At 36.3% G+C, this 121,896-nt stretch overlaps 3 protein-coding genes across 9 annotated transcripts; 2 read left to right on the forward strand and 1 right to left on the reverse strand.

Moving 5' to 3' along the window:
* Window positions 1–15,538: 15,538 nt before the first annotated feature.
* ASB3 (ankyrin repeat and SOCS box containing 3) lies at window positions 15,539–92,145 on the reverse strand. Of its 6 annotated transcripts, XM_012777797.3 has the most exons (11): window positions 91,986–92,145; window positions 77,578–77,786; window positions 67,220–67,381; window positions 43,226–43,338; window positions 42,477–42,612; window positions 39,809–39,986; window positions 36,970–37,167; window positions 28,769–29,026; window positions 24,618–24,751; window positions 17,084–17,338; window positions 15,539–16,907 (listed from the first exon to the last, which is right to left on the reverse strand). In XM_012777797.3, exons 1-10 carry the CDS (start codon window positions 92,006–92,008, stop codon window positions 17,133–17,135), a joined length of 1,617 nt encoding a protein of 538 aa, XP_012633251.2. In that variant the 5' UTR covers window positions 92,009–92,145; the 3' UTR covers window positions 15,539–16,907; window positions 17,084–17,132. The 6 variants fall into 6 exon arrangements, with proteins under 6 accessions (XP_012633251.2, XP_012633250.2, XP_012633252.2 ...); XM_012777796.3 differs by having other exon boundaries at window positions 15,539–17,338; XM_012777798.3 differs by having other exon boundaries at window positions 15,539–17,338; window positions 91,882–92,145.
* On the forward strand, window positions 79,936–89,657 carry CHAC2 (ChaC glutathione specific gamma-glutamylcyclotransferase 2). Its single transcript, XM_012777804.3, has 3 exons — window positions 79,936–80,188; window positions 86,582–86,617; window positions 87,733–89,657. The coding sequence occupies exons 1-3, from the start codon at window positions 80,027–80,029 to the stop codon at window positions 88,096–88,098; spliced, it is 564 nt and encodes a 187-aa protein (XP_012633258.3). The 5' UTR covers window positions 79,936–80,026; the 3' UTR covers window positions 88,099–89,657.
* Window positions 92,146–92,167: 22 nt separating the features above from the next.
* Window positions 92,168–120,987, forward strand: ERLEC1 (endoplasmic reticulum lectin 1). Of its 2 annotated transcripts, XM_012777803.2 has the most exons (14): window positions 92,170–92,545; window positions 98,567–98,671; window positions 99,701–99,781; window positions 100,672–100,749; window positions 100,890–100,953; window positions 101,684–101,718; window positions 104,346–104,569; window positions 104,662–104,791; window positions 109,722–109,883; window positions 111,202–111,261; window positions 113,891–114,015; window positions 115,725–115,802; window positions 116,375–116,450; window positions 120,090–120,987. In XM_012777803.2, the coding sequence occupies exons 1-14, from the start codon at window positions 92,384–92,386 to the stop codon at window positions 120,159–120,161; spliced, it is 1,452 nt and encodes a 483-aa protein (XP_012633257.1). In that variant the 5' UTR covers window positions 92,170–92,383; the 3' UTR covers window positions 120,162–120,987. The 2 variants fall into 2 exon arrangements, with proteins under 2 accessions (XP_075856879.1, XP_012633257.1); XM_076000764.1 differs by lacking the exon at window positions 111,202–111,261 and having other exon boundaries at window positions 92,168–92,545.
* The last annotated feature ends 909 nt before the right edge of the window (window positions 120,988–121,896 follow it).

Raw genomic sequence — 121,896 nt, forward strand, 5'->3', positions numbered from 1 at the left:
GTTATTATTTCCTATAGTAAAGCAGCATTACATTAGATTAAAAAGATAAACTAAGAACAGATCTTGAATTGAATCTTGAATACCATGCTAAGGAGTCTGGACTTCAGATGGCAAGAAAAGAATCAGAAAAGATTTAATACCAGGAGTGACATGATCATATCTGAGTTTTAAGAAGAAAACAGAATCAAACCCTGATAGATATAAATATAGATATAGATTTTAAAATTTTTAATTTCCATTTTGTCCATTGCTCAAAATGGCCCAAAGCTATGAGCACACTTTCTTCCTGAGCATAATTAATACTTTAAGTGCTACAAAATGTCTATATTGCCAACTTAGTTTTTCTAGTGATATAATGGCAATGGCTCAAATAGACAGAGACTCTATAAGTCAGTCTTATTATCAATAATCTCTTGTAAAAGGCAGTAGCATACTATTATGGATTCTTAATAGTCCAGTCGGCCAGGCGCGGTGGCTCAGGCTTGTAATCCTAGCACTATAGGAGGCCCAGGCGAGCAAATTGCTCGAGGTCAGGAGTTCGAAACCAGCCCGAGCAAGAGCAAGACCCCGTCTCTACTATAAATAGAAAGAAATTAATTGGCCAAATAATATATATAGAAAAAATTAGCCAGGCATGGTGGTGCATGCCTGTAGTCCCAGCTACTAGAGAGGCTGAGGCAGCAGGATTGCTTGAGCCCAGGAGTTTGAGGTTGCTGTGAGCTATGCTAACGCCATGGCACTCACTCTAGCCTGGGCAACAAAATGAGATTCTATCTCAAAAAAAAAAAAAAAAAGAAAAGAAAAAATAGTCCAGTGGCCCTCAACCTTAACTTTATTTACATGTCATTTCAGTGGGACAAGTTATCTTAGGACACTTAGATCTACAGTCCAAAAGAAAGAAACCACAGATTTGAAACGCATTTTTAAAATGTTAATTTAAAATATCATATGAACTGTTCATTAAAAAGGGAAATCTTTGACATTTTTAACTTATCAAGTTGGCAAAGATTCCTTAAAAGATAACACCTAGTGTGAGTAAGGACACAGAAATTAGCATAACCGCACACTGTGGTAGGTGTATACATCTAACACCACCTTAGAAGAGAGTAATTTACCAAATGTATTAAAGTTTTATGTGTATAACATTTGGTCCAATAATTCTACTTTTAAAAATTTGTCCTTGCCGGGCGCGGTGGCTCACGCCTGTAATCTTAGCACTCTGGGAGGCCGAGGCGGGCGGATTGCTCGAGGTCAGGAGTTCGAAACCAGCCTGAGCCTGAGAGAGACCCCGTCTCTACTATAAAATAGAAAGAAATTAATTGGCCAACTAATATATATATAGAAAAAATTAGCCGGGCATGGTGGCACATGCCTGTAGTCCCAGCTACTCGGGAGGCTGAGGCAGGAGGATTGCCTGAGCCCAGAAGATTGAGGTTGCTGTGAGCTAGGCTGATGCCACGGCACTCACTCTAGCCTGGGCAACAAAAGCGAGACTCTGTCTCAAAAAAAAAAAAAATTTTTCCTCAATAAACAATTATAAATAGGTACATACATTTAGCTACCAAGATGTTAATCTCAGCATTAATTCTAGTGCTAAAAATTTGGAATTATCTGAATATCTTTCGGAAAGTAATAGGATAAATCATACTATACAGCCAATGGACCAAATCTGATCCACTACTTTTTTTCATCCATCCTGCAAGCTAAGAGTAGTTTCTACATTTTTAAATGGTTGAAATAAATCAAAAGAAAAATAACATTTTGTCACACATGAGGATTATATGAAATTCAGATCTCAGTGTGCATGAAGAAAGTTTTACTGGAACACAGCCACACCCCACTTATTAACATACCATCTATGGCTGATTTCAAGCTACAATAGCAAAGTTGGGTAGTTACAACAAACTATATGGCCCCAAAGCCTAAAATATTTACTATTTTGCTTTTGCATAAAAAGTTTCCCAACCTCTGGTGTTAGATATACCATGGTCTAACCATGACATAAATTTATGCAGCCACTTAAAATTATATAGAAGATTATTTACTAGTTTGCAAGAATCTTTAATGAATTAAACGAGATAGATTATGCAACAGTGTATCAAGTGATGACCACAGTTTTGTTTATTTTAATATTTAATAATATATAAAATAGAGGAACAGAGGCTGGAAGAATATGTACCAAAATATTAATGGTTTCTATCTCTGGATGGTGGAAATTGCAGGATTTTTTTTTGTAACTTAGCCAGAGTGATTATATATTCTAAAAGAAAATATATTTTGGCTGGGCGCAGTGGCTCACACCTGTAATCCTAGCACTCTGGAAGGTGCTAGGATTGCTGAGGTGGGAGGATTGCTCAAGGTCAGGAGTTTGAGACCAGGCTGAGCAAGAACAAGACACCCTCTCTACTTAAAATACAAATAAATTAATTGGCTAACTAAAAATATATAGAACAAATTAGCCAGGCATGGTGGTGCATGCCTGTAGTCCCAGCTACTTGGGAGGCTGAGGCAGAAGGATTGCTTGAGCCCAGGAGTTTGAGGTTGCTGTGAGCTAGGCTGATGCCATGGCACTCTAGCCCAGGCAACAAAGTGAGACTTTGTCTCAAAAAAAAAAAAAGAAAATATATTTTAATATTAATAAAATAATACTGGAACAGACACACTGCGTGGCTATGCAGCATATCTGCACAACCCATGCATTTCCTCGAGGAGCAGTAAAGAAGACGAGCAGCCCTTCTCATCTGCCCCATGAGAGCTCTATTGCTCGACATGAGAGATTGGGGCCAATGGTTCTAAAGGAAATAGAGTCGCAAGAAATTCAGGATGGAATTTGGGGTTTGGAGAGTTATGATGATGTTCCAGAAGAAAACGACTTAACTATATCGGAATAAATGTAGATTGTTGTACCGTACTTAAAAAAAAATAACACATCCCCTGAAAATAAGCCCTAGGGTGTCTTCTTGAGGAAAAATAAATATAAGACTCTGCCTTATTTTTGGGGAAACACAGTATTAGGAACTGGGTGTGGCCTCAGGCAATAGCTAAGATTGAAGGTGGCCTCCAGCCAACAGCTAGCAAAAACTGAGGCACTCAGTCCAACAGGCTGCAAGGAACTAAATCTTGCCAACAACCACATGAGGGCAGAATTAGATCCTTCTCCAGTCAAGCCATCAGATGAGACCATAGCCCTGGTCAATACCTTGACTGCAAACTCATGAGAGACGCTGAAGCGGAGGACCCAGCTAATTTGTGCCCAGATTCCTGACCCATAGAAATTGTGAGATGATAAGTGTTTGTTGTTTTAAGCTACTAAATTTGTGGTAATTTGTTATGCAGCAATAGATAAATGATGTCAATATTAAAGTGATTTATAAACAATGATATATTAAAAAGAAAATAGTAACTTATGAGTGGCTAAGCAATTTTAACTTTTTAGATTATAGATATGACATTAGAAAAATGAAAAGAACAATTTAATAGGCCAGCCAAATTTTGCCTTTTAAATAAAATTAAGGCGACAGCTAGCAAGTATATATGGGTTGCCCCAGATCCTGTAGCTGCTCATGTTTAAACTCAAAGATTCTGGAAATAAGTTCTGACTGCTCAAATTTACTCACAGCCTGGATATGCTGCTGTCTAGGCTTGACAAGAAATGACCATTTGATTCCAAGTTCTCTCTAGGGTTCTGTGCCTGCCTCAGAACCCCTCCAGAGCTCACCCCATTTAAAAGGAAAAACTATCACCATAGGATAATTGCTCTGAAATTTCAGCTACCACCAGTATCTAATATCTTTCCAAGACTCATAACATATAAAAATTAAATAAGCATGCCCTGTTACATTTTTTAGTAAAAGCAAGTTATTCATTTTCACCTTGATCAACAGGATAATTATATGTGTAAATCTCTTATTCTGACCCCAAAATTATCTTTAAATAAATTTCATATAATTTTTATGTCTAACAAGCTATTACACTTCTATTACTGAAGCAGTAATAGCGGTTTATTAGATTTTTAAAATGCCCTACTGACCATTGAAGGCCTTTCTCCTTCCTCAAGTAGCTCTTAAATGATAAAAGCCATTGTCCATCATGATTACTAGATATTAGTCACAGGTCATAAATATCCCCTTTCTTACAGTGGGTCTTTAGGGGATTAAAATAGGACAAAATGAATAAACTGTCCTCTGAACCAGCTAAAAGCATTTTATTTAGGTTTATAAATATTCAGGCGATGTAGTCGAAAGATGATCAAAACCAGTATTATTTGCATTTTTTTTTTGTAAACCAAGAAATCAATAAATCTTAATTCTGATCTTGTATTGCCAAAAAAACTGCACCACTAGTACTGAATAGACAAACATTTCTTCTGCTGAGGTTTCTCCCTCCCAGTCTGAATCACACTTAAAATATTTATGGTTACTCTTGTTATAGCAAAACTGCTCTCACATCCATTTCCCCCAGAGTAAAATCTCAATTTTAAAGGATTCCTCAGTAATTCTGAAAGTGTGTGATGGAAATTATCTTAGGAGCTTTTGCAGCTGGAGAACTAAAGATTATGAGAATGAAAGTTCATACTGGTTGTAAGAATCAATAACAATCTCAAGTGGCGTTGTTCTAAGGGACATCATGAGTAACAGATATTTTACTCCTTTGGCTCACTAGTCTTGACATCTGTGAAGTTCTTTGGAACCTGCTGGAAGTTCCCATTCTGTCTGTTTTCTGCCCTATTCCTATGGTCCAAATATTTGTATTCCCTCGAAATTCATATATTGAAGCCCTAATCCCCAGTGTGATGATATTTAGAGATGAGGCCTTTGGGAGATAATTACAAGGATGGGGCTCTCAGGATGGGACTGAGCCCTTATAAGAGGAGTAAGAGACATGAGATCTCTCCCTCCCTCTCTTGATCTTGCTCTTTCTCTCCTACGCGAAGACACAGAAAGAAGGCAGCTGTCTGGAAACCAGAAATCAGGCCCTCACCAGACACCGAACCTGCCAACACCTTGATCTTGGACTTCCCAGCCTACAAAACTGTGAGAAATAAATATTTGTTATGCTTCCTCTCTACCTATGAAGGTTTGCTAAAAATGAACTGACAAAAGGCAGTTAGAAAGACAAAATTAATAGAGGAAAAGGAGGAAAAGGGCATACAAAATTCATTTAACATGCACAGGAGAAAATCACAGGAGTGTGATTACCCAATAACCCAGTGAGGTCCAAATGCTTATATACCCTTCCTCATAGGGGAAGGGAACATGGGGGTATAGAAGTGAGTGATTTTCAGGGGGAATGAACGAACCCAAAGAACAATGGTCTGGGGCAGAGGGAGGTGATGAGGAGGCAGGGGTAGAACACCACTATGAACAAAGGTTGTCTTATTATGTAGATAAAGCCTCCTAGGTACAATCCCAGAGTTGCCCTCAGAAGAAGAGATTTGAAAAGTATGTCTGGTCCTGGCTACAACACCTATGTAGTCTCTTCTGTGGTAGTTAATCTTTTCTGGCTATTTAAGGAGATTCCTAAGGAGAGGGTCTTATGATAATTTCTTTTCTTTTGGAAAGAAGCTTTCTTAGTCAGATAAGAAAATTGCAGAGAGGACCCCTTCCAGTGCTTCAGGAAAGAAAGAGAACCAGGGAGACAAGGTCAGAGAGAGACCTTGGTTCTGAGGCACATTTCTTAGTCTTTTCCATTTTCTTTAATCAAAGCACTCAGCATGCCAAAGCACCATATTTTGAGGCATGGTTTTCTGTTCCCCAACAGTTGTTTAGGCCACCCAGTTTATGGTATTTCATTATAGCAGCCCAAACTAAGATGCCTGTCTAGGCCACTCTGAACACCAGTCACCACAGCCTGAAGATAAGAAGAGTGTTCTCTTCCTTTTCTCAAATCTCACAACATTTTATTTACCCAACTCCTATCACATTACTCTTTGTTTCATGGTTTTTGTGTATGCACAGCTCTTTCCTAAGTAATTTCAGGCCATCCATGCTCCATTACAAACTTCCTAAAGCCTTGCACAAATTAGGTCCTTGAAAATGTTGGAAGACATAGAAGTTTTTTAAAAAATATTAAAAGATATTTTAACTGATTCCAATATACGGAATTTAATTAGATACTCATACAGACAAATAAGTTGTTAAAAAATTCATGAGACAATGATGGTAAGTTGAGCATTGACTGGATGCCTGACAATATTCAAGAATTGTTGGATGTGATAAAGACATTGTGGGTATGTCATTTAAAAAGTGCTGTGGGTGCATATGTATGTATGCATACATGGAAAAAATGGCATATGAAGTCAGGAATCTGCTTCAAATTAGTTGAGATAATAGGTGGGGTTATAGATGAAACAATGTTGACTATGGGTTGGGTTGGGTTGGGTACTTGGTGCTAGATATTGTTGCTTTAAAACCACCTACATTTAGTAGATTAAAATAATGACAGCATTTATTTTGCTCAAAAATTTGCCATTTGAGCAGGAATTGGTGGGGAGAGCTCAAATCTATTTGAACTTGGTGTCAGCTAAGGTCTTTCAAAACTTAAAGATTGGGATCATCTGAAGGTTTGCTAACTCATCTGTCTGGTGGTTGACACTGGCTATTGGCTGGAACCTTAGCTTTAACTATTGGCCAGAACACCTACATGTGGCCTGGACTTCCTCACAATATGGCAGCGAGGTTCCAAATGTGAGGAGAGAGAGAGAGAACCAGGCAGAAGCTATACTGCCTTTTATGATCTAGCCTCTTAAGTCATTACTTCTAACACATTCTATTGGTTAGAAGTCACTAAAACACAAAATTACATATGAACAACAGGAAAGACATACCATACTTCTTGCCTAGGAAGACACATCACACAGATGTTAGTTCTCTCTAAATTAATTCATAAATTTAGCACAATCCCAATAAAACTTCCATAAGGTATTTTACTGGAGCTAGAATTATTTAAAGTTTACCTAGAAGAATAAACAAGAAAATATAGCGAGGAAAATTCTAAGAGAATAATGAAGAGGAAATGGTCTTGTCAGGCATCAAACATATTACAAATTTTTGATAATTAAAACAGTTTGGTACAGGTGCATAATTAGGAGATAGACCAATTAGAAAAAACAATAGTATATAGAAATGTGTGTCTAATGGCAATATCTCAATCAGTAAGGAAAAGATGGACTTTTTAATAAATCTTATTGGGATACTGGGAAGCCACATGGAAATAATTAAAATTGGATCCATTTCTCTCACCAATATGAAAAGATGTTCCATTTCGCTCATAAGAGAAATACAAATCAAAATTATACTGACATATATTTTTAATCTATGAAATTGGCAAATATCCACATATTAGTCAACTCTATTGGTATTCTCATATATTACTAATATACACCATTTGCCTATGGGGAGGGGGTAATTTGGCAATATCTAGCAAAGCTGAATATGCATTTACCTTTTGACCTAGCTATACCACTTCTAGGAATTTCCTAAAGCTAAGCTGGCAAAAGTACAAACAGCACAAAGCTATTCACTGCAGCACCATTTATAATAGCAAAAGACTAGAAATAATCCAAATGCACATCAAAAGGGGAAAGGTTGAATAAACTTTGCTGTATCTGAACTGATGTACCATGCTGCTATAAAAAGAAATGAGGACTACCTCTATATACTATTATGGAATTGTCTCCAGGATACAGTTCAGTGAAAAAAAGCAGGAAAAAAATGAATATACTATTCTCCTGCTTATCAAAGGAAGGGCTTTGAAAATATATGCTTATGTTTAAAATAAATAAAAGAAGAAGCTATAAACAAGCTTCCTTTGGGAGAGCAACAAAATAGAATGGTGAGGACAGGGTATAGAACAGGCGTCCTCAAACTATGGCCCATGGGCCACATGCAGGCTACCTAGCACATTTATCCGGCCCTCCAGGTGTTTTTGCCGCCGCTGCCTGTCCTGCTTAGCAGCTGACTCGTCCGGGCCCACAGTGCACACTCTCCAATGGTCTGAGGGACAGTGAACTGGCCCCCTGTTTAAAAAGTTTGAGGACCCCTGGTATAGAAGCTAAATTTCTTTGCCTTTTTCCTGTCAATTTGACTTTGAAACCATGTATATATTTCTTATAATTATAAAGCAAAATTAAAAAGTTTAAATCTCTAAAAGACAAAAGGAAAATGAAATATATGATCCTGTGCATAGAAGTGACTTTAAAACACAGCAATTTGTACACCCCCAGTGAGATACTTAAATGACAAAAAGAACTGGGATTCAGGAGAGAGAAGAAAAATTGTAAACTGTTTCCACCAATTTTATTATTTATGGTCAGGTATAAAGTGTTATCTGAGATTATTGTGTATGAATCTTGTATAAAACAAATGAGTAATTGTTAGTATCATTGAGAAGTAGGATTTTCAACACAGAAGAAAGAAAATACATAGATGAAAAATCAATGAAGTTGAATAAAAAATCTGTAGTCTTAAATTTGAAGTATCAGTATGAAGACTAAAAACAATGAATGTATACATACAGTCATGTGTCACTTAACGATGGGAATACAATCTGAGAAACGTATTCCCAATACACTTTTTGGTTGTGTGAACATCACAGAATGTACTTACACAAACCTAGATGGCACAGCATTCTGCACACCTAGGCTACAAAGCTGTAAGGCATGTTACTGTACTGAATACTGCAGGCAATTGTAGCACAATGGTACGTATTCGTGTATCTAACCATATCTTATCATAGAAAAGGTACAATAAAAACACAGTATTATCTTATGGGACCACCTATGCAGTTTGTCACTGATCAAAACGTCATTATGTTGCGCATGACTGTATTTCTTAGCTCTGTCCACTAAATGATCAAACACTGATTAAACCAGTAGAAATGAGCACCTCAATGCCAGGACTATAGGGTACGTGTGTATGATATATATAGTCCATATAGCACCATTTCTGAAAAGCAAACAAAAATCTTTGGAAAATGTCTGATTCCAGGTCTGAGGAAGGAAATGTACAAGATAAACATGAACTATCTTGTTACCAGAAAGCAAAGTAGTTATCAAAGAAAACATAAATACTGGCTGGATGCAGTGGCTCACGTCTGTAATCCCAGCACTTTGGGAAGCCTAGGGTAGAGGATCACTTGAGGCCAGCAGTTCAAGACCGGCCCAGGCAACATAGTGAGACCCCATCTCTACAAAAAGTTTTTTAAAAATTAGTCACGGCTGGACGTGGTGGCTCAAGCCTGTAATCCTAGCACTCTGGGAGGCCAAGGCAGGCGGATCATTTTGAGCTCTGGAGTTCGAGACCAGCCTGAGCAAGAGTGAGACCCCATCTCCAATAAAAAAAAATAGAAAGAAATTTTCTGGACAAAAATATATACAGAAAAAATTATCCAGGCATGGTGGCGCATGCCTGTAGTCCCAGCTACTCAGGAGGCTGAGGCAGAAGGATCATATGAGCCCAGGAATTTGAGGTTGCTGTGAGATACAGTGACACCACGGCACTCTAGTCCGGGAAACAGAGTAAGACTCTGTCTCAAAAAAAACAAAAAGAATTAGTCAGGCATGGTGATACAGGCCTGTAGTCCCAGCTACTCAGAAGGCTGAGGCAGGAGGATCATTTGAGCGTAGGAGTTCGAGGTTGCAATGAGCTAGACCAGGCCATTGTACTTCAGCCTGGTCAACCAAGCAAGACCCTCAAGACCCTGTCTTTAGGGGGAAAAAAAAAAAGTAAACAAATACTACCTAAAAATAGGGCAATTTGAATATCAATAAGAGTAATTACTGCAGTGGATTAGAAAGTGGATCAAAAATCTATGTTTATATTAATACTAAAGAAAGAAAAACTTAATTGACCACCTTCAAAGGACATTAGAGAACCAATTCATTATCCTGAAAACTGGCAAATAAAGGAAAATAACCAAGCATTTTACTGTTTTTTCTATATAAACTAGACCTCAGGGTAACCGAATAATGAAAGGAAGTTCTCTTTTTGAAAGTAACACAACTAATAAATAAAGCAAACTATAATAAATTAATTTAGATCTAGCTAGTGATCACCAATTGCTGCTAACATCACTAGGAGAGATGAAGTACTCAACATCTATGAAATAGTACTCCATGAAAAAAAGTATATGAGCATCAAATCTGAATCTGATCAAGCCTCTACATCCAGGGCTGGTTTCACGGATGTAATCTGTGCAGTCACACGTGTGATTTAATGCTCTGCTGTCCCCATCTTAAAATTTGAACAAGAGGTCCCACGTTTTCTTTTTGCACTGGGCCCTGGAAACTAGCATCCTTGTCTATATCTGATGACCAATTTACAGGAAATAAAAGTGTGTTGGTTTAAAAAGATGTCCACAAATTCTCTGATACCCCTTCCTTCAAAAGATGGAGCCTCATTTCTCTCTTCTTGAATATAGGCTATACTTTGTGATTTGTTTCTAATGAATAGAATGGATTGGAAATGATAGCGTGTGACTTCCAAGATAGATCATAAGACACTGGCATCCACCTTACTCTATATCTAACATCATCTGCACTGGAGTAAGCCAGCAGATACACTGTGAGGAGACTGGAGCAGTTGTGTGGAGATGTCCATGCAGTGAGGGACCGAGGCCTCCAGCCAACAGCCATGTGAGCAGCTCCTTCAGCTCCAATCCAGCCATTAGTTCACTGCAACCCCAGGTTACAGTTTGAATGCAACTTCATGACAGACCCTGAGCCATAACCACTAAGCCAAGCCACTCTTGAATTCCTGACCCATAGAAACTGTGACGCAATGTTAATTATTGTTTTAAACTATGTTTCGAGGTAATCTATTACAGAGGAATATGTACCTAATGCAAGAAGAAACAAGGAGCATATTAAATGACAGCATGAGGATACAATTGGTAAAATCCAGACTGTGGGAAACTTAAAGGAAAAAAATCCAATTATCTTCAACTAAAAAATTTCAAAGAAAAAAAGTGTATCATAGAGATCTTTCTTGGATCTGGATTCAACCAAACTGTTTAGAAAGTTACAGGATAATTAAAATCATTCATTTGTCATTAATATCCATGTACAAATATCCATGATATTTGATGATATTAATAAATTATTGCTAATTTTTTTAGGGAGGTGGGCGTGATGATGGCATTATAGTTATGTTTTAAAAGGTAAGTCCTTGGCCAGGTATGGTGGCTCATGCCTATAATCCTAGCACTCTGGGAGGCTGAGGCAGGTAGATCGTTTGAGCTCAGGAGTTCGAGACCAGCCTGAGCAAGAGTGAGATCCTATCTCTACTATAAATAGAAAGAAATCAGCCAAACAACTAAAAATAGAAAAAATTAGCTGAGCACAGTGGCGCGTGCCTGTTGTCTCAGCTACCTGGGAGGCTGAGGCAGGAGGATCACTTGAGCCCAGGAGTTTGAGGCTGCTGTGAGCTAGGCTGACAGAGTGAGACTGTGTCTCAAATAAATAAATAAAGGAAGTCCTTGACTTCTAGAGATACATGCTAAAATCTACAGGTGATATGTCTGGAATTTTCTTCAAAATGCCTATTGAAGGTTGAGAATTGGTAGGGAAAAGGAAATAAGATTGGCCATGAGTTGATCATTATTGACGCTGAAGGATGGGAACATGGAAAGTTCATTATGTAATTCTCTATTTCTTACATGCTTGAAATTTTCCATAATAAAAATTTAAAGAGTAAGTATGCATTTATATCAATACACAAATAACACACTACTACATTTAAGAGTGGGCTTAATAATAAAAAAAAATTATAAGAAAGACAAAGACCATAAGGATTTGAATATGTTATTAATATAATCAAAAGTAATTAACAATTTTTAAATGTCAAAACCCAAACCCAGATTCCACATTACTAACTAATGAATCTATTTAAGGAATACTCTGGTATGAAACTGGTATTTTTGGCACATATTATTTGATCCAATAATCCATAATAACCTTAGAAGTACTAAGCCTTCTAATTGTTTGATTCAAATCAGTCATATTTAGTCACCAGATGGACTTTCTTCTTCACCTATTCCATCATGTTAGAAAAAGAGTATAAATTAGCACCTTATAATGACTCATGATAGACTTTTATCATCCACATAGGAAAGTAGTGAAGAGAAGGTTATGCTAACCATTTGATGGTAAGAGAGACATAAACAGATGCTATTCACAAGTCTCAGTGCGCCAATGGCAATTACCACTTGTTCTGCTTCATCTATTAAGTGCTATGCATGAAAAAGAACCCAAGAGACAGAAAAATCATGCAGACACAAATCTTTACAGCAACAATTGCATTTAAAATTCCTTCACTTTCAATGGCTCAGATTTTCTAAAAAAAAAAAAAAAAAGAAAAAGAAAAAATAAAATAAAATAAAATTCCTTCATTAAAAATACACAGCATACGTAGTTATGATAGAGTAATGCAAAGAATATGCCATTGCATGACTACCCCGCGCCAAGAGCAGATGACTAGAGCAGGTTCACAAGGGTCTCGCCTCCATTCTCCTTTCCTTTACAAATAGGAGGGAGGGGTTGTTTGCTTTATGCAGACACCTTAGGAAGAGTCAACTCAAGATGCCTCATTATTTCTCATTCTCACCAAATCAGAGTATCTGTGATAACTCATGGCTTAAGCTTGACTGCAGGTATCATTAACACGACAAGGAGAAGGACTGATCCAGGTACAAAATTGTAAAGATGGTTTCATTTTAACTATGAAAGAAAAAAAAAAAAAACCTCCTCAAACTGGTGCACAGATTTAAAAAAAAAAAAAAACCTGAGAGAAAAAAATATTCCAACACATAGGTTGACATTAATAATGGACGTAGCCCTGGATGACAGGATTACAGATCTATATCCCTTCCTTTCTTCTTCCTGAATTTTAAAATGTATTTTTTTCTTGAATATCATGTATTTCGTTGTGTTTTGTTTTCGTTGTGTTTTGTTTTGCTTTTTGGAGAGAGGGTCTCACTCTGTCTCCCAGGCTGGAGTGTACAGTGGCACAATTATTGCTCACTGCAACCTTGAACACATGGGGTCGGATGATCCTCTGCATCACCCTCCCGAGTAGCTGGCACTGCAGGTGTACTACATCACATTCAGCTAATTTTTTTTATTTTTTGTAGAGACAGCAATCACCACATGGCCCAGGCTAGTCTTGATTTCCTGGCCTCAAACAATCCCCCTGCCTCAGCCTCCCTGAGCGCTGGGAATACAGGTGTAAGCCAGCCACCATGCCTGACCTCATGTATGTCTTTTTAAATTAAACACTTAAAATGTGCTATTATTGTTATTCTTATATGACAAGTTTTAAAAAGATTTTTATTATCATAGTGACAGGTTAATAGAAGTCCTTTATTTAAAATTTAAACATTTTATTCACTAACGCAACTGCAGAAGATATATACTTAAAATCTATGCCCAAGTTATTTCAAAGTATGTGTTTTCATAACAAATATAATCAGAATGGCCTCCTCTCAGTATGAATTATTGACATGTTGTTACAAATAGGGCTATACATTTTTTCTACCAATATGTCACAGAAATATACTAAGCATAATCAGTTCCTCTATTACATTAAAACCACAGGAATTTATTGAACAAAACAATAGTTTACTTACTGCAAGGTATTATGTTTCAATGACCATTTGTCATACAACAATAATAAATACAGATGAGAATAAATAGATAATTCAGCCTCAAAGAGAAAAACAATGAACAAGAAAGCAAAACAAGAAACCTGAACAGTTGCACACAGGAATATTAAATTTTCCTTAAGTGTTTTAAGAAATCAAAAAAGGGCAAAAAATACAAAAAAAAATGTGTTTATAAAACTATCATGATAGTCTGTAAGCCATTAAATATGGGCCATATTTACCTGAGTCAAAAGCACTGCCTTCTCCTAGAAGGAACATATCAGTGTAAACTGAAGAGATCCAACTTCAGCGCAGATACATCCACCCTCGGTTACCTTTCAAGTAACCACCCCAGGTCATACAGAGCCTTGAGCAATGACATCTCTTGGTTTGGGCTCTATCTACAGGTTAACCTTGACATCTCAGTTGTGTGTGACTGAGAAAGAGAGAAGGGAGGAGGCAAGTGTTCCAGTAAAGGAAATTAATTGTACCCAAGGTGCTAATATTATGTCCCTAGCTCAAAGGAAAAGCTTTAGAGATCACTTTGGCTTAGAGATCCTCTTCAAACTGAGTATATGAATGAAGCCAGTGTACTGAGCTTCCATTTGCTTCAATTCCATTTGAATTCATGAAATTGGAAGAAAGCTGTATGTAGTTTTTCTGGACATTCCCCTGGATGTTTAAATGTAAAACACCTCATCTTAAAATGGCCATATTACAGTTCTAGCACTTCACCAGCCCTTCAACCATTCCCCAACACTTAAAATAATTCCCCAATAGCATGAGGCATCTGCTGACAATAATTATCCTAAGAGCTCTTCTTCAAACAAATATTTTGATAACTAATCAGGGAATATAATTAAAGGAATATACTTCTCAGAATATAGAAAAGTATAAAGCAGAAGACAAACTTTTACATGAATTTTCCAACTTCTTTCTGTATCTCACCCTGATGAAAACTTGATGAATGAGTTCACTGTTCCAGAAAAGACATGAAGTTGTTTATAAATACTCTTTCTTCAGTTACTATTCATGATAGGTTTTGGAGGACCAACAAAATTATAGAATTTTAGGAGGTAAGCAATCAAAAGTACTCATCTGTCCTCCAAACAGCACCTCATACAATACTTGAAGATCTACACAACACTATTTTCAAACAGGTTTACAGTTGGACTTAGGTGGAAAGAGATCTACAGTAAGAGACGTCAACTGGTCATGTGACATAAATATGACAGCCTGTCAGTGAAGGACTGTCGCTGTCATAGGCTGTCATGGGACACAAAAGGAGTATCACTGATCTCTGGACAGTAGGGCCTTCAGAAAGCTGTAGATCAAGACACTTTGCATTTGGCAAAATGGGGAGAGAAATTAGTAAAAAGCATGTCCAAGTTACTGTTATGACATCTAACGGTCAGAGAAAGATATCCTATGACAAGAAAGATCAGCAGAAAACATACTTAAAGGAAAACATGGGATCAAGGAAGGCTGAATCTTGGTAACTGTTATTAAGCTGCTGCTTTGTGCCCTGCTCCAGTAGTATCATCACCATTGGAAAACTACTATATTAGGCTTCTTCATGAAGCTCACTGGGACTTTAAACTGAGAGTATCAAAGCACCATTACACATGTAGGGCAGGGCTTAAGATTCATACTAACTAGATATATCATTTTGATCAGTTATAACTGTAACTTACCTAGCCCTATATATTAATACTTTTAGATTACATTTATCACTGAGTCCTTGCTGTAAGTCATAAAAATCATAAATATTTTATTATAAAAGCTAGTCTAAAAGATATATATAATAAAGTAAAATCATATATCAATTTTAACTACCAAGCACTCTTAAATGTTTCTGAAATTTTGATTCTCAGATGTTCAAGAATAAGAACTCAATAAGTTATGGGTAATTGAATTTTTATTATATTTTGAACATGAACAAAACACAAAAAAGATACCCTCAAATTTAAACAATATGTACGCTTGGCTCTAATAAAAAACTAGTGTTATGTTAAAAATCAGAAATATACAGTTTGGAAAATAAAGATTATGACAACATTTTAAAAAATGGTACATGGTACATACTATTTTAGAATTTTCTACTAAATTTAATCATCAGAATTTCCATCTGGTTTTCCATGTCCCCCTTTATTCCTGCCTGTACACCCACATTCAAACTCTGTCCACCGCACAGGCAGCTCTAATCTTCAGTAAGAGCTGTTATCCCTGCCCTCATTCAGCCCACCTGCATCACTGCTTTCGTCATCAAAGCCAGACATGGCTGACCCACCCCTGTTTAGAGACATGGGATCTCAACAGGACACAAGACCAGCCTCCTTTGGCCCTATCTCTGGTTGATGGTGATAGTAATGCTCTCATAACCTTTCTCTCAAGGCCAGTCTCCACAGCCTCTTACCATAGCTCACTTGCTCCAGTGCTTAGTTCTTCCTGACTCTAGATTATGCAAGTGTAAAAACCCATGAGGTGGTGCCTCATTAACCTAGGATTCTGAGGTTTGTATGTCATGGGTTGTTTGATAACCTATGTAGATAATAACAAGGAAACATTATAACATTAATAGAACTGGCTGTTACTGCTTTGTAGGAACAAAGCTGCCTTCTGATCTTGGGGATGAATGGAGCCTGAGTGTTATATTGGGTGCTAAGTAACTCAGGAATATGCACCTTTATTTCTTTCAAGATGATGCCACAGAAATGTCCACTCAGTCTCCTGATTAAAATCCTAAATGTGGTAAAATGCTTATTTATCTAAAAACTGACCTTATTTTTTTTTTTCAATTGAGCAATGTTTTTGAGTTCAGGTCTGTTCTTGCCTTTGTGGGTTAGAAATGGACTATTTTTTAGCCAAAGAGTATAAAGAAAGTGGAGAGAAAAACCCTACAATATGACTGATTTTCTATATTCCTTTAAAAAAAATTTCCCCTGAGTTTACATACGAATATCAATTCTTCATAAAAGTGTCTGAATTAAGAGATGAGAATGAAATGTGATAAGACAGGAAAACTTGTTCATTTACAAACATAAGAGATATTCAACTCCAAGTAAAATAATAATAATAAGAGATTCAACAGCACAGTTACATACACTTTCAGTGAAGTTTCAGCACTCCATTCTGAGCTCCTAGCACCAGGTAAACACGAACCATAGGTAGAAATATGCCATGTTTAGCACAGAAGCAGCATCACAGTTCATTAGCAGATTATGGCCAGGTAAATAAATATTACAACATAAAATGTACTGGTGATGAAGCTGCAATAAAGTAACATAAGTGAGGTTTAATATATATATATATATATTTTTTTCTTTTTAACTGAGAAGCCCAGTTGTAAACATTCAAATTAAATTACTGTGCCCCCCACCTCCCCCAAATCCAACCACACAAACAAAAATCATCTTTTGGCTATAAAATCATGAATAATTTGTACTCTATGGCTCTTTTGTCTTGGTAGTTTTCAGAGAAAGAGATGAGCTGTGTTAAGGAGCTTCACTGCTTTCTCCATCTTGAATAGCTGCTAGTTCTGGAATCTCGTGCATCCTCAGAACCTCTGCATACAGTAAATAATTTTGTAGGCTCCTTGGAAGTGGTAACTGACGAATAAAACTGTCAGATCGTAGGTGTTCTGGTTTTAGACTGGACCGAATTTCCAAACGACAAAGATGGCTTAGGGATGGGATAGAGGCTGGAAAAACAAACAAAAAAAGCACGGTGAAAATTTTTCAACAGAAAGATACAACAGTACATTAAAGTAATGCCTTTTATTCTTTTTCCCATCTCTGTGTAATAAAAGAAAAGTGATATGTTGCTTAGAATTACTTTGAAAGAAGACTATTTTGAGCCAGGATGACCACAATAAACTTTATTTATTTATTCTTTTCTACAGTGTTCACTGGCTCCTTTCCCTCCAGTTGTTGGTCATATATTCGAAGTCAGTACCCCAGGGCCATAAACACTCAATGTTTAAATTCTAAATATCTGACAATCCCAGCTGGCACTTGCGAAATGGATGGACTAACTTCAGAAATGATGGAAGCTCACAGTAGCAAATGCTTCATCCCTTTTAGTCTGTTCCACTACAAATGGTTTCCACACCTAACACATCAAGTGAATTGATGTATAGCCTACAAGTTTTCCTGTTTTCGCCCATGACAGAATGAAATTTTAAAATTGGCACCCAGAGAAAGGGCTCATTTATTAAGTGCCTTCTATACCATATGCCCATGTACTTCACATATTATCTCTTTTTATCTTCATTAACCCTATGAGTTATGTTATCATATGAAAACAGAAGGTTACAAAGAGGTTTAAGAAACTTTCAAAAAGTCACAGAGCTAGCAAGTGGTAGAGAAAGGATTCAAACTCAGATCCACTTGACCCCAAAGCCTCTGGTGTGTATTTGCCAAAGCCAAGCAGCCAAAAGGTAGTTACCAATTAAAGGATAATCCACATGCACATAATTAAGAACCATATGACTGTAGTTTCATTTTCCAAGATGAAGAGTGTTAACTAAAGAGGTTAATGTCCATGAAAACTGAGAGTACTAAAACAGCTAGTGCTTTAATGTGAATCAAAGTTAAAGCCTTTTGTTAGTATAAGAAATCTTTTATAAATCCTTGTGAAATATAACAATGATTACCAGACTAGGATAAGAGCACTATCAACTACTATCAAGAGCACAGCTGATACCAGACCAGCTAGTCTGATGCCAAGTCTAGGGTTCTTTAAACTCCAATACCCATGGGGCCTGAGACAAATTAATTCTCTAACATCTTCAATATCTTCCAAACCACTGAAGTTAAATCACCTTAAATTTTAGTTTATTAATTTAAGTTTAGTTTATTTGCTCAAACACGTGTTTCAAAATGTCAAATAAGAAAACAAAAGTTACCTGATTTTGTGCATAAAACCTAAGTCTAAGAAAAGATAGGCATTTTCTTAAAGCATAAGTCACAGATTGGCTATTTAAATATTTAATAATAAGACTGCTGTATCTATAGTATACAGCACACTTATTTCCAAAGTGTTGTCATACCCATATCTTATTTAAATTTTACCCTTTTCTGTTAAAGGGGATGCAATGCCATTGTTCTCACTTGAAAGACAGGAAAACACAAGTAAAGGGTGCCCTGGAGGAATTAGCAGGCACACATATGGAGAACTTGCCTAAACTGAAAATGCCACAGTTTTCCAAAGGTGTGAGTAAGCTGACTATGTGCAACTATCAAGTATAAGGAAGCCCTCTCGCCCAGTAAGATCAGGAACAATAATTGGTCAGTTAATAGAAAGTCACCTTAGAGTAGATGACCAAAACCAGACATACTGTAAACATTCTAATTTAAAATGTGTACATGAACCACATCCATAATGTATCACCTATGGTTTGCAGTTTCACTTTCAAGTTACAGCATTGAATTTAAAGACATGTGAAGCAAGGAGAATGCATAATCCCTCCATATTTTTATAATTTTTTTCATTTCTTTCAGTTGTCTCTCCTATATTTAATCCAACATCCATTTCTGTTCAGTGCTCATCTTATCAAGTCTTTTTAAAGCAATCGATGTTGCTTCAATAGAAACAATGATTACCTTTTCACACTCATAATTCATTGGCTTACACAATTCGGAATTATTTAACTACAATAATATGAACAAATGTAATAAACATTTCAGAAGTAAACATAACTGCTTCCTGGTAAGCACACACCTCAGCTGGTAGGGACAAGTGTATGCTGGCTTTCTAGAAAGGAGCCTTTCACCTGCAAACATTGAGCATGCTGACAGGCACAGTCAGATGGGACTGATGGGGAAAATGACAAGAATGGTCAACCCAGTGTGTGTGTTAATGTAACACCGGTTAAGCGAATTTCTATGTATTTTCAGTTACAGTTTAACGTCTGTTAAATTGAATCTCTTCATTCTGCACATTCGTGTTAATCTGGATACTTATTACACACCCAGGAGGAAGATAAAGGGTGGCTGTGCAACCTGCAGGAATGCTGTTCACTCAGGGATAAGGGATCCTTAATGCTGCTCCAGCTTCTCTGACTGGACACACTATAGTGGCTTTAAACTCCCCTGGCTGACTGGCTGCCCCAAAGCCTCCTGCAGAGAACTCCTACCTTTAAAGCTTAATAAATCATTTGCTTACGTTGATATGTGTGTGGAAGTTTAACCACTGATGAACAAGCTAAATTGGACCAGCACACACATTTGTTAGGGGAAGCTTAAGTGATTTGTCCACTGCACATCAATAACATAGCTGTTGCTAACTAGATCTAAATGATTTGATTCCAAGTCTAGTGTTCTTTAAACTGTGATAAGCCCAAACTAATTCTCTAACATCTTCTAAACCCCTGAAACTATCATACGTTTCAGAAGATCTTTCCCTTTAATAATAAAAAAGAAAGGGTATAGTTACTTCAGATATTGGTTCAAATTTTAATTGCATAATTTTAGTATTCCTCCTGATAGCACAATAGATCACTGGTCTAATGAACAATTAGAGGTAAGAATTGTGTTCAACTGAACTGAAGGAATCTTTCATGTGTAGATTATTAACACAGACAATAATATGGCTGTCCGTGCCATTTTAGTTTAATATGCCAGTGAACATCAAGGGAATTTTATAACCATATATGCAATATTTCAAAGCACATAAAATTCCTATAAACATTTTAGTGATGCATAGTATTTCCAGATGTGTTGCCATTAGGCTGAAAGAAGATCAAGCCATGCCTTGAATTTATAATATGAAAAAGCCATAGAAGCTGTATGTAAAACATACTTTCATGAAAACTAGTTAAAATTAGATTTTAATTTGTTAAATAAATCTCGATGTTCCTGGACTATGGCACTGACTGTAGCCTAGAAAATAATATCTGAAACCATGCTACACTTTTAAGTCATTTTTCTGATCTGATCATTTTTATTTAGTATTTTCAATCCATACTATTGTCTAGAGATAATGTTACCTATAGATCATGTTACCTATAAATCTACTATCATAGAATAGAAGCAGCCTTTAACTTTTCATCTCTATATATAATTCTTCAATTTCGTTGAGTTTGTTATGTTATGTTATGTACTGGCAGAATAATCAAAATATAAGGCTATGTGTTATATAAGGTTTTATTAAAATCAAAAGCAGACACAATGATCAAAATAATCCCCATAATTCTTAATTCAATATGCTTATTAATACCTATTTTACTATAGCCCAAAACTACATCTATGTCATACACACCTACTATATTTTCCTTAACTATTCACCTCTAGCCTGCCCTCATGATAATGTTCAAATGATCTATCTGCCTAGACAATATTTCTCTGTTTCTTTACATTGCTTTTTCCATAACAAATGTATTCAATTGACTTCCAAGCCATCTACCACCATTTATATTTTCAATATTAACATATCGTCTTTCTAGTTGGCTTCCATTCTTTTGTTACAATTTTTCTTAATTTACTTGTATAGTAAATTATACTACTTTCCCACTGATTTCTCCTTTAGAGAAAAACAAAAAAACAACTACCAGAGGACTTTGAAAAATAACTAATACAAAGACTAAGGCATGAGGTCAAAACTTGAAGAATAATCAGAACAGCAGCAATGAATAGAATAAACAGAAAAAGCACCATCTAGTAATAAGGCCTGTGCAGTAGTTGAGGACCCACCATTAACTAGTTGTGTTAGCTTGAAAAAGTCATTTAAATACTCTGACCTTCAGGTTCCACCTCTATAAAAAAGCATAGTGCCCTCATCTATAAAATGGCATAATGACACCTTCTTCCATCAAAAGCTTGTTGATGAGGTTCAAATTAGAACACATTTGCGGCCAGGGGGTGGCTCACACCTGTAATCCTAGCACTCTGGGAGGCCAAGGTGGGTGGATTGCTTGAGGTCAGAAGTTTGAAACCAGCCTGAGCAAGAGCGAGACCCATCTCTACTATAAAAAGAAAGAAATTAATTGGCTAACATAGAAAATATTAGCCGGGCATGGTGGCGCATGCCTGTAGTCCCAACTACTCGGGAGGCTGAGGCAGTAGGATCGCTTGAGCCCAGGAGTTTGAGGTTGCTGTGAGCTAGGCTGATGCCATGGCACTCACTCTAGCCTGGGCAACAAAGTGAGACTCTGTCTCAAAAAAAAAGAACACATTTTATAAACTGTAAAACACCACATAAATCCTAGGCACTACTGAATCTAGTGATCTGTCAATGTTCAATTGCACATTCAATTAGTAAAAAGTCTTTCAGCACAGAACTCCAATGTATGTATCTTTATTTACATATAAATTACATGTATATTATTTGTATCATTATGGTATAAATATTATTTATACCATAAAATAATACAAAATTAAGAATATAAACTAAAATGAATAAGATATATATTTTAAATAACTTCATTCCTTCATTAAAGGTATAAAACCCCTTTAAATAAAAACAAAGTGACTGATTAAACTTTATTAATGTAATTCTTAGTGATTTGGCAATTCCAAGTGTTGGTGCTAGGTCCATTTTATTTTGATACTTGGGTTTTATAAAAGCTGATGTAGCTGAAAAAAATCTTACAAAAGCATGTGGATCTACATCGAAGAAGTACATTGTAGCTTAGCTGAACTAAATCAGGATTCTAGTCTATCCCATCTACCAATTATGAAACAGTTTTTATCAAAATTCATCTAGAAAATTTCTATTTGTCCTGGTATCAGTTTATAAGCTGATTAGAAAGTTTTACATTTTTATTAAATACATTCAAAACCCAGGGAAACTATTTCCAAGTATTTTAAGAATGACGATATAAGAGTTTTTCTAGGTATCACATAATGTTTTTGGCAAGAAAAATTCCATAACAATAAAAATATTTCCCAGTTTCACTTTTCAAAATGATCTTCACATAGCAAAAGTTTCTTTCAGAAACCATTACTTTCTCATTCAGTTAATATGTCATCTTTTGCTTAAATCAACACAATTTTTAGATAATATGTGCTAGGCTAAACATTAGAACTGATAGCTATTTATTGGCAAGGAAAAACGATCAAGAAAATTGGAACAGGCCGGGTGTGGTGGCTCACGCCTATAATCCTAGCACTATGGGAGGCTGAGGCAGGAGGATAGCTCTAAGTCAGGAGTTTGAAGCCAGCCTGAACAAGAGCAAGACCCCATCTCTACTATGGATAGTAAGAAATTAATTGGTCAACTAATATATATAGAAAAGATTAGCCGGGCATGGTGGCGCATGCCTGTAGTCCCAGTTACTCGGGAGGCTGAGGCAGGAGGATTGCTTGAGCCCAGGAGTTTGAGGTTGCTGTAAACTAGGCTGACGCCATGGCACTCACTCTAGCCCTGGCAACAAAGTGAGACTCTGTCTCAAAAAAAAAAAGGGAGTTGGATATATGGCACTGGAACCAAGAAAAGAGGTCTTGGCTAGAGAAACAGACCAGAAAAGCATTAGCTACCCTCAGAGGTTACCTCTGAGCTTACCTCTGAGCATTAATACCTCTGAGGAAGGTTTCTGCAAATCTCCAGCCAAAATAAAATCTCTTAAGAGATGATGATTATTACTCTACACAAGCTCTACCTAGTACCTGATTAAACAAGAAGCCCTTGATAGATTTCGTCTACTGCAGGGTAATATACTCATGCACAATTTTTACCTTCATCTGGACAAACTTGCCATATGTTAAGGTCTTCAGAGTAAACTCTCACATATCTTTACTAATTGATATGCTGCAATAATTTTCCCATTTGGCATATGTTCCCTCTTTTGACTCTTTGTTCCCAAATCCATTGTTCCATGTTCTATCTGTTCTGAATAGGTATTTGTTCTCTACTGCTGCAGATACATAATTAGTAAAAGAAGATGCAATTCTCAACATTAAGAATTACAGGCAGTGAGTTTTCCAACATTATCATTAAAGAAATTCTACACTAGAAGGCTCAGAGACTTCAAACAGATTACTTCTCTTCAACAGAAATCTCTCTAACAGTTTGAATACACCTCAGTTCAAGAGCATATTTTCCTGAATGTCTATTTTTGATTGAGAAAATTTACTTAAATGTAATTTTCCAAGAAATTAGAAGACATTTCTACATATGCATAAGTTCACTTGTTAAAAACCTATTCAAAATGTTTTATGAAGAATTACATTTCATGTAAAAATAGCAATGAAGAACAATTTTCCTAACTTACGACATATAATCTGGTTGACAAAATATAGTCAAAGGAAAATAATTCTAAATAATTAAATAGGAATACTTGGCATATATTATGTTTAGTTTAAACCTATTTCCTTATGTAAAATCTTCCCCCAGTGTGTGTTCTTTAATTTTTTCAATTAGCTTAAGAAATTTTTAATAAGTGAGGATAAGTTGAAAAAAAATTTTAGAACAGTCATTTAAAATATCCATCATATGAAACAAAAATATCAATCAATTCACAGAATCTTCACCCAGCTCACCTGCACAGTTATATCATACCAACAGACTGGCATATATATTCAATAAGGACAGGTATCAAGGATGGTAACATTTCCTTTTAAAGATAATAAAATATTACAGAGAGAACATAAATCCACTCACATTCCAAAGAGGAAAATTAAGTTTCACATTTTTCTGACTACAAACTAAATATTCAATAAGCAGATTTTTAGGATCCATATTTGTTTATATATAATAGTTATTAAAAATTAAAGGATATCATTAAATAAAAATATCAGTAAACATCTGCTTTTCTTTATGTGTTCCTTAGGCTAAACTTATAAAGTCAGATATAATTTTTATTGAAGGAAATTACTATCCCTCTCCCCCACAATCCTATCCTTTCCTTACAGAAGAAAATGCAAATTATGTACAACTTGACATGTGTTTTCCAATGAACCTTTTCATTTAAAATTACAACACAACTAGAGAAGCGAGAAAAGGAAAGTAGTGAAGTGTATTTAAAAATTATTCTTTCTTACCAATATGTTGTTGTACAGCCCAAGAGGAGTTTGAAGCACGAGTAGAGAGCATCTTTTCAACGGTTGGCGGAAGTCTCTTCCAATTAGTAAACTCCAAAGTGAAGATAAGGGTGTCACTGCTGACTGAGTCGATCCTATATTAGCAAGATATTAACATGTCATTAGATACAAAATATGCCAAGGGTTCATTCTGGAAACAAAATAATACATACTCGTTCTTACAAAATCTTAGTGAGGAAGGTAGACAAAACTGGGGCACAGAAGGTATTTATGTGACAGAACGCATGTTCATTCACAACAATGGATATGAATAATCATCTACCATTCAGTTCCCATTAACTGAATTGACTCTGTGTGTAGCTGTCCAAAAGATGACACAAGGAATTTCTTCTCTCAGAGAGAGTAGGAACTTTCCTTCCTATAGGAGACAGCACCAATATTACCAGTGGATCTGCCATCATCTCCTCCCAATTGGACCATCTTGCCAAATACAGATTGGCCATCCTTACAGACACATAATTTAATAACCCTAAAAGGCAAATACTCCCAGCTATTCCTAAACTGAGATACAAGAGAGATGGCTTATTTCTGCCCAACTCCCAGGGATGTACCGTTGTTCTCCTCTACGAACCTTCCCCATTATAGATTCAGCCCCAAAGGATAAAATTCATCTTTAAGGACTAAAAGAAGGGGTTCCAGACAAATAGTTCTTCCTCATTCATTCAAAATGTCATATTCCCTACCAACCCACCCAAGAGACTAATCCAGATTTTACAAGCACTTGAATTCTAATGGAGAAAGCTGTGGTTTAAGAAAAGTCCTGATAGTAGTAAATACTACCCCGACTACTTACAAACGTGTTTCCTGAATTCTTTTTTATTTTTGAAACAGAGTCTCACTTTGTTGCTCAAGCTAGAGTGAGTACCGTGGTGTCAGCCTAGCTCACAGCAACCTCAAATTCCTGGGCTCAAGCCATCCTTCTGCCTCAGCCTCTCGAGTAGCTGGGACTACAGGCATGCACCACCATGCCCGGCTAATTTTTTCTACATATATTAGCTGGCCAATTAATTTCTTTCTATTTATAGTAGAGACGGGGTCTCGCTCTTGCTCAGGCTGGTTTCGAACTCCTGACCTCAAGCAATCCGCCCGCCTCGGCCTTCCAGAGTGCTAGGATTACAGGTGTGAGCCGCCGCGCCCGGCCTGCCTGAATTATTTAAGCCCCAGCTCCTGCTCTCTAAAATGAGAGAATATTTAATACATAACCTGCCCATTGCAGGGGACCATTTGTAAAAATAATATAGCATAGTAAACATACTTTTAATATTATAAAATGTTATACAAATAATTGATATTACTAGTACTGATTTGAAAACTAAACAGTATTACATTTTAAAGAGGTATCAAAATATTACACACATAAAAGTTAGTCAAAGTTTAAAGAGAACTCTAAATCTTAACAAGATTACCCATCCCATACTCAATTAGATACCCCCCTACCATCACAATGTTTGGAGAAAAATAAAATTATTAGGGCCTCTGGTAATTACTACAAAAACAAAAATTCTTCTCAAGGTCACCTTTTTGGAGATCTTACTGAGCAACAAGAAAAGAAGGAAAAGAAATAGAAGGAAAGGGAATAAACTGAATAATACTCTAAACTTATCACCTCACAGACAACTTATTTCTGGTAATTCAAAGTATTCCTGAAATGACTGATTACAGATATGAAAATCATTTCCCAAATTCTTAATTCTCCAATATCCAAACATACAAGGAAGAACTTAAAGTGTAGCACAAATGCCTTGGTTAAACATTTTACTTCTCAGTCAGCTCTCAGTGAAATCACAATTTATCAGGAAATACTGAGAATAAATGAAATGATAAAATATATTCAAAGATAAACAATCTCCTTGACTTTCTAGGAGTCCCACACAAAAGGTTACTTGGTTCTGGTTCATTATTTCTTTTTTAATGGTTTCATTATTCTGCCTTAATGTGCTTTAGGTCTTACTGTGACCAAACACAAAGTCATTTTTATGCAGTTATCTGAACATACACATGAGAAGTAAATCTGTTTGCACAGTTTTAGTTAATATAATGGTGAGTTTATTTTACCAACACTGATAACGTCACTAAAAATGTATTGTTACTATATTACATTGACCATTACATTGTACAGAACAGTTTTACAATCATAAACGAGTGACAGTTAATCAACTAAATGCACAGATGACATTTATGTTCTATTATTCTCCTATTACATGGGGTCGGGGGGAGGAGAAGAGGACTTAATCTTGCATTTAAAGTTGAAAAATATTTCAACTTTTGTGGATTATACTATGACAGGCAATTATTCAACCAGATACATTTTTAAAACTAAGACAAGCAATACCTAGGAAAGACATTTATAATTTATATGACAAAGATTAAGCTATGGACTTACACGTGATATAAATAAGAAACAACCAAAATCCACTTTAACACCATATTGGAATTTTTATATGAGAATTTTTCTTGTAACAGCTCTTTGAATGTAAATTTGATCAAAGAAGGCAAAACATTTATCATATTCAGTGTAAACACTGGCTTTACCCATTCAATAAAAGATCAGTGAACAAAAATTTGACCATGTTAAGCATTTTCATTGCTAAAGTGAAAATTTCCATGGTATTTTTTCTAATGAATATAAAGTGACTAAAATGACTGCTTAAGAGTAAAATATATGCAATTGGCATTCTCAATTCAGAAAGCTGGAAGTTTTACAACTTACTTCAAAATAATTTGTACTTTACTAGTTCTTAACTTTTTTCTATTCCAACATATCCAATAAATACAGCACACATACAGTGCCTTATTACTATAAAAATTCTCAACTATTTACACCTAGAGGAGTTGGGAAGCTGTATCGGATCTGGGGAAAGGAGGGTGTATTTTACAAAGACTTCTAAGAGAATAAAGCTAAATAAATCCTGCTTCCTACCAAAGTCAAGTGGCCTGTCTAGTGGGGACCTTCTTGCTGTTACACTTTTTAAAAGTGTAAAAACATGCCAGCTCAGGTCCCTCTTCCTCTTCTTATAAAGCCACCAGTATCATCATTAGGGCCTGATGACCTTATTTAATCCTAATTACCTCCCAAAGGCTCCACCTCCAAATATCATAATGCATGAACTTTGAGATTAAGTTTCTAACACATGAAATTTGGGGGATACACTCAAACCACATTAGTAGGTGTTGGGCAGTTTTCTCAGTTTGGTGAAAACAATAAATGAATTAGAAACCAGAAAGGAGCTTTGAAGGTTTAAGGTACCAAGCAAGTCATATGGAGTCCAAGTTAATAGTTTTAGTAGAAGAACACAAGAAGTAAGGCTTAGAAGAAAGTGAGTGCCTTGGGGACAGGCACCACAGGGAGTGAGAGGTGAAGCACAGAAATAAATACTTCTAGATGTTTTATGGATATTCTATAAAATAACATGTTCTCTATTTTCCTAGAGACTTTCATTTTATTTTCTCATTTGACTTTAATTATCAGGCCAACAGAGGCCTCTCACTACTACAATTGCCTGTCTCAGGACAATAACAATTTTCGCAAAGACTGAAGGCTAGCAGAAATAGTCTTCCTCTGCTTGCCCAAGAAAAATCCCAACTCAACATTCATATAATCTCTCGCAGAGGGCTGTCCTTCTGAGAAACTTACCACAGAAAACAAGCTATATTCTCAGATATTTCAGAAATCAGTTCAATCAATTAAGGAAGACAAATTTCAAATAGACAAGCACAGGAGTATTCAATCTGGTTGGCTGAGGCATAGATAACGGAAATCTCCGAAGCAGCTACAACCATTCTTTCTTCTATCACAGGCATTTTAAGAGGAGCATGAGGGATGGCCAAAAGTAGAATACTCCTATCAGAAAAGTTTAATGGCATCAGTCCCCTCCTACCTCCCTTCAGTCACCTCTTACCTTTTCTAGGCCTCCGTGCTTAAACTCAACCTCACTATTAGCAGTCCCCAACTCCTTCACCCCAAGCCAACCATCACAGTCAAAACACACACACACACTCCTCTCAACACAATGATCTCAAGACATTGGGGAAAATGAAAGGTAGTATATGCACTTAAAAAGGGTAAAGCCCACTATGATAGGATTTCTTACCAAGAACTGCACAGTAGAGTCAGTGGGTCAAATCCAGCAACTAAGAGATGTGGCAACCATTCCTTATATTTTGTTTGTGCTTTGACTGCATGATTCATAAATTCAGATATATGGTTCCATGATGTCAATGGGCAACCTTTCTTCAAAAAGTAGCGAAATACTGAAAACTTCTCATACTTCAGGCAGTATGCCAAATGAAGTTCATTTAGCTGGGCTCCATATTTCAAAAGAATATTCACAATTCCAAAGAACTCACAGCTCCATCACAAAAAAATAAAAATTAAAAAAAGTTAGACTTTTACATAAAATACTCTTACAAATTGTTAATAGCAGTTACAGCTGGGGAATAAGAATAGCAGATGGAATAGTGGATGGTTTTTATACCTTTAGTATATTGAGATAGGGCTACAGTTTCCAACCCCCAGGCCACAGACCAGTACCCATCTACTGCCTGGTCCCTAACAGCCCTTAGAGCTCTGCTGCCCCCCACCGTCACCCCCTGTGTATCTTCCATGAAACTGGTCCCTGGTGCCAAAAAGGTTAGAGACCACTGGATTAGGGGACAGGAGAGGGAAACTTTTACTTTTTACACCTTCCTGCATGGTTTTAAATTTTCAACTGTGAATAAATATTATCCTTATAATTTAAAATATTCATCTTAAAGAAATATATAATTTTAAGATTATTATGGAATCTAAAAAATAAAATACACAAAAATTTTAGATAAAATAAATATAAAATGTTAAAACCACAGTCAAGTGAGACTATTTTCCCCTGAGGACTTATGTACAAAACTTGAAATCAAGGTTTTAAGCAGTTAAGACACTACATAGATAAAATATCATCTAACTCATGTATAGCTTTATAAATCTAATTCATTTGTTCTCCAATTTGTGCTTCTTTAGTTAAAAGATTAAACTATTCACTTTACTATTGTTTGTATAGCAATTAGAAAAGAAAAATCTATAATTCTATAATTTTTTTGCAAAAATTAATAATTTTGTTGCCTGTTTACCATCTTGCTATTTGTTCTTGATGAGAATTTTGCCATTACTCATATCACTGTTCTTGAAAACAACCCTGGATATATGCATTTTTTCCTCTGGCTGCTTTCAGATACACTAAAGCTGAGAAAATTTGTTGCCAACAGTTTTGCACTGCAAGAAATTCTAAAGGATATCCTTCTGAATGATGGTTCTAAACAGTTATCACCAATTTATTTCAACCACTTTGAACTCATTTAACTAGCCTCTCATTATTTTGCCTGCAGTTATTACTTGCTGAATCCGCTACTGAACAGACAAGCTGCACAGGAACTGTAGAACGTGCCTCAGTAAGTATGGAGGGCAACTGTGGGAAAAGCTCAAGACACTGCTGCATTACAAATGTGATACATGATTCTCAAGAAACCTGGCAATTTTACAGCCATGTGTTTTCACATGTGTAATTCGGGGACTATTTGAATTCTTCCCTCAAGCATTTGAAACATAATAGCCTAACCATGGATATTAACAGTGTAGCTCTTAAAGATTCAGTCCAGAATATACTTTTGCTATAGAATACAAGTACATGTATTGATATCCCTTAAAGGCAACCTCTTTGATTAATGCTACAAATAGTTTCCCTAGCCATTTTCTGTTTAGAAAAAACTATAAAACCAAAAGGCTTTCTTATTAAAATTTCAATATAGCACCTAGACATGTGGCTCGTGCTAAGAAAATTTTAAAAGCAAGGTCAAAAGATAAAGCATCCATTTCTAAAGTGTGAGAGGGACATATGCACATATAATTACCTATAATAACAAGCTTCACTGAGTATTTATTCTGTACCAGGCACTCTGTTAAATGTGTGACAATGCAAGGTTTTCCTTAATCCTCACAACAACCCTAAGAAGTAAGTTCTATTACTGTCTCCATTCTAGATGCAAAAACTGAAGCCTAGTCACAGAGCTAGTAATTGGTGGAAATGGGATAATAATATTGAATGAAAATCTAACAGTGAATATGACACAGTAAATTTCTGAAATTTCTCTATTATGAAAACTGAACACTTCAAGAAATAGTCAAATTTAAGACTATTTTAAGGCTAGACCTAATATATCCCAAAGTAGGCTACATGGAACTTTAGTGTCTGAAAGCCATCCACATAAAAAATGATCTGTAATGAAAAAGTCTAAGAAATCTAACATTGTATACAGTAAGGCTGGAAAAGAAAGAAATATAGGATGAACATATTTTTACACAGTATGTTAGTTATGTTTTCAAAGTATATGTTCAATGTTTATCTTCAACCTCCCAACACCTTTCAGAAAAAGTACCTTTAGAATTAAAGCAATGGGCCCAATCATTAATCTGAAAAAAACATAATAAATAAGAGTATAAAATGCCCAAAAAGTCTATAAACAAAGGCACAATGTCATATTTATTGTGAAAAAGTTTATCCTGTGTTTCTGGATTTTTCAAACCTTTATAGATCCATTCCCCTCTTAGGAATTCACAAAGCACACTGCCATAAAACAAATGCTCAGAAGCCTTCCAGGAAAGAAATTTATTTAACATTGTTTAACCCTATGTTTCCCAAACTTACTTAACTATACAACTCTTTTTATCTCATATAATATCTATTAACAATCTATAGAATTAGTATTATACAAAACACACTTTGGAAAAAAAGCTGTAACCTTCTTCCAATTACTCACATTGTCTTGTGTCAATGTTAGAAAGTCAAGAGCACACTCCCCAATGGCTTATGAAACTTCCTACTGCTACAATATAGAACCTTTTCCAAAAAACCCCTACCATTTATATAAAGAATAATAAACACAACATAAACTGAAGAATCACAGAACTTTGTCAGCATGCCCTGAGCTTCTGAGAAGGTTATTAATAAGACCTCAATTACGTGTGCATGCTCCACAAATGCAAGCAACTTCAGGGCTCTATATGACCTTAACTTCTACGTGTCACTGAGCACACAGTAAATTCTCAGGCTTAGATGATCTCTGGTTAAAATATAAATTACATGGACATACATATGTACTTCTCTTAACACTTCAACATATTCTCTCTCAAGCCCTAATATAAAATTGGGAAAATTATTCAAGTCTCAGAGATTAAGCAACAAAAAAGTCTATCTCATTTAATATAAATATCAAGAATTATGACACATAATGAGACAGCACATTATATAAACAGTGAGTATCATAAGATACTGAGAAAGAAGAGGGATTTAAAAACTAAAATGTAATTGTTAGACCTTATTTTGGGGGCTTGTATCAATATATCCTCCACTACTCTAGTCTTCAAAATTCAAAACTGTGCAGAAAAACAGTGCCCACATAAAAGACCCACTATAACAGAAAATTCAACATGAAAACAAGATTTATTTTAAACAAATAGAAATGGACAAGCATCTTGAGCATTCTATGCTCAATTGGCAAATAAAATATCTAACCTACCCATTAGCTGAATTATAAAAGGTTAAATAGTAAATTTTACTGAATGGCTTTTAGCCATTGGCTGTAAACAAAATGTAGACATTAGGTTTTGTCAGATGTACCCATGTGTAATATGATGACTAGAATGGACATAATGAATTCTACAAAACTAATGTGACAATAATGATCAGTATCAATTAGAAAAACAGACAAAATCAGGTCACTTAAGCCATGATCTCCTTCTATAGTGTGGGAGGCAGGGGAAAGTTTTCCCTTCGCCCTCTGAAGGTCCACTGAAAAATCAACTCATAAAAGGCAGATTAATTGGAGAAAAGGCATACAAATGTATTAGTAACGTGTACACAGGGGCCTTCAGAATGAAGACCCAAAGATGTAGGGGAAATTGTCTATTTATGTTTAGCAAAATATCAACAGCCATTTATTTTATAGAAATATGATTGGACAAAAAGGTATGATCTAATGCTAACAGACTGAGTGGGGAAACCCAGCAAGGCCTCTCTGCCTAGATTCCTCTAGGCCTCTCTGGGCATACATTCCTTCCTTCTGTATGTGGCAGTGCCAGGTAGATAGTGAGGGATTCCAGGTCTCCTAGGGACAGAAGTGGGTGTTGTTGCCTGGCAAGAAGGACAAGGGTGGGCCCCAGGCCCTATATCTTGTCCTGTCCCACCTTGATCCTGCCCTGAACTATTGCCATACCTGGGGGAGGAGGGAATACTCTACGAATCGGCCAATCATAACTTAGCACATCAGCTGTAAAAGAATGCAAAGGACTCTCTAGCCCACAGGCCAAGCAGCATAGGTACCACAGAGTCTGGAAATTGACCTAGAACAACCCACATGTGAAGTAATGTAATTTCCAACTTTCTGAAGTAATTCCGTGGTGATGTGTGAACCACGAGAGAGGTCCCAATCTGGGCACTATAAAACAAGATGCAGATCATAACCAGTCCCTTTTTTGGTACCCTTCTTTTTGCTTTCCCTTTGCTATGACAATGGGTCCAGTTGTCATCTGTGACATATGTATCAGGCTGTGTAAATCTATATCTTGTTTTTGCCCTATAATCCTATCTATCTCTCCTCAATAAACCTCATTTTCATGCTTGCCTTACTTTGGTGTGTCTGGTCAATCTTTGGCCATGAGCGCACTAAGAACTGACATTTCAGACTGAAACCTCAGAGTAGGACCCTCTCTGGAATGGAAGGTGTATGATCTACAGTCAAACAAGATAAGTCATTAAAAAAAATTTTTTTTTTAAATCCATATGCAGTGGTGCATTCCTGTAATCCCAGCTACTTGGGAGGCTGAGGTGGGAAGATTGCTTGAGCCCAGGAGTTCAATATTACCCTGGGCAACACAGTGAGACTCTGTCTCTAAAAATAAAAAAATAAAAAACAAGGTAGGTCAGATAATTTTCTTTCTGGTCAGTTTTTACATAGAAATATAGGGGGTGGGGAGCAAGAGTAATCTTTTTAGGTTTTAGGGCTGGTTTGGGGGAAAATAAGTTCTGGTTTTTATGACCTGCCTTGGGGAAGAGGGATTCCATAATAGTTTCTATGGCTAGTCTCCGCAGGAAATGGGACTGAGAGGGAGGGTAGGAGAAGGTTAGAGAAAAACTTTTGCTTCTGAGACCTTCATTTTAGGGTATGTTTTCTGAGCCCCAACAACAGTATACATAAAAGGCATTAATATTTGTTCAAACAGTCCTGAAATTTCTCAACTTCCCTCCTCCTTCCCCATTCCAGTTGGAGGAATCTTTTTCTTATCTTTTCTCATTTGAGTTGAATTACTCAACTGCCCTTGAAAGATTGGCTTCATGTCAATATAGCTGTTAACTTTTTAGGCCCAAGGACAAAGACTGCTTTTTCTGCAGGATCTGCATGATGATGGAAGAGACACCTTTCCATCATGCCTGCGAGTAGTGAGAAGAGCTAAAGGTCACCGCTTCAAACGGAAGCCCATCCTCACAGAGCAATATCCAACAAAAATGTTTCAGAACACTAATGCTGAGCTAAGAAGCTGAATGAGCTGAATAAAATAATAAAAACTTAAAAATCAGGGCTATTATCTATTACTTTTATCACTTTTTGATATTAATGATATTAATTATACTATTTATAAAAGCTTATTAGAACACAATAGGCCAACAGTATAAGAAAGGCCACAAACACTAAATTTATAGATTTCAGAGAAATACCAATTCGAGAATTGCAAAGAAAAGCCAATTAAGATCTTTAAAATAAATTTGCTATAATTTTGCCTTTTGACAGTTTCTGGCAACCAACAAAGAGACCTGAAGAAAGGACACTGCTAATGACTCCTGACACCCCTTGAAGAACGTGAGGAACAAAGGAAAGGTTCTGCTGACCCTTTGGAGGTCCACTGTCTTCCCCACAGTGCCCTGAGAGTTAGTTTCTCTCAGGTCAGGCTCTGCTCTTTTTGCATTCAGCTCCCTAATTTTTTTTAACTTTCAATTCCTAGGACTAGTTTGTACTGTGAGAGAGTGCATAACCTTGGGTTGGACACCAAAGGTTACTTTGTGCTGTGAGAGCACATGACCTTTTGGGGTTTGTGGTGGTTTATGAGTCACTTGGAAGAGCCGAAGTTGTGACAGAAACAGCACTGGGCCCAGTAGGGAGGTCTCAGGTGTCTTACTGGGTCCGACAAAAACTGGCAATAAATGGCAATCGCTGCAGGAAGTGTGAACTCTGGCTTTAGAAATTTGCAGGGAATGTGTGTTCTATCCTCTTTATTTCTTTTTCTTGTGTGCTTAGGTAGGGAACAATCATTGGCTAAGTTGGTGAAAAGATCTCAAAGCCAAAGCTACAACTTGACATGGGGGCAAAGATCAGCCACTTAAGAGCTGTTAAGGCACTCGCCACCAAAAAGTAAGACTTGCTTTATGAAAAGCTCATCGCAGAAATGGGTTAGTTGACATTAGGTCACCGGCTAGACTCAAGAACACATCCCTGCAGGCCCTCCTGTTATGACAGGGGGTCCATTCATTCATTGTCTGTGGCCAACATATCTTACTGTACTCAATAAACTTTACCTCATGCTTGCCTTAAAAAAACAAAAACAAACTCAAAACATTCCTGCAACAGGGTATACTGTAAAGTATTACAAGACCCGCCCCCATGGTGTTTCCCTCTTTAGACTTTTATCTTGGCCTGGCGCAGTGGCTCATGCCTTTAATCCTAGCACTCTGGGAGCTGTGCTGAGGCGGGAGGATCGCTTGAGCTCAGGAGTTCAAGACCAGTCTGAACAAGAGTAACACCCCACCCTACTAAAAACAGAAAATAATTAGCCAGGCATGGTAGCACACACCTGTATCCCAGCTACTAGGGAAGCTGAGGCAGGAGGATCACTTGAGCCCAGGAGTTGAGGGTTGCAGTGAACTATGATCATGCCACTACACTCTAGCTGGGGTGACAGAGCGAGACTCTGTCTCAAAAAAAAAAAAAAAAGATGATGAAGCATGCCTTAACTGCTGTGACCAGAAGGACCAAAAACATCATTCCTCTAAAAGATACGATGTAGGCCAAAAAAACAGCACTGGTAAACATACATGCTACCCAAAACCATTTTTCATTCTGACCTAATAAAAAATGTTCAGTTCTATAACGGAGTTAGATATGGTATAGAAGAGGACAAATGAAACAAAGTCATCACGGAAGCCTTACTGAAGGTAACTAAACTAATGAGGGATCCTCTGTTTAGAAAGACAAAACTTGAGGGGTATGTACAACAAAATTCTATGAAATCATGAAAGTTGTATATAAAGTGGGTCGCAGATACTGAGATTAACCAAAAGCCTAAATATTCAAACTAAAATGTACACCTAGAAGCTTAAATTTAGAAAAAATAAATATTTTACATAACAAGTGTCAAGAGATGGTAAAGACTGAAAAGCTTAGTAAATAAGTTTTGACAACTATTGAAATTAAATCTCAACTAGAGATCCATAATGTTGAATTCAGAAACGCCAATAAAGTTTTAAAGTATACCTGCAACCTCTTCTACATAATTTTAAAAAGTAGCATCTATCTTCACAACTTATTAAATTATTGGATGGATCATAGATATTACTAAGTATGGGTTTTCTTATACATAACCTTATTCTTACTGTTTATTTTAAAATTTTAATAGTGTTATAGATAGATAAAGTTATTGGCCAGAGCTAATAAAACAACAAAAATTCTTCATTTATTTGTAGGATCATGATAGATTAGAAAAACAATCATTTTCAAGACTTTTAAAAATTATTACAACTCATAACAAGAAATGCTACATACCAAATACATTAAAAATGCAATAATATCTACAAAACCTAAATTTTATTTTTTGGCCTAACAAGTCTTGTGAATATAAATTTCAAAAGGTAATAACCTGAAACAAAGTTAATGTCTTACTTGATAAAGTCCTATTTTTAATTCTTGAATTATTTTGAAGACCAATAATATCAGAGACTTCCTGCATTTATTTCACTTGGAGTATTTCCTAAAATTGTTACACTAAAAATGCAACCCCAATCCAAAGAGGGAAGGAAAACAATCTGATATTATCACTTCCTTTTTGCTACAGCTTGACTGAACGAAGAACATCATCACAGAAGGTTTTTTCTGTTTGTTTTCTAAATTAGCAATTTAGCACTAACAAAGATATGAATTTCACCACATAAGAAAGATAATTGGGAACATATCTCCAAATAGCAAAAAAGGATAAAAATATAGCAAAGATACATACTCCTTTTGGAACGCCATACACATGGGAGAACTGAATCCGAAGACAAGGCACGTCTGGGCATCTGGACTGTAGCCATTCTGGAGTAATATTTCTAGGCACTGTTCATGTCCTCCAAACACTGCTGAATAAACAGGGCTCACCTTGTCTGGCCCGGTGTCACAGACCCGGTTAGTAAGTGGTATTAACAAGTCCAAGATTCTACAAATACACAAATTCAAAAGCATTTAATGTTTTTATATATACATAATTGTAGGCAGCATTACTGTAGCACAATATTTAAGAATCATCAACTGATTGATTTAAAGACTTTCTGTCTTTGGTATACTTTCTACCTCCATTAAATTATCACATGCTATAGTTATTCTAAAATTTACACCTATTGCCTATTACAAAGGTCCTTAAGTACACCTGAAGCAGAATTAAGTAATGTTCCCAAAAGTAATGTGTTTTTCATTTCGATTTTTTCACTAGTTATTTACCTTACCATCACCACCACCACCCCTTACTCCTCCAAATTCAAATTTTATGTTAGATAGTTTAGGATCCAATAAATTATTTAAAACTTCATTATACTAAATATAAACTCATATCAAAAAAATAAACTATTTTCCTTCTTAAAGTACCAACTAGTTTTACTTTTCCAATTAGAAAAAATGTTTAAAGATGATGACTGACATGAAATGAAGAATAGTATTTTCATCAGAAAGAAATTAGAATTTGTTCTCTGGGAGGCCGAGGCGGGCAGATTGCTCAAGGTCAGGAAGGAGTTCAAAACCAGCCTGAGCAAGAGCGAGACCCTGTCTCTACTAAAAAATAGAAAGAAATTAATCAGCCAACTAAAAATATATAGAAAAAAATTAGCCTGGCATGGTGGTGCATGTCTGTAGTCCCAGCTACTCGGAGGCTGAGGCAGTAGGATCGTTTGAGCCCAGGAGTTGGAGGTTGCTGTGAGCGAGGCTGACGCCACGGTACTCTAGCCCAGGCAACAGAGTAAGACTCTGTCTCAAAAAAAAATAAAAAGAAATTAGAATTTGTTAAAATATTCTGTTATCTTAAAGCAATATGAGGTCATTAAATACTGAGGCAAATTTATAAAGAAGCTGGTTGTTAGGCCGAGAAAGTTCTAAAGAAAATCATTAAAACAAAAGTTCTTAAATTATTTGTAAATTTACCTTTAGCAGTCAGCTGGAGAGAAAAAGGACTATTCTGGCTTTTCTAAAAGTAAAAATAAAACTCTAGGGATAAAACCACGAAATTCCCTTCTTTCTGGGAAAAGACACACATGGCTACTCCAAAGTATCTTTATAATATTATATTTCCCTTTGCTACTTTTCCTTATGTAAGGTAGGCCTAAGTTACATTTAAAGAGAATTTATATTCACAGAAGAGGTTGGTTTTGAGTAGACTATGGAGGAAAACATCAGTGACAAACAGAACTCTCAAAATTGAGAAAAAGTCAAGACAAATTCCCACAAGGGTTTTGGTATTAATTTAAAGCTCAGACTATAACTGTATCTAATATTTATGTTTAAATAAATGACCAAGAGTTGCAAAAAATATTAAATATAAAAACCTAAGTACTTTGTTAAAATAAAGACTGTTTAATGTCTCTTAAATTTAATAAAAATGTTTAATTATTTCAAATGAGTTGGAAAAATCATACTCTTTCTCCCAGAAGGCATGAATATTCTTAAAATATATTTAAAGGAAACAGTAAAATATGCCACCAAGTGGCATAATGGCCAAATTGCAGAATGTTTTTCTATTATGAAGTAATGATCATTTTACTATTACTAGTTTTTTTAATTTTTTTGAGATAGGGTCTTGCTCTGTCGCCCCAGGTACAATGCAATGGCGTCGTCACAGCTCACGGCAACCTCAAACTCCTGGGCTCAAGCAATCTTCCTGCCTCCATCTCCCAAGTAGCTGGGACTACAGGCACGCACCATGATGCCTGACTAGTTTTCCTATTTTTAGTAGAGACAGGGTCTTGCTCTTGGCTCAGGTTGGTCCTGAACTCCTGAGCTCAAGCAATCCTCCCGCCTCAGCCTTCCAGAGTGCTAGGATTACAGGCGAGTGCCACCATACCTGGCCCTATTATTACTTTTTAAATTAAATAATACTAACAATAGCAACAAAGAGTATTATTGTAAAATTATGACTCTAAAGATTTTAAACATATAATTTTAAAAACTGTTGAGTGCCAATTTATGATAGGCAGCCATATTCTCACACATATAACCAAGTTATTATCATCTAAGATTCCTGGAACCCCCAATTTACTCAGTCTCCAAAAAATATCGATAATTTCATAAAAACTCTTGGATAACAAAAAAGAGTAACAGAAGCAGGGAAAAGTACTGGGTTGGATTTGAGATTAGATAAAGTCCAACCAAAGGTTTAAGATAGAACTATGTAGCACAGACAAAAGGAAGACTCCACTTCAACAGACATCACAAAAGCTTTCTGGGGTCAAGGAAGTAATGTGGATAAGTAAATAAGACCATTAAACTGTAAGCTGAAGATGCCTGAGATGAAACTAGGGAGAAGGGGGAGGATATGGCCATTAACTGGAAAAATCAAACAGAAGACACAACACCCTGAGAAAGCCCAAAGCTACCCAGCCTCTAGTGGCTATGCCTTATACGATGAACATGCAGGACTAAATGGAGCTGAAGATAGTATGGGGAACAGTTTAGGGGTAAATCTAGTCACCCAGCAGACTGGTAGGAAAGATAATACCAAGGATTTTGCCTGGATATAAAAGGTCTAGTCTAGATTTATTCTTTATTAGCTTTTAATTATGAGACCATTTTTATTTTCTGTTTTAAACACTTACTTTGTATGGCCCATTTGTGCAGCTGCATGAATAGGTAACTGCCAATTGTCTTCATTACAGTATAGATCAGGATCTGCCCCACTGGACAGCAAAAGCTCCACACATTTTGTGTGACCCTCTTGAGCGGCAATAAACAAGGGAGTAGCTTTGTCCAAAGCTTGACAATTGACATTTGCACCTAATACAAAATAAAGAATATAACAGATAATTCTCATCTATGTAAACAAAAAAAAAAAAGTAATAATCAACATAAATTTCAAAGCAACTGCCATAAAAGGGTTTCATAGTACCATAGCTTTTCCCCCTCATTAGATGTTGTTGTATAAATATACTTATTTTGCTTACTTCTTGGTAATCATTCAATTGTTTTTGTTTTTATGTCAGCAATAAAACAAGTGATTTATACTTGAGAATTCATTTTTAAGTTAAAACAAAAATCTCATTCAATGAAGGATTCATTTCATTACAATCCCTCCTCCAACAAGCACTCTGTAGGTCCAACTAAAGTAAACATTTAAAAGTGAAAAATGCAAACCATCAAATATGGATAACATTTCTGATAATTACCAAAAAAGAAAACCTAAATTATAAGACTTTACAGATGCCACTAATTGATTCAGGCTAAGATTTTTGAAAAATATTACCAGCAGATATGACATACTTGGGAGCCTTGCCTTAAAAATAATATTGACTATGCTCTGTCTTACATCTCTTTCTTCATGACCAGTGCGAGATAAATAAAGCCTACAATAAAAGGAAAAGGGTCTCTGAGATTTTGAAAATCATAAATCTAATCAAGTTATTTAGATGCCAGTGTATAAAAGATTTGAAAATGCTGAATTTAATTTTTATGAAGGTTTTGAAAATAGTTATCTTCAAACTTTTCTTGTTGGCAAATCATGTACTAAATGTGCTAAGTATGGCATCATTACATGACTATGAAAATTCTTTAATTTCTGGAATATATCTCAGTGAAAAATCATCATCAAGAGGGAAAAGAGTATCTTTTATTTAAAAGAATATTCCACAAATGCACCTTGAATAAACTAAAGCCCTGAGATGAGTAAAAGCTATACAAAACACAAATGACAAGTTAAAGAGTCTAGGAAACCTTCAGAAATTCCAAATCCTAGATAACTAGAACTTTGACTTACATGAGGTGGATGCTTCACCTGCTATTGGCTTTAGAAAGAAGTAAACACCATAACTGAGAAAAGTCTAAGAAAGAAATTTTCTTAACTTTCTTTTTAAATCAATACATTTGAGTGACAATTTCAAAGGATCAGAAAGAATGAGGAACCAGTCCCTATAAGACTACAGGTGGGAAAGATGGAAAAATGAGAAGCAATTCACTGAAAAGGAACATCATTTTATGGAGTTGGAAACGTATATAGTTACAATATAACCATACATTTTCAACTTGCTATTCATAACAATTCAAAGAGAGAAGGGGGAAAAAAAGAACAAAGCAAAACAAAACAGGCGCTTAAAGCTCCAGGTGACAGGTAAACAAACTCATCATAAGGAGAGAGCCATTAAGATGCAATTTAACTTAATTTGTTCCAAATATTGATTAAACACTAATAATTGGAACTTATAGGGCTGGAAGTCAGAAAATGAATCAGGACAGTCCTCAGGAAGATATGATGTAGTAGAAGGAGAAAAATTAGAAGTCAGAAGGCCTGGGTCCAAGCCTTGACTCTGTTAGGAAAGTTTCTATATCTTTGACAAAGTAATTAAATACATAGAATTCTTAATCTAAAAACTACATGTTTGAATAAATGATATTGGAGATTCTTCTCAACTCTTAAGATTGACAGATTCATTATTTACAATAGACACTTAAAATTGGCAATAATGAATTATTTCTTTTACTTCCTTCTTCAACATATTTGAACGTTTATAAAGAGGAAGCAGAAATAAGAAAATATGTACCCAACTGTCTAAATAAACTTTGTATTGTCTATTTGAAGGCAGTTTATAAAAAGCCTAGGTATTTTAAAAAAATGCCTGGCAGCAAATCTGGTGGTGTTTTCCTTCTCTTGACAATCCATGCTTCACTCAGGTTTGGAGGATTTTAAAAGCCTCTGCATAATAAACATTTCTGGTAACAAAAATATCACACAAAGTAAGAATGCTACCTCTCAACAGCCTCTTCTCTGGGAATGCCGTATGTGTAATGGCTGTCACAGAGGAACCTTTAGCTGGTTTATGTTGCTATTAACATAATAAAGTGTAAATAGGCTTTGAAATAAACCCATTTAAATAATCACACAATTAACAAAATAGAAAACTGAAAGGTTTAATATGCAAAATAACCATCTAATAAATTAATTAAGCCTAAACTAGTCTTGTATCCTAGAAAGCTGGAACTGCTCAGGTCCCTATAAGGACAGCCCCATCATTCAACTTGCCAATAAACCTGCTTTAATGATAGATCATTATGTTCCTACTCAGATAAGTTAGTAGCTGTGCATTGCTTTGTTAGTAATAGACAGTTAATAACCAGGTTCCTGTATCAACTTGTATTTACTCTTATTTACCACTATATAAAACCATAAATTTCACAACCTGATTTATACTTGAGTCAAGAATTATTCTTCCTAGGAGGATATAAAGTTTAAAGCTTACAATCTTAACAATGCAAAGGCTAATGGATTAATCTTACCCGATGAAATAAGTATGCTCAAGCTTTCTAGCTTGCCATACTGAGCAGCCACAAATAAAGGTGTGATTCCAAAGTCATCCTGGCATTCCTGGTTTGCTCCTTTTTTAAGAAGCAATTTTAGGATCTCAGCATTTTCCTAAAGCACAGATTCATATTTTAAATAAGAGAAAACAAAGAAAATAGAAGGCATCTTTTTTCTTATTGTTTTATTTTTTTCTTTTTTTATCCCCTCACTAAAGGACACTGTGAAAAAGAAAAAACAAAACAAAAAAGTGTATTGTTACATTGATTGGGAAAGAACTGGCCAATCAGATTATCCTATACCTCTAGCTAGCCCATTAAATGTAAACAGGAAACACTGATCTTTAAGAATTATAATCCTTATAAAATCCTGCAAAATTAGCTCGTTAACCCAAGCACTAAGGAGCTATCAGAACTTCCAAACACACTTTTATAAACAAAATAAGCCATTGTTCTTTATCAATTTATATGCCAAATATTCTGATGGTTTCTTAACTATGCTATGAACATTTGAAAAATTTAGATAATCCCTATAGCCCAAAGCTGCTATAACTACTACAGCAGTTGGCTTACTCAGAATGATCATTAGCATTTAGACTGCCTTTTCTGTACTGCACTAACCATCATAAATCACAGGCAAGTAGGAAGCAAAAACTGTATAGAACTGTCATTTTAAAAGGGTAAAACACACAATTTACATGGAAATGAATAATAAATTCAGAGGTTACCTGAAAAGAAGCCTGGTGCAAGGAGTTCCATCCACACATAGAATGAGATCCATTAACATTTGCTCCGTGTCGAAGCAGCAGCCTTAACACATCTATCTGTCCATTTTCAACAGCTGCAAGACAGCAGTCAGAAAAATTATTGTTAGCAAAAAGACATGTTTGTAGGACTGGATGCTTTAGTGATGTTCTCTTCACTTATTCACCTCAGAACTCACAATGCTGTGATCACTCCTAAACATTTATCACAACTGTCTTAGCATAAACATATTAAAATATACCTAATCCTTTCTGTGCACACACAAAAGTATTTTCAATAGTATATTAAAAGACACAGAGGATGCCAGGCGCAGTGGCTCACACCTGTAATCCTAGCAACTTCAGAAGGTTGAGGTAGGAGGACTGCTTGAAGGCTAGGAGTTCGAGACCAGCCTGAGCAACATAGAGAGATTCTGTCTCTACAAAAAATTTAAAATTTAATTAGATGGGCATGGTGGCATGCACCTGTAGTCCCAGCTACTCAGGCCACTGAGGCAGGAGGATCACTTGAAAGAAGGAGTTTGAGGTTGCAGTGAACTATGATGATGCCACTGTACTCTAGTCTGGAACAACAGAGTGAGACCCTATCCCCCTCCCCCAGAAAAGGACAAATAGGAGTTGGAAGCAAGAAGCAAACATTTATTCTCTTATAATGGAGACATTATGATTCTAGTTTGTTAAAAACAAAATGGTAGGTGATGGGGTGGACAGTTCAGAATAAATAGTTCCAGAGTAAGTAAGTGGGTGAGTGAGTAAAAGAGAAAAGAAGAAGAAGAAGAAAAAAAAAGAATAAATAGTTCCAGTTTGGAAAAACAATCTCCACAGGATTGAAAGGTTTGTTATCATTACTATTTGATCACAAATAACAAGAGTCACTGACAAAGTAAAAGAGCAAATTCTGTATCTTAGATACTTTTTACCATTATAAACAATACTCACTGTTTAAGAATATTCTTATATCCACCAGTGAAAATACAGTAAACCTTGCTTTTGAACTAAAAAGGGACTCCAGATAAACCAAAGAGTATTATTAAAGAAATGCATATTACTTAAGTACAGTAACTGAAACTAATGACTCCCAAGTTGCTGCTACAGTAGATCCTCTGGGCAGGGCTCAGTGGCTCATGGCTGTAACCCCAGCACTTTGGGAGGCCCAGGCAGGAGGACTGCATGAGACCAGGAGTTTGAGACTAGCCTGATCAATGTAGTAAGACCTCACCTCTACAAAAAAATAGAAAAAATCAGCCAGGCGTGGTGATGCACACTTGTAGTCACAGCTATAGTTAGGCAGGAGGATTGCCTGAGCCCAGGAGTTTGAGATTCCAATGCGCTGTCATGACACGACTGTACTCTAGCCTGGACAACAGAGCAAGATTCAATCTCAATCAATCAATCAATCAAATACAGTAGATCCTCTGAAGTAATAGTTTGTATGCCTAAAGATATCTAAAAATCATGTGTTCCCTTTTAATATTATAATTTTGCCAAATTATTCCACTTTCCTTTACACATGAAATTTAACATTAGGACAAGATATGCTTAGTCTAATACCTGTACATTTAACAGTTTATAAATCCTACCTAGTGAAGACAAATATAGGTGCAACATATCTAGAGAACATATTATTAAGTAAGTTGATATAAAAAATAAGTGAAACGATATAAAAAATAAGTGAAACTAAACTTTCAGGATGTACCTACAACAAAACTTTGCTATGAAAGTGGCAGTAATTCTGGAGGAATATAAGCACAGAGATAATGGAAAACAGAATGCCAGAATAGAACTACTACTAGAGTACTACATAAACACACACACACACACACACACACACACACACACAAATCAGCAAATAAGGTATGCTATGAATGTTGTAGGTGTGAGACTACCGAATGACTTCTTTAAATTGTTAAGTTTGGAAAAATAGTAGCATCTGTAAGTAAAGGAGTTGAGATGTGTAGAAGGCTTCATGTGCTTAGATTTGGGAAAGGAGATTTAAAAAACCATTAAGATTTTTCCCCCCCATTTCAAGCATACAGTTATTCTACATCTCCTACCATAGTAGGAGGTAGGAAGTAGGAATCAACAATTCTCGGTCACAAAATTAGAAAAGCACTAAACATTTGGATGAAGGGTCACACTTGAAAAATGCTAATATAGATGAAACAATAAGGAATATAAAAATCCTGAAAAGTGTAAAACAAGAAATGATAAGTATGCTTATTTTTATTGAAATTGAGTAACATGCTATTGATATTCTATTAGTTTTATATATTAAATTTATACCAAAGCTTACTTCTCCCATAAGGACTCTCAGAAGTTCTTTAATCAAAAAGTCTCATACCCTGGAAGGGCCCAGAATGTAACCAGTGATTGTAATGGTACCACTGAGGGTAGAAATTTAACATAACTTATTTCTAAGTTAATATTCAAGAACATTTTACCAAGGAAAGAACAACAGTTTCTCAAGCTAAGTTATTTTTCTATATTCAATCTAAAGTCAATCTAATTTTGGGTGTAGGTCATGATAGAAAAGGAGGAAAATCTGGTTCATATCCAATTCATGCATCATTAGCAGTGACTGCTGGCAAAAATCACTCTATAGCAAGACCCCGAGTTGAAGATTAGCAGGTTGTCAGTGGTGATATATGAAACAGAGTGAAAATAAGTTTATCTTCCATCAGTTAGGCTGACCTTATAAAAACGAAAGTCAAAAAATTTGTTTTGATTATTAAATCCAGTCTAAAACTGTACTCCCCAACCCCTGGGCCGCAGCCCGGTACCAGTCAGGCATCACCAGGCCACACACCACCACCTGAGCTCTGCACTCCCCACACAAACATCCCGCACCCATGGTGGAAAAATTGTCTTCCATGAAACTTAGGAACTGGGCCGCACAGGAGGAGGCGAGCTTTGTCTGTATTTACAGCCGCTCCCCAACTCATGCAGCATAATCGCCTGAGCTCCACCTCCCCCAGCCTCCTCCCCTATGTCCAAAAATTGTCTTCCATGAAACCAGTCCCTAGTGCCAAAAAGGTTGGAGACTGCTGTTCTAAAAGACAGAGAAATTGTTTTCACTTTTAACATAATAAATACATTAAGATATCTGATTTCTACATCTCTACTGAAATTTCCCAATGGCAAAAGTGAAACTTTACATGTGAGCAAGTAGTATTTCAGCTTGTGCTAATTATTTAAAAATACCTTCTACAGGTACTTTCTCAATCCTATTGTGAAAACCAAGTGTAAGAGCATGTTTAGAAACCACAAGCATCCAAAATAGACTCTGCATTCTTTTCCAGAAACAGAGTTAACCACAAAGTATCCATAAACATCAAATACTTTTGTATTCTATGAGAATAGTGGGAACAGAGATGGGGAGGGAAGGATGGAGAAGGATGCCAAAATATTAAGATAGTGCTTCTACTTCTAGTGCTATCTAGATGTAGACAGAAATGAAACATGTCAGCAAAAGCAAATTAACCCTTCCCCATTGAATCGATAGTAACTTGACAGGAATGAACTACCCAATAGTATTTTACATTGTATTCTGTGTAGAAACTTGATTTACTTATTATTTTTTCTTATCTCACGAGAAGCAGACTTCCTCCTTTTAGGAGTTTCACCTGTGTTCTACCTGCCAATTCCATACCTTCTGCACTCCCGAGTTTGCTCCTTATATTGACTCCTCTCCAATTTCTCTAATCCCCCCTACTCTGTTGGGCTTTACTGTTCAACCTGCAAACTGGTTTAGATTTTCCTTTCTCTAAAAATAAAACAAACAAGCAAACTAATCTTTCTGACTCCTGCTATCAATATGCTATTTTCTCTCCCTTTCTTTTTTACCACTAGGCTTCCCCAAAGACTACTTTTCTTGAGTCTACATTCAATCATTCCATTTTTCCACAAATCACGCATTCATTCATTTACTGAATGGCAACATTCTAGGTACTAGAGATACACAAGTGAATAAGAGTCAAAAATTCCTGCTCCCATGGACCTTACAATCACTCATGCAAATTCCACTGCCATATTCATTTGAAGCTACTCCCTTGACAACATCATCAAATTCAATGGTATCTTCTCAGCCTTCAACCCCCTATTCAGTTCCTACTGCCTCTGACATTAAAATTCTCCATATTTCTCTGTTATTAACTTTCTTCAGTGTCAATGGTACTGTTATAGTTTTACAACTTTCTCTAATAACTCATTCTCTCTCTTTACTTTTCTCTCTCATACTATTCCAAAAATGTGGTGATTCACCAAAAGTCTGTCTTCAACCCTTATTTTTTATTCCTTTACTTTGTATTAATACATTCTCTATCAGTGAATTTGCTAAATTCTGAAACTTCAATTTTCATCTCTAGGTGAATGATTCTTCCTAGCCTAATCTTTCCCTTACGGTCCAGAAGCAAATTTCCAAATATCTGACAAATATTTCCATACTGATATTCTATCAGCCCCTTAAAACTAATATGCTTAAAATGGAATAAATCTAAAAAATATGTGCAAGATCTCTATACTGAAAACTACAAAATACTACTGGGAAAAATTAAGATCTTTTAAAAAAAAGATCCAGGCCGGCACAGTGGCTCACGCCTGTAATCCTAGCTCTCTGGGAGGCCGAGGCGGGCGGATTGTTCGAGGTCAGGAGTTCGAAACCAGCCTGAGCAAGACCCCGTCTCTACTAAAAATAGAAAGAAATTAATTGGACAACTAAAAATATATATACAAAAAATTAACCGGGCATGGTGGCACATGCCTATAGTCCCAGCTACTCGGGAGGCTGAGACTGGAGAATCTCCTGAGCCCAGGAGTTTGAGGTTGCTGTGAGCTAGGCTGACGCCATGGCACTCACTCTAGCCTGGGCAACAAAGTGACACTCTGTCTCAAAAAAAAAAAAAAAAAGTGGAAGGATATACCATATTCATGAATGTAAAGATTCACTATTATAAAAATATCAAATCTCCCCAAAACAATCTAAAGATTCAATGAGAGCCCAATTAAAATACCCAAAGTTGTTGTGGGTATTGTTTTTATACTTGGGGGAAAAAAAACACCCACAACTGATTCATATACATGGGAATGCAAGAGGCCAAATAAAGCCAAAACAATCATGTAGAAAAATAATAAAGCCAGAGGTCTGATACTCCCAGATATCAAAACTAATGAAGCTGAAGTAATTAAGATAGCATGGCACTGATATAGGAGAAAGAGACCACTGAAACAGAATTGAAACTCCAAAAACAGACGCCAACCTCCCCACCCCCACAACAGTCACTTCTATGACAAAGGTGACAATAGAGTTGAGTCAACTGAACATACATATAGGAAAAAATAAATCTTGACCTCTGGCCCACACGATACACAATATTCAATTCCAGATGGGCTGGAATCTAAATATGAAGAACAAAGCTTCTAAAAGAACAGAAGAGAAAATCCATAACCTGATCTTGGGCTAAAAAAATAATTTTTAGTCATTATATTAAAGGTAATAAACATAAAGAAAAACAGTGATAAATCGGACTGTGTTAAAATTAAGAACTCCTTAAATCAGTAAAAAGACAAACTAATATAAAAACATGGGGAAATTGTACAAGTACTTCACAAAAGATATCCAAATGGCTAATAAAATATATGGAAATGTGCTCAAATTCCCTTTATTCCCATTAGGGAAATGCAAATTAAAACCTCAATGGGAAACCATAACAACATCAACCAAAATATCTAAAAAGAAAAATGGAGAGAATACCAAATATCTGGCAGGGAGGAGGAAACATTATCTTGGTGATGGTGATGTAAAGTAAAAGCCGCCTTAAAACTGCTGGGTATTATCTCTAATGCTGAACATACACACACTTTATGATGAAGCAATTCCACTTCTAGGTATAAACTCAGCAGAAAAACATACATATGTCCACCAAAAGAAATGAACAGGGGGCCAGGGACGGTAGCTCGGGCCTATAATCCTAGTACTTTGGGAGGCAGAGGTGGGAGGATTGCTTGAGGCCCTATATCTACATACATCCATAAATAAATAAAGCAGAGAATTAGAAGATCAAGGCAAAAAAGAAAGAAAAGAAAAGAAAAGAAAAGAAAAGAAAAGAAAAGAAAAGAAAAGAAAAGAAAAGAAAAGAAAAGAAAAGAAAAGAAAAGAAAAGAAAAGGAGAACAGGAATTTCCACAGCAGAATTATTTATAACTACAAATGTTCACCAAGAGTAAAAAGAATATATAACATGTAGAATTGTTCATATGATTAATTACTAAACTTCTGTTCAAACCATACTTGTAGTGAGAAAAAAAATTAAAAAAATAAAAAAGTCCAATCAGAGCAAGGGTAGGCTGGGGAAAGAGTACTCCAAGCAGAGGAAATGAGCTAAAGTCCCAGCAGAGTACAGCAGCAGTTCACTAAGCTGAGGAAGCAGATATGAAGTTTAAATGGATGATATCTGCAGGGTAAGGTCCCAGAGGAGAGAGAATTGTGCAGAAGAGAGGACCCAGTGTAGAAGCCCCCTAGAAGTCCTTGGTTGAAATCTGGGTTGCACATGTACAGGGCAAGACTAAGCTTACCAGAGAACAACTGCTACAGCGTTAAGAATGGAACAGAAATAATTAAAGGTCAAACAGCACTGAGGGGCAATGGAACTTCTAAAAGTTCTGGCTGACTGAGAGTGGTAAGACCACATAATACCTTGTTAACACTTTGGGCATCCAGCTAAGATACCAAAAGGTAGAGCTCTAGGAGTAAGGACTGTATCTGAGAATAAGGCCTATTTTAGATTTGCTCTAACTGAACTTAAAATAAGCCCTGACAAGATCAGAAAGGGAGGCAGAGGTTGGGAATTGAGTCCTGTCAAGTTAGACGGGCTTGGAAAACACCTCAACCTTTCCACAGATCTCTCCTAAAGCATAAAATCAAACCCAAACAAGTTCAAGGCAACAAACCAGTAAATAGCCTGGCTATTTAAAAGAAAAAAAACAACATTTCTCAGAGGAAGATAATACAATACAAGTCTCTGTAACATATTATCCACAATTTCCAGTATACTAGTCAAAAAGCAGTCAACAGAAACTGACCCTAATATTGTCCAGATATTGGATTTAACATATTAAGTGAAGCAGCCATTATAAATATGCTTTAAAATTTTAAGAAAATATGTTTAAAGATTTTACTTGTAATGTCTATGGTATACAGATAGGCATAGGGAACCTCAACAGAGTGGAAAGGTACGAAGACTGAAAAAAAAGAAATGGATGGGCTTAAAAGCAGAATGGAGATGGTATAAGAGTCAGTGAACTTGAAGACATCAATATAAATCATCCTATCTAAAGAAATAAGAGGAAAAAAAGACTGAAGGAAAATCAAAAGTGCATCAGGGACCTGTGGGACAATATCAAACTGTCAAATATACATGTAAGTGGAGTCCCAAAAGGAGAAGAAAATGACAATAGGCCAGAAAAAAATAATTGAAGAAATAATAGCTAAAATTTTCCAAAATTTGATTTTAAAAACAACATAAAACAAAAAAAACACACTGACTTACAGATCCCAGAAAACCAGTGGTTTACAATGCTTTGGATGAAGTCACTATAGTTTTGATGACTTCACATTCTATATAAATTAAGGATGAATATATAAACATACCTGACAGATCAATGGAAGAATTTAAATATTATAAAAGGAGTCTGCAAAGCACAAACCACTATAATCAACAGCTATAATAGTAGTCTAAAATTTTTTAGAGCTCTTATTTGCACTTAAAATAAAATCTAATATCTTACTATGTCCTACAAGAGTCTGCAAAAATAAATTAATTAATCATTCAACAGTGCCGTTCACTGTTCTAAGCACAAGAGCTTTAGGGGTCAACTAGAACTACGGTTTTGCCTTTGTGGAGCTTCCAGTCTAGTGAGAAAGACAGATAATATACAAGCACATAGATAATTTGTGAGGGGTCGAGACATTGCATACCTGCAAGGCCCACACCCCCAGTGAAGCCGGAACTAACATCCGGCTTCTGGAAACTGTTGCTTGCTTGCTTTGTTTGCGCCAACTTTGCATTGTTCGAACCCCTGTATAGTGGGGCTACCAGCCAACCAATCATGTTAAAGGTCAATGCATGATCCACGCGTGATCAGCCACTGCATAGTGTATGCACCATAGGGATAAAAGGCATGCTGCAACCCCAGTCGGGGTCCTTGCCTGCAAGAGTGGCCACTGCGTTGGTGCTCTAGGGCTTGGACCCTGGCTAGCCAGAAAATAAACTTCCTCTTGTGTGATTACATCCTCGATGTCTCTGCTTTTCTGTCCGGTGGAGCTGTGGAAGGTCGGTCCCTAACAAATTAAAATAACTTCTGATAGAAATACTGAGAAAGGAACAAGGTAAAGTAATAGACAGTGACTGGAGATGGTGGTGCTACTTTAGAAAAGAGGAAACAGACCGTCTCTCTGAAACACAGCCATTTGAACAGAGAAATTAAAGATAAGCAGCAGTAACCCATGCAAATGGGGAAAGAAAGAGTATTCAAAACAGAAGAAACACAAGGTGTCAAGTCAGTGAGGCAGGAAAGAGCTGGGTATGTTTGAAGAATAGCAAGATATTAATAGCTACTATGGCTGGTATAGTTGGTGAGAAGAAATAAGGCCACAAAGGTGGGAAGGAGTCAAATTTTGTAGGCCATGGTGAGGAGTCTGAATTTTATTCCAAATGTATAGGAAATTTTCAGGTGGAGCTACTCTCAGGGAAACAGCTTTTTCTCCAGCCTCATCCTGTGAGCCTCTCCCTGCTCTCAATGGTTCTTTTGAGGCTTTCAGAATGCCACAACTGAGAGTTTTCTCTGATTAGCCTATCTAAAGCAGGTCCTCCTATAACAGAGGAAATGAGTAGTTACACATCCTTCCATAGATATGGAAGGGTAATATTGATAGGGGAGATATGCAACAGAAGAAATCGCTTGAAAAAATGGTGAAAATGTTTTATGTCTCTTTAAAACATCCCCCGTGCCTTCCTCTCAAATCCCACTGTTAAGTTAAAAGTAAAATAAAATAAAACATCCCCCACTCCTTTTGGAGAACTAGGACCTGGATCCCTGCTTCAGGCCAGTGGTTGAGAGGAGCAAGGGAATGTCCTTTGTTGTTTGTGCCACAAGAGATGGGATTAATCCAGGTGGAGGTCACAAAATCATCTTAGCCGAAGATGGGATTAATTGGAGGTCACTAGATTGTCTTAACTGAAAATGGGATTGATAAGAATCTTTAAAAGCTCTGTACTTCTGCTCAGAAAGAGGACATTGGTAGTTTGAGACGGGAGTCTGCCACCCTCATTTGCCAGCAAATTGATAAACTTTTCTTTCCTTGTCCGCAAATCACTTGTCCTTGTTCTTCTGATGTGGCCTTGGGGACAAGTGCTGAACGTTGAGTAATGATTGTCAACCCTTAATAAATAGAGAGGCTCCCTAAAAGAAAAAAATATTTATTTGGAAATATTTAATGGGAATATGCATGCCACACAAAGGCTTTTTAAAGGAAAACGTGAGGAATATTACATAATTGTTTTCAAATAATTATCCTTGGCTACAAAGGTATAATAATAACAAAGGTGATTCCAGCCCCAGGTTAGACAGGCAGTTACTGGGCAGATGTCCTTGGAGAAATATTTTCTGTGTAAAGTTGTAATGTCCTTTGTGCAAAGTTGTGGTATTTGTAGTCTTTTGTGATACCTTTTGTTATCAGGTATATAAGTATGAGAATCCTCTCTTCAGCTTTGTCAGGGTTTGTTTTTATTTTGTTTTGCCCTTTTGTTAACATTAGTGACTCCATATTGATCCTGACAACTTCCAAACCATATAACAACAAAAAATACAAAGGAACTTCCAGTTTCTGGTTCTGCATACAAGAACTGTTGAAGTTGCCACTTCATCCTAACAAGTAGAATGCTGAACAGACTAAAAAAGAAAAAACTCTTATGAATCCCTAAGATTCAAGTCACAGGACAAACTGTTGCCCTCAAAAACGGAAAGACAGGCAGGTGAATACAGGAAGTTACAGTTTACCAAAGCAGAGACTTATTAATACAAGTGGAAACCACCAGGGAACCAGCACTAGAGTACGAAAATCTGAACTGCAATTGATGAATTGCTAAAAGCTCAGGGTAGACAAGTCTGAGAGCGAAAAACTCCAGGGGGCTCCAGTCAAAAGGGGGCCCCACATTTTTGTGAGTTTTACCTCCAGGAGCTCACAGTAAATAGAGAAAAATCCTGTCATGCTTCTGACAGGGTGAGGTGAAAAGAAGCTATTTTGAAATATGCCAGAGCACTTTAACTTTATTCTTTTTAACAAGGCCTGCTCTCAGGAGAAACTATTAGGCCATTAAATATGAAATATCTAATTTTGAATCAAAGTGTAGTTTATTATATCTCAAACAAGAGGCAATACAATTAATCAAAATATGTGCCCAAGCTATCGACACAGTTTTGTCACCTTAATGGTAGCTTGTTTATGCCAGCAGCAAAGAAGCCTAGAGAGTGAGTAGCAACAAAATTGCGAAAAGCATTTTCCACAGCTTGTTGGAAATATTTTTCCTTGCAAGATGTGGTCCAAAGCCTGGAAGAAGTGATAGTCAGTTGGTGCAAAATCTGGTGAATATGGTGGATAATGAAGAGTTTCCAAGTCCAGCCTCTGTAATTCAAGCAGCACTGTTTGTATGACATGTGGTCGACCATCGTCTTGCAAGAGGATTGGCCTGTCTCTATTGACCAATCTTGGCTGCTTAATCATAAGCATCCTCATCATTTCATCCATTGGTTGCAGTAGTTATTCACAGTAATCGAACTACCAGGTTTCATGAAGCTATAGTAGATAATACCAGCACTGGACCACCAAACAGACATCATTTGCTTTTCTTGATGAATATTCGGTTTTAGACTGTTTCAGCACTTCATCTTTATCCAATCCTTGTGCTGAACACTTGCAATGTCAAAAAGAATCCATTTTTCATCACATGTAACAATACAGTGTTCACCTTTATGTCATGACAACAAAGAAAGGCAATCTTCAAGACCACTTCTCTTCTGATGCTAGTTTAATTCATGAAGAACCCTTCTATCCACCTTCTTTACCTTGCTGATTTGTTTCAAATGGTCCAATATTGTTGGAATAGTAACATCAAACCTTCCTGCTAATTCACGGGTAGGTTGAGTTGGATTTGCTTCCACTATAACTTTCAGCTCATCATCATCTATCTTGGTCTCAGATTTCCCACGAGATTCATTTTCAAGATTAAAATCATCAGAACTTCTCAAACATGAATTTTTGACTTATCCATGGTTTCACAAAAATAGCTCCAAGAAAAAAAATCTGAAAAATAATCACAAGCCGAAACATGCATTTGAAAGACTGGGGATGTATCTTCAGCATAAAGGGAAATAAAAACCCAATTCCATCCCTCTCTACTCATCTGGTCCCATATAGAGGGATAGAGGGAGACTGAAGAAAAACTTGCGAAGTTCACTGTCCAGGGATATAGGCTCAGGAAACTAGACCTGATCAGAACACTATAGAATGTGTCCCCTCCCCAACACTTCACCACCACATTAATAAAGGCCTGCTGACAGCTTTTCCATTTACTTGGTACATCATGTTCAGCTATTAAGAAAAAATTATAAGGCAAAACACTAAAACTTACTAAAAGGCAAAAAACACAATTTGAATGAGAAGTTCCCTAAACTAAATTAACATCAGACACAAAATCACAGATCCAAGAAGCTCAGAGAAAATCAAGTAGGATAAACATAAAAAAAAAAAAACACTGTACCTAGGCATATAATTTTCAAACTACAGAAAATAAAAAAGAAAATGAAAACAGACTGGGTACAGTGGCTCACGACTATAATTTTAGCACTCTGGAAGGCCAAGGTGGGAGGATAACTTGAGTTTAGGAATTCCAGACCAACCTGAGCAACAGCAAGACCTTGTCTCCATGAAAAACAGAAAAATTTGCCAGGCACAGTGGTAGACACCTGTAGTCCCAGCTACTTGAGATGCTGAGGTAGGAGGATCACTTGAGCCCAAGAGTTTGAGGTTGCTGTGAGCTAGGCTGACGCCACAGCACTCTAGCCTGGGCAACAAAATGAGACTCTGTCTAAAAAAAAAAAAAAAATTCTTATTCTTAATGGATCTAACAGATAAATTTGTTCTAAATAATAATAGCAACAATATATTTGATGATGTATGCTTACATATAAATGAAATGAATGACAGCAATGATACACGAGATGGGACGAAAGAATTAGGATTAATTTGTTACTGTTAGGTATTCATATTACCTGTGAAAAGGTATACAATTATTTGAAAATGAATTTGAATTACTTGTAAATGTATATTGCGAACTATAGGACAACCACTAAAAAAAAAGAAAAAAAGAAGTATAACTGATTCCTCCTAATCCAAACAAAGATCCCCTAACAGTGTACAGATTTTCCATACTTTTCCATGATCCAATCCTAGAATGCTCTATTAGAAATTAATTTTTATTCACCTAAATTTGAAATGTACAGTTATAACTTAAGTATATGTATTTACAGTCAATGTCAATCATAACTAAATATCCTAGAAACCTAACAGTATGTTTTATGTCAAAATCCCTCAGCAACTCAATCATTATGATAAGGCTGGAGAAATTGTTTACTGTTAAATTAAGGGATATCATTATTAAACTTGAATAAGTATACCATGCCTGTGTATTTATATACAGTTTAGGCACTGGTCTGTCTTTTCATTTCCTCGATAATATAAACATAGAAAGTATTTCCACAATTGAAGTGATTCTGAGCAGGAATAAAAAGCGATTTCTGAATATTATGAAATAAAACAAATTTCTACATAATACTAGAATGACCATATATATGAAAAGTATCCTATAGAATATTCTGAAGAAAAAGAAAGGAACAATAAAAAGGAGGAGGGAGAAAGAAATTATGAACAGGAGCAGGTGCCTCAGTAGCATGGAACTGTGAGTTTCCTTATATTGTTGTATACTGTTATCAGCAGTAACAACATCATATCTCCCAGCCAGAATCTTCAAGCAATGTGCACAAATAAGCATCCATAATAAGCTGTGTACAAGATGGCATCTGGAGAACAAAGGAAAATTGACTCAACTCATGCAAATTACATTCTTTTAGGACACCACTGCTAATCCTGGCAGATGCTTAAAAGATTTATTGGCCATTTATCCATCTAATACTTTATTCTAGAATCAATATATGAACAGGTAATAAACATTTTATAAGGAAGACCTGATAAAGCACTTTATTTTTTTCTGGAGACAGAGTCTCTGTAGCCCAGGCTAGAGTATAGTGGAGTCATCCTAGCTCACTATAACCTTAAACTCCTGAGTTCAAGCAATCCTCCTGTCTCAGCCTCCTGAGTAGCTTGGACTACAGGCATGCGCCACCACACCTGGCTAATTTTTATATTTCTCATAGAGATAGCGTCTTGCTATAGGATAGTCTTAGCAATGGCCTCAAGCCATCCTCCCACCCTGGCCTTCCAAAGTGCTAGGATTATAGGCATGAGCCACCATGCTTGGCAATAAAGCACTATATTAAAAGAGACATAAGGGACAGATCAATTAATTATATTACAAAGACCTTATTTGGATCTTGAGTTCAACAAACTGAAATACATACATATATGACAATCAAGGAAACTTTAACACTAAGTGGATATTTCACAGTATTAATAAATCATTATTTTTGTATATAATAGTATTATGCTTTTAAAGTATCTTTATCCTTTTAAGATATGTACACAAATATTTCCGTTATAAATTATATGATGAATGGAATTTTCATTCAAAATAATGAGGTGGGGACAGTGAGTAGGGTTATAACTAAAACAAGACTGGCCCTGAGTTAATAACTATTGAAGTTCAGTGTTAGGTACATGGCAATTTACCATATTTTCTCTATACTTTTATGTATGTTTGAAATTGTCCATGAAGTTTAAGAAGGAGAAAAATAAGACTGCCACAAATTCTAAAGAGAAGTTCAAACTAAGAATTTCAAAAACACTTTGAGTATCTAAAATACTCCTAATATGTATATAGTATATCCTGAATTTTTAAAAACACATCAGAATAAAAATCTAACTGAACACTGTCCTACTTATTCAATAATATGAAAGTCAACATTTTGTAAATTAATTAGAAAATGCTTTAAAACCTAAAGAAACAGGGAAAGGGAGAAGAGAAAAGGAATAGATGAATCTAGGCAGAATAATAACAGTAACTACACAGAAGTAACCTTCAAACACTTTGTGCCTTTTATGGCATTTATTATAGCCTACTTTGAATTCTGGTTATTATAATATCCTCAATTAAATGGTCAACCCTTGATATCAGGAACTAAGCATAATAATGTAGAAGCCTGATAATCACCTAATCAACGAAGGATAATGAGGGAAACTCAGCTGAGACTTTTATCATCCTATTGATAAGCAAAATCGGTCGGCTGCGCTGGTGTTTCTTTGCTGCCTCACCTCTCTGTGTGGTATTCACCTAGAACCACATGCTAGGGCAACGGAAACAAATGTTTCAAAAGAAAAAAGACTGTTGTTCCGTTGAAGATGTATGAAGACTCATTCAATTGCTATCTAGAATTGCACTCTCTCATACAGAAGCCACTAGTCACGGGTGGCAGTTTAAATTTAAATTAATTAAAACTGAATAAAACTAAAATCTGAGTTGCTCAATTAAACTAGCCAAATTTCAAGTGTTCAAGAGCCACATGTGGGCTAGTGACTATCATAATGAACAACACAGATACAGGACAATTTCCAAGTTCTGTTGGATAGCACTGGTCTAAAGCTTAGAATTTAGCTGAATTGGAATTTAATCCAGAATAATAGGCATACCTATCTCCAAGAAATCTGCCTGGCATCGGAAACTAACCCCAAGAGTCAGGCCATTTTAGTTGTTGTTCCTATGTCTTGGGGTTAGTGTTCAAAGGAGAGAAAATGTGTAATTCTAGAACCTAAAAAAGTAGTGTGGGTTCCTAGAGAGAAAAAGAAAGGGAATCACAGTATCAGGTATTAAACTGGCATCCAACAGAGTCCAGAACCCAAGGACAAAGAATAAGGATGAAACAAAAGACCCCACTTTGCAAAGCAGAGCTCAAAGTGTCTGGGGTCGCAGAGAGACAGGAGAAAGACTTCATTCTCTTTAAACCAAGGAGGTGTTGTCTGTAAGACTCCACCTGAGACAGGAGGAGAGAAAAAACAGAAGCTTTGAGGGTAGGAACACCACCCCTCCCACAACAGGTCATATTACAGTACTGAAGAAATCTTTAAGTGTAAAAGTTTAAGAAAGTAAGAATAACGTGAGAACATCATTTCCAGCAATAATTTCTAGGGAGACATTTTATATTTTTAAAGAAACAAGTTTTTCCATTTCCTAAATTAAAAAAAGAAGAAAGCAAAAAGAACTAATCTGGGAAAACATATCCTGAAAAGAAAACATTTTTGAAAAAAAAAAAAATCAAGAAACTAAAAGCAGCCTTTGACCCACATAAAACTTTTGCACAAAATCAAATTCAGCTAGTAGTCCAGCACACTAGGTCTAGAGGTTAGCATTTAACTGAATTGGAATTTAATCCAGAATACTAGGCACACCTATCTCCAAGATGTATGCCTGGCTTTGGAAACAGGGAGTCAGGCCATTAGTTGTGGGTTCCTACATCTTGGGGTTAATATTCAAAGAAAAAGAGGAAATGTGTAATTCTAGAACCTAAAAAAGTAGTGTTCAACACATTGAGTATAGTCATAAGCCCCACATGAAGACTTCATGAAGGCAAGAACTCAAAATGGGATTTTCATCTGGGAGAAATAAAGCAGATCTCTACATACATGTACTAAATCTAACTAGAGGCAGTAAACAATGATCATGGTTTAAAACAGCATTCATTAAAAATTTGTTTTAAAAGAAAGACATTTTTATAATATAAAACATTATATTATCCTACTGAATGTTCCTTTGGGAAAATGCTTAATGTGACTATGTGTACTAGTGAAATACTATAGTTAAGTACTGTACCAAATGCAAATCACACTGAGTTGAGTTTTATATCCATAAGCTAGAAAATATACTTTTATTTTAAAGATCAGATTTTGACAGTGATTCTAAAAAACACCATGGTCAGGGAGTCTGTGAACAGTTTAACCACAGGCTGTCCATCCCCTACAGTTATAGCTGCAGGTTAGCAATTTCTGAGAGTCTCAGAGATCACCTATATATTCTATTAGTACATTTAAATTAAATACGAATTCTTTTTTTTTTTTTTTTTTGAGACAGAGTCTTGCTTTGTTACCCAGGCTAGAGTGAGTGCCGTGGCGCCAGCCTAGCTCACAGCAACCTCAAACTCCTGGGCTCCAGCGATCCTTCTGCCTCAGCCTCCCGAGTAGCTGGGACTACATGCATGCGCCACCATGCCCAGCTAATTTTTTTTTTATATATATATACCAGTTGGCGAATTAATTTGTTTCTATTTATAGTAGAGATGGGGTCTCGCTCTTGCTCAGGCTGGTTTTGAACTCCTGACCTTGAGCAATCCGACCGCCTCGGCCTCCCAAGAGCTAGGATTACAGGCGTGAGCCACCGCGCCCGGCTAAATACGAATTCTTAACAGTATCTATGCTCTTTTGAGTTCTACGGGTACTCTAATCTCCATTATGCATTTCATTTTTCTATACAATTCAACAGTTAAATTATCTTTCCATTGTATACCTAGTTTACATAAAACTTTTTCCCCACCTCTTTTATGAAGCAAAAAAGAATGTTCATAAGGCATTTATCCACTTCAGTATTTCTCTGTTTACACTGACATCTGGTGGCACTAGGAAAGAAACTCTACTTTCTTTCTGGAAGAACAAGGAATTATTTTTCCAGTGTCGTCAGTTTATTCTATATATCTTCAAGTTTATGTTTTTCCAAGGTTTAACCTATACCCAAGACAGCAGAACTACTGAAGTTCCATCCTAACTCCAATTGATAGCATATATTAGCTGTATCCCTTCACTCTGGCAATGTGACTAGCAAGAATATAGAATCTTCCATTATTTCAAGAATGTCACTAGTTAAGTAAATATTAATAAGTAAATTAGTATTAACTTCATAACTAAAACTTAGAATGGTTATAAAGTGAGGTTTTCCAATCAAGAATAGACACATAATTTCAAACCACTCTATAAAATGTTTACAAGTAAAAATGCTTATGTTACAATCCCTGAGGAAGATAATTAATCTTTTAGTTGAAAAATCTAAAAATAACTCCAAAAATAAAATTTAATTAATATAATATATATTAAGATACATGAAGGTAAAACTTCAAAATTCTTAGCACCTCAAAAAAGAGTCTTATGAATGATCATTTACCCGCGAAGACACTATGAAAAGTGAAATACATGGTGGTTTGTTCAATTTGGAATATATCAGCAGTCAGAGTTAAAGGATATGCCACGTAAGCTAAAGTATGACACATTTTACAGGTAAATACTGAAACAGGCAGCCTCACATAACACTTTATAAAACACCTTGTTCTTATTAAGCATTATTGCTATGGTTAACAATGAAGGTTATACAAAATAAGCAGACTCAGAAGAACAAAAAATGAAAAACAATCCATCAAAAGCCAAAAGTGCATGCTGTGCAGTTCCCATAGAAATTGTTCTATGCAATCATACTGGGTTGGATTTGTACTTGTAATTTATCAATGTTTTTCATATATAATATAATAAGAAGAAAAGCTATTGCCTAAATAATTATTAGCTGAATTTTCATTTAGAATCTATTATAATTATAAATAAGGATATTTTTATTTTCAATGCAGTTCTACAAACCTATCCTTAGAAAGTTTATTGTGTATGTGTATATAGAGCAAGGGGAAGGGAAAGGGAGTGGGGAGAGGAGAAAACAAGGGTAGAAAAAATAAAAAAGGGAGCAGAAACCTTGTTAAATATAAATTCTATACTCTGTGTTAGCAAAAAGATGTTCTAGAAGGACAACATTCATGTAGAAAGATGAGGAGATACTGCCTGAATTTCCCCTTTCTCGTGGGTTTTCTCGATTTGATCTTACTGCCATCAAGTTAAAGAGTTTCCTTCCAAAGCTCATCTTTACTAAAATGTTGGTGAGCTCTGTAGGGAAGATATTTCCATTACAAATGGTATAGTAGATTTTCTAACTTTCTACAGTTAGCCTTAAGTTTAATCATAATTACACCCAACACACCACTGATGTCAATGACTTTGCCAGTTGCCTAGGAAGTTTCCATAGTTCTGCATGCATTTTCTAGCCCTTGATCCTCGTTTCTCTGGTTTTATATTCTATAGCCTCTAGCAACAGACTAGGTAGAAACCAAGCCATCAGGACAGATCCTACAACATGCAAGGGAGTGTAACTTCCCTTTGGGGAGGAGAACAAAATACACCAAACGACATACTCAAAATTTTCAGTTTTGGAAGATAACTCTACAGATGGGAAGGGAAGCTATAGTAGATGGGCAGTCCCCCTTTCTCACTTCAAGTCCAGTTGGTCCAGCTACTATTCCTCATCTAGAGATTATTATCTGTAGTTTGATGCAAACCTTGAACTATTCTAGATTTTGTTTTAATAAAAGAATCTCTTCCATTAAAGACTGAGGCATAGATCACTATACAGTTATTTAAAAGAGATAGAAAGATAAAGGTAAGCAAGGTACATTGCTAAAGTCTTGTCATATTATTTATGGGGCAGAGAAGACACTGAAGTCCAGAAAATCTAAATAAAGAATCATATATCCATTCTTCTATACTATGCTCTTAAAAAAGCTAAGGCTGTACTTTTCCCTTTCTTTTCCTTTTTTAAAAACATCCTATGTATCTCCTTCCTAACAAGGACCTAATGCAATAGACACAGTACTTGAGCATGTAAAAGTACTACATGTGGCCCTTCTTGAGCTTAAACCACTTGCTATTAGCCAATACAAAGCATAATTAGAATGGTAAATTTGCTACCAAAGAAACTAAATAAATCCTATTACTAAAAATAAATGATTTAAAGTTATTCACTGGTTTGAATTAATCTTAGCAACTCTTTCTTTATTAACATAAAAAATTACAAGTTAACTATATCCTAAAATATAAAATACTCTGCATCTCTGATTTTCTTCAAATACTTATGTAAGTAGGCACAACACAGAATTTCGTAAATGGGACTCGAATACTATTATTTTAAAACTGTAGAGTGACCAAAATAGCATCTCTCAAATAGTCCCATGGAATAATTAATGTTCCTTGAGGTATTCCTAAGTGTTCTACAAACTAAAAAGAATGCTATGGTCAAATAAATTTCAAAGTGCTGGATTAAACAAATATTTTATGAGAGGTCTTCTCAGAATCCTTCATTCTTTTATTCAACAAATAATTTACTGAACATTCAGGCACTAATCTGGGTTTGAGAGTTACAACAGTGAATAATTAATAGTACATATTTCTCAGTGAACAAGATGAATAAAATTCCTTGCTCTCATGGAACATTCTTTTTAGTGAAGGGATGGTCAATAAGCAAGGAAGCAAATAAATAAAATACCCTCCGTCAGTGATAGAGCTATGAAGACACTAAAATGGGATAATGTAAAGAGTGCAGTGGATACTTCAGACTGAATGGGCACAGTAAACTACATGGGTAATGTTTTCATGTTTTTCTGTATTGCGGGATATAGCACAGAGGGTTTCCCAAATATAGGTGACTAGGAAACCTTTTGTCAATGAATATTTATTGAATAGTTCACTGAATCAGTTTACGAAACGCTATTCTACCTAAAACACAGATAATAGCAAGATCAAGATTCAATTAACAGCTCTTTTGTTCTCAAATCCTGTCTTTTTACAGTTTCCTCATCTGTAAAAGTGGAAATAATTAACAGTATGTATCTCACAGAATCAGAGTAAAGATTAAATGATCTAATTCATACTTCTAGCTCTGAGGTGTAAAAAAAAATAAATAAATAAATAAATAAATGATCTAATTCATGTAAAACACCCAACACAGGGCTTGGTATACACTCTCTGCTCAATAAATGTTATTGTTACTATCTCTTTTTTTTTATTTTAGAGACAGGGTCTCGCTCTGTTGCTCAGGCTGCAGAGCAGTGGCAACAGTCATAGCTCATTGCAGCCTCGAATTCCTGGGCTCAAGCAATCCTCCTGCCTCAGCCTCCTAAGTAGCTGGGACTACAGGTATGTGCCACCACGCCCAGCTAAAGTTTTTGTTTGTTTGCTTGTTTTGTAGATGGAGTCTCACTATCTTGCCCAGGATAGTCTCCAACTCCCAGTCTCAAGCAATCCTCCCACCAAAGTTTTGGCATTACGGGCATGAGTCACTGTGCAGAGCCCTATTATTAACTATTAATACAGTACTCTACACATGAAGTTTACCTCTACCATTCAAGGGTGACTAATTTTTTCCCTTTTTTTAAAATCTTGAACTTCTAAGTTCACTTTATTTTTTACTCCTCTATATAGAGATCCCTTGAGGACAGCAACTAGAATAGAGACTGCACCTCAATAAATGCCTACTCTATATTTGTACAGAATATCCAACGTGGGTTAAATGTAGATGTTGGGGGAACAAAAAAAAACTTGACATAAAAAAGCAATCACCCCTTTAGGAAATCCAAATCCTATTACTCCAAAGCTTCCATGAAACATCTGCATAATGATACTTTTCACATATTCTAAGTACTTTGATAAGTTAATATTACCAGAAACGGTTCACATACTTCCTAATAAGATGTGCTAAGATACCACATCACTTCTGTGGTATCCATCCCAGAAATGCACACCCTGAACATTATCAAAAAGAAACATTGGACAAACCCAAATTGAAAGATAGTCTACAAAATAAATGACCTGACCTTTTCAAAAATATTAAAATCATAAGACTGAAAAACTGTTGAACCTTAAAGGAGGCTAAAGAGACATGATGACTAAATATAACAAGTGATCCTGGATTGATCCCGGATTAACAAATGGTTTTTTTCTATTGCTATAAAAGATATTAAGATAACAATTAGAAAAACTGAAGAAGGTCTGTAGATTAAATAATAATACTGTATTAATGTTAACGTCCTGATTTTGATCATATGATTGCTATATAAGAGAAATTTTATTGCTTTTAGAAAGATGGAAATAATCATTATGAAAAGATGCTCAACAACACTGGTAAGTTGGAAAGTGCAAATTAAAACCACAGTGAGGAGTGACTTCTGGGGCCCCCCTCTCTTGGGGCCCCAGAACCTCGTACAAGAATGTATAATAAAGCCATGTGGTTTGGCCACCCCCCCCAAATAAAAGAAACAAAACCAAAGTGAAATACCACTAAATACCTATTACAGTGACTAAAATGTAAAAGAAAAAACTGGTAATACCAAGTGTTGGCAAGCATGTGGGGCAAATGAAACTTTCAAACATTACTAAAGAAAATGCAAACTGGAGGAAAAGAAACTTTCAAATTATTTTCCAAAGTTAAACATACACTTACCATATGTCACAACAATCCCAAGTATTAATCCAAAAGAATGAAAACCTGTATTCACACAAAACCTGAATGCGTATGTTTATATCAGACTTATTCACAATCACCAAACACTGAAAACAACTCCAATTTCCTTCAATTGATGAATGGATAAACTGTGGTACATCTGTATAATGCAATACTAGTAGGCAATAAAAAGGAATGTATTGTTGATACATGCAACAAGACAGATAAATCTCAAAAGCATTATGCTAAGTAAAAGAAGCCAGTCTCAAAGGTTACATAGAGTCTATTATTCCAAACATATATGACACTCTGCAACAAACAAACTACAGGGATGAGAATAGATCAGTAGCTTTGATTAAAAATAGGTAATATGGGCCAGATACAGTGGCTTATGCCTGTAATCCTAGCACTCCAGGAGGCTGAGGCGGGAGGATCACTTGAGGTCAGGACTTCAAGAACAGCCTGAGCAAGAGCAAAACCCCATCTCTACTAAAAACAGAAATAATCAGCTGGGGACGGTGATGTGCACCCATAGTCCCAGCTACTCTGAAGGCTGAGGCAGGAGGATCACTTGAGCCCAGGAGTTTGAGGTTGCTGTGAGCTGGCCTGACGCCACCACACTCTAACCTGTACATAAATTTTAAAAATAAATATTTTTAAATTCACAAGGAAAAAAGTATTTTTGCAGACATCTCATTTTATTCTCAGCCCAATAAAAAAGACTTATGTAGGTACTATAAGTCTCATTGTTGGGAAAATATGATTGAGGAATTAATGAAATGTGGCTCATAAGATCATTATTTTGTTGTATACCCAATATTACTATATTAAAGACAGAAACAGGAGTTTGCAGGGTTTTGCCCTGAAGGAATGTGCAGACTCAATGGTTCACTTATTAGAGGCTGCTATCATGGAAGAGCTCTCAAATCTTTGGTAGGGGTGTTTTCCAGGAAGGCTTCCCGATATCTCAAAATCTATGGGCTTCCCTGTCTTGAAAGACAAGGCAAGGCAAATATGGCCCACAGGATGGAAACTGGAGACAATGAGTGCACTCTGCCCAGAGATGCACCCCGGTGGTTATAAACAACCTGTTTTATAGAGATGGGCTTCCTGCTCTCTCCTGTCTACCTTTAAGTCCACCATAACTAATCAAAGAAATATTGAGTCACTATACCTCTTTTGTTTTACCTCTGTTAATTGACAACTACCTCTTAGAACTTAGAAGCCAGTCCCTGAAAGACTTTGTACCTGTTTGTTCACCTAGATAGATTAGAAGCCCCTTGAGAGGACTTTTGACCCTAACCCACTATCTGTATCCCCTAGCAACTGCATTCCCTGATATGCAAATATGTTACCCTGACAACTGGCAATTGATATCTGTGATTATAAAAACCTATATGAATCTAACCATATTGCTGGCAGTTATGGAGATACGCCATTCCCCTAGGTACTCCCCGCTGTGTTATATATGATCTTTATATATATATAAAACTATAATCTACACCTTAGTCTCTGTGTATTCTTTTATTTCTCTCTGCTGCCTATCAATTTCCTTATGCTCTGTGGTGACCCCTATCTTAGGGACTTGGCTCCGTGGGGAGAAGCAGCTGATCTCCTCGTGGGCCTGCCTCAAATACTACTCCCCCACATCTCGTTTTATAAGTGAGGAAACTGAAGCACACAGTAATTACATGAATATACAAATTACATGTGGCAGGACTGTAAAACTGTAGTCCAGATACACCGATTCCATTCAAAATGCTTTACTCTCTTAATTTTCTTGTGTTCCACTAAACCTTATGGAACACAATGTCCCTGAAGACAAATAGGATTGAAAGGAGAAAGGGATGGAAAGAAGAAAACAAAGAGTTATTGAAAGTATGTCTTTTATAATTTGGCCGTCGTCCTTAAAGAATTAAGAGTTTTTAATTAAAGAGGTTTGAATAGTGATCTATATAGGCAATAAATTAATAGGCATCAAAGGATTAGCTGGCAATTTCTTCCATGAAAGCTTCTTAATTTCTTAATGCTAAGAAAAGGAAAAAGCAAACATAAAACAGTCACAGGTAACCTTGTAACTACTGCTACAATTTAAGCAATACCTGGTCTTTAGAACTACACTGAGACCAACAATGATGGTGAGACTACAATTCAGAACAGATTTTGCAACTTTAAATAAACACTTAAAGTCTCATATGCTACCACTTAAGGGCAGAAAATAAGAGTGAAACCTTTAAAAATACCTTTTCAGTTTCAAAATCAAAGAAGCAGGATATTATATTTGCCAAAAGAACATACTTTAAGTACAACAGCTCAAGGAAAAATTAAACTTGGTTTAACAAAATAAAAAAAATTGTATCTGTACCACAAATAGCATACATCACCTAAAAACAATGGTGTGGTTTCTTCTAAAGTAGTTGCATTAGGATCTGCACCAGCTTCTAAAAGAATCTGTACAATCTTCCAATGTCCTTGACTTGCAGCAAGATGTAATGCACAAAAGCCTTCAAAAGTCTTTGCCTTAATGTAGTTTTCAGATGATGAATCTATGGAAGAATAAAAACCCATCAACTAGAGGATATTGTCTCTATTTCTTAGGCTTAAAAAGCAAAGATCTTAACAGGAATTTAATGAAACATTAAAATATAAGTAATTTATACATAAGAGGTCTCACAGTTTAGAAATCTCGAGAAAATCGAGAAAAAATTCTCCAGAGATCCCAGTGTGAACAGCTCTTTGGTATTCTTACTACACAAATCCTGCCTACTCACTCTCATTGTCTCTTCTTTCATTTTTGGATGGAGGAAGGAGAGTGGCAGGAATTGAAAGATAACACAAAAGTAAGATCTGAGCACCAAAGATTTGCTTAAGTAATATTTATTGAAATATTAATAAATTCTATTTTTTCTTTCTAAATTTCCATGAGGGACATGGTCTTATATCTAGCATTACTTCCTTGTATTCAACTAAGAATGAAGGCAGTTTTAAGTACTCCTTTTCTAACTTAAGACTACTATCTAGTAGTTAATAAAGATGGTATTTCTAAAAGAATAAAATACATTTCAATGAAACCAAACAATGGCATGTAATTTATAAGGAATTTGTGCATTAATTGAAGGTTTCTGAGTATATTTGTTACGAAAAACTCAAGGTTCTGGTAACCTTCAAATTATGTAACTAACATCTACATTAACATTTTAGAAACTCTACAACAAAAGATAATATTGAGAGGTGACTTTCTTACCTTTGCTTCCAAAACAATAAAATTCTAAGCCCAGACAAGACAGGCTCTAAGGTGTGGTAAAGGCATTTCTGAGAATAGCAATAAACAAAACAAACCCTTACCCCCCCAAAAAAAATCTTTTAAAAATATATTCTTGAAATACCAGAATTGAAACTAATGTTCCTGGCTAAAATAGTCATCTATTTTAAAGAATTCTTGTAATTGTAACTCACTGATGAAACAGGTAGACCAAGCCATAATATTCAAATAACAGCTTATACATCCATAGATTCAAAAAAAATAGCCTAAAACTTCATAGCATACACAACAAAACAGTAAGACAGGGTAGTCATATTTTTTTAAAGTGCATATCACAGTGTTTCAGAGATTAGTCAGAAATTGATTCTTATTCAGATTAGTCAAGAGATATTTCATGTGTTAAACTTACACTTTTTTTTTTTTTTTTTGGAGACAGAGTCTCACTTTGTTGCCCAGGCTAGAGTTGAGTGCCGTGGCGTAAGCCTAGCTCACAGCAACCTCAAACCTCTGGGCTCACGCAATCCTTCTGCCTCAGCCTCCCAAGTAGCTGGGACTACAGGCATGCACCACCACGCCCGGCTAATTTTTTCTATATATATATTAGTTGGCCAATTAATTTCTTTCTATTTATAGCAGAGATGGGATCTTGCTCTTGCTCAGGCTGGTTTCAAACTCCTGACCTTGAGCAATCTGCCTGCCCCGGCCTCCCAGAGTGCTAGGATTACATGCGTGAGCCACTGCACCTGGCCAAACTTACACTTTTGTGAACACAAATGACATGAAAAACTAGGAACATACAGATATATATAACTGATATTGGTAAATAGTTCCTAAACAGGAAATTTCAATATTATAAAGATGCTAATTCTTCCCAAAATAATTAATAAAGTTAATACGATTCTAATCACAATGCCAATAGAACTGTTTGTTGGTTTTATACTTGGTACGGTGACTCAAGTTGATAAGGGTCGAGTAGTACAGCTAAGTAACAGAGAATTTAGAAAAAAAAAAAACAAGACAAGCATGAGGGGAGCCTAGACTTACTATACATTAAATCATGTCTTAAAGTTAGAAAAAGTAAAATAATGTGATTCTGGTAGAAATGCAGAGAGGAGGGGGACCCTTGGAGAGAGGAAGGGCCCATGCAAGCAACAAGAGACTAAGAGAGATAAAAGCTGGAAGGTAAGAGACCTAGACCAGTGTGGCATTATAGAGAGCCAAGGAACTTTCTTTTATAAAGAAGAAAGGATGTTCTCTTCTACTGAGAAAGAAAAAAAGAGAGAGATAAGGTTTAATCCTAACAATTTACATATTATGCCTTACAGCAGAAAGAGTGAACCTTAATGCATACATTTTTTAAAAAATTCAATCAGGAGGGAGAAGGAAGGGTGATCCTAAGATAGAAGGCAGACTATGACAAAAGAATCTAAGTGGATTACAATTGTATGTCATAACCTCACTGAGGGGTGCAGAAGAAAAATACTGGCCTGTGTAACTTTGAAAAATAATGTTATGACTAAAAACTATATGATTAAAGACAAAAGAACTGGGCCAGGTATGGAGGCTCATGCCTGTAATCCTAGCACTCTGGAGGCCGAGGCGGGAGGATCAATCAAGGTCAGGAGTTCGAAACCAGCCTGAGCAAGAGTGAGACCCTGTCTCTACTAAAAATACAAAGAAATTAATTGACCAACTAAAAATATATAGAAAAAATTAGCTGGGCATGGTGGCGCATGCCTGTAGTCCCAGCTACTCAGGAGGCTGAGGCAGGAGGATCACTTTAGCCGGGAGTTTGAGGTTGCTGTGAGCTGGGCTGACGCCATGGCACTCTAGCCCAGGCAACAGAGTAAGACTCTGTCTCAAAAAAAAAAAAAGATAAAAGGAACTGTACATAAAAAACTGTACTTTAGTTGGTAAAATTTCTAAGGGTACAGACTAACAATTCTGAAACCACTATACATGTGTATGTGTACTAAGATCAAACAAATAAACGGATGGCAGATTTGGGAGCTAGGTTTCTTATTTTTGGAGAGGGAGGTTATAGATGAGCAAAGGAGGAAAACTAGAATGAACCATGTGATGCTGGATTAGAGTCCAGACACTAGTATGAACTCATGCTTAGCTTAAAATAGATACATATGGGTAGAAAAAGAAATAATTATGGTTATGTGTATATACATGGCTTATAATACATAAATATATTTTCTATCTGTGCTAAAAGGGCTTAAAAGCAATGACACTCCAGTAGCAACAAGCACACTAAGTCCCCAGATCTTGGTTTTGAATATTATTCTCCAATAAAAGAAACCAGGGCTCTTATGAGAATGGATGATTCTAGGATTGGGGTGAGGAATATACAAAATGAGTCTGGGGCATATTGTAGGATCAAAAGATAAAAAAGTGCCCAAAAAACAAAAAATGGGGACATGTCAAGCCAGGCACCATGGCTTACACCTGTATTGAGCCTGGGCAACACAGCAAGACCCTATCTCTAGAAAAAAATGAAAAAAAATTAGCTGAGCACAGTGGCATGCACCTATAGTCCCAGCTATTCGGGAGGCTGAAACAGGAGGATCCCTTGAACCCAGGAGTTTGAGGCTGTAGTGAGTGAGCTATATATCATGCCACTGCACTCCAGCCTGGGCAACAGAGCAAAACTCCATCAAAAAAGAAAAGCAGGCCGGGTGTGGTGGCTCACGCCTGTAATCCTAGCACTCTGGGAGGCCGAGGCAGGTGGATTGCTCAAGGTCAGGAGTTCGAAACCAGCCTGAGCAAGAGCGAGACCCCGTCTCTACTATAAAATAGAAAGAAATTAATTGGCCAAATAATACATATAGAAAAAATTAGCCGGGCATGGTAGCGCATGCCTGTAGTCCCAGCTACTCGGGAGGCTGAGGCAGAAGGATCGATTGAGCCCAGGAGTTTGAGGTTGCTGTGAGCTAGGCTGACGCCACGGCACTCACTCTAGCCTGGGCAACAAAGTGAGACTCTGTCTCAAAAAAAAAAAAAAAATTAAAAAAGAAAAGCAAAGAAGGAAGGGGAAGAAGAAGGGAAGAGGGAAGAGAAAAGAACTAGGCGCATGTCAAAGACAGACAGGAGCCACTCTGAAAGGGTACCCAACAGCCAAAACAATTTGAGCAACAAAATAAATAAATTACATTGTATTGGATTACAAGTCAAACTACAGGCATAAAATATCCACGAGTTCACACAGATAAATGACTGAATAAATAAATAGGAGAGAAGAGATAAATCTCCCACACAGAAGAATTCCAAATAATTTATGTAGAAACTCCTTCCTCAAGGAAGTAAAGCTTAATTCACACCTCTTGAGTGCAAGCCTCAAGACCCTTAGTGACGTACATATACATCTACCTAAGGAAAAAGAAAGAAAACCTCCTGTGCAATTATCTATGAAGCAAAGAAAATAAAAGGCATTTCTCATGCAGGTTGAGAAATACTTAAGCTAACTTACTACTAACTTGAGACCTTGAAAAATTATACCTATGGGAAAAAAAGATATTTAACTAACTTTAAAACCACTGGACCAGGAAGGAAACATTTGGAGGTAGCTTTAAGATGCAATCCTGGCTCTGCAGTTGTAATTTGGATTATACTTTGGGCAAATTACTTAAAACTCTGAGGATCAGGTTCCATAACAGTGAAACAAGGATAAAATAACTGACCCAACCCTTTATGCGGTTCAACAGAATTATCTATATAATTTGAATAGCTATAAAACAAAAATGCAGATAGATACATAATCATTATATTATTTATGCACTATGATAGCCATTAAAAATTTGGTAAAGTCTCCAAAATATCATTTTAAGAAAGTTTTCAGCACCCAATATAAATAGGTTTTGAAAGTTCCAATGATAAACTGCCTTCCTTCAACTGATATGTGAGTTTTAACAAAGGGATCTTACCTATATTGTACTGGACCATCAAACACCACCCTCTCACTGTCCTTTCCCTACAGGAAGGCTTCTTGAAAGAAATGGCTCATTGTACCCACTGTTTTTGATGCCTTAATCTCTATTTATTCTCAATGGAAAGCAAAGTGGTTTCTACTTTTCACCTACTTGTTGAAACTTGAAATGGCAAGGGTATTAAAGACTTCCTAATGGACAAACACAATGAGCACTTTAGGTATTTCATAACAACTTTTGAGTTCTTTCTTGGCTACACTTTGAGGATTAGGGCCATCACAGCTGGACCAATGCCAGCCACTGACACCTGTGCAGCAATGATAAGAGTTGGTTTAAACACTCTACCAATGATGCCACACCCTAAGTTTGCTAACACCAAGTGTCTTTTTATTTACAAATAATAAACTTGCTTAGTACTTCTTGTAAGAGTGGCAGTGATGGGTGGTAGACTGTTACTTTTGTTTTCTGCAAACCCGTAACAAGGAAAGCAAAACCACATAGTTTTCAGTAGAGCAGACAGGTTAAAGATCAAGATCAGAACATTTTCTCAATAGTTGAGCCAGAATTTGATGAGCCACACAAATTGAGTATATGTCAATCACAAGGGTGATAAATGTCAATGTCAGGTAGATTATATAGTCAAACCCTTTACATAACTTATATCATCTTATGTTTTACTTACAAATTCTAAGAAAAAGTTAGATATAAAATAATTTCCTTCCACCCTAGGCCATACTTTAAAAAAAAAAAAATAATAATTTCCACAACACAAGGAATTTTACTTTATGCAAAATGCTCAGACAACTCTTCGGAGAGACTCCATGCATACAAGATGCAGAGAAGTCAGTAGAAAGGAAGACGTTTAGAGGCATCAAAAGAAATTAGACACCATGTGAAAAGTAAAAGACAGGAGAAATATGTAAAATATCTGAAACACATATAACAGTGAAGGGTTAACATCCAGAAAACATAAGAAGCTTGCTTGCTTATCTATCTATCTATCTAGAGACAGAATCTCGCTCAGTTGCCCAGGCTACAGTGCCGTGGCATCAGACTAGCTCAGAGCAACCTCAAACTCCTGGGCTCAAGCAATCCTTCTGCCTCAGCCTCCTGAGTAGCTGGGACTACTGCAGGCATGTGCCACCATGCCCAGCCCAGAATTCCTAAGAAGCTCTTTAAAGATAAAGTAAGTCTAGAACATCCAAAGAGAAATCCTGCCTGAGAATAAAATCAACACAGGGCAAAGAAGAGCTGAGAGAAAGGGAGACCTAGAGTTCTGAAGACATCGTTTTGAACACTGAAGTCTAGCAATGCCTAAACAAACCTACCACTCAGCCTTAGGGTTTACATGAGCTACTATATTCCTTTTCTTTGTTTAAGCTAGTTTGAACTAGCTCAATACTGAAAGAGTCCTAATTAATTAACATAGCATACAATTTAGTAGTATCTGTCAATATTTTAACTTGGCACATGTGATGGATTTATTGTGTGTTAACCTGACTGGGTTGAGGAATGCCCAGATAGCCACTAAGATATTATTTCTGTGTCTGTTGAGATAATTCTGGAAGAGATTAACATCTGAACCAGTACACTGAGTAAAAAGTATCCACCCTCACCAATGTGTACAGGCATCATCCAATCCATTGAGAGCCCAACAGAACAAAAAGGCAGAGGGAGAACTCGTGCTCTCTTCTTGAGCCAGGATGTCCATCTTCTCCTGCCCTTGGACACTGGAGCTCCTGGTTTCCAGACCTTCAAAATCTGGACTTATACCAGTGTCCCCCTGCTCCGTAGTTCTCAGGGCTTTGGCCTCAGACTGAGAGTTAGTTATACTATCACTTCTCAGGCCTTCAGACTCAGACTGAATTAAACTACCAGCTTCCCTGGTTCTCCATCTTTCAGATGGCATATAATGGGACCTCTCGGCTTCTACAATCACATAAGCCAATGTCCGTCCCTAGTATATACCCTCATATATGAGGGGATATATATACATATACATATATATATATATATGTATATATATATCTCCAATTGGTTCTATTTCTCTAAAGAACTCTAATTTATTGAACTAGCAATTTCACTTCTAAAAAAATCTATCCTACAGAAATGCTCAACTGTGTGCACAAAGATATATGTATAAGGATGTTCACTGAAGCACTATTTATATTAGCAAACCTTTAGGAAACAAACACAATGTCCATCAATAGAAGAATGGTTAAATAAATTACATTATATCTATACTATGAAATACTATACAGTAGTGCTCTCACTTGGAAAGAAATGAGCTATTACAAAGTTTTGAGCAGAAGAGAGACACAGACTGACATATTTTAAAAGGATCCCTCCAAGGCCGGGCGCTGTGGCTCACGCCTGTAATCCTAGCTCTTGGGAGGCCGAGGCGGGCGGATTGCTCAAGGTCAGGAGTTCAAAACCAGCCTGAGCAAGAGCGAGACCCCGTCTCTACTATAAATAGAAAGAAATTAATTGGCCAAATAATATATATATATAAAATTAGCCGGGCATGGTGGCGCATGCCTGTAGTCCCAGCTACCCGGGAGGCTGAGGCAGAAGGATCACTCGAGCCCAGGAGTTTGAGGTTGCTGTGAGCTAGGCTGATGCCACGGCACTCACTCTAGCCTGGGCAACAAAGTGAGACTCTGTCTCAAAAAAAAAAAAAAAGGATCCCTCTGATATATTGAGAGTGGCCTGTCATGGGATGGGGAGGGAACAAGGGGAAAAACAGAACACTCACTATTGCAGCAATCCAGGCAAGAGACGATGTGGCTCAAAGGTATTAATGGTAGTGAGAAGTGATCTGCTTCTGTGTGCGTATGTGTGTATACATACACACAGATACATACATACGAATAAGGATTTGCTGACTGATTGGAAGAGGAATATGAGAAAAAGGAAGGAATTAAAGATAGCCCAGAGTTTCTGGCCTGAGCTGATACAATGGAATATTTCTAACTTACAGATGAAGAAACTAAACCACTGAGAGGTTCAAAGACCTGTCCAAAGTCACACCAATAAAGTGGTGGCTTCTATTAATAGAACCCATGTCCATCTGACCATAACTCTTAATCACTATTCTACCCTGCCTTATTTCTACAAGGACCTTCAGCATCTGTTACTGTGCCCAGTATTACAGCATATATTTTTATTTAACATGAACTAATAAAAAGCACTATGAGCTAGATTATTCATTTTCCAAATAAAAGTATTTGTTAGCTATATGCTCTAATTAATTATAAGATTTTAAGTGACTTTTAGTCAGCAAATGGATTAATAGTGAATGGCATGGATCTATATTAAAGAGAAAGTAAAGCAAAGCCCTCCCAACCAATTTGGATGCTTCCATTCTTTTTGTGTAGGCCTATGTACCTTCAAAATCTAGGGCACTAATTATGTTTTAGGAATTTCTGACAGTTCACTAATATTAGATGAAGTTCAGGGAGATAGAAATTATATAACAAAAGACACTTTTATATATACCAGTTGAGCCACAAGGGGCAAGAGAAGTATGAATCATATAAAACACAGATAGGGCAAGGATAAAGACAAACAGAAATGTCAAACTTGCTTTGGAAATTTTAAGATTAACCCACAATATCAAATTAACTGATACAGACATAAGGACGCTGCTCTTATCATTAAGCAGAAGAGCCCTTGCTTCACTCATCAAGACTAGAATGTTTGTACTTCACCACCATTTAAAAATACTTCCTCATATGTAGCTTTATGCTAGCTAGACCTTTTATAGAAAGTATTCAACTGTCACTCCTCACTGCTTAATGTTCCAGAACTTGAATCATCCAGAAAAGTCTAAATTACAAACTTTTTAAAAATGCAGGGTATCTGAATAAAGTATAGACTTTAGCTAATTTACAAAAGGGAGGATATGCCAAGAGCATACATAAAACATTTTTTAAAGCAACCAATAGGCTATACAGCACTGCCCCCTCATTCTAATCTGATTTTTCTGGTTAGTGAATCAGATAAGCAAATCTGATGGAATTTTGGACATTAGTTCCAACTTTAAAAATGCTATAGAGAACAACCAAACTCTCAAAAGACTAAGCCTCAATATGTCACCATATCCTAAAATAATTCATGTGGCTTCTTCTTCAGCCTCTGCAAACCCTACTTCCTATTTTCCTACCCCTACTCTAATCCTTATGTATGCACTATACATAAATTAGATTTATTGAGCTTACTTCATAATGTAGTGAGAAAATTTTATTTGGCCATTTATATCAACTAATCACATAGCTAACTTATGTGCTATCTTATCCTCCAAAAACATCAAGCTCAAAAAAGGATGGCCATTAATGATGAAGTTGATATTTAAAATTTCTAAAAGAACATACAGTCAGCCCTGTGTATCCACAAGTTCTGTAACTGAGGATTCAACCAACAGGGATGGAAAACACAGCGTTTGCAGGATGCAGAACCTGCAGATACAGAGGGCCGACTTTCAGTATCAATGAATACAATGCATAAATGACCCTTTCCTATCCACAGGGCAGACTGAGGGACTTGAACATTTTGGTATCCAGATTTTGGTATCCACAGGGGTTCTGGAACCATTTCCCTACGTATTCCAAAGGACAACTGTATAGATGAACCTGAAAAGCCAGTTCAAATGCCTTTAGTCAAAAGCATGCTCGCTCAAGTTTACTCAGCAGCTAAATGAAAAAAAATAATCTGTAACATAACACTATTCTGATGTGGGGAAGAGAGGTAAGTATATTAGGAATAATCTTTTTGATTAGAAAAGAATATTTAAATTCATGCCGTTGTCACTAGAGATAATTTGAGAACTCAAGTATTATAGTTAATTTCAAACAGATTCTGAAAACCTATCTTAAGCCTTTATACTTCGGGATGCCAAGGTGGGAGGATCACTTGAGCCCAAGAGTTCAACAACAGCCTGGGCAACATAATGAGACCTCTGTCTCTACAAAAATTTTTTTAAAAATTAGCCAGGTGTAGTGGCACACACCTATAGTCCCAGCTACTTAGGAGGCTGAGGTGGGAAGATTGCCTGGGCCCGGGAGTATGAGGCTGCAATGAGCTATGATTGTGCCACTGTATTCTTGTCTTGGTCAACAGAGCAAAACCCTGTCTCTTTAAAAAAAAAAAAAGATTTATTTAAACAAAACACTCATATCCTCAATTTCAGTAACGCCGTTCCTTTTGTTTAGAAAAGGAGGAAAGAATAAACATGACCAGTAAATACCAAATGCTTTAATTCAAACAGCAGATTACTTTTGCCACATCACCTAGCTCAGTCAATAAAAAGAAGCTAAGCATAAGCACTCCCATATAAAGAACAACACTTACAGATGTCCAGAGGGAACACCATACTGATAAAATCCAAGGCAGGCAATCTTACTATCCTTAATAAATAAGTTTGGGCAGTTATTTTATGATCATAGGAAGGGAAACAAATTACTAGTGTTAATAAGTCATGTATTACCATAATTTTGTTTTGTTATGCCAGTTTGTAGGTATAGCCTCCCATACCTTGAATTTACCTTACCTGCATGAATTAACATCCGCAAACATTCTACAGAGTTGTGATAAGCTGCTTCATGAATTGGCATCCATCCCCTGTTATCAGCAACATCAATACTACGGCCCTTTCTGAGCAGTTTCCTTAAGACTTTAACATTGCCTTCCCTGGCGGCAAGTCCAACTGTAGAGCATGTGTCCGAGTAGGCCTCTGTAAAATCCATTCTTTTGACTAGTCTACAAAACAAGGTAGAAAGATAATATTGTAGTCAATAAAACAACTCTGTACTCCTGGAGATTAGCAGATTATAGTGGGCCTGTCTAACATCTCTCACACGAGTGCTAAGGAAGAGGCCACAGTAGATGCCATACCCTCTGCTGGAGCCTAAAGCAGGAACTCTGTTTGGCAAATCAGGATTCCTTGGAATGTTCTTATTGAAAATATCAAAGGATTTTTAAGTGTTCTCCCTCCTCCTCTGGAAACATCTGAGCAGTTCTTTCTAGTAGGCTTCTGCTCTTGTTCATACCCCACCAAAATGCACTCTTTGGTGCTCTGTTGAGAGCTGAAGGCTTCCAGTTAATCTCTAATATACGCTCTATTATGCAGAGATGGCCATTTAACTACAATCAATGCTCAGCCTCAATACATAGCCCTCTATAGGAAACAACTAAACCCAAAAAGGCTAGAAAAGGAATAAAGGACATTTATTGAGAAGAACAAAGATAAGTAGTCATTCTAGTTTTTCTGCACCTGACATTCCTTTCCAGAAGGGGCTAAATACTCAGGTTCTCTATGCTTGATGAAATAGTTCCACTGGCTAAATATATCAAAACCAACAAAGAACACCATAAAGACAGTCCAGCTTTCCTACAGAAGCCCAGAAAGTTCTTCACAGCATTACTACCTTCATCATCATTATCATCTCCCTTCAAAGCTCATTTTAAATTCCAGTGCAGAGTCCACTACAGATCTCATGTGTGACTCTCTCACAAAGATAATTAGACATATTAGACATAGAGACACTATTAAGCAGGTTGGATATGTAGTAGACATTTGGTAATGTAATTATTGTTAATTTTCTCAGATGCAATGACACTGTGGTTACTATAATGTCATTAAGACACATGTATAAGTATTTAGAAGTAAAATGTCATAACGCATACAACTTACTTCAAATGTTAAAGATTAAAATATATTTATGAGAAAAAGAAGTAAAGCAAATGTGACAAAATGCTAATTACTGAATCTAGATGAAAGGTATACAAATGGTCATTACACTCTTTTCTTCTAACTTTTCTGTATGTTTGAAATTTTTCAAAAGGGGGAGTGGGGTAGTAACCATATCAGGCAATATAAAACTACAATCTGGAGAAAATATGAAAAGACCTGGTTATTCTTAAGATAAGTTTTTCTTTGTAGCAGCTTCCTATTTCTGCTTAAGAGCACAAGTAATACTCTTTGAACATGTGTGTTTTAGTATTCCTCTCTTATAAAGCTAAAGACCATGAAATCCTCAAGAAGGAACAATAATTTTGGTAAGGCTTCTGTTTTCACATACACAGGCACAGTCATGACAGTCCAAATGAGCTTCCTAAAGAATATTTTGGAAGAATAGCTCTAACAAGCAGATTTTAACATTTCTCAGGATCTTTGACCCCTGGAGAAACTATAAAACTCATGAAAGCTATGACGTTTCTCCCCAGAAAAATGCACACATACCCCAAATTTTATAGAGTTTCAGCAAGTTCCCCGGCTGGTTTTCAAGCCTATACATGAACTCCAAGAACCTTTCCCTAGAATGTTAAAGATAAATAAGGTTTCCCGTGTAAAATTTAAATATGTAAACAATTTCCGTTGAAATAATAGCTGCTCTTTCACAGGCGTCAAACTTCTATTGCAAATTTTCTGCTTTTATGAAAGGCAGATTTTTTAGAAGTACAGAAAGTCAAATATGGATTACATTCCTGGCTTGGGCTTCTCTGGCTGCTGTCTTATGGGCAGAAATCCAAGTTTCAAAGCTGAACAAAGTGTCTTTCTACATGCTAACTGCAGCGCCGATACATCTCTGCCCTATCACTTCGCACGAGTCTGGACTGTGACCCTTTCTCCTTCCTCGCCCGAGTCAGGGAAAAAAAAACACAGTTCCAACTTTGGAGCCACAGTCTCTGAAAAGGATTGTGGGTATTGTAGTTCTCTGCACACGCGCACTGGAGGTAGGTTAGGGCGATTTACGGAAGCTTCGAGAGAATCTATTGGTTACTATACAGAAGGTCAAAGCCTTTTGACCCACTAATCAAGGAAATAAAATAATGCTGCCTGAGACAAAGTCGGAAAACCTCCCTCAAACTACAATCCCAGGGCGCTTTGCGCCCCAAGGTGCTGCGCAGCCTCCGCGCCTGCGCCCCAAGCAGCCGGTTACTCGCGTCTGGGAGGCTGCAGTCACCAGGGGCTCTGCAGAGACCACAGCGGAGCGTCCATGGCCACCGTAGCGGAGCAAGGAAAGATGTGGGTTTTTGGTTACGGGTCCCTGATCTGGAAGGTGGACTTTCCCTATCAGGACAAGCTGGTCGGATACATCACAAACTACAGCAGGCGCTTCTGGCAGGGCAGCACGGACCACCGCGGGGTCCCTGGCAAGGTGAGGCGCTGGCCAGCTCCCCACACTTATAGCCCCCGGAGCGCCGCTCCCCAATTCCCGGCCCGCTGCACTAGACTCACACCCCAACGCCTCCTGGGGGACGAGCACATGGGCTGGGGTAACTTATCTATGCATCTTCCTCGCCCATCTGCCCCCATATCTGTCCCAAACCAGGGCATATTCCGAAGCTGCTTAAGATGCGGATGGTTAGTTTCTTGAGGCTAGAAGCCCAGGCACAAGCACACAAGCTTGCACGAGGCTGACGTCCTGGGAGGGGGCCCTATCTCTTTACAGCCTCTGCCAAAAGAAAATATTGGCGGGAATATGAATTTTCGTGACACCATCGAGTTGAAATATTAACAGCAACTTGCAAATTCAGCTTTTTAGCAATTTGTTGGTATTTCTGCATTTTAGCAGACTTTAATTGGTTCCGTTTAAACGTGCATGTTTCTAGGGTTTCTTTATATCCTTCAAAAGGTCTTATTTTATGACACCTAAGAACTCCTAGTGTCCAAAATTATCTCTGGTTACTAAGGAGCTCTCTTTCAGGTACAAGCAAAGTTAAATGAAATCCCTGTTTTATTATATGGGTAACACAGTACCAAACCCATTACTATATCCAGCATTATTTTAATGTTACTTTCTCCATGATTCTCAATTATAAATGTCAAATATAAGTTCGTTGACCCAGTTTTCAGTCGGTCATACAAAAACATCTCAATATAGGTGTACAGAGAATTAGTAACACTACTTATGCAAATCAGCCTTGTATTGGCTACAAAACAACTAAATAGGTAAAGAAAACTAAGTTTGGGGTAACTAATCATTTGGATAACTTGGATACTTGGTTAACCTCTTTTGGAAGACTATACAAATTTTTATTGCTTATATAGTCTCTAAAATACTCTGAAGATTTATATGAGCTTGATTACTGTTTTAAAAAAAATTAATTAGTCCTGGCCGGGCGCGGTGGCTCACGCCTGTGATCCTAGCACTCTGGGAGGCCGAGACGAGTGGATTGCTCGAGGTCAGGAGTTCGAAACCAGCCTGAGCAAGAGCGAGACCCCGTCTCTACTATAAATAGAAAGAAATGAATTGGCCAACTAAAAATATATAGAGAAAAAATTAGCCGGGCATGGTGGCGCATGCCTGCAGTCCCAGCTACATGGAAGGCTGAGGCAGAAGGATTGCTTGAGTCCAGGAGTTTGAGGTTGCTGTGAGCTAGGCTGACACCCACGGTACTCATTCTAGCCTGAGCAACAAAGCAAGACTCTGTCTCAAAAAAAAAAAAAAAAATTAATTAGTCCAAAAGTACAATATTTAAAAGGCTAGGGTTAATTAGGATTAATTCCAAAAGAAATACCTGCAGTTATGGAAAGGGGAAGAGATCAAGGCTCTAAAGTAGTTTGCATCTGCTCATAAAAGAGACATAGGATTGAAATCTTTAAAATAATCTGAGTTTGATGCCAATTTACTTCAATTAGAATTGGTCAATTTTAAGGTTGACAGTACTGACTGGCCTATTGGGATGCTGGACTGGACAGAATGACTTGGAAAGGGGGGAGTGGCTTAGGGCAAATGCACATTATTAGACCAAAAAAATGTTGTGGCCAAAGTACCTCCAAGGATGTTATCACATATATAAGCATATTAAACAATATGCAAGACATTAAAGAACAACACTAAATAAAATGCCTTTTGAATGTTGTTTTTTTTTTTTTTTTAGAGACATTTATTTATTTTGTAGAGATAAGGTCCCACTATGTGTCCCAGGCTGGTTTTGAACTAACTCCTGGCCTCATGCAATCCTCCTGCCTCAGGCTCCTAAAGTGCTGGCATTACAGGCTTGAGCCTTTGAATGTCAATTTTGAAATGAACACTTAAAATTGCCATTCTGAAGAGAAAACCTTTAGCCCAGACTTCAGTTTTAATGACCAATTATTAAATACTTACGTATGCGGTTATAATAGCAGATTCTACTACTCTAGTCTGAACCAGAATGTATATTGTTACATGGCACACTGAAATATGTACACTATCAGAAAAGACTGAGAGGAAACTGTCTAGTGTCAATACAATAGTCCATGATTCTTTAAAAGGAGAAGGGAGCTATAAAAGCCAGTATCTCTCTTTTTTTTTTTGGAGACAGAGTCTTACTTGTTGGCAGGGCTAGAGTGCCATGGCGTCAGCCTAGCTCACAGCAACCTCAGACTCCTGGGCTCAAGCAATCCTTCTGCCTCCCGAGGAGCTGGGAATACAGACATGCGCCACCATGCCTGGCTAGTTTATTTTTTTCTATATATTTTTAGTTGGCCAATTAATTTCTTTCTATTTTTAGTAGAGAAGGGGTCTCGCTCTTGCTCAGGCTGGTTTCAAACTCCTGATCTTGAACGATCCTCCCACCTCGGCGTCCCAGAGTGCCAGGATTACAAGCATGAGCCACTGCGCCTGGCCAAGCCAGTATCTCTTATATACTTAAATTTACTAAAATATAGAAAAGTAAAGTTAGGGGGGAAAAAACTGCACTGGCTAACAGTTTGACACCTACTTTTATTTAAGGAATCCATCCTAGTAAATTAAAGTAAAATCTAAGTACTAAACATTTTCTAAGTATATATACTGTTCTGTTTTTTAAGAAACTGGAAAGAACATTGTCGTTTTACTTCACATATTTTATTAAAATAGATTGCCAGCCTTATATATCACAAAACTAGCTGTTTCTCACCAAAATAAGAATTTAAATATGAAATATTTTTCACACGCCAAATAGAATATATTACAATTTCAAGAAAAGGAAGTGTTTTAATGCAAGAGATGATCGTAAACATTTACTAAATCCCTAACTTTTCTAGCTAGATCAGAAAGATTACTTATTACCCAATGAAAACATCCATCATGACTCATATTTCACAACACCCCCCCAATCCCATTCAGCTTGAAAGACCCTTTCTTCAGTTTCAATGGCAAAAAAAAAAAAAAAATCATTTATGTTCATTTACAAATTTACATTGTTTCTCAAGAATATATTTTAGGTACAAAGAGCTTAAGTTCTAGAAAAGACATCCAAGTATATTTATCATAGTGCCAATAGTCCATGTCTGTATGATTTAGAACAGTCACAAGATTCCATTTATTTCCCCTTAAAATGATTCCCTCCATACTCCTTGTTTTCTTTTCCACCTGCCACCACCCATCTCCATGACTTCACTACCCCTCTTCTTCCTTTCAGTAATTACTACTGAGCACTTAAGTGGGAGACACCTATGCAAACAAAAATACTTGACATGGAAAATTAATAAAAGGAGCAGTAAGAGTCTAAGAGAGGGAGCTGCAAAGTCCACATGGAGAATTAGCCAAGACTTTATGGAGGAGGTGGCCAGATGATATCCTAAGCACATAAAATTGTGAAGGGCATTCCACAATAGGCACCAGTATATTCAAAGATATGAATGTTTTAAGGAGTTATAAATAATTCAGCACAGCTTGAGGGGAAAAGTGGAAAGAAATGAGGTTTGTACTTAAGCAATGCTAAGGAATTTTGACTTTATCCTGTAGAATATCTCAACCATGAAAAACACTAAGTGAGTGAGTGGCCCAATTTTTGTGCCAGAAGGTCATTCCAGTCCCAAGTAGAAAACACAGTGAAGGAAAGCAAAACTAGAGGCAGGGAAATCCCTAAGGAAGCTACTGAAGGATGAAGAACCAGATTCAGAAGGTACTCAAAAGACAGAACTACCAAGAATTGGTGACTGGGCTGGATGTAAGGGGAAGAAGCAAGGAAAGGTAGAGTGCAAAACTTGTCACCTGACTACTAACATTTCTTATTCTGCATCTTCCTTCTTCCACTCTAACCTGCATACCACACTCTTTACCAAACTAATCTTTTTCCAAAACACTTCTTTTGTTATGCCAGTCAACCTGCTACTCAAGTGCTATAATATTCCTTATTTCCAATTTCTCTCAAATTTCAGTGGCTTCTTTTTGCCACTGTCCCCTAATTTCAACCCTGCTCTTTGGCTTTTCAAATCTGACTCTATCCTATTTCTTCACTCATCTTTCTGAATCATCTCCTCTACTTGGGGGACCCCCTGAAAAAGTCAGACACTTGGCCTGGTACAGTCCTGCCTGTGGGCCCTGACTCATGAATTATGAGTCATGATGCCCTTTTGCCAGAATAGGTATCTTTCTGATCACCTAAGACTCAGAATTCTTACTGCATTCAATAAATACATCTTAGTCCTTAAGTATTCTCTACTTATTTTACACATTAGTTTGTATTCCAGAATTACAAAATAAGTTCTTGGAAGCATGAATCAAGGTTTTATCTTCTCCACAGCACAGAGTAGGTATTCAATAAATAGCTCCTTATTCACTTTGAAACGGAAATATAGCAATAGCTACTTGACCCACACCAGTATATGTATTCTCATTGTAACATTATCTTAAACAGAATACAAGTGGCTGGGCTTGGTAGCTCACGCCTATAATCCTATCACTCAGGGAGGCCAAGGTGGGAGGACTGCTTAAGGTCAAGAGTTCGCGACCAGCCTCAGCAATAGCAAGACCCCATCTCTACTAAAAATAGAAAGAAATTAGCCGGGCCAACTAAAACAGAAAAAATTAGCCAGCCATGGTGGTGCGCCCCTATAGTCCCAGCTACTTGTAAGGCTGAGGCAGGAGGATCATTTGAGCCGAAGAGTTTGAGGTTGCTGTGAGCTAGGCTGATATCATGGCACTCTAGCTCCAGCAACAGAGCAAGACTTTGTCTTAAAAAAAACAAAAACACAGGTCAGAAACCTAAATGTCCAAGAATATAGGAATGTTTAAATTACAGTTCATCAATGATACAATATGATGTAACTATTAAAATGTATGAGAAGACTAACAGGAAAATTAAATGAGAAATCATAATGCAAAATCCCATGTGTTCCATGATTACAAATTATCTATACAAACAGAAAAGACTAGAAGGAAATAACAGCAAAGATGACACAAACATCTGAATGATTCAGGCTCACTATGTGCCAGACATTGGGCATACATATAGATAAAATTGTGGCTTTCAACTCAGCATTCTCACTGATATTAATTTGTTGGTGGATACATAGCCTTTGGCACTAGGTAGGAATTCTTTGAAGAAAAGCTTGCAGTCATTGGTTTAAGTCACCTTTGTGACTTAAATTATGGAATATTCCTAGTCCAGACTTTCTCTAAGGCTTTCAATTATTACAAACATAGATTGTTTTTTCAGTCTTTGAAATGGAAGAGCAAATAAAATTTGTTTTGGCTTGATAATATCTCATTTGAATCTTAAGATGAATGATAAAAGTCAGCCTTGTTTCCATATAACTGTTAACTGACCTGTGTTAAAAACCAAAGTGGAGGCCAGGTGTAGTGGCTCATGCTTGTAATCCTAGTACTCTGGGAGGCTGAGGTAGGATTGCTTGAGCTCAGGAGCTCGAAACCAGCCTGAGCAAGACTGAGACCCCCATCTCTAAAAAAAAACAAAAACCAAAGTGGAAAAATAAAATTAAATAAATAAATAAAATTGCCTAGAACACACGTGGTCAAACTGTCCCATATCAGAAGAACTATATGAATAGGCCAGCTCTAATATTAACCTTTCAATAGGGCAATGTAAAGTTCATTTATGAATGTAAAAGGGGTGCCTATCTTGAAGCACCCACTGCCATATGTGAAAGAGGTAAGAGCACTTCATAGCTCAGAAGTGTAAATTGCTCATTCTCTCACTCTTGAGACCTCTTAGTATACCCTGGTAGCGATGGTTCTTAAAGTATGAGCTCCAAAACAATTTCACTGGAACCACCTGGAAGTTGTTACAAATGCAAATACTGAGACAGCTCCAGATTTATGGGCTCCAGATTTATGGGATCGGAAACTCTGGAGGTGTGGCCTAACAATGTGTTTATCAAGCCAAGTAATTTTGATCTGCACTAAAGATGGAAAACTACTTCCCTAAAGGAAAGTATCCCAGGATGTCATATTTTTTCCCCTAATAAAACTGCAACAATCTTTTCTCCTAAGGGGAAAACCAGAATTTTTATTTATAATTGCTGCTTCCCTTTGCCTTTCATTTTAGATAAACCTTAGTCACTGGTGTGTTTTTTAATATATCCATTTTAAGTGAACATACTAATATACCTAATATATACAAATTGATAGAAATCTTTTAGAAAGGCCAAGATAGTTTGGATAAGGTAGATTCTCTTAAATTCATTTTAAACTTTATCATAAAAAATTAGTACTTTTAAAAAAAGTGCTTCTTATGAGCAAATGTAGTTAAAATATTCCATGTCAACAATAATTTGCTAAAGCTCGGTTACTTAATGAACTTTATTTAATTCAGAAATTTTTTTTTTATTTTTAAAACAGCCTGGAAGAGTTGTGACTCTTGTTGAAGATCCTGGGGTATGGTATAATTATTCTTTTTTGTATAACTTTGAATCATATAAATGTTGAGATGTTTCTCAGTTTTAATAATCAATGGCATTTTGTTAACTGTCATCATAGACAATTTGATCTATACTAGGTCTAGAATTCTTCTCTGTATTTGTGAGTTTTTTCCATGTTTCTCTGTTTATAATGAGGCCAGTGGGAAAAGCTGGAATGTAAAATGCAAGGTAGAAAACAAAATACAACTAAATGGCAATGTGGTCTCATTTTTGTGAGGTTTTTTAACAACTTTGTTGACTAAGAATTTTGTGATTCCCTTTGACATTAATGGAAATAGCCTCCAGAAAGCCAGACTATCACTAAGAATCAAATGGAACTCTTAACATTTGCTAAGAGTCTAATATTTTCTGCAGAAATCTAAATCAGGAATTCTCACTTTCTTTATGGCTTAATTTTATCAATAGCACCTGTGTGTGTGTGTGTGTGTGTGTGTGTGTGTGTGTGTGTGTGTGTGTGTGTGTGTTTTAAATAGGTTTGGAGCACCAGAAAACTTTTATTTCAGTGACTGTCCTCAGTTTCTTAAATATTTTCAATGATTTTATCGAGATACAGATTCAAAATTTTATAATGTGAAATTAAGGATTTAACTTTGGAAAGGACTTTGATATATAGAAATCAAGCAGCTAGTAATAAACAATGGTATAGATTAGGAAATGCTTTCATAATTTACACTATGAAAAGCATCTATAAAAAGAGCTTCAACTGGTAACTATAATTCCTAATTAAACAGTTAATAAACAAATGACACTTTATTTATGTAGAACTTTTTAATGACCAAATGAAAACCTGGTATTTTTCATTTCAGTCCCATTAGTTAAAAAAAATGACATAACTTTTTTAAAGGTAAATATTGTGCTGTTTATGATACAAAGAAATTATTTAGAATGGCGATTTCAAAATACTAATTTCCTTTATTGTTTAGTATGTTCCTCTTCTGTGCACTTTAAGTGAAGCAAAACTGCATTGACTTCTAAGAATATATGAGATATTTTCTTATATCACCACATATATTCACCTATTTTAATTAACTTTCTAAATATTAAATAGTGTATTCTTTTCATTTTCAACAGGGTTGTGTATGGGGTGTAGCTTACAGATTGCCAGTAGGAAAGGAAGAAGAAGTAAAAGCATTCCTTGACTTCAGAGAGAAAGGAGGCTACAGGACCACAACGGTCATTTTTTATCCAAAAGATCCCACAACAAAACCATTCAGTGTGTTGCTATATATTGGAACATGTGATAATCCTAATTATCTTGGTCCTGCACCTCTGGAAGACATTGCTGAACAAATTTTTAATGCAGCTGGTCCAAGTGGAAAAAATACAGAATATCTTTTTGAACTTGCAAATTCTGTTAGGAACCTTGTGCCAGAAGATGCAGATGAGCATCTTTTCTGTTTGGAAAAATTAGTAAAGGAACGTTTAGAAGGAAAATAAAACCTCAACTGCATATAAAGACCTACTTATTGACTTTTCCAAACAGAGTTTTTAGTCTTCAGAGAATTAATTTCAATGCACAATGGCAATATGGTTTGAAATGTGTTTACTTAAAAGGTGTTACTTATTTTTAATGTAGTCATGATATTATCTAAATTTATAGTTTAATTTCAAGTGTACCGAAACACATATAATCAAAAGACTGAGATACAGTGAGAGAAAAATTCAAGTTTTAATAACATAATAATTTCCTAACTATGAAATTGAACACTTGTTCATTGGAAGTGAGTTCTTCAGAAAAATACAGTGAAGTACTTAATTCAGTTCTTGTTTTTATCAGAGTAAAAAAAATAGTATTGTTTCATATGACAATACTATTTTGAAATTATAGAGAATTAAACCAAAAGTCCAATAAATTTAAGGATATGCCTTCAATATATTCCTTTACAAATCTGTAAATGTAACTATGGTTTAAAATATGCACGTTTAAAATAATGTGTGTTTAGAAACATGGTAATATAGACAAGATTTCAGCCTTGATATTGTTTATTTCCTTGTTGTTCACGTATTAAATGAGACCCTTTCAAATTTGAGCCAAAAATTGGCATTTTTTTCTTTTCCAGTTTTCTTACCCTTCACAGAAATTTTTCCCCTCCCCCCACAGAAATTTTTTTAACTACAGTGTTCCACTTCCTTAATTCATTTTAATGTCTCTCTAATCCAACTTTACTCTGCCGTACTCTACCCAATCATTGTAGTCTCAAGTCTCCAATGACCAGTTCGTGATTCAATCCAAAGATTTCAGATTCCACCCTACTCTGATGCATCAGATACTAGTGATCAAGCAGCCCATGTCACTAAGGTCGAAAAAGCTGAACGTTTCATTGTATTTCCATTTACAGCTCTCAAGACTATTCATTATCAGATACACAAACTCATCAAATCCTAGGCTTCAATTAACTATTTTTACTTGGATAGCTTCCAATCCCTAGCCTACTTTCTCAACCTCTTTACAATTATATATGCCTATTACATGATGGCATTTCATTGAGCTACACAAGCATGAAAACTTAGTATACTAAAAACAGAATTCATATCCCTTCCAAACTAAAAATAGTTTTCCCACATTACCTTCCTGCACATGATACACCTTAAATGCTGAACAATAGTTAGACCAGGAAAAAAATAAACAGGTTTTTAAAAGATACTTATATCAATTTATAAGCCTTTAAAGAATGGATGGTATTTTCATCATATACATAAAATGTAGTTGCACATTCTTATATTAAATTAAGTTTATTTTACAAAACTCTATATAACATTAAAAGAGTTGGAAAAAAATTTAATTGAAAGGCCATTAGGCTGAGATGGCTCCAGCACCTTGAGTTCCTATGTAAGCAAACTGAAGCCCAATATAAACAGTAAAACAAAACTTAATTTTTGTTTTTTATTTCTATTTGTTTAATTATAAGTTGGCAAATTTTATTGTATATACTTCTGGGGTACAAAGTGATGTTGTTATGTGTTAATACAATGTGGAATTAAATCAAGTTAATATACCTATCATCTCAAATACTTATCTTTTTTGATTTAACAAATTTTTTGTTTCTTTTTTTTTTTTTTTTTTTTTTTTTTTTGAGATGGAGTCCACTCTGTTACCTGGGGTAGAGTGCCCTGGCGTCAGCCTAGCTCACAGCAACCTCAAACTCCTGGGCTCAAGTGATCCTCCTGCCTAAGCCTCCTAAATAACTGGGACTACTGGCGCATGCCACAACACCCGGCTAATTTTACTTTTAGTAGAGGTGGGAGTCTCACTCTTGCACCCCTTATTCCCAGAAGTCTACTCTGACCACCTATCAAAGCAACACATCTCACAGAGGTTCTTTTTCACATAACCCTAGTTTCTCTACAGCATTTACCAGTACTAGAAATTATTTTATTTATTTGGTATTTATACATTAAGTCTCCTCCTAGCTTGAACATAAGCTCCATTGAGAACAGATTCAATCACTATTGCCCCAGAGGCTAAAGGAGGACAGCACAAAAATCTTTCATTTTTATTTAGTCAAACACATCTCTTTTCCTTCATGACTTCAGGAATTCCTATCTTAAACACCAAGATCATTCAATTACTCCCCTAAATTTTCTTCTATTTTTTTTATGTTTTGTTCATTTAGAATTTAATCCATTTGGAATTAATCTTTGCATACTTGCAGGTAATTCCAGGTAAATCCTCAGGTAATTCCCAATGCAAAAAGTCTACCACCTCAAGAATTCTGACCTACTAGATAAAGGTCAAACACTTCTGCAAGGCATAGGTAACCTTACCTGAACTGACCACCTCTTCCTCTACAGCACCAATACTATGCTGATGATTCAATCCCACCTTATCATCTGACCACACCAAAAAGCCCTAATGGACTATCTAGGAGGATTATGCTTGAAACGAACTTCCCCATCCGCCTAATGAACACCTACAAATCCTTAAAATCCTAGTTCTAGTGTCATCTCTCCTGGGAAGTCTTTTCTGACCAACCCCAAAGTTCCTGGGGTTACTTTCTTCTTTATAGCTCCATGCTAACATCCCTCTACTGTATAAATCTATAGCTGCGGACCCCCAAGTACGGGTCCCTAGCCTGTTAGGGACTGGCAGCGGAGCTCCGCAGTCCCTGCCACTCCCCGACCAGAAAAATTGTCTTCCATGAAACCGGTCCCTGGTGCCAAAAAGGCTAGGGACTGGTGATCTATAGTATCTGTCTCATAAGGGTTATGACACAATACATAGGTAAGAATTAACTAGTGTTTAGCACAAAGTAAATGCTAGACGTTAACTACTGTTACTATTACCATAATAGTTTGCAAACATTTGTTTGTAATAATCTCCCTTGCTAGACTATGACAGAGGACAGAAACTTTATTATTTGAATTGTCAATCTCAGTGGCCTGGCACACATTAAGCATTAATAAAAAGTGCTAAATAAATTAATATACAACACCTCACTTCGGGAACAAAGTGATTTTCTTTGGCACTGAGGAGTCTTTGTGGTAAAAGAAAAATTTTAGAGATGAAAAATGGACTGCTCTTCCTGCATTTTGATTTGGTTCAAATTTGCAGAGGGGGGGCAAGCAGTCTTTAACAGATGGAGCAAGACAATCTAGCTCTTCCCATCTTCCAGGAAGAGAATGATAATGCTCTATGGCTAACACTTTATAACTCATTATTTTGTTATTTAAAACAGATATGACATTTTTTAAAAGGAGGGGAAAGGGAAACCAAAACTTTTTGTCTAATTTTAGAAGCAATCAGACGTGATTTATGAACAACCTCACATAAAGAAACTTATCAGCTTCCTTCATAAAACAACAGCTCAACACTTCAATCCAAGGATGGAGGAGCCCATGGGGGAAATTTGTAGGGGCAGTGATGTGTAGCGCCCCTCCCCATGAGACTTTCCAACCATGCCAACCTCGGACGATCACGGTATTCTCATATTGGGGGATGGCGGATCTTCTCACCTCCAAGTTCCCTTAACACAAGGTTGAGCGACTAAACAAACTGCACGGCATTAGTCAGAAACTGCTAAGTACCAAGATGACCACAGCCCACAACAGAGGAGGTAAAGAGAAGCTTCAAGGCGGGAAAGATGAAGTGTACAAAAGCCGGATACGGAGAAATGGAAAAAGCAAAGCTGCGAGAGGATAAGTCAAAAACACCTCCACTTCTCACTTCTCATCGCTACCTCGAATTTTCCCATTTAAGGTCTCGCATCCCCAGGGGCTCACCTTTCTTCCTCCCGGTCTCACAGCAGAACGGGCAAAGCCGCCACCCTCCCATTGGAGAGCCACGCAGGTGGCTGGAGGGAGCGGCCGCCGCAGCCGGCACTCACCGGCTCGTCGTGCCGCCACTCATCCGCCGAATTGGCTGGTATGAGACCAGGTCTCCGGGAGCCCTGTCCCGGAAGGCCGCAGCATTCGCTCTCCACCACGATGCTGCGGTGGTCGGAAACAAGAGTAGTACGACCAGCGTCCCGGCTTCCGTAGGCGGACTGCTCTGCGCCCCCGGATGTTGATATGTGGCATGCCCCGGAAACGGTGGCGGGAGGCCCAAGGGGGCGGAGGCGGCGTTGCCGGGCTCTCCGGAAGGAGACGTGGCGGCGGTTGGGACCCCGGCTGCCTGGGAGCGTTATAGTCCCGCCGCCTCCTTCTCCTCCTACTCCTCCTACTGCTCCTCTCCTCTTTGGGCAGAGGAGGTTGTGGTGGCGGCTGGAGAAAGCGGCAGCGGAGGATGGAGGAAGGAGGCGGCGGCGTGCGAAATCTAGTCCCCGGTGCGCCGGTGTTACTGGTCCTTTGCGGCCTCCTGGAGGCGTCCGGCGGCGGCCGAGCACTCCCTCCACTCAGCGATGACATCCCTTTCCGAGTCAACTGGCCCGGCACCGAGTTCTCTCTGGTCAGTGCCCTCACAAAACCCGCAGCCATCTCCCTTTCTCCTGGCACTAAGGGTTTGGCCTTATCCCTCGGTTTTCTTTGCTCCCCCTGCTCCCCCGAACCTCCTCTGCAGGCGCTTGCCTTCCCCAAGCCAAAGCTCCTTTTACTCTGTGTTCTTTCATTCATTCATTCACGCATTATGTGGATGTGCCCCTCATGCTAAGCATTAGGATTCCAACGATCACAGTAGAACTTATTTCCCAACACACTCCCATCCTTTGGAAACAGTTTTCTTAGAATCATATCAGGTGCATCTATTCATCTTCCTTTTGGAGAATCAACTGCAGCTCTTCCTCTACCAGCAGCTTTTTTCCTTCAGTATTACACACCACCCTGCCCACACAACCGTACTGCAAACGTGAGTTCCCTCTCTCATATTTGTTCTTCCTCTCTTGTATATACATAGGCATACACAAACCAGGGGAACTTTTTTCCTCCAAAGGGTTTCCAAGAGGGATATTTGGCCTGTAAGATGTTAAGGACTCTTTATGGAGAATATCCTTTACAGTTTTATTGTATTACGACTATTTAAGACCCCAGAACGTGAGATTTTTATGCTGAGTTTTCCTAAAGAACATATTTATAAACTCACGGGAAAGAAAGTTCAATTTTGGGGGAGTGGACTGCTGAAAAGTCTTCCTCTCCACGTGTAGCTACTTCAGGCCAAAAAAAATCGTGTTCTTATGAGTCCATATATCAATTCATTTATTTCAAAGTGAAGTCCTAGAAAAAGCAAAAGTTAAAAGAAATTCTTGTTCCAATTACCTGCATTCATTCAACATGGGATACTATGTTATCGTATTGTTCTAATTATTATTTCATTGAGACATTAAGTGGTACCATAATGTCAAAACAAGATTAATCAAGTTAACAGATGTTATGGTTACCTTGTAGCTTTCTGTTTGCAAATATTAGTTTTTGCTTATATCTCACATCTAGTCTTTCTTCACCCCTTTGTTCTCCCATTGTGATTATTCAGTGGTTTCTGAATTTATCTAGGTAAATATTTCTCTGAGACGTCAGGTTTATTTTTGTATTAATACCATGAAATATTAGTATATTAAAATGCCTATATAAAATTTTGTCACAAATCAGTCATAACTGTAGCAGGCTTGGAATGAGAATACTTTAATCTGACTTCCGTTGTCTCCATAGAATGCACTTGGAATGAACATGGCAAATGTTTAAAGAATGTGGTCATTAAAATGGTTTACTTTTGCACCTGTGGTTTTTTTAATTGAAAACAGCACACTGATATGTGGCCCTGAGAAATTACAAACCTATGAGTACATAACTAAAATTAGCTGTTTAGAGGTTACTATGAAACTCTTATTCAGTTTTCTTTGTGGCACTGATGTTTGCTGGCTAAGATTATGGGAAAAGATCCCAGTCTTAGTGTTTGTACACCAAGCTTTCACATCTCTATCAATTTTATTTTGAAATTTTGTTTTTAATTTTATTTGGCAATGCAATATAAGCTAAGATGGGCACATTTGAAGATTTAGGGAGAAAAGTTTTTCCTTTTTTTGTAGAGATGGGGTCTCACTATACTGCTGAGGCTGGAGTACAGTGGCTATTGACAGGTATGAAGATAGTGTAATATAACTTCAAACTCCTGGGCTCAAGCAGTGCTCCTGTCTCAGCCTCCTGAGTAGCTGGGACTACAGGCTTTTTTCTCTTTTTTAAAGTTTGAGTTATTCTGAGAAAAATCTAGAGCCATTTTTCTATGAATTGACAAAAGGTCTATGGCCCCCATGCAAAAATAAGGCACAATAGTCACTGCCATTGGTCTTTTGATTTTTTTTTATTACCTCTATAATCTTAATACTTCCCTTCTCTGCTTTAATTGAAACTACTGCCCTCCTCACCTGGCACTGCCATTTTTTTTTTTTTAATGAGCCAGTTGGTTGGACATTTGTATCTAAGCAGCTGTGTTAAGTAGGATAAGGTTTTTTGTCTCTCTACCATCGGAAACTAGATTAGAAGATCTGAATCTTTCTAAGCTTTAGAATTCTCTGCTTTAAATCATCTTCCCATTCAGATATATGAAGACAATATGTAATCTTTTACAATCCTGCTTTCAAATTTACTTAGAGAAAGTATTAAGCACCAAAATGTAAATGTTTTCACGTTTACATTAACCAGTTAATACTTACAATATTCTTTGTTTGCTAGTTTTTACCATTCAGTTTTTTGTGTATATATTTTCCTTCCAAAGTATCATCTGTCATTATGTTTAATTATTCATTACTTCACATAGTTCATAGATTTCACCAAATTGAACCACAAAATAAATCTAATTTCCTATCTACTTCTATTATTAATATACTTTATGCCTACTCAAAAACTTTCCTCAAGCACTGCCCTTGGAAAGAATGTTGATCCAACTCCATGATTTACATGTCATATATATTGACAGATTGTATCGCTGAGTGTATTTTACAGCCTCTCCCAGGATAGAAGTTTTATCTCTCATCCTCTAACAGTCTTAATTCCCCCAGACCCATCTCAAACATTAGAGATTTCTCCCATGCCAAGATAGTTTTAAATTCCTTAATTTTAAAGTATCCCAATCCCTTTGATTAGTTTCATTATATTCAAATTTGACCTTATTTGAAATCACTAATAGATATTATCTCTTATGCTGAAAATACTTTGTTATGTGAAGTTTTTTGTATTCTCTGTAATTCTGTATATTCAGAATTTATTTTTATTTTCTTAAATGACCTGTTTTACAAAATCAGAAGCATTTTAGTAGTAGATCAAAATTTTTAACTCAGAAAATCACAAAAGGTTAACTTTTTCCCAGTATTTTCTATTACTAAAAAGTAGGGTAAAATTTGTTAACCTTATACCTTGTGATCTCAATAAGTGACTCACTATTTCAGTGAAGAATTTTCAGATAGAATTGCTATTTGATCTATTTTATTGATGAGGAAAGCAGCCCTTCCTAAACTAATGATAGACAAATCTTTGCATCAAGAATTCTCATCTTTCTTTGCTGTGGTTTTAAACAAGCAGTTCCTTTTTTCATCATTATAATTTCAGTGAACATTTTAGTAAATAAGTCAATATTGCTGTAAGATTCAACTCTGAATATCAGAGTTGCAGGTACTTCACAATAGACATGAATAGGCTGGGCACGGTGGCTCACACCTGTAATCCTAGCACTTTGGGAGGCCAAGGCAGGTGGATCGCTAAAGGTGAGGAGTTCGAAACCAACCTGAGCAAGAGCAAGACCCCTTCTCTACTAAAAATAGAAAGAAATTAATTGGGCAACTCAAAATATATAGAAAAATTAGCTAGGCATGGTGGCACATGCCTTAGTCCCAGCTACTCAGGAGGCTGAGGCAGGAGGATCACTTGAGCCCAGGAGTTTGAGGTTGCTGTGAGCTAGGCTGATGCCCTGGCACTCTAGCCCGGGCAACAGAGTGAAACTCTGTCTCAAAAAAAAAAAAAAAAATAGACATGAATACATTTAAGTTATTTGCTATAATCTGCCTTCATTACAGTACAGGAATGATTTGACAAGACTTCAGGCCATTCAATGCTAAGTGAATGTGAATCATGCTTTGCATAACTCACTATCATATATTCTGTTATATGAGGTAATATAGCTAGATAGTGGTATATATCTGACTTATCATTATGGGTATATATATCTGAAAAAAATTGAAAAGCATTACTAACATTATGTCTTGTAACAAATTGTTGGTACAACTGAATAAATGTTTCTATGGATCCCTTTATCATAAATTTGGCTTTGCAACTGTTACTTTCCAATCTCTTTGATTTTCTCATCGCTTATAATGGCCTTTTAAACAAGACTCTCTGGCTATAATCCAGAAGTCTACATAGTAATATTTAAAAAGTTGATAAAAGCTGATTTAAATATATTATATTAAGACAGTTAAGAGCACACAGAATATGAAACCAGTCTGCTGCTTCTAGCTATATTACCTTGGACAAATTATTTAAACTCTGGGCCTCAGTGTTCTTTTCTGTAAAAATGAGTATAATGCTTATTTTGAAGATTAATGAGTTAATAAATGTAAAGCACTTAAAACAATACTATCATAGAGCTAATGCAGCTAGTACTTATTGCTTTATTTTATTTTATTGTCTTGTAAAAACATTGCTTTAATTTGCATTTGGGTTTAAGATAACATTGGTGACTAGTAGTACTGGTTTTATTATAGTTAAGAGTTGTTAGGCCGGGCGCGGTGGCTCACGCCTGTAATCCTAGCACTCTGGGAGGCCGAGGCGGGCGGATTGCTCAAGGTCAGGAGTTCAAAACCAGCCTGAGCGAGACCCCGTCTCTACCATAAAAATAGAAAGAAATTAATTGGCCAACTAATATATATAATATAAAAATCAGCCGGGCATGGTGGCTCGTGCTTGTAGTCCCAGCTACGCGGGAGGCTGAGGCAGCAGGATCGCTTGAGCCCAGGAGTTTGAGGTTGCTGTGAGCTAGGCTGACACCACGGCACTCACTCTAGCCTAGGCAAGAAAGCGAGACTCTGTCTCAAAAAAAAAAAAAAAAAAGTTGTTAATGTTAAATCGAGAAAAGAACAGAGGTACTTAATAAGAAGTGGTTCTTTCCTTGCCAGGAGTAGCCAAATAATACATTAATTTCACAGTACTATAAGAAGAGAAAAATAGAGAATTAAATTATTGTAGAACATATATCATAAAACCTGAAAATCTCTGCCTTAGTAGTTAATATCACATTTGCTATCAGAAAGCAGAGATTTCTTTTTACTAAAATAATATCAGTTATATCAAGTGTTCATTTGAATCATATCAGATCATATGAACCAGTAGGAATTTATTTGGTTTTAAAGTGTAAAAAGCTTTAAGGATAGTTTTGTTGATATATTCCAGAAGTCAGCAAACCACAGCTACTGTACTGGCCAACTACCTACTTTTAAAGTTTTATTTGGACATAGCCATGTCTGTTTGTTTACATATTGTCCCTACACTTTGTTGCTAGAGTGACAAAGTTGCAATAGAGACCATTTGGCCCACAATGCCTAAACTGTTTACTCTTTGGCCCTTTACAGAAAAAGTTTGCTGATCCCTGATATATACTTTAAAAAGTTAGGTCAGCACAAATGAACCATAGTAATTTTGCTTTTAAAAATGAATCTTTAGGGGCCAGGAGCGGTAGGTAGCTCACGCCTGTAATCCTAGCACTCTGGGAGGTCAAGGTGGGCGGATCATTTGAGCTCAGGAGTTTGAGACCAGCCTGAGCAAGAGCGAGACCCCGTCTCTACTAAAAATGGAAAGAAATTAGCTGGACAACTAAAAATATACAGAAAAAATTAGTCGGGCATGGTGGCGCATGCCTGTATTCACAGCTACTCGGGAGGCTAAAGCAGGAGAATCGCTTGAGCCCAGGAGTTTGAGGTTGCTGTGAGCTAGACTGACACCATGGCACTGTAGCCTGGGCAACAGAGTGAGACTCTGTCTCAAAAAAAAAAAAGTGAATCTGTTTATAAATAAATTCATACATTGTCCAAATATGAAAAATACTGCATTGCATTATGTTCTAGTATCCCATCCAGCAAAATTGACAGTAGTGCAAAGTGCTGTGAATTGTTACATATAGATGGTAATTGCTAATAGCATTAATAAGTATTCAGCGATGGTGTATCTATGAACATTCGTTGCCTCTTAATGCTTTTTAATCAGCATTTTAATGTCAACCTATTGCATTACTACTTTTTCCTTTATACTCCGAACTTTATTTTGTTCATTTTTTCCCTATTATTTTGTAATACCAGGACAAAGTCTGTTGTATTCATTTTGTCCTTCAAAAATATGTAGAATATTTTCCCTCCATTTGAAAACATGTTTTAAAAATCTTCTGTGGAACTGTTAAATTAGTTTGAGGAAGCTTTGTTCTACCTGGAACTAAAGTTATTCAGTGTGATACAGTTTAACTAGAGAAAGTAATGTATATCTTTTGTTCTGTTTCTAGCCCACAACTGGAGTTTTGTATAAAGAAGATAATTACGTCATCATGACAACTGCACATAAAGAAAAATATAAATGCATACTTCCCCTGGTGACAAGTGGGGATGAGGTAAGTTTTTATAAATATATCGATAGTCCCTATTGCCAAAGATACTTATCTAAAATATTGCCACCACATACTTTAAAATAAAGTATTCCTAATAACAGGTTTGTCAATAACCCTGTTTTAGCATTAAAATATTAATTATTTTTATATTCCTGAATTCTTTGCTTTTGCAGTTCATCTTGGAAAAATTAGCAACTAATTATTAATATTTTAAATAAAAATCGCACACTGCACTTAACAAAGAATTTTTTATAAATAAATCTATAGGGACCTTAAGCTTTCTCACTACCTTAGCTCATGTCCTTTTCTTCCTCCAAAAGTACCCAAACTGCCTCCTATCCATCCTTCAAGGCAATAACTTCTTTCAAGATGAAACAGGAGAGGCAGAATGGTAAAATGGCAAGAACACCAGCCTAGGAGCCAAGAGGCTATTACTGAACTTTAAACAAATTTGAGACTCATTTCCTCCACTCAATAAATTTGTTAAGCCAATTACATAATATTTTCATGACTTGTAAAATAGAAATATTAAACTCAGTGCTTTCTTAGGTTTTGTTCAGATTTGAAATCTGTCTAAAGATAGCTGTTTTAAATCTCTTTAAGATGCAAATGCATACAAACACAAAACTGCACATATAGCATTCAAGTCTGAAATGTAAAAATATACAGAAAATTGAAAAGTACCTTAAAATTTTCCAATATATCCTATAATATTCAACTATTCTAAGGCTTTTATAGCTAAAATTTGTTGGGCTCAAGCTTTTAAAAATTCTGAAATAGGTTTATAAGAATTATTCAGGAAACTGATTCTTAAAAACCTTTTTTAAAGAGAAGAATGACTACTATGGAAGAGTATTCTCTGGCTCCATATTTTATACTTCAGTTCATTTGAAAGAAGTGGCCTACCATAGGATCTTGTTAAAGGCTCCAACTTTTTTCCTCTTTTATTTCCAAAGCATTTATGATTTGACTCAGCAGAATTGGGTAAAGTTCTAGAAAAATCATAAGTATTAAACTCCAATTTTTTTGTAGGAAGAAGAAAAGGATTATAAAGGCCCTAATCCAAGAGAACTTTTGGAACCGTTATTTAAACAAAGCAGTTGTTCCTACAGAGTATGTATTTTATGTTCACTTGATAACTGGAAAATAAATTTCCAACAGCCAATACACACTTGAAAATACTTCTGTATTTCTTCTTACTTTATTATGTTGTATCAGATTTTAAGTTAGGTGTCAATCTAAGTTATTTCTTAATGGTATTTTGTTCATTTAAATTTTTGTACACTATATGCAGCAGACAACCAGTTATACCAATATCAAATCATATCACTTACAAAATTATTTTAAATGTTTTTCAGTTCAAAGGAAAATCTAATTAATAATAGAATTTTTATTTAAAATGCTAATTATTTTTTAAGATATGTAGAAAATTATTCCTAAGCTAGTGGTTATTACAGACTCCAGTTATATTCCAGATCTATTTCCTTCACAGAATTCTCACATATAGCTAATTAGTGGAAATAATGACTAGGCTTCAGAAATTTCACGTTTTTCTGAGGCATAATTATAAGTGTCATTTAATGAAAGCTTATTGTAAATCCTAGGGGAAATCTGCTCAGCTACTTCAGATATCAAAAGTACTTCAGGGATGGGCACAGTGGCTCATGCCTGTAATATTAGCACTTCAGGAAGTCAAGGTGAGAAGATTGCCTGAGGCTAGTAGTTTCAGACCAGCCTGCAACATAGCAAGACCTCATCTGTTCAGAAAATTTAAAAATTTGCTGAGCATGGTGGTGTAGCACCTGTACTCTACCGATTCAGGAGGATGAGGCAGGAGGATAGCTTGAGCCCATGAGTTGGAGGCTGCAGCGAGCTCTGATCATACCACTGAACTCCAGCCTGGGTGACAGAGCAAGACCCTGTCTCTTTAAAAAAAAAAAAAAAAAGGTAATTCAGTTGAGTTATATGGCTTTTGTATATTTAAATATATCTATCTTTCTTAGATTGAGTCTTATTGGACTTATGAAGTATGTCATGGAAAACACATTCGGCAGTACCATGAAGAGAAAGAAACTGGTCAGGTGTGTTTTTCTTCAAAATACAAAATGTAGAACATTATAAAATGAGAAATTTAATAATGAGACTGATAGTTTTAAAGTTATATCCTTTAAAATGTATTTGCAAAATACTTATTATATTTTTGTTTTATTTTTAAATATAGAAAATAAATATTCACGAGTACTACCTTGGGAATATATTGGCTAAGAACCTCCTATTTGAAAAAGGTTGGTCTCTACATAGTGATTTGACAGTAATGCTGGAATTTGGTTTAAAATATATGTTCAAATTGGAATTTAAGAAATTTTCTTGGATATTTTATGAGTTTTAAAACACTGAAATAAGTTTCTGAACTATTCCTTAGAAAACCTTTTTGAAGAGGTCTTTGTTTTAATTTCTTTATTTCTTTATTTTCTTAATTTCTTTATTTTCTGCTTTGATAAACATGCTTTTTTCCTACTTAATAAAGTTTTTAAAATCTGGCAAGATATACATATTAGTGTTACATAGTGTCAGTCTATGCTTGGTTTAAGCAAAGTTTTTATATGTGGAAACAATTGAATCCCTCAAATTGTGAAATATTTTGATTTATTTATATTATTCAAATTGGCCAACTATTTTGAGATTAAACTTTTCACTGAGATAGAAATACTTCAAAAGAAATTGTCCTGGTCCGTTTTCTGCCTGAAATAGAGTATTTCCTAGGTAAAGATATAGAGATTAATATGACTGTCCTTTTAGACAAAACCATTTCAAGGAAACTAGCTTTAAAGTAGTAAGATAAAAATCATGTCCAAGATCAAGGGGCCAGCAGAAAAAAAAAAAATCAAGTATGTTTTTCATCTTCTTTCAAAAGAAGTTTAAGGTTACAAAGTTGGTTGAAAACTTAGTCATTTGTATCTTATTTGTGTCACTGCTCAATCTTTGCATTTACCTTATTCTTATATTATTCAACAGATCAAGAAGCAGAAGAAAAGGAAAAATCAAATGAGGCAAGTGACAAATGTTGATTTGTTGTTGTTGTTGTTGTTCTCTTAACATGTATTGTTAGGCATGAATTTATAAAACCTGTGGACAGACTATAGCTATGTGTTCTTTATCAAATATCTCAAAGGATTGGGTCCAAAGAGCATTTACAATATATTTGGTCTTTCTGAGAAGGGTTACACTATGATCCTTCTATTTACTTTTAAGATTATACAAAAATTGACTAGGCACAGTGGCTCAAACCTGTAATGCTAGCATTCTGAGAGGCCAAGGCAGGAGGATTGCTTGAGCTCAGGAGTTCAAGACCATCCTGACCAAGAGCAAGACCCCCATCTCTACTAAAAATAGAAAAATTAGCCGAGTATCATGACACAGGCCTGTAGTCCCAGCTACTCGGGAGGCTGAGGCAAGAGGATTGCTTGAGCCCAGGAGTTTGAGGTTGCAATGAGTTGTAATGATGCTGCTGCACTCTACCCAGGGTGACAAAGCAAGACTGTCTCAAAAACAACAAAAATAAGATTGCACAAAAATAAACAAATCTATCACTGATGTGTCTGAGAAAGATTCTATAATAGCATTATATCACTTCTGTGCTTATCAGTGGTTCCCTCTGTTTAACATTGGAAACAATTTTTATAAGAGCTTTTGCATTTTTTTCCTGTTGTTTGGCCCCATCTCCCATGGGTAAAACAGATAAACTATATATGTAAATAATAAGCTACCAGACTGCAAGCATCTTAAAAGCAGGGACTGTCTTTTATCTCTTTACCCCGCAGTGCAATGCAGAGTGCCAGACATATTGTAGGTACTTCATAAATGTTTACTGAATGAATGGATAAATGATGGCTAATAGTAGGATTGTTTAAAAAGAATGATTCCTCAGGAAGCCTAATCATAATTTTTAAATACCCATGTAGTTCAAGAAGTGCTTTCTAAATCCTAAGAATTTTCATAGAGTTTAAATAACTTATTGATAGAGGGTATTTCTATTAATGGCTTAATATCATAATGATACTTTTATTAGAATTAAAGTGAAATGACAAAGGCTGTGAGAATTACTTAAAAAGGATGCCTGTAACTGAAAAGGGTGGCTTTGGGGGGAATTTATAAGCTAAGCATAGACACACATAGCGTTGCTATTTTAAAAGATTTTAATTTTACAGACTACCTTTGAGATAAATTATTTATTTACTGTGACTCTGGAGGATAGCAAGATGGAATTCAAAGTGTGAAATGATAAAGGAAGAGGAATAAAAGGGTAAGGGAAGAAAACTAACATTTATTGAGCCTCAATTTATAAGCCAGACAGTGTCAGGCATGGGCATGTAACAAAAGCTAATGTTTACTTCTCGCAACAACTTTTGAGTATATAGTCATGTGTCACTTAACGACAGGATGTGTTCTGAGAAATGTGTCTTTAGGCAATTTCATGATTGTGTAAACATCATAAAGTATGCTTATACAAACCTAGATGGCATATATTTTTTTTTCCTATGGAAAACCAAAAGTCCCAGCACCATTACTGAATATCAGTCACTTCCTCTACTTTATCTGCAGTGGCGATAACAACTGCCATATATCAGGTTTCTATATCTGCTCCATTATAATTTTATGGGACTACCGTTGTATATGTGGTCCATCACTGACCTACACGTCATTATGCGGTGCATGACTGTATATTATTATCTACATTTACAAATGGCAAAAATTGAAATTTGGCCAGAGTCATAGAAGCTAGTAAATTCAAAGCTTGGATTTGAATTCAGGATTTTCTAATTTGCGTGAAAATAGCATGCAAAGAAATCTCAAAATATTTTTCCCTGGAAACATTTATTTATTACCTGTTTTGGACATGGTGCTGGCAGGGTACCAAAGTGATACAAGATGAGATCCCTGCCTCCAAAGAGCTTGCTTGGAGATGCTATCTTTTTAAACCCCTTACATTAGATTTTTATTATGTTTATATAGAGAAAAGTATAGGAGCTAACTTCTTCATAATCTATTCTTCTTCAACCTATGAAAGTTTCTTAATTTGTCTTTCGCTGGCCTTGAATAGATTTATATAGGAATTTATGTGCTGAAAAGTATATGCTGTTAATAACAAGAAAGAAGAGTAAACAGATTGATGAACCAGTACAACATTTATATTACTGTTTTAGAAGATAGAGTTTTATTATATAGCCCCATTTTTTGGCAAATCAACCATCAGACCTGTAGAATCTAAGCTCTAATACAGCCAGTCACTGAGAGTTTAGTGTAGAAAGCTCTGAGCAGCCCAATATAATAAGTTCCTACATTTTATCTTAGTCTCTTTGTTTAGAACTGTTGAAAATAATTCATATTAATTATGATCTTATAGCCCTTTATATAAATTTACATTTACTTAGCATCTTAATTTTAGCACCAAATAATAATCTTTTTTGCTGTATTAATCTAGCTCTGAAAACACATATTTGCTCAAATAAGAACTTACAAATCAAAACAATATTGGAGAACTTAAAATACAGAAATGTTACCTGTCAGTTTATAAATAAAATGTAGTTTTCTTCCTTTCAGAATAATATGTTCTTCTTCAATCCTCACCCCCACCTTCATTTCTAATAAAAAGTCTGTCTTATACTTTTTTTTTAAGATTCCCACTAAAAATATCGAAGGTCAGATGACACCATACTATCCTGTGGGAATGGGAAATGGTACACCTTGTAGTTTGAAACAGAACCGGCCCAGATCAAGTACTGTGATGTACATATGTCATCCTGAATCTAAGCATGAAATTCTTTCAGTAGCTGAAGTTACAACTTGTGAATATGAAGTTGTCATTTTGACACCACTGTTGTGCAATCATCCTAAATATAGGTAGGATGTGCATTTAATATTTTAAACATAAAATGCACACATGCTTTAAAGTGTTTTATGCTTAGCTTTAATGCTTTGTTCTTACTGAATAGGTTCAGAGCATCTCCTGTGAATGACATATTTTGCCAATCACTGCCAGGATCGCCATTTAAACCCCTCACCCTGAGGCAGTTGGAGCAGCAGGAAGAAATACTAAGGGTGCCTTTTAGGAGAAGTAAAGAGGTATGAGAATTATCTGATAATAGTGTCTCAGTGCTTTATTTTCCAAATTTCAGAGTACATATCAATATTTTAATGGTTTTTTTTGGTATAGTAGTAGTAATTTATTTTACTGGCTTAAAATTTTAAATTTCACTTCTGTTCATTGTTATTAATTCCTTTCTTCTGGTACTTCTCAGAAACCACTCTAGTATTATCTTTTACTCATAATTTTATAATATTTTAAAGTTTGCCATCCTATTCATTGTAGTTAGGTTAATTTTTAGGTAGTTGTCCCAGCTAAACCTCTTGAAAAAATAGACTGTAACCCCATATCTACCTCCTAATACTTTATGTATTCTTCACCTCATTGCTACCCTTATAATTTTTCAATGCTACTTCTTTTGATCTATATCTTCCCTTTTCATCTGCCTATTGGATATAGCCATATACACTTTCAGTAATCTCACACTCATCATTTTTTCTCTCTCACACCAACCCTCTTTTGTCTTCCCCAATGTTTTTAAGGCAGTATATGCTACCCAACTGACCAAGTCAGAAACCTAAGTCATTTTTCTTACTTATCTCTTCATTTATATCTGACTCTAATCATTCACTGAGAGCCTTCAGTGTTATCTTCTACCTGCGTTTCAGATTCATCCTATAATTAGTTCAGGACCCATTGTCTCCTGAGACTAGAAACTGATCTCACAAATCTCCTTTCTAGTCCTACCCAGGCAGCTGATAAAATGCCCTTTCCAAAATGAATGTTTGATTATGTATTTAATCCTTTCATGGAACATGAACTATACCTCAGGATAAAATCATTGTTCCTGGAATAAAAGCCCCTTTGTGTTTGGACTTCAGTCTCATTTTTTATCACCATTCCCCTTATCCCAACTATTTTGAACAACTTAGAGTTTTCTAAAAGTACCATGTTCTTTCTAGCCTCCTAGCCTTTGAATATACTGTTTTCCTTCTTTTGTTTGTCCCCTCCCTCCCCTTCATCCCCTGAACTTCTACTTATGCTTGAATGTGATTCCAGTGTCACTTCCTTTGGAAATTAGCCAGGATTTCTAGGATTACGTCAGGAAGACATGAATGCTGCTTCTTCTATGGTCTTGTATTTTATTCAGTCCTCCATTATAGCACTATGGGTCTTACATTAAACTGGAAGACAGAAGAAAATAACTAATACTTAGCTGCAAGGCTGGTTTCTTCCCTTCCTCTTGAGTAGTTTTTGCAAAAATATTGCTGGACTCTTTATGGATCCTGTGACCAACACAGTCATTCTGATAGAAGGAAAAAGGGATCTTAACATTAATTCCACAGTTTGATTTGGAGTGCTGTATTGAGACTTCAGCTGGAATTCTCTTCTGGTCTTCTTTTTGATAGTGATCTAAATACTAGCAAATACTTAAAAAGTTCACTCAATCAAAACACTTCACAAATCCCAACTTTCATTACTCTTCAAGAAAAAGTACCAGTTTACTTTTCTTTAAATAATGTGTTTAATCTGCCAGTTGAGAAAAGCATATTTTTAAAAAGCTACAGATGATAATGCTTTCAAATTACTTAGTATCTTTAGGGAACATATGCCATATGAAAAATCTTAGGTGATGCTTGATGATGAATAGTTACTTACAACTTATCTTTGTCTGGGCGCATTAGCTCACGCCTGTAATTCCAGCCCTTTGGGATGTCGAGATGGGGGATCACTCGAGGCCAGGTGTTAGAGACTAGCATGGGCAATATAGCTAGACTCTGTCTGTACTAAAAACTTTAAAAATTAACCAAGTGTAGGCCGGGCGCGGTGGCTCACGCCTGTAATCCTAGCACTTTGGGAGGCCGAGGCGGGCGGATTACTCAAGGTCAGGAGTTCGAAACCAGCCTGAGCGAGACCCCGTCTCTACCAAAAATAGAAAGAAATTAATTGACCAACTAAAAATATATATATACAAAAAAATTAGCCAGGCATGGAGGCGCATGCCTGTAGTCCCAGCTACTCGGGAGGCTGAGGCAGTAGGATAGCTGAGCCCAGGAGATTGAGGTTGCTGTGAGCCAGGCTGACGCCACGGTACTCACTCTAGCCTGGGGAACAAAGTGAGACTCTGCCTCAAAAAAAAAAAAAAAAAATTAGCCAAGTGTGATGGCATGCAGCTGTAATCACAGGTACTCAGGAGGCTGAAGCAAGAGGATCACTTGAGCTCAGGAATTTGAAGCTGCAGTGAGCTATGATCGGGCCACTGCACTCCAGCCTGGGCAGTGGAACAAGACTTTGTCTCTAAAAAAATAAAAATACAAAACTTTCTTTGAGTTATTCATTTTTTAAATAAATCTATTACACATAACTTTTATTTATTTATTTATTTTTTTGAGACAGGGTCTCCCTTTGTTGCCCAGGCTAGAGTGAGTGCCGTGGCGTCAGCCTAGCTCACAGCAACCTCAAACTCCTGGGCTCAAGCAGTCCTCCTGCCTCAGCCTCCTGAGTAGTTGGGACTACAGGCATGCACCGCCATGCCCAGCTAATTTTTTCTATATATATTAGTTGGCCTATTAATTTCTTTCTGTTTATAGTAGAGACGGGATCTCGCACCTTCTCAGATTGGTTTCAAACTCCTGAGCTCAAACGATCTGCCCGCCTCGGCCTCCCAGAGAGCTAGGATTACAGGTGTGAGCCACCACACCCGGCCTACACATAACTTTTAAAAATGTATGTTTTGCATATGGTTTGCCTTTTAAGTATGTATAAAGCATCACCATATGCAAAAAAAATTTTCCCAGCCGGGCGCAATGGTTCACACCTGTAATCCTAGCACTCTGGGAGGCCGAGGTGGGCAGATCGCTCAAGGTCAGAAGTTCAAAACCACCCTAAGCAAGAGCGAGACCTTGTCGCTACTAAAAATAGAAAGAAAAAAATTAATTGGCCAACTAAAATATATAGGAAAAAAAAAATTAGCCGGGCATGGTGGCGCATGCCTGTAGTCCCAGCTACTCGGGAGGCTGAGGCAGGAGGATTGCTTGAGCCCAGGAGTTTGAGGTTGCTGTGAGCTAGGCTGATGCCATGGCACTCTAGCCCAAGCAACAGAGTGAGACTCTGTCTCAAGAAGAAAAAAAAAAGAATTTTTTCCTTTTTTAAACAAAAATACAAATCTGGCTGTTAGAATTTTGATTTGATGTTCTGTCCATGTGATTATCTTATATTAATTTACATATTACTAGACTACTAGTAATCCATTTTGTGAATTTTGATACCCTACTACATAAACTACTAATCATCCTATTTTATTAGAATAATTTTTCTTAAGAATGAAAGTGTAAATTCTGTCCAAAATAAGCAATAATAAAGGACCATGCTTCTATTCTTGCTACTTTATCTTGCTCTTAGCTGCAGGGCTCACTGTACAGCATTATTTTCTTCATTAACCTTAATATAAGTCTGATGTATTCCAAATTATTAGTGTAGTCTATTAGACTTTTATTCCGTAGGAACAGTGACTATGTCTGCTTCATTTTTAATACCCAGCATTTAAAATCGTTCCAGAACATAGTAGACTGTGACCATGGAAAGAGTTATACAATAAAGTTCAAGGTTATTTCAAAAAACAAGGCACCATCTTGGCAATCCTTGTTCTTCCTAATGTTGGTGGGGAGAAAGGATAAAGTCATTGGTTTCTGGAATAACCACCCAGTGACTCCTCTATAAGCTGAAACAAAAGCAGAAGAACCACAATTGGTTATTGGTAACTACAGCAAGTGAAAAAGGAGACATAGTATCTACTATACATTTATTGGGAACTCATTTACTATCTAATTTTTATAAATTATTCATTTCATTTATAATCAGAACACTCACTTCTCTGATTGATTCTGGTCTAGATTCATTTCCTATCTAGTCATGGTCAGTACCCATTAACCACTAAATCTTAATTTATTAACCTCTTTTATAATTATTGTTTTCTCTCTTCCCAAAGAGAGAAAACTGTCACTTCTTTAGTTAGTTAGTTAGTTATTTTTATGTACCCAGACTTTTTCTGGCAGTTCCTTTACTTTAGATTCTCTTCTTCATCTCTGACGTGGATTACTGCGACTTCTAACTTGACTCTCTACCTCTAGATTTGTCCCTGTTATTCCTTGTTCCCTGCCGCTGATAAAGTAATTACTTGAAAATATGATCACAGCATATCTTTGCCTAAAACCCATAAGATAATGTCCAAACCTCTTAGCATATAATAGTTTTCCACCATACAGTGCCTGCTTATCTCTTTAGTTTAAATATTGTAGCCCCACATGTTTGCTATTACTGCTTCCTCAAGTCCACATCCATATGCACACACATAGAGACAGAACACACAGATACACACATAAATCACCAATTATTATTCATGTTTCAAGAATTGATGAAGAGTTTTTTCTTTGTGAAGTCTTCATATTTCAGTTCTTGGTCAAAGCCTATTCGAATCAACCCTGCCTCATGAATCTGCTGTTCCCTCCTGCCTTATTAATTTGTGTCTTTCCTATCAAATTTTAGGTTCATCCAGGGCAACAACCAGGGCCTGTTAAATTTGAATAATTATAACTAATATTCATATTAATTGCCACCTAGCTCTTCTTTACCCTGCTTGTTATCCTTTCTTTACTCTCAGTGACCACATTTTCTAAAATTAAATGTAGGGACACAAAACCTAACAAGTAGCAGTACTCACTAAAAATAATGAAACAAAATATGTGAAATGGAAATTATCCCTGTACGTTTAAGATGATCACCTATCTCAAATGGTATATGGAACTAACATTTGTCTAGAGTTTTCTCTATACTATTAAGTATTACAAAGTCCATTTTCACATTAAAAACAAGTAGACTTTTCCATATTTTCTACAGTTTAATAAACCATAACTGAAAAAAATTAAGTCATGGCAAAAAGCCCTTAAACATATGTATGTTTCATTTTAGGAAGATTTGCAATCAACCAAAGAAGAGAGATTTCCAGCAATCCACAAACCCATTGCTGTTGGCTCTCAACCAATGCTCACTGTTGGAACAACCCACATATCCAAATTGACAGATGACCAACTCATAAAAGAGTTCCTTAGTGGTTCTTACTGCTTTCATGGGGTGAGAAGTAAACCTTAAGTTTAAATATTTGTCTGACAACTTTTACTTGTCAGTTATTGTCAGTAGGAATTAACAGCACTGAAAAAGGTTTTTGTCTATAGAGAAATAGCAGGATCCAGCCATTCCCAATGGACATTTTCGCTCTGCAGTCTCATACTCCCAGACCTCTGTAATCTACCCTATAGCCTTTGTTCTCTTTACTCACAATGTAAAATTTGACCTTATATCTAGCAATCATGTGTGATTCTGGTTGATTGCTGGAATGGGCATTAATTATGGTATATCCTACATTTCGGTTATGTACCAATCACATGTCAAACTTAAGTTAACATTTACCTTTACAAAGGTAAAATTTTGACTATTAGCATCAGTGGGAGGGAGATACACTTCCAACTGGAGTTTTTATTTTATTTCATTTTACCAAAGCACTGCAGCAGTTATTCTTATGTTTGTCTTTTTTTATTTTTTAATAATTTTCAGGGGGGTTTTGAGGTGGTCTCCCTTGGTGCCCAGGTGGGAGTGCAGTGGCATGATCATACCTCACTGTAGACTCGAACTCCTGGGCTCAAGCCATTCTCCTACCTCAACCTCCCAACTAGCTGAAACTACAGGCATGTGCCACTGTGCCTAGCTAATTTGTTTCTTTTCTTTTCTTTTCTTTTCTTTTCTTTCTTTTCTTTTCTTTTTTTAAAGAGACAGAGTCTCGATGTGTTGCCCAGGCCGGTCTAGAAATCCTGGGCTTAAACAATCCTTGTGTCTCAGCCTTCCAAGTTGCTGGAATTACAGGCATGAACCACCATGCCCTACAATTTCTCAATAATTTTTAATTTTAATTTTCTTTCTTTTTTTTTTGAGATAGAGTCTCACTCTCTTGCCCAGGCTAGAGTGCCGTGGCATCAGCCTAGCTCACAGCAACCTCAAACTTCTGGGCTCAAGCAGTCCTTCTGCCTCAGCCTCCCAAGTAGCTGGGACTACAGGCATGTGCCACCTTGCCCGGCTAATTTTTTTTTATATATATATATTTTTAGTTGTCCAGCTAATTTCTTTCTATTTTTAGTAGCGACAGGGTCTCGCTCTTGCTCAGGCTGTTCTCCTGATCTCGAGCAATCCTCTCATCTCAGCCTCCCAGAGTGCTAGGATTACAGGCATGAATCACCCCGCCTGGCCTTTTAATTTTAATTCTCAACTGTGCTATTGCTGTTTGTTACAGGTTTTTTAAATTACATGTATTTCCATCACTTCACATGGCAGAATTGAGACAGACCCCAATCCCCCTTTCTCTGTGCTTAACTTGATGTAAATATTTTCTTTCCTTTAGGGTGTTGGTTGGTGGAAATATGAATTCTGCTATGGCAAACACGTACATCAATACCATGAGGTATAGAATAGCATTTATATATCATTCTACCACTAGATGGTTTAAAGTTTTAAAAATCTTTTATGGAAAAAAGGAAAGAGATTGGTGTTATTTTAATTATTAGATAATTTTAATATGGAAATACTAATTCGAATTATCTCTAAATTTTAGAAAATAGAACACTTGGTATTAACTAAATCAGTCATCTTAAAATGACATTGTTTATTAACTACTTATAATCTTATATTACCGTGAGCCTGGTAGAATAATCTGTTGTGGCTATACCTCATTAACTTTGATCAAGAAATTAGTCATTCTTATAACTCATCTTTAAGAAAATAAATGATAAGATAGTACATTATCACTAGAGTTAGTAAAATTGGGTAAATACAGCAAGTTTCACAGGTAAAAGAAGGTACAATATTACTTAAGTTTAGAAGAAAATAATTTTTAAGTTTATATATATTGGATTTTTATTCTTTTATTTATACTTTTGTAACTCAGCATATTCTCCCACGCTTGAGCCAACCTGCTTAAATTATGAGGATCAAGCTCCAATAATTTTATTTGTCATACTTGTACTTTGGCACGATAAACTGCTAGACATGGAAGACAAACTTTAATTAATGAATATTGACTTGGCTACTTTAAAAGGCTGTATTCAGTCCTAAAAAAAAAACTAGTAAGTATAAAATACTATATTTACCCACTCGAGATGTTTTGAGCTGATCTTAAATTCCAAGATGGAGAATGCTAAAACAAATCATCAGTTTATCTTCCACACTTAAATCATCCAAAATATATGAGGCATCTGTAAAGTAGAATAATTTTTTCTTCACTTAAATCTGAGGAATTTCATTTAAGTGTTCTTTCCATTTATTCTTCCTGCTTTGCAGATGTTTTATTTTTAATAACATTTATTAATACAGAAAGAGGATAAAGTACCATCTAACTACAATCCAGGTAATACCCAGTGACTTTTTTTTTTAATTAAAGGAATATGCCAGAAATTTAAAATAAAAAGTAAATTTCCCCTCTGCCATCATCCTACTTCCCAAAAGTAACTGCTGTTAACATTTTCATAGTTAACCTTCCACAGGAAAAAAATGCATATAATAAATGTTGGTATAAACTTTTATTTATAGAGAAGGGATCGTGCACTTGTTCTTTACACTTAGTATCTTAGAGATCATTCCATGTCAGCAACAACAGATCTTACTCTTTTCAGAAGGTACAGAGGATTATGTCTGTTCCTACAGTGTATTTAACCAGACCTCTACTGATGTACCTTTAAGTTTCTGGTTTTTGCTGTGATAGTGTTTTAGTGAACATTTTTAAATAGTTCTGTTGGTATACCTTTGCAAATATATTCATAGGGCACACTTCTATCAAGGTGCTTGCTAGGTCCAAACATAAGCATACTGAAAAATTGCCTTCCAAAGGGTTGGACCAGTTTACACTCACATTAAGAATGGCTGTTTTCCCATACACTTGCAACACTAGGTTTTACCAAACGTATTTTGGCCAAAGTCATAACCTAGAATTTTCTGAGGGACTCTGCTAGGTATCTTGAGAGCAATAATAATAAGAATAATTGTTCACTATTTATATACCAGGCACTAAGTACTTTACAAATATTAACTCATTTATTCCTCATAACAACCTTAAGAGATGGATATTGTTATTTCAACATGAGGAAACAGAAACAAAGCTTCAGTAACTTGTCTAAAATCACATAAGGAGTAAATGGTGAAACGAATTCAAACCCAGGCAGTGTTGCTCTATATCCAACCTCTTAAACATTTTGCTGCTCTAATCCCTGTCTATCTAGGAACTTACAGTCTAGTTGCTAAAAAAGTTAATAGTCATCTCTTCCATTAGGCAATATGCTCCCCTAGAGCACTGGCCCTCCCTGTTTCATTTGTCACAACAGGAGTTTTTAATTCTACTAATCAGATATATTAGTGCCCAGCATGGTTACCTGACATAAAATATGAAGAAAGGAAAGGAAAGAAGGCAAGGAGGTAGGAAGGAGAGAGAAGAAAAGTCCACATATAGGACAGTATATAGTTTTTTAAAAATAAGGCAGAATGATGTTTCTGGACAATTTTGCTACAGAAATAAGTGTGGTGTCAAGTATTGTGAAGACCAGTATAACTTGAAGGTTTGCATTTGAAGGACCAGGAGTAGGATGAAGATAGGCTTCAGGGTAAGAGATAGAAGCCCAAGATTTAATTAGAATCGTGGTAGTATGTAGTTGTATTATCTCGATATGAGAGATTTAACTGTTGGTTGGGGGGTGAGGTGCTGGCAGTGAAAATGAAGAGACTAAAGTGAAAAAATCTCTAGGAAAGAACTGATAGGACTGATCTGTAGGAAAGGAAAGAAATGGAAGAGTAAAAATAACTATATGTAGAACTAACCTGACTAGAAATTAGTTACAGTATTCAGAGAATCAAGGAATAAAGAAGATAATGAATTTAAATTTCTACTTGAGTTTGACTAATATCATTGCATCTAAACATAGGTAAACATAGATATCAAGTGTGCAGATAAATACTACAGCTTACAGGAGGGTCAGGTCATCAGCATAAATGTCTACTCGATGATGTCAAGCATGCATTATCACAAATATTTTTTCATATATTAGGACAAAGATAGTGGGAAAACCTCTGTGGTTGTGGGGACATGGAACCAAGAAGAGCATATTGAATGGGCTAAGAAGAATACTGCTAGAATCTATCATCTTCAAGACGATGGTACCCAGACAGTCAGGTAAAGATTCACTTTATTTGCCTTTGGATCTGATTAGTAGAATTGCTAAAACTCAGAATATTGAAAAACACAAAAATTTAAACACTTAAGTAAAAATCCCTGGTCAATTATTTTTCAGGGGACATCTTAGTTTCCTTTTCTTGGGGAAGCAACAGTATAATAGTTAAGAGCACAATCTCTTAGTAAGACTACCTGGATTTAAATGCTGGCTCTTTTACTATGTAAGACAAATTGTATAATCTTTTAACCCTCACTTTTCTTGTCTATTGGTATTTGTGTCATAGGATTGTTGTGACATTTAAATGAGGTAATTCATGTAAAGGACAGTGCCTGGCTGTAACAGGCAGTAACCTTTGGCTGCTGCCTTTTAATTAACATGGTAATGGTACATTAATGAGAGTGGCAGTGGCTCAATTCTATTAAAATGGACTGTTATAAAATGTTTGCCTCTTTCATGTGTAATCTTCTGTAAATTACTTAATTCTATTTAAATATACCCTTTGTTACTTAACCTTTGTGAGATAATTGTTGAAAATGGTTGAACAGCAGCTTTTTCAAAAACTACCTCATATATCTTTTGGGCTATTTGGGTATATTTTGTCATAACAGAAGTAAATTAACTTCATTTCACAAGAATATCTAAGCTTTAGCTTTTCTTGTAGTCTCTTGCCCAGTATACTTTAAATTATTCATTCTTGTTCCTTCTCAGCTGTTAACTTTGTCCTTCATAGAATAGATAGTATTGAGAGACTATTTTCATAATACGCTGATGACCAAAATCAAAGTTAGCAAAATTAAGACATAAACATGTATTATAATATACTAAACAGCTTGACTTTTCTCATAAGTATATGAATGTGAAAATAGTTATGGTATCATGTGCAATAAATATTGAAGCAGGGGAGTATTAGCCTGGCAAAATTAAAGCTTTCCTTTGGATCCTGCTCATTTAAGATTTATAGCTTGGGCCAGGCGCGGTGGCTCACACCTATAATCCTAGCACTCTGGGAGGCCGAGGTGGGTGGATTGGTCAAGGTCAGGAGTTTGAAACCAGCCTGAGCAAGAGCGAGACCCTGTCTCTACTATAAATAGAAAGAAATTAATTGGCCAACTAATACACATAGAAAAAATTAGCCGAGCATGGTGGCGCATGCCTGTAGTCCCAGCTACTTGGGAGGCTGAGGCAGCAGGATTGCTTGAGCCTAGGAGATTGAGGTTGCTGTGAGCTTGGCTGACGCCACGGCACTCACTCTAGCCTGGGCGACAAAACGAGACTCTGTCTCAAAAAAAAAAAAAAAGATTTATAGCTTGGCCTAGGCTTTGCCTTTTGTACCATAGTACCTACAATACAGTATTTTAATAGAGGTAGCTTGATAAAGGACAGAAACAGAACTATTCACAAAAACAATCTAAATAGGTCACTTTAAAACAACTTTCTTTAAAGAAGTCTAACCATAATTATTTGTATTCAAATAAATAATACGTAAGTTGATCATTATTATGAATGAAGCAACTACAGAGTATCTCTAATTTATCTTCTCTTTATAGAATCTGAAAGACTGTGACATAACCCTAAAAATATTTTATAGTCATTTTTTTAACCAATGCAAAATTGATCCCTCTGATCATCTTCTCACCCTACCCATTACAGTTATTCTGAATTAGTGAGATTTAGTTTAATAAAGCTTGTGTATGTTTCTCTGATTCAGGATGGTGTCACATTTTTATGGAAATGGAGATATTTGTGATATAACTGACAAACCAAGACAGGTGACTGTAAGACTAAAGTAAGTTAGACCAAAATTATGTCAAGCTTTATACCTTTCTCTTTTATCTGTTTCCTGTGGATAAATGTTTTATGTAAAGATAATTATGCATAATTATTAAGTTATTTGTTATATTAAATTATACATGGTCCACTTGAATGGGATTTTTATAGCTTAAGAAGAAAACTATTAAGAATAATTTTGGCCGGGTGCGGTGGCTCAAGCCTGTAATCCTAGCACTCTGGGAGGCCGAGGCAGGCGGATTGCTCCAGGTCAGGAGTTCGAAACCAGCCCGAGCAAGAGCAAGACCCCGTCTCTACTATAAATAGAAAGAAATTAATTGGCCAACTAATATATATATATATATAAAAAAAATATTAGCCGGGCATGGTGGTGCATGCCTGTAGTCCCAGCTACTCGGGAGGCTGAGGCAGAAGGATTGCTTGAGCCCAGGAGTTTGAGGTTGCTGTGAGCTGGGCTGATGCCACGGCACTCACTCTAGCCTGGGCAACAAGCGAGACTCTGTCTCAAAAAAAAAGAATAATTTTATTTTGTATGATTTAGGCAGTACCTTAAAGTACTCTCTGTTTTAGGTGTAAAGAATCAGATTCACCTCATGCTGTTACTGTATATATGCTAGAGCCTCACTCCTGTCAGTATATTCTTGGGGTAAGTAAAAAAAATAATCAAAAATTCAATTTGGAACCATATTTTAATTTTTTTACATTAAGTTTAGAAAGGAGCTTCAGTAGTCTCTAAAACTTAATATAGCCCACATACCACTTATGTGATACTTGACATGTTTTTTTATTGAGGTATAATTTACCTAAGATAAAATGCATAGATCTTAAATGTTGAGTTGATAACTTTTAACAATTTTATGTATCCATGTATCACCGGAAACAAGGTATCTGTCACTACAGAAAGTTCTCTCATACCCCTTTCTAGTAAATACCTCTTAGTACCCCTCAAAGATATTCTTTTGTGATTTCTGACACTGTATATTAGTTTTGCCTTTTTTTCTATTCCATGTGAATGAAATCATATAGTATATAATTTTTTTGTGTCTGGCCTCTTTGACTCAGCATAATTTTTATTTTTGATTTTTTTTGTTTTACTGATACATAATATTTGAACATAGTTATGGGGTATATGAGATATTTGGTTACATGCATAGAATGTGTAATGATCAAGTCAGGGTATTTAGGATATCCATTGCCATCAGCATTTATCACTTCTGTGTGTTGAGAACATTTCAAGTCCTCACTTCTGGCTGTTTTGAAATATGCAATATAATGTTAACATATAATGCAATATAATCAATATAATCACTTACTGTGCTATCAAACATTAGAATTTATTCTTTGTATCTAACCATATGTTTACACCCATTAACTAACCTATCTTCATCTTCTCACACCCTTCTCAGCCTGTAGTATCTATCATTCTGCTCTCTACTTCCATGAAATCAAGTTTTTTACGTCCCACATATGAGTGAAAACATGTAATATTTGCCTGTCTGTGCCTGGCTTATTTTACTTAACATAATAACCTCCAGTTCCATCTATGTTACTCCAAATGACATGATTTCCCTCTTTTTTATGTCTGATTAGTATTCTATTGTGTAAATATATCATGTTTTCTTTATTCATCTGTTGGTGGCTGCTTAGGTTGATTCCCTAAGTTTGCTATTGTGAATACTGCTGCAATAAACATAGAGATGCAGGTAACCCTTTGATATAGTAATTTCCTTTCTTTGGATAAATACCCAGTAATGGGACTTTTTGATCATATGGTAGTTACATTTTTCATTTTGAGGAAGCATCCATACTGTTTTCCAAATGGCTGTACAAATTTAACATTCCTGCCAACGGTGTGTGAGAATTCCCTTTTTCACTGTGACATTTTTGAAACTCAACCATGTTTCACGATCAGTACTTTATTCTCTTTTTATCACTGAATAGTATTCTTCATATAACTATACCATATGTGTTTATCCATTCTTATATAGATGGACATGTGATTTGTCTTTTGGGTTTGATTATTACTAGTAAGACTACTATGAAAAATTTTTTTACAACTTTTTTTGTGGTTATATGTTTTCATTTCTTGTGGTAAATATGTAGGAGTGGAATTGCTGGATCATAGATTAGATATATGTTTATTACCAAAAAGTTCTCCAAAGTGTTCATTTTAGTGGTTTTAATCAGCATTCCCCATATGAATAATTATGTTGAGTACCTTTTCATGCCATTATTGGTATTCATGTATCTTCTTTTGTGAAGTGTCTAGCCAAGTCTTGTTAAAGAAAAATTATTCTGACACTTGTTAAAACAGTAAGGAAGACTTTATTCAGGTCTGTTGCAATATGTGTCACGATTATTACAATAGGGGAAAGAGAGCTCAACTCTAATAGCAAAGATGACTGGGGATTTATAGCTAACAAGCCGAATGAAGGAGGTGAGTGGATGGAAAATTACTAAGAGGAGACATCAAGGATAGGGGGATTCTTGCTAAACTGACTTAACAGGATTCTTGCTGAAGGCAAGCCAGGGTAATCAGATATCAAGGGTGGGGGATCTCTCTAAACTGACTTGGCAGGATTCTTGCTACAACTGGACTAGGCAAAGCAAAGACAGGGCCCAAGGATGAGGCATAGTCTGAAAGAGGGTTCAGAGAGATCTGAATAAAGTTTGGTCAAGGAGAGAGTCTTTTTCAGTCTTTTACCCATTTTTGGTGGTGGTGTTTGTCTTCTTATTGCTTATTTCTAGGAATTCTGGATATGAGCTCTTTGTAATTGTACATATTTTTTTCTCAGTCTATGGCTTGCCTATGCATTTTCTTAATGATATCTTCTGATAAGCAAGTTTTTTATTTAGTAAAGTTCAGTTTATCATTTTTTTCCTTTAATGGCTGATGCTTTTTGTGTCCTAAGAAATTTTTGTTAACCCAATGTCATGAAAATATTCTCCTATATTTCCTTCTAGAGACTTTATGGTTCTACCTTTGACTATGATATGCCTAAATGTGGGTTTTTTTTCTGTATTTATTCTTCTTGGAGTTCACTGAGCTTCTTCGATTTGTGGTTTAATACAGTTCATCAATTTTGTTAAAATTTTGGTCATTATCTCCTCAAATATTTCTTCTGCTCCATTCTTTTTCTCCTCTATTTCTGAGACTCCCATTAAACATGATAGTTGGGGCTGGTCTGATGGTAGTGGGTTATCAGAACTTACTAACATTAGTATCACTAAAGTTGGTATTCAGGCCAGGCACGGTGGCTCACACCTACAATCCTAGCACTCTGGGAGGCCAAGGCAGGAGGATCCTTTGAGCTCAGGAGTTCGAGACCAGCCTCAGCAAGAGTAAGACCCTGCCTCTACTAAAAAACAAATAGAAAGGAATAAGCTGGACAACTAAAAATATATAGAAAAAATTAGCTGGGCATGCTTGTAGTCCCAGCTACTCGAGAGGCTGAGGCAGTAGGATTGCTTGAGCCCAGGAGTTTAAGGTTGCTGTGAGCCAGGCTAACGCCACGGCACTCTAGCCAGGTAACAGAGTGAGACCCCATCTCAAAAAAAAAAAAAAGTTGGTAGTCAACCCCCCACTGCTAAATTTGACTGGCTTAAAAAAAAATGTTAATTGGAAATTGTCCCAAAATTTCAAAGACTCTTTTATTTCTACTTCTTTTCGTTTGTTTCAATTTGGTCATTTCCGTTAACCTGTCTTCAAATTTACTGATTCCTCTGCTGTGTCCAGTCCACTGAATAAATTTATCTCTGATATAGTTTTCATCTCTAACATTTCCATTTGGTTCTTTTTTATGGTTTCTTTTCTCTGCTGAAATTCCCTATCTGGTCATATATGTTGTCTACCTTTTCCACTGTTTCCTTCATTATATGTATTATATAATTATAACATCTGATAATTTCAAAATCTGCCCCATCTTTGGGTTACATTTTTCTTTGCCTTTTACTTTAAAGACAAATTATTTTACCATAATATTTTATCATTTTTGTTGTGTAAGATATAGCTGTGTATTCCTCTCTTATTCCTGTCCTTTCCTCCTTTTCTCTCTCCCTTCATTTACTTAGAGATAAAAGTATTAGAGATAAAAGTATCTCCACCTATCTTATATTCTATATGAATGAGTAAAAGTTATTTTTCAAAAAGCTTAATTTGTAGAAATAATGCTGTTATCTCCAAAGCAAGGACTTACATTCATTTATCAAAATAATACTGAATAAAGAAAGTACGTATTCAGCTTAGCAACTTTTTAATGGCTTTGTTGTTGTTCTCATTCTTTAGGTTGAATCTCCAGTGATCTGTAAAATCTTAGATACAGCAGATGAAAATGGACTTCTTTCTCTCCCCAACTAAAGGATGTTAAAGTTGGAGGAAAGAAAAGATTGAAAGTCATGATTTCTGTCTGACCGTGTGTCTCATTATAGAGTTCTTAGCCATTTGACCTCATCCAAAGGAATTGTATAAAAGGACTCTCAACCACTTTGTGAATATATATGTGTATATAAGAGGTTATTGATAAACTTCTAAGGCAGACACTTTGTCTCACTTTTTTCATTTTTGTTGTCTTATGAACAGATTGTGTTTTTTCTTTGCTTGGATATGTGATTCCAAAATAAATCTCATCCAAGCACGTCAGAGTCCAGCCTAATCAAATATCATAATTGTACCTATTGAAAGTTTTTAAATAATAGATTTATTATGTAAATTATGGTATATATAACTAGCTAATTAAGAAAAGAATTGATAGGATTGTTTGATAGATTGTTTAAATGAGAGACCATGTAAAATATGTAAATTCTAGTGCCTGAAATCCTTTCAACAAATTTTTATATAATAACTATTCTCTACCAGGCATTAAACTATAAATTGGGCACATAGTAGAGCCTTAACATGTGAGTTTTCTTCCCCCTGTTAATCTCAAGAAATTCTTATTTGTAATAGGTTGCTTTTTTTCTCAGAAGTTTTATTTATTTCTTTCTCCTTCTTTTGTGTGTGCTTACTCCCAGAGTATGTATCTGGTGTAGACAGTTGGTGATTCTTCTCTGACTTAGAATGATTTACTCTAACAAACACACTGTGCTGGCTATCCATTGTACTTGCCTACTGTATATACAGATTTTACTTCTGGACAGTTTACAGCACAATATTTATTTTAAAGTGAATAAAATGTCCACAAGCAGTGTTGTCATGTAGTCAATGGCAAATTATTCAGTTCCTTTATTTTCTCCATTACCCTGTTGCATACATTTTGAACATGCATATCTGAACAAAGACAGAAAAGGGCCACAAAATACTTTACTTTTCCTCATTTTCAGTTCTGGCCAAAGATATTTTAGTTTAAGAAATGGTTAATATAATTGACTATTTAAAGGTTATTTGTAGATTTTAGCAGGAAACAGCATATAAAGAAAAAACATTCACTTTGAATTCAAACCTAGGTCAAAATCCTCTCTTTAACTTACTATGTATATAATAGGAAAAACCAAACTGTTTTTCCTACTGTCATACTCAACACAGCACAGAACACTTCAAGTGACCAAAATGTGTGGGTTTTTTCCCCATACTAACCAATTCTCTGACACCAGTTGGGTTCAGTTTAATTCAGTTCAATTCTGACACTTATCTACTTAGACTTAGCATCAGCTCCCACAAGTAAAAGACTCAGTCCCACGGCACTACCCCCATATCAGATGCCAGTTGCAAGTCTGGGCCTCCAGTGCTTTTGATCAACCAGCTATAAATCAGGGGTTTCCAGGATCCCCTCCTCAGGTTTAATAATTTGCTAGAATGCCTTACAGAAATTTAGGAAACACCTGTGTTTACCAGCATATTATAAAGCAGGCATCCTCAAACTACAGCCTGCGGGCCACAAGCAGGTGTTTTTGTCTGTTTTTTTACTTCAAAATAAGATATGTGCAGCATGCAAAGGAATTTGTTCATAGTTTTTTTTTAAACTATAGTCCAGCCCTCCAATGGTCTGAAGGACAGTGAACTGTCCCCCTGTTTAAAATGTTTGAGGACCCCTGTTATAAAGGACACAACTCAGGAATAGCCAGATGGAAAGAATACATAAGGCAAGGTATGAGAG

This window comes from Microcebus murinus, chromosome 3, assembly GCF_040939455.1.
Source record: "Microcebus murinus isolate Inina chromosome 3, M.murinus_Inina_mat1.0, whole genome shotgun sequence".
NCBI classification, from domain to species: domain Eukaryota; kingdom Metazoa; phylum Chordata; class Mammalia; order Primates; family Cheirogaleidae; genus Microcebus; species Microcebus murinus.

Coding starts and splice junctions, on each gene's coding strand:
- ASB3 (XM_012777797.3), bottom strand. CDS start 92,008: ATGAGTGGCGGCACGACGAGCCG. Junction 43,339..67,219: donor AACCACACCATTGTTTTTAG/GTGATGTATGCT, acceptor GCTGTCTTGCAG/CTGTTGAAAATGGACAGATA. Junction 17,339..24,617: donor GGCTGTACAACAACATATTG/GTAAGAAAGAAT, acceptor TTGTTTTTCCAG/CCTCTATCCCATCCCTAAGC.
- CHAC2 (XM_012777804.3), top strand. CDS start 80,027: ATGGCCACCGTAGCGGAGCAAGGAAAGATGTGGGTTTTTGGTTACGGG. Junction 80,189..86,581: donor ACCGCGGGGTCCCTGGCAAG/GTGAGGCGCTGG, acceptor TTTTTAAAACAG/CCTGGAAGAGTTGTGACTCT. Junction 86,618..87,732: donor CTCTTGTTGAAGATCCTGGG/GTATGGTATAAT, acceptor CATTTTCAACAG/GGTTGTGTATGGGGTGTAGC.
- ERLEC1 (XM_012777803.2), top strand. CDS start 92,384: ATGGAGGAAGGAGGCGGCGGCGTGCGAAATCTAGTCCCCGGTGCGCCG. Junction 100,750..100,889: donor AAGAGAAAGAAACTGGTCAG/GTGTGTTTTTCT, acceptor TTTTAAATATAG/AAAATAAATATTCACGAGTA. Junction 101,719..104,345: donor AAAAGGAAAAATCAAATGAG/GCAAGTGACAAA, acceptor TTTTTTTTTAAG/ATTCCCACTAAAAATATCGA.